The sequence below is a fragment of the Cyrtonyx montezumae genome, unplaced genomic scaffold (assembly GCF_038088225.1).
Source record: "Cyrtonyx montezumae isolate F1298 unplaced genomic scaffold, pur_monq_1.0 scaffold_53, whole genome shotgun sequence".
NCBI classification, from domain to species: domain Eukaryota; kingdom Metazoa; phylum Chordata; class Aves; order Galliformes; family Odontophoridae; genus Cyrtonyx; species Cyrtonyx montezumae.
In genome coordinates, this window is record NW_027072060.1 from 562,984 (window position 1) to 707,162 (window position 144,179).

Consider the following 144,179-nt stretch of genomic DNA (forward strand, 5'->3'; position numbering starts at 1 on the left):
CAGACGAAGAAGACTCTGATATGACAGGAAAAAAGATCTCTAAGGCAGATCTTGAAACTCCATCTATGATGGACCCATTCGAGATTCGGCCTATCATAACTCAAAAAACAAAAAAGGTACAGGATAGACCAGCAGGGGTGCCTCCTGACCAATGGCCCCCTGCAGAAACCTGCCTCCATGTGACCGCTCGTCCGTATACAGCTAATGAGTTGATGGACCTAGTACAACGGTTCCATCAGAAACCAAGGGAAAGCATACCATCATGGCTCCTAAGGTTATGGGATGCAGGAGCTGAAAGTGTTCTAGTAAATGGAACAGAAATGTCAAAATTAGCATCTATAACAATAAACCCGTCCTTAAGACAAAGATTATATGCAGCCGTCCACTACAATGAGGAAAACCATTCTATTATAGATTGGTTGATGGCTGCGTGTCGCTTAACGTGGCCCAACAAAACCGATATCCCTCTTAATACTGGTTTGTGGTCCTCTATGGAGGACCTCCAGACCTACATCAGAGAACTAGGTATGAGGGAGGCTCTGTACGCAGACACTTTTGAAAGCCCTGATACGGAGAAATTTACAGCGGGCATGAGAGATCTGATACTACAGTAGGCCCCCTCCCACCTATATGGGATGTTGGTTTCCATATTAAATCTGTTGGTGGCATCAGAAGCCATCGTACAGCAGGCAGCCCAGTTAGTGGCAGACTTAGGGGAGACGGAGCGCATAAGAACCAGGTGCAATGTTTGTATAGTGGAAGACGCTGAGGCCTTCCCTATTAAAACTAAGAAGCCTGCTCCACAGATACCCCGATCAGGCCCTGTATGGGTATCCCGAAGGACTATGTTTAATGATCTCATACGGGCTGGGGTTGCGTTTACCAAAATTGATGGGCAACCCAACCATGTTTTGTTGCAGCTGTGGAAACAGCTTAGGAATGATCAAAAATTTGTGTGCTCCCAGAAAATTGGGAGTACGAATTATACAAAAAACACTGACAACAACCTGGAATTTGGCTGACTTTATAATACCGAACAGAAGAAAAAAACATCCACAGGTGTCAGGGGCTACAGTGCCTGAGCCACCTGTGGCAAAAGATTTAGATCTGGCAAAATTCATGGATTAACAGAAAACTCTGGTCCCCATAGGGCCTCTGGATGTGACTGGAGGCCCTAAGTAGAACTGACAATACTCTGGTCCAGGACAAATGTGCAGAAGGTGATGGCTCTAGTGGATACTGGCGCAGAAACGTCAATTATATATGGAGACCCAACAAAATTTAAGGGCAATAGAGTGATGATTGGTGGGTTTGGGGGACAGACTATTCCAGTCACCCAAACATGGATGAAATTGGGGGTTGGATGTCTCCCGCCCCGGGAGTATAAAGTGTCAATTGCCCCAATCCCAGAATACATCCTAGGCATAGACATTTAATGGGGTCTGGCTCTCCAGATGACTATGGGAGAGTTCAGACTACAGCAGAGGTACAGTAGTATCCGGGCAATACGGACAATATTGAGGGGCCATGCGAAACATGAGCCCATTTGTTTGCCAAAACCACACTGGATTACTAATGTAAGACAGTACAGACTCCCGGGTGGGCAAGAAGAAATATCAAAAACAGTGCAGGAATTAGAGAAAGTAGGTATTATAAGACCTGCACACAGCCCATATAATTCCCCCATATGGCCAGTACGGAAGTCGGATGGAACATGGAGAATGACGGTGGATTATAGGGAACTAAATAAGGTCACACCGCCCATCCATGCGGCCGTACCCAATATTGCCTCCTTAATGGACACCCTTAGTAGGGAAATTAAAACCTACCATTGTGTCCTGGATTTAGCGAATGTGTTTTTTAGCATACCTATTGCTAAAGAATCACAAGATCAATTTGCATTTATGTGGGGAGGCAGGCAGTGGACCTTTCAGGTCTTGCCACAGGGTTACGTGCACTCACCAACATACTGTCATAATTTGGTGGCACGTGACCTGGCTGATTGGAGAAAACCAAACAATGTGAACATATACCACTATATTGATGCCCTCCTGTTAACATCTGACTCACTGGAAGCAGTATGGGAGGCAGCAGATTCATTAACTGCCTACCTAAGTGAAAGAGGATGGGCTATCAATCCTCAAAAAGTGCAAGGTCCAGGACTGTCCGTAAAATTTCTAGGGGTAGTCTGGTCAGGAAAGACCAAAGTATTACCTGATGCCGTCATAGATAAGGTTCAAGCATTTCCAGTCCCTACAACACCAAAGCAGTTGCAGGAATTCCTGGGTATATTGGGATATTGGCGTTCCTTTATACCTCATTTGGCCAGCTGCTGAGACCTTTATATAGACTTACCAAAAAGGGCCAATTATGGGATTGGGGGAGGTCGGAACAGGATGCTTTCCAACAGGTGAAACAGGCGGTTAAACAAGCCCAGGCACTGGGTATATTTGATCCTACCCTCCCAGCTGAGCTAGATGTTCACGTAACTCAAGATGGCTTTGGCTGGGGCGGCCTGTGGCAATGTCAGAGTTCTGTTCGGACCCCCATTGGATTTTGGTCTCAAGAACATCAAGTACTGGCCCAAAAGAACCACAAAAAGACTGTCAACAATGGCCTTCAGTGCCTTGATACCTTACACTGCAGAAGATATTGTATATGCATTGTGATGTACTTTGGGTTGCCAAAAAAGGAGGCCCCCTGCTGAAACATACTTGCATGTAACAGCTCGCCCATATGTCACTCGCAAATGAGTTGATGGACCTAGTGCAGTGGTTCCATCAAAAGCCTAGGGAAAGCATATTGTCATGGCTCCTAAGACTATGGGATGCAGGAGCTTGAAGTGTATTAGTTAATGGGACAGAAACGTCCAGGCTAGCATCTATAACGATACACTCAGCTCTGAGGCAAAGATTATATGCCACCATCAAGTATAATGAAAACCACTCTTTTTATAGACTGGTTGATGGCGGTGTGCCATCTAACATGGCCCAATAAAACAGATGTACTGCCTCATACTGGTTTATGTTCCTCTATGAAAAAGCTCCAAATGTACATTCAAGAATTGGGTTTGAGGGAGGCCATGTATTATCATGCATTTGAAAGTCCAGACATAGAAAAACTTATGGCAGGGGTGAGAGACCTGATATTGCAGCAAGCCCCTTTTCATCTTTATGGCATGTTGTTCTTCATGCTGAATCCTTTAGTAGCTTCAGCAGCCATTAGCCAACAAACAGCCCAACTGGAAGCAGACCTGGGAGAAAGGGAGCGCATACGAACTAGGTGCAATATCCACATGGGGGAGGAAGCTGAGGCCCTCCCAATTAGAACCCAGAAGACTGTCCCATGGACACCCTGATCAGGCATCATACAGGTGTCTTGGGAAACCATATTCAATGATCTTCTACAGGATGGGGTTGCATTTGCTAAAATCAATGGGCAGCCAAACCATATTTAATTACCGCTATGGAAACAGCTTAGAAATTATCAAAAATTTCAGAGTATTCCCAGAAAATCTGGAGTACGAATAGTACAAGAAGCACCTACGACAACCTGGATTTTAGATGATTTTATGGTACCAAATAGGAGGAGAAAACCTCCACAGGTGTCTCGGGCTACGGTGCCTGAGCCACCTGTGGTAAAAGATCTTGATCTTGCAAAATTCACGGAGTGACAGGGGATGTTGGTTCCCTTAGCGCCTCCAGGTGGGACTGGAGGCCCTATGTAGAACGGACAATATTTTGGACAGAAATAGATGTGCAAGGATTAATGGCTTTGGTAGACACCGGTGTGGAAACATCAATTATATATGGAGATCCAATGAAATTTAAGGGTAATAGAGTGATGATTGGTGAGTTTGGGGGACAGACCATTCCAGTCACCCAAACATGGTTGAAATTGGGGGTTGGGTGTCTCCCACCCTGGGAGTATAAAGTGTCTATTGCCCCAGTCCAAGAATACATCCTGGGCATAGACATTTTATGGGGTCTGGCTCTCCAGATGACTGTGGGAGAGTTCAGACATTGACAGAGATACATTAGTATTGGTGTGATACAAACAATATTGAGGGGCCATGTGAAACATGAGCCCATTTGTTTGCTGAAACTGCACTGGATTACTAATGTAAGACAGTATAGACTCCCAGGGGGACAAGATGAAATATCAAGGACAGTGCAGAAACAAGAAACAAGTAGGCATTATAAGATGTACACACAACCCATACAATTCCCCCATATGTCCAGTGTGAAAATCCAATGGAACATGGAGATCGAAGGTGGATTATATGGAATTGAATAAGGTCACACCACCTATCCATGCGGCCATACCCAATATTGCTTCCCCAATGGACGCACTCATTAGGGAAATCAACACATGCCATTGTGTCCTAGATTTAGCAAATGCATTCTTCAGTATTCTGATTGCTGAATCATAAGATCAATTTGCATTTACATGGGGATGTAGGCAGTGGACTGTTCAGGTCCTGCCAGAGGGGTATGTGCATTCACCATGTCAAAACTTGGTGGCGTGAGACCAATCTAATTGGAGAAAACTGAATAATGTCAACCTATACCACTACACTGGTGATCTATTGTTAACATCAGACTTTCTGGAGGCGGTAGGAGAGACAGCAGATTCATTAACCACCTACATATGAGATAGAGGACAGGCTATAAATCCTCAAAAAGTGCAAAGTCCAGGCCTGTCTGTAAAATTTCTGGGGGTAGTCTGGTCAGGAAAGACCAAAGTACTACCCAGTGCCATCATAGATAAGTTTCAGGCATTCCCAGTCCCTACAACACCAAAGCAGCTGCAGGAATTTCTAGGTATACTGGGATACTGTAGTTCCTTTATACCTCATTTAGTGCAGCTGCTGAGACCTTTGTATAGACTCACAAAAGAGGGGCAATCATGGGATTGGGGGAGAGCAGAACAGGACGCCTTTCAACAAGCAAAACTGGTGGTTAAACAAGTCCAGGCATTGGGTATATTCAGTCCTATCCTCTCAGACATGTTACTCAGGATGGCTTTGGCTTGGGCCTGTGGCAATGTCAGAGTATCAGAGTTCTGTTTGGACCCCCATTGGATTTTGGTCTCAGGTGTGGCATGGAGCAGAGGAAAGATATATTATGATTGAAAAACAGTTATTGGCTGCCTATTCCGCATTACAAGCAGTAGAGCCAATATCCCAAACGGCCGAAGTTATAGTCAAGACTACATTGCCAATCCAGGGGTGGGTAAGAGATCTGCACCACCTTCCTAAGACGGGGGTGGCCCAGGCACAGACGGTGGCACGATGGGTCGCCTATCTCAGTCAGAGGAGTTGTCTGTCTTCCTCACCGTTGAAAGAAGAGCTCCAGAAGATTCTTGGCCCAGTAACGTATCATAGTGATGCACCAAAAGAAACCTTGGTTCCTCCGCCACAGAAGAGGTTCAATAAGACCAAGTGCCGGGTCCTGCACTTTGGCCACAATAACCCCATGCAATGCTATAGGCTTGGGGCAGAATGGCTTGAAGAATGTAGAGAGGAAAAGGACCTGGGGGTGTTGGTTGATGCTCGGCTCAACATGAGCCGGCAGTGTGCCCAGGTGGCCAAGAAGGCCAACAGCATCCTGGCCTGTATTAGAAATAGTGTAGCCAGCAGGAGCAGGGAGGTGATCATCCCCCTGTACTCAGCTCTGGTACGGCCGCACCTCGAGTACTGTGTTCAGTTTTGGGCCCCTCACTACAAGAAGGACATTGAGGCCCTGGAGCGTGTTCAGAGAAGGGCAACAAAACTGGTGAGGGGCCTGGAGCACAAGTCTTATGAGGAGCGGCTGAGGGAGCTGGGATTGTTTAGTCTGGAGAAGAGGAGGCTCAGAGGAGACCTTATTGCACTCTACCACTTCCTGAAGGGGGGTTGTGGTGAGGAGGGGGTAGGCCTCTTCTCCCTGATAAGTAATGACAGGACGAGAGGGAATGGCCACAAGTTGCGCCAGGGAAGATTTAGATTAGACCTCAGGAAGCATTTCTTTTCTGAAAGAGTGGTCAGGCACTGGAATGGCCTGCCTAGGGAGGTGGTTGAGGCACCATCCCTAGCGCTGTTCAAGAAGCGTTTAGATGAGGTGCTAAAGGACTTAATTTAGTAGTTGGGTAGAGATAGTGATAGGAGGATGGTTGGACTAGATGATCTTATAGGTCCTTTCCAACCTTATGAACTTATGAACTTATGAACTTATAAGAGTCCCATCCAGGAAGGAAAATATCCTATTCCTGAAGATGCCTGGTACACGGATGGGTCCAGCAAGGGCAACCCAAGTAAGTGGAGAGCAGTAGCGTACCATCCTGCCACAGACACAATCTGGTTCGAAGAGGGGGATGGTCAAAGCAGCCAGTGGGCAGAGCTGCGGGTCGTGTGGATGGTTATAACCAAGGAGCTATAACCGTGCTTGTCCAACCTCATCTCCTTCTATGACTGGGTGACCAGACAGGTAGATGAGGGAAAGGCTGTTGATGTAGTCTACCTGGACTTCAGCAAGGCCTTTGACACGGTCTCCCACAGTATTCTCCTAAGGAAACTGGCAGCCCGTGGTGTGGACAGGTTCACTCTTCTCTGGGTGGAGAACTGGCTGGAGGGCCGTGCCCAGAGGGTTGTGGTTAATGGAGTTAAGTCCAGCTGGCGTCCTGTAACGAGTGGTGTCCCCCAGGGGTCAGTTTTGGGGCCCATCTTGTTTAATATCTTTATTGATGACCTAGACGAGGGAATTGAGTGTAAGCTCAGTAAGTTTGCAGATGACACCAAGTTGGGAGGATGTGTCAAACTGCCTGAGGGTAGGGAGGCCCTTCAGAGGGATTTGGATAGGCTGAACAGCTGGGCTGAGCAAAATGGGATGAGGTTCAATAAGACCAAGTGCCGGGTCCTGCACTTTGGCCACAATAACCCCATGCAATGCTATAGGCTTAGGGCAGAATGGCTTGAAGAATGTAGAGAGGAAAAGGACCTGGGGCTGTTGGTTGATGCTCGGCTCAACATGAGCCGGCAGTGTGCCCAGGTGGCCAAGAAGGCCAACAGCATCCTGGCCTGTATTAGAAATAGTGTAGCCAGCAGGAGCAGGGAGGTGATCATCCCCCTGTACTCAGCTCTGGTACGGCCGCACCTCGAGTACTGTGTTCAGTTTTGGGCCCCTCACTACAAGAAGGACATTGAGGCCCTGGAGCGTGTTCAGAGAAGGGCAACAAAACTGGTGAGGGGTCTGGAGCACAAGTCTTATGAGGAGCGGCTGAGGGAGCTGGGATTGTTTAGTCTGGAGAAGAGGAGGCTCAGAGGAGACCTTATTGCACTCTACCACTTCCTGAAGGGGGGTTGTGGTGAGGAGGGGGTAGGCCTCTTCTCCCTGATAAGTAATGACAGGACGAGAGGGAATGGCCACAAGTTGCGCCGGGGAAGATTTAGATTAGACCTGAGGAAGCATTTCTTTTCTGAAAGAGTGGTCAGGCACTGGAATGGCCTGCCTAGGGAGGTGGTTGAGGCACCATCCCTAGTGCTGTTCAAGAAGCGTTTAGATGAGGTGCTAAAGGACTTAATTTAGTAGTTGGGTAGAGATAGTGATAGGAGGATGGTTGGACTAGATGATCTTATAGGTCCTTTCCAACCTTATGAACTTATGAACTTATGAACTTATGAACTTATGAACTTATGAACCTGGTGATGGTATCCTGAATATTTGCACAGATAGTTGGGCTGTGTATCGGGGGCTCACTCTTTGGATCGCGCAGTGGGCCACCCAGGATTGGACTATCCACTCCCGACCGATCTGGGGCAAAGATATGTGGTTAGACATATGGAATGCAGTCAAACACAGAACTGTACGTGTCTACCATGTTTCTGGTCACTGACCCCTTCGGTCACCAGGAAATGATGAAGCCGACACACTGGCCCGAGTTAGATGGGTTGAGAACTCGCCATCTGAGAATATCGCTTACTGGCTTCATCAAAAGCTGCGGCATGCTGGGCAGAAGACCATGTGGGCAGCCGCTAAAGTGTGGGGACTGCCTTTACAACTATCGGACATCGCTCAAGCATGCCGAGACTGTGACGCTTGCTCTAAGGTAAGACCGAGGTCGTTGCCTGAAACTACAGCCCATCTTGCTAGAGGACACAATCCTCTACAGAGGTGGCAGGTTGATTATATTGGGCCCCTCCCTCCGTCTGAGGGGGCGAGATATGCCCTAACCTGTGTCGACACCGCGAGTGGGCTAATGCAGGCCTATCCAGTACCAAAAGCCATCCAGGCATACACTATAAAGGCACTCACAAGGTTGATGGCTGCCTATGGGACACCGCAAGTCATCGAGAGCGACCAAGGAAGTCATTTCACGGGTGCAGTGATACAACGCTGGGCAGAAGAAAATAATATTGAGTGCCGATTCCACTTGCCATATAATCCAACCCGGGCAGGCCTTATTGAACGTTACAATGGTATTCTCAAGGCTGCCCTGAAGACAGACTCTCAGTCCTTGCAGGGGTGGACAAAGAGACTCCATGAGACCCTGCGGGACCTGAATGAAAGACCTAGAGATGGCAGACCCAGTGCCTTGAAAATGTTACAAACAACATGGGCCTCCCCACTTAGGATCCAAATTACGGGCACCGATAATGAAGTGAAACCTCAGATTGGCCGTGAGAACAATCTTCTGCTCCCTGCCCCTGAGGACCTAAACCAGGTACCAATAAAATAAAATGTCCCTGGAAGGTGCAGGTAGGACCACGATGGTGCGGCCTACTTGCACCTTGGGGGAGATTATTGGAGGTGGGGGGTTCGGTAGCCCCTCCGTTAGTAGGTACATGGCCTACTGAAATAATGGTTAACACTCCAGTCTTCATTGCTAAGGGGACCCCTATCGTTTCTCTGTGGCAGATCAGGACACCCCCTTTGGTGCCTGATATAGTCGTACAGCCACAGACATCAGGTCAAAGTGTTTGGTACAGGCGACCAGGGCGTGCCCCTGTGCAAGCTGAAGTGTTAACCCAAGACAGGAATACGGCCTGTATCTTACTCTGGAGAGTGGATTTTCCCCTCTTGGTACCTCTAAAACACTTGTATTACTCCCCATAATTCTATGAGTCGCCAGAAGGTACCAAACAATACTGCGGTGTTCCAGAGTTGTTATAAGACCATGTGCAGCATCTGGTGATGGTCTAACCGGGACTGATGACACATAAGATGGACCTGCACTATGTGATTACATGCTTCCAGTAGATACCACTGAGCACTGGCCCAAAGAAGAGTTCGACTGATGCGCCAATCATCACTCATCTCGGATTACATCAACATGCGCTGCGACGGGCAATTATGTAAGCGTCGTGATGTATTGGGTCTCTGTATCAAGGGGAGCTCACCTTATGGTTACTTGATCAGTGGTTCATGTTGTGAAGGGGTGGAGAGTATGGGATCTGCTGAATCAGGGCCTGAACCACTGATTGGTCACCTGAGGTGAGCACCAAGTCAGCCATGGGGGCACAGGTGAAGGTGATGTACCTGTGTGTGTGGAAGGGGTGGAGCCTGGCTCCACCTCTCCCAAACCCCATTTAAGGGCTGACCACCACCAGGGAAGGATCTCTTCTTGGAGATCCCTCCCACGTGGAGTCCCCTGTGAGCCTTGTCATCATAAAGGTGAGCCATCTTCTCTTTTGTATTATCTGTATACTGTTTGTATAGAGCTACTTAAAATATACCATCCCCTATACTATCTTCTTGCGGAATACTATCATTGGGAGTTATTTACCTTTCAGTGCTGGAAAAATGCATTTTGGACATTGAGATACAAATGTTCAGTAATTCATATGAAGCAGTTTAACTTACAGAAATCAGTACTATAGTCTTAAACTATTATTAGAAATACTTTTTTTTTTTTTTTTGCTATCTTCAAGAAGGCTCATCAGGTTGATAATACAAATGCCAAGGGAAATCTAGACTTAGGAGGATGTACAAATATCTTGTTATTTTTCTGAAAGTCTATATATCTTGCTGTAGTTGTACTATGGGTGGGAAAGGGTGGCAAAGAGTAGGAAAGTAGATGGTGAGAAAGTTTGTTCCTAGAATAAAATTACTAGGTTACATTCTATGAACTTGGTGGTTTACTGTAGTTCTTGGCATTGTATTTCAGCTGTACATTGTACACCTGCACTGGGATACTATTTGTAATGCTTAATTTCTGAAAATACCACTTCAGAAGTGAAATATCACCTTTTTGCGTGGCATATACAGATGTGCTTATTTGTTTAAATGTGCAGTTAGAGATTAAAATAGTGAGATGAGGATTTTCTGCTTGTTTTACAGACTTATCTACAATCAAGTACATGACCATGGGGGATATGAAGACCCCAGATTTTGATGATCTTCTTGCAGCCTTTGACATACCAGATGTGGTTGACCCAAAAGCAGCTATTGAATCTGGACATGATGATCATGAAAGCCACATAAAACAAAATGTACATACAGATGACGATTCTCATACACTATCATCATCTGATGTTGGTGTGAGTGTCATTGTGAAAAATGTACGTACTATTGATTCTTCAGAAAGTGTAGACAAGGATGGTCACCATTCCACAGGCAATGGCTTGCATAACGGCTTTCTAATATCCTCAACTCTTGATAGTTACAGTAAAGATGAAAGCAAGTCATTTAAAGATGAGTCAACTTCTGAGACTGCACTGAAGGATTCGGCTTTCAACCAGTTTAGTCCAATTTCAAGTGCTGAAGAATTTGATGATGATGAAAAAATTGAGGTAGATGATCTTCCAGATAATGAAGAGATGTGTGCAAATTTCAGAGCAAATATCTTGACAGGTTCTGTATCTCAGCAGGAATATGACAAACTAAAGGCACTTGGGGGAGAGAATTTGATTACATCTGGTTTCTCAGTTTCAAGTAGTATAGATAAAAGTAAAGTTTCTAAACGAGTGACAGAGACAAATTCTGTGAATTTACGTATCTATGAGCCTTTCAAAGCTCACAAGGCAGAGGACAAATTGCCAAAAGACAATTCTGAGAAACTTCTTGAAAACAGAGTTCTTGATGGGAAACTGAGCACTGAAAAAAGTGAAACAAATCTTGCCAGCATTTCAGAGTCCAAAGCAAAGTCATCAGCAAAGCTTTCTTCATGCATTGCTGCAATTGCAGCACTGAGTGCTAGAAAGGCAGCTACAGATACCAGTAAAGATTTACAGTCTAATTCAGGAGAGTCTTTTCCATTACCAAAACATATGAGTGAAAGTCCCCCAGCTATTGAAAAATCACCTGAATCTCAGAGTCTTACTGATGGTGTTAAAAAGCCATCTGTTAGACCACCTGATAGTCCCAGAAGTGTATCAAGTGAAAACAGTAGCAAAGGGTCTCCATCTTCTCCTGCAGGGTCCACACCAGCAATTCCTAAAGTTCGCATAAAAACCATCAAGACTTCCTCTGGGCAGATCAAGAGAACTGTTACTAGAGTGTTGCCAGAAGTTGATTTGGACTCTAGTAAAAAAACAGAGCAGAGTGCTTCTATGGTAACTTCCATGACATCCCTTCTGTCTTCACCAACTTCTGCTGCTGTTCTTTCCTCTTCTCCTAGAGCTCCTCTCCAGTCTGCTGTTGTCACCAATGCAGTTGCATCTGCAGAACTTGCACCAAAGCAGGTCACTATCAAACCTGTGGCTACTGCCTTTCTCCCAGTTTCAGCAGTTAAAACAGCAGGTTCACAAGTTATTAATTTGAAGCTTGCTAACAATACTACAGTGAAAGCCACTGTGCTATCTGCTGCTTCCGTGCAGAGTGCCAGTAGTGCCATTATAAAAGCTGCCAACGCAATACAGCAGCAGACTGTTGTGGTGCCAGCATCCAGCCTTGCCAGTGCTAAACTTGTGCCAAAGACAGTCCATCTTGCCAACCTTAATCTTCTGCCTCAAGGTGCTCAAACCACCTCTGAACTCCGACAAGTGCTAACGAAACCCCAGCAACAAATAAAGCAGGCAATAATTTCTGCAGCAGTCTCACAGCCTTCTAAAAAGGTGTCTCGAGTCCAGGTGGTGTCATCTCTACAGAGTTCTGTAGTGGAAGCATTTAACAAGGTGCTGAGTAGCGTCAACCCTGTCCCAGTTTACATTCCCAACCTTAGTCCCCCTGCCAGTGCTGGAATAATGTTACCGACACGAGGTTACAAGTGCTTGGAGTGCGGCGACTCCTTTGCTCTTGAGAAGAGCCTGACTCAACATTATGATAGGAGGAGTGTGCGAATTGAAGTGACTTGCAATCACTGTACAAAGAATTTAGTTTTCTACAACAAATGCAGTCTTCTTTCACATGCTCGTGGACACAAGGAAAAAGGAGTTGTAATGCAGTGTTCGCACCTGATTTTAAAACCAGTCCCAGCAGATCAAATGATAACATCTCCTTCAAGCAATACTGTTACGTCTATGCTTCAAAGTCCAGTGGGAGTTGGTGCACACACTGTAACTAAGATACAGTCTGGCACAACAGGAATAGTCATATCAGCCCCAGCAAGTACACCCATCGTTCCAGCCATGCCACTAGATGAAGATCCATCAAAACTCTGTAGACATGGTCTAAAGTGTTTGGAGTGCAGTGAAGTTTTCCAGGATGAGACATCTCTTGCTACACATTTCCAGCAGGCTGCAGACACAAGTGGACAAGTAGAGTATCATATGTTTAAATTCCAATGTTTTGCCTATAATCCTAGGAGACTTTGGAAATGTTATTTTATTTTTTATTTAGATGTTAATTCTCTGAACCTCCATGATTAAAAACATAAACTTAAAACAACAAAAAATTTGCAAGCAGTTTTATAGTGAGTTAACATTTTTAAATAAGAGTTTTCTTAGAATTTTTTAGGCCTTGAAGTCTAAAATTTCCAGTTTTTCCATTTTTACTAAAATTAGCATTAGCTTTGTTGCAGCTAAATATTATAATACTGAAATTCATAATGGTCTCTATTATTTTTAACGGGTTTTTTTGTGCTTTGAAATGTGATTGTCCACAAACCACTTAATTGGCACCTTCATTAACAGCACACCAGTTTAACTGAAGTAATTAATTCTTGATTTGTCCTTGGCTTTTATTATTTTCATACAGCACTATAAGTGAGTGTGACGTTCATGTTACATACAAGGACTCTAGTAACTAATAAATTGCACATTGATTCTGCTGGAAGGATATGTGTTTTTCTGTCTTCATGTCTTTTATAATCAGAAAGTAGTATTCACTAGCATGTATTTCTTGCTGTGATCATTTGTTCACTTCTGTTGGCTTTCATTTCCTCTTACAATTGCTCATGAGTTAAAATACATTAGCAAAGAATTTTAAAATTGTTTATACAATGCCTGATCTGAAAGAAACACATAATTCAATAAAAGTTAGTATTAATCATTGTGCAATGTATTTTATAATCCTGTAAGAATTGAGATCATTAATTAAATTATGCTGTGCCAATTAAAAGGGATTCTGGTGTGTTTCAAAACATTCAGTTAATCTTGATGTAACAGCTTGTGGCTGCACATCAGCAAGGAGCTGAAAGGCTCTATCCCTGCTCAGACCAATCAAGCCAGGAATGCCCTGGGAATATTCTTGGAATCTTACAGCAGCGTGCAGGATAAGGGTTTAAGTCCTTAAGTTAAGAAGGTAGCTCTTCTGCTGATGCATATTAGATTTATCTTTTTTTCTTTTTTTTTTTCTCCATAATAGGTCCATTAACGATTATTTGTGATATAATAAGATCCAGTAGTCCTTGGGAGACCCCTTCAGTGCTTGGTACTATGAAAACAAAGAATTTAAAAGGCAGTCCATAAGCGTGACAAACCAAATAGATGAGACCAACAAATACAGTGAAAATAGGTTAGGAGGATGATGCAAGAATAAAATGAAAAAAATAGAGCAACAGAGATTAAATACTAAAAAGTACTTGCTTTCTGTGGGGCCTGTCTTAGTATGTCCAAGGAAACAGCTTGGCCTTTCTTGCTTCCTCTTCCCAGTGTTTTTTTTTTGCCCTGTTGCTGCAGAGTTTGCTCTGTGTGCACATCCTGTTAGTTAATGTCTACCCTAGTGCATTTACTGTGGGAAAGCAATGAAGTCATCATACAATGACAAAATGCAACATCAGTTAAGTAGAAAGATGAATAAGGGTGCACAGATACTGGCCACTGATGTCTTTGTATCTCTTGTTGGAAACTCACTGTCTTATGAGGACTGAGGTATGAACAAGGCCTTAATACCTGCTTAGTAGGGTGTGCATTTCCATATTTAAAAAGAAAAAAGCAATTTTCATATCATTCCATTTTAAAAGAACATTATTAATTGTTAATAAACATAGTTTTAAGTGTTTGTTAAACTATCCTCTTAAAAATGAATTAAATATTTTTCTTAGCCGTATAGCAACATCATGGAAGCCATTCAACTGAAGGGTTGCTTTAGTGAAAGCAGTACCTCCTGCTTTTTTGTCTTTTCATCCCCTCATCAGCTAGCATGTGCATCTCTGCAAGAGTAGTGTGCGCTGAAGAAAGTCTCTGTATAAGTGTTTATTAATAAATTTCAGTATATCTTTGTGATATGTTGCCTCTCTAAAAGCTTGAAAAAGAATTATTCTGATTTCTGTTTTCTTAGTGCTTAATACTGGATTTTTGTTATGAAACTAATTATTTTGGGAGGAGAAAACAAAAGCTAGATAAAATATTTTCATTTGAGGAGGAAGAAAAAGATAAAAATATTTTGACTTTGCAACTTATCATTCTTAGGAGCCCACCTAATTACTCTTAAAATGGAAATTGCACTTGTATGTGTTACGTATAATTCTTGTTGTAAAGGTAGAATGTTTATTTTAAAATAAAAAATAGTAAAACATCTTTAGCAATTAAAAAATGTTCCCTATAACATTGTTACCTTTCTGCAATATCTCACTTATGTTAATAATCCTGTTAAAAGGAATGAGACTACTCAGTGATGGGTTTCATGGCTGAATGAAGCCCTAACTTACTGGGGAAACAAACCAGTAAGCCTGGGCTAATTCATGTTAATATTCATCTTATTTACAGCTGTGAGTGTATTGTTCTTGTGGATGCTGCATAGCTTATTTACCTTTATATTCATCGTTCTTTTCTATCTTTATTTTCCACCTCCACAATTTTTTTTTATCCAACCCTTTTTTTCTGAAACTTTGACTTCAAATTCAGGCAGGTAATGATTTTCAGAAACTGTTTAATTTTAGTATGGGTTGGAATGAGAGAACTAGAATTTAATGCCACCTTAAGCCCAGAATAAAATGGTAGGCAGAAGTGAATTTCAGAATTTCACAGTAGATTCTTCTTGTTCTACAGTAATCAGTTTCAATTAAATATTTTACTGTACTTTTCAGACTAGCAAACCAGTAGCCCTAACAAATAGCATTTCTGGCATTTTGTGTCAATCTGAATTACTGACGTGGCAGATGAATCTTGCAGACTGCTTGTTGCAGAATTGGAGATACACTTATTTAGGGTTGGAATGTTGTATGGCTGTCAAGTAGGGTAGCATCCAGGTTTCTTTTTATACTCTTTTGGAAGGACTATGAAAACACTCTATTTAAGAAGCTTTGTTTTGCTGTTTTCTTACATAATATAAAACTCCATCTTCAGTATTACATTGCAGCTTAATACATATATGACAAAAGTTACATTTTAAGAATGGTACTGAAGCTGAGTAAATGCAGCAAATGTATGTTAAGCCAAGTTATGGTAAGTTGGGCTTTGGCCACCTGTGACCCTGAGCTGAAGACAAAGTTAGCATCCCAAAGCAGTTCTGTGCAGTGTCATAAGGTTCAGACCGTGGCTATTGGTCAGTTGAGAACAAACACTAGCATTTCAGTGGTTAACTACATGTGTTTGAGCACAATTTCAGTCTTCCTGTGTTGTAGAGGTTCTAATCAGGGTGATAGTACAAAATGGCTGCAGATCATCCATCTCAAGACCAAGCTTTCTGTGATCTCGATGCTATCTACTAATTCTTTAGTCTGGTGGTAGTGCTAATATTGAACCTGAATTTGGAGAATGGTAGATTTTCTTGGTTAACTTCCACTGTTTTAAAGTTTTGCATTTTGCTATCTTTGTCTCATCGGGACATTTGAGAACTATGTTTGGATGGAGATAGTGTTCAAACATAATGTGGTGATCACAAAGTAAACATTAAAGTAAAACATATGGAAGAACACATCTGCTTCAGATTGTGTGACCTTAAGATATTTCATGTTAACATTTCTTCCGAAAATAAATGATTAAAAAAATTTCACAACTATTTGTATGCAGCCTCAAGAAAGCATTTAGTTGAAAAGAAAAAAAAAATGGAGTGTACAGATCCTGGTACAAAAATACTCTTGTTCTTATCAGTAATATTGTCAGTATATAAGGCAATTAAAAATTTATTTTAGACCTTGGTATTAAACAGGGTTCTATTTGAAAAAATAAATAATAAATTGGCAGTGACTGTAAAGGTTTTGTGCTTCAATTGTTGCAGTTAGGATTTGTCTCTTGCTGATTAAATGGAAACAGGTGATTTTTTTGTACTGGCAAAGTTGCCAATACTAGTAAGGCAGACTTCTATGAAACCTATTTGTAGCAGTGTAGTATTTCTACAATAGTAGCTTTGATTCTGCTACTGTATGCTCTGAATCTTACCATTTTTAAAAGACTTCAAGGAGTCTGGCCTGAATTGGAAGAAGGGAGTGACTTTTGGTGAAGCCTCAGTAAGAAACTGTTTTACTTCTTTCTGTAAGAAACTGTTTTAATGTGAGGAGAAGGATTTTCTTAATTATTTGAAGATTTCTTTATCCATAGGTTAGTAAATAATTTTTAATACAACTCTTGTTTTGTTTATATTCTTGCAAAATGTACACTTCATTCCATTTGCAAGATTTTTATGGATAACACCGCTAAAAATATGTAAATATCATGTTCAAAAGTACCCATGTCACGAAGGAGTCTTAGATTTGCTGTTAAATCTTCCTAAAAAGATTTAGGCCCCTTATACTAGTAAGGGCCCCACTTAGGCCCCTTGCACTAGTAAGGTAATCTTGTGAGGCACCTAAATAAAATTTAAATAAACTAACATGCATCTTCTATGGTCAGTGGTGAATGAAAGAGCTTCGTTGTTTCAGAATCTGGCCCAGAATGCCAATATATCTAGTGCCAGTTGCTACGAGGTTAGTCAGTAGAGTTTGAATTTAGACCTTGCCTACTTATTTTGGCTCACATCAGTCATAGCATTTAACCTTTTATTTATATTACAGTGTTTGACATGAGAAATTCTGTATAGCTGAACCCAACCTTTTGTTTAATCTATTTTGGTTTATTGTTTAGAAGACATGCAATGTCTGCCAGATGCTGCTTCCTAACCAGTGCAGTTTTGCATCACACCAGAGAATTCATCAGCATAAATCTCCATACACGTGTCCTGAATGTGGAGCAATCTGCAGATCTGTCCACTTCCAGACTCATGTCACTAAGAACTGCCTGCATTATACTCGAAGAGTTGGTTTTCGGTCAGTATTGTGATTACTTTAATTATCAATTTATATGTAATTTATGCTTTCAAAAGTAATTTTCCATTTTCATAAACATTGTTTGTAGAATACAGCTTCATTGGTTTAAGGTTGTCTTGGCAATAATTCTATTAGTACTATAAATTTTTGAGTAAATACTACATTAGAATTCAGCTTTGTTTTGAGCATCTGCTCTTGTATATTATTAAATTAGCTAATCTCATCCAGCCATAAAATGTCAGATTCAAGGCTTCACAGTTTCTAAGGTCTAGAAAATTCAGATGTATTTTCTTAATTTCAGGTTCATAACAGGCTTCTTGGTTTTTTTTTTTTTTTTTTTTTTCCAGAACATTGAATTTTAGACTATTCTTTCTGGTAGAAATATTCTTATGTTTTGCATATTCTTATTTTCTACCAGAATTTATTATCAGGCTATGAATGAGCATACTGCACCTGTCTAGTAGCACAACTAGAACAACTTTGTCAAGTCCTTTTTAATCTATTTGCTGTAGGAAGGGAAGATTCTTCTACTTTACACCACTTAAAGATTACCTTTCTCACTCCAACAGCCTATTCTGTTTCCTCATCTTTACTCTTTGGTTTTCCTTTTATTCTTTTGTTTCCCTGTAATGGCAACTCACTAAGAAAACAGGGATCAGATGCATTTTGTGGAAATGTTGCATTTTGAAAGGCATGAGAGTTGTTTTATCTTGGAATGTTGCTGACTGACTGGCAGACAGCACAGCGAGGGATGGAGGAGCAGCCCATAGTACTCTGCTCAGCCCTCCTCAGACATCGCTATTCCATCCTATCTGACTACAGAAAGGCAAGTTAGAATCCCACCCAACAGATAGCCTCTTCTCCCTCACAGTACCTGTTCCTATGCTGGGATGGCTGTGACATCTTCCTCTCAGTAAGAAAGCATTTTTCCTGCATCAGGCCAGCTGCTGCAGCAGTTGATTCTCAGTCTGAATCCATGGTCTGACATGACTCTCATCTTTTCATGTTTCTTTGGATTCTTTTATTCACGTCTCCCAAGCACAGCAGTCTTTTTTATTATATATTTTGTACATCTACCTCATCTACTCTCCTGCTCTTTTTCCTTACCCGTGTCTCTTAATATCATCTTCAGGGACTGCTGACCTGCATCAATGACACGAGAAAATCCATAAATCCTTCATGGGGAATCATTGTAATGTTACTGAATTTCTCAAGATTTACCATTAACATCTCATGTCACACTAAGTCAATTGCTTTATTTGGAGATACCAAACCAAAAATGCCTAGGCAAAGAGAAGCAGTATCCAGGAGAATGTAAGGCCTTCCTTGTTGTGCTCCTCATCACTTGGACCTTTCACTGGGAACCACAGCCTATTCTGCCTTTCCAAAGGATTTATGAAGCAGCTTCATGTCAGTGGTCCAGGCGAGTTGTCTGACATAAACCAGCTGAACATCTCAGCCTTAAGTTGAATTGCATCCTTGCATGTTGAGAACAAAGGTGATACAGCACTTAAGGAAAGGAAGGTTTGGGCCTTATGAATTGCTTTAACATACAACAGTGGATGCTGAGGATTATTTATGACTTTGTATCACTAGAGAATAAAAGCCAGGCAATGGAGAAGGGAAGGATGAGATGGGACCCAACTCTGCTGAGTGACAACACAGCAGTGGGGCTCTGGGGGCTTGCTGCAATGAGAGGGCCACACTCTGCCACTACAAAGACTGGAAAAGGTGAAGGCCTTTTACTTTAGAAAATGCACTGGGAAGTGGAGTACAGATAGATATAAACTGAATTAGTATTATTAGGAACATATATTAAGTGCTTAAAAAAGAAAGGGTGATATTTCATAAAATTCAAAGGTGGGACATTTTAAAGGAAAAATGATTATTGAGTGCAATTTTTAACTATTTCCTGCTTTATTGCTATCATCAAAGCATGAAAATTGTTGGAAAATTGTGTGATGTTTATACAAAAATCATACTACCATGATGCAAAAATTATTATTTTGGAAGCTAGAGTTCTTCCAGGTATAAATTGTAAAACCCTTACTGCAAAATACCAATCAATTAGAAATTTGTTGATTTGAGAGATGATGTAATTGCTTATTGCAGCATATTCTTGTACTTATCAGGTAGCACTTAGTTCTCGAGGTGCATGAAATTAAAAGGGGCTGTTGTGTGTAGAAATGCTTGTGCTAATTTAAATTCAATTTTTTAATAATTTTATTTTAGAATAGATGTAGAAAGGTCATAAATTTTCAACACCGAAGAAGCACGTTTTGAAAAATACTTTCTGGATTCCAATCTAATACATTCATGTGATTGTAGATATTCAGTTTAGTTGTCCTGAATTTAAATTTACTCTTTTTTTTTTTTTGTTGTTAATCCAAGCAAATCAATTACTAGTACCAAAGATTGTTAATATTATGACTTCATTAAATCTAAACAAGATAAATGGTCTAAATGTTTTGCTTACTGGTTTTTCATTTTGGTGGTAATGGTGTACCTTGCACAATCCACTGCATGTGAAAAAAGCGTATTTTGTAAAACTTTACAAATTTACAAAGCATTATTTTCACAATCAATGGAATATTTCTTTGTTGACACTTCTATCTATTCTGTTGTAATCCCATGAAACATTTTCTGACTTCATATCTCTTATATTTACAAAGTTAAATTTGGGAAATTGCTTCTCTTCTCCTTTTTGATATGCAAATATCTACTTATATTGATTCCTACTCTGTCATTCATACTTTTAAATTGACAGAATAATGTAGTTTTAATGTATATATATAATAATGTAGTTCTGGTCATGTATATATGCTTACCTCTTTCACTTGCTTGAAAACCAGTGTTGATTCCATGTCTTGCAGTATACTTTTTGCTAGGCTGAACTGACTCTTCTCCACTCTTTTTTTGCAGCTGCGTTCATTGCAATGTTGTATACTCTGATGTGGCGGCACTCAAGTCTCATATTCAAGGTTCTCATTGTGAAGTCTTTTACAAATGTCCTATCTGTCCCATGGCATTTAAATCTGCTCCCAGCACACATTCCCATGCCTATACACAACACCCGGGTATCAAGATAGGCGAACCAAAGTAAGCAAAATTAATCTTTTACTGTACTTGTCTGCATTTTAATAACTTATGAAATTGCATTCTGTCCTGTGCTTACGAAACCATAAGTACCATACAACCAACAATTTGTCATCTGTTTGGTAACATGTGGTGTTCTTGTGATATTTTCATGAGTTTTTAGCTAGGAATTTGTCTAAAATTAAATTTTCATCAACAGCAATATCAGTTCTTTAAACACAGCGCTACAGTAAAGTAATGCAGTAAAAGAGGGGAGATTTAAGTTGGATGTGTGGGGTAAACTCTTTGCTAAGAGGTGGCAAGGCACTGGAACTGCTGCCTAGAGCTGTGGGTGCCCCACCCTTGGACATACCCAAAGCCATTGATGGGGCCCTTTGCAGCCTGAGCTGGTGGAGGGCACCCAGCCCACAGCAGGAGTGGAGCTGCAGGGGCGTAGGGGTCCCCTCTAACTGAACCATGCTGTAATCATTCTGCGAATTACCAAAGTAATTCAGACAGACTACTAGTGTGTTGCTTATCCTTGGATTTTAGTCTATTTATATACATTTTTACTGCAAATAAAGAAAGTGTGAAAAAGAACTACTACAGCTCATCAGCACATCTGTAGCAGCTTCCACAACAACTGGCTGAAGAAGTCAAAAAAAGTGATTTATTTTTTTTCTTTCATGTCATGTGCTTAAACACAGCTGTCTGGTAGATGAATTTGGAAGGTTGATTCTTTCAGTGCTGGCAGCGCTCAGGGGTTGAGGTGTGTGCTTGTGGGGGGACCTCCAGGCAGCAGTGGCACACCTTGGAGCATACACTGCTAGTGCCTTACATTGTTTCATGCAAGCTGCGAGCTCTGGGAGCAGTGTGCTGGGTTTTAGCTCCACTAAGGCTGTTGCATTACAAGAACAAGCCCAGACTATTTGGTGAGAGGTGCTGGCTATTAGCCTTGCCCAGGGCTGCCCTCCAGTTCAGGAGGAAAATATCCACAGAGCTATACTGTTACTTCTTGTGATACACAAGTTCTTTTTTCTGGATTAAGGTTGAACTGTTACCATTCTGCAGCTGGGAAGGTTGCACATAACATTAGTAAGTACTTCACTGAAGGCAGCAAGGAGCATAATTAGGAACTGAGATCCAGATCTCAGTTCTACAGATGTTAAATATTCAGAGACTCCACTGCAGTCAGTGGGAGCTGCAGGTGCAACACACATGAAATTCAGACTTGATTCGGCACAGATCACAACTCAGTATTTCCAATCACAGCCTTTCTTCTACCTTCTGCCTCTGTTGGTACAAGTGTGGTGCTGAAAGTAAATATTCCACTAAACTCCATTACATTTCTCTGAAGAGCACAGAGCACACTGTGAGCACCACAGAACATTATAACAAACAGTAGACATACATATATAAGGGGGTGTCCTGATCTGTCATAGAGTTATGATATGGGTGCCTTTAGCAATAAAGACTGGAGTGTTGACCACAATATCAGCAGGCCATGTACCAATTACCGGAGAGATTATCGAACCCCCCACCTCCAATAATCTCCCCCAAGGTGCAAGTAGGCCACACCATCGTGGTCCTACCTGCACCTTCCAAGGCCATTTTATTCTATTTTATTCTGGTTTTAGGTTCTCAGGGGCAGGGAGCAGAAGATTGTTCTCATTGTCAATCTATGGTCTTACCTGGTTATTGGTTCCCATAATTTGGATCCTAAGTGGGGAGGCCCATTTTGTTTGTAACATTTTCAAGGCACTGGGTCTGCAGTCTCTAGGTCCTTCATTCAGGTCTCACAAGGTTTCATGGAGTCTCTTTGTCCACTCCTGCAGAGACTGAGAGTCTGTCTTCAGGGCAGCCTTGAGAATACCATTGTAACATTTGATAAGGCCTGCCCCTGTTGGATTGTATGGCAGGTGGAGTCGCCATTTGATGTTGTTCTCTTCTGCCCAGCGTTGTATCATAGCACCCATGAAGTGACTCCCTTGGTTGTTCTCAATGACTTGTGGTGTCCCATAGGCAGCCATCAATCTCATGAGCGCTTTTAGGGTATATGCCTGGTTTGTTTTTGGTACTGGATAGACCTGCATTAGCCCACTCACAGTGTCGATGCAGGTTAGGGCATATCTCGCCCCCTCAGATCGAGGGAGGGGCTCAGTATAATCAACCTGCCATCTCTGTAGTGGTGTCGTGGTTTTGTGGGTCTGGTTCCGGTATTCCACATCAGAACATCATGTAGGCAGTTAAAGAGTTAACACTGGGTTGGGGAGTGGCAGAGGGGTGGAGCTCCGGACAGGACACCAGGCCCTCTCTCTCAGCGTGCTCTCACGGCTGCCTTGGAGATTCAGCACGAGTGGTTCCCCTGCTGTTATTCCCTAACGTAAGCTCTCAGATTTGGTTTGGAAATGTTGTCTTTCTCAATTGTTCGATTTTATTAGATTTAGTGAAGTTACTGTTCCTTCTCAAATCGTGTCATTGTTCTTCTTTTGGAGACCCATCTATTCCCTCCATTTCCTCCGACTCCCTGGAGCGCACGGCTCTGCTCAAGCAGCTGCGTTGTTTTTTTTTCTCTCTCTTCCTTCTCTGTTTCCCTTGTGTCACTGTCATGGATAACACTGTGACAAGAAGATTGTTTCATCCAGTAAGATGGGCTGTTGTTTCAGGCAACGACCTCGGTCTCATCTTGGAGCAAGCATCACAGTGTCAGCATGCTTAAGCAATGTTGGATAGTTGTACTAGCAGTCCCCATGCTTTAGCAGCTGCCCACATTGTCTTCTGTCCAGCATGCCATGATTTTGGTGTAAACAGTGGGCAATGTTCTCAGATGGTGAGTTCTCAACCCATCTAACTGAGGCCAGTCTGTCGGCTTCATCATTTCCTGGTGACTGTAGGAGTCAGTGACCAGAAACATGGTAGACATGTACAGTCCTGTGTTTAACTGTATTCCCTGTTATAGGTGTGAAGAACAATACACACCAATCGTTACCAACAGTAAAAGATTTATTGAGCAAGCAATAAACAAGCGAAACAGCGCTGGGTGGCCGGGAGTCTCCGCTCCACCAGAGGCGCGCAACGGGAGCCTCCCGATCCCACTTTTTATTGTCTCTTATCTCTGCATTCGTGTTTATCTTTTTCTTCCTGGGCTGCGCTGGCTGTTATGTGGGGGTCGTTCTCTGCCACCTGGTGATTGAGATGAAAAGGGCCGTAGTCCTCTTCAGCTTCAATCATGCACACTTAAGAGGAGATTTTCACTTATTTTTCTTTTTCAGTTTCTTTAGAAGTTCACTGCTATCTGTTGTTCGTTGTCCAGGTGTTAGAACTAAGCGCTGTGGCTCCAACTTACACAAATTCCAAAGTTCTTAAACAAAACATTTATACATCTATTTTGAGACTTCTACAAACTGCATAGTTTTGAGAAAGCAAAACACTGAAAAACACAGACACATCTGTCTCAAGTCGGTTTAATTAACAAATACAGCACTCATTTTTATCACATTCCCTATGTCTAATCACATATCTTTACCCAAGATTGGTTGGGCGTGGATAGTCCTGGGTAGCCCACTGCATGATCCAAAGAGTGAGCCCCCAGTACACAGCCCAACTATTCTTGCAGATATCCAGGACACTGTCAACAGGTTCTTTGGTTATAACCATCCACACAGCTTGCAGCTCTGCCCACTGGCTACTCTGATCATCCCCCTCTTCGAACCAGATTGTGTCTGTGGCAGGATGGTATGCTACTGCTCTTCACTTACTTGGGTTGCCCTTGCTGGACCCATCCTTGTACCAGACATCTTCAGGAATGGGATATTTTCCTTCCTGGATGGGACTCTTCTGTGGCGGAGGAACCAAGGTTTCTTTTGGTGCATCACTGTGATACGTCACTTGGCCTAGAATCTTTTGAAACTCTTCTTTCAATGGTGATGAAGACAGACTATTCCTCAGACTGAGATACGTGACCCATCGTGTCACCATCTGTGCCTGGGCCACCCCTGTCTTAGGAAGGTGGGTTAGAGCTCTTACCCACCCCTGAATTGGCAGAGTGGTCTTAACTATGACTTAGGCCATCTGGGTTATTGGCTCTACCGCTTGTAATGCGGAATAGGCAGCCAATAACTGTTTTTCAATCATACTACTGCCTCTCTTCTGCTCCATGCCTGACCTGAGACCAGACATCAATGGGGGTCCAAACAGAACTCTGATACTCTGACATTGCCACAGGCCCAAGCCAAAGCCATCCTGAGTAACATGTCTGAGAGGATAGGACTGAATATACCCAATGCCTGGACTTGTTTAACCACCAGTTTTGCTTGTTGAAAGGCGTCCTGTTCTGCTCTCCCCCAATCCCATGATTGCCCCTCTTTTGTGAGTCTATACAAAGGTCTCAGCAGCTGCACTAAATGAGGTATAAAGGAACTACAGTATCCCAGTATACCTAGAAATTCCTGCAGCTGCTTTGGTGTTGTAGGGACTGGGAATGCCTGAAACTTATCTATGATGGCACTGGGTAGTACTTTGGTCTTTCCTGACCAGACTACCCCCAGAAATTTTACAGACAGGCCTGGACTTTGCACTTTTTGAGGATTTATAGCCTGTCCTCTATCTCATATGTAGGTGGTTAATGAATCTGCTGTCTCTCCTACCGCCTCCAGAAAGTCTGATGTTAACAATAGATCACCAGTGTAGTGGTATAGGTTGACATTATTCAGTTTTCTCCAATTAGATTGGTCTCACGCCACCAAGTTTTGACATGGTGAATGCACATACCCCTCTGGCAGGACCTGAACAGTCCACTGCCTACATCCCCATGTAAATGCAAATTGATCTTATGATTCAGCAATCAGAATACTGAAGAATGCATTTGCTAAATCTAGGACACAATGGCATGTGTTGATTTCCCTAATGAGTGCGTCCATTGGGGAAGCAATATTGGGTATGGCCGCATGGATAGGTGGTGTGACCTTATTCAATTCCATATAATCCACCTTCGATCTCCATGTTCCATTGGATTTTCACACTGGACATATGGGGGAATTGTATGGGTTGTGTGTACATCTTATAATGCCTACTTGTTTCTTGTTTCTGCACTGTCCTTGATATTTCATCTTGTCCCCCTGGGAGTCTATACTGTCTTACATTAGTAATCCAGTGCAGTTTCAGCAAACAAATGGGCTCATGTTTCACATGGCCCCTCAATATTGTTTGTATCACACCAATACTAATGTATCTCTGTCAATGTCTGAACTCTCCCACAGTCATCTGGAGAGCCAGACCCCATAAAATGTCTATGCCCAGGATGTATTCTTGGACTGGGGCAATAGACACTTTATACTCCCAGGGTGGGAGACACCCAACCCCCAATTTCAACCATGTTTGGGTGACTGGAATGGTCTGTCCCCCAAACTCACCAATCATCACTCTATTACCCTTAAATTTCATTGGATCTCCATATATAATTGATGTTTCCACACCGGTGTCTACCAAAGCCATTAATCCTTGCACATCTATTTCTGTCCAAAATATTGTCCGTTCTACATAGGGCCTCCAGTCCCACCTGGAGGCGCTAAGGGAACCAACATCCCCTGTCACTCCGTGAATTTTGCAAGATCAAGATCTTTTACCACAGGTGGCTCAGGCACCGTAGCCCGAGACACCTGTGGAGGTTTTCTCCTCCTATTTGGTACCATAAAATCATCTAAAATCCAGGTTGTCGTAGGTGCTTCTTGTACTATTCGTACTCCAGATTTTCTGGGAATACTCTGAAATTTTTGATAATTTCTAAGCTGTTTCCATAGCGGTAATTAAATATGGTTTGGCTGCCCATTGATTTTAGCAAATGCAACCCCATCCTGTAGAAGATCATTGAATATGGTTTCCCAAGACACCTGTATGATGCCTGATCAGGGTGTCCATGGGACAGTCTTCTGGGTTCTAATTGGGAGGGCCTCAGCTTCCTCCCCCATGTGGATATTGCACCTAGTTCGTATGCGCTCCCTTTCTCCCGGGTCTGCTTCCAGTTGGGCTGTTTGTTGGCTAATGGCTGCTGAAGCTACTAAAGGATTCAGCATGAAGAACAACATGCCATAAAGATGAAAAGGGGCTTGCTGCAATATCAGGTCTCTCACCCCTGCCATAAATTTTTCTATGTCTGGACTTTCAAATGCATGATAATACATGGCCTCCCTCAAACCCAATTCTTGAATGTACATTTGGAGCTTTTTCATAGAGGAACATAAACCAGTATGAGGCAGTACATCTGTTTTATTGGGCCATGTTAGATGGCACACCGCCATCAACCAGTCTATAAAAAGAGTGGTTTTCATTATACTTGATGGTGGCATATAATCTTTGCCTCAGAGCTGAGTGTATCGTTATAGATGCTAGCCTGGACGTTTCTGTCCCATTAACTAATACACTTCAAGCTCCTGCATCCCATAGTCTTAGGAGCCATGACAATATGCTTTCCCTAGGCTTTTGATGGAACCACTGCACTAGGTCCATCAACTCATTTGCGAGTGACATATGGGCGAGCTGTTACATGCAAGTATGTTTCAGCAGGGGGCCTCCTTTTTTGGCAACCCAAAGTACATCACAATGCATATACAATATCTTCTGCAGTGTAAGGTATCAAGGCACTGAAGGCCATTGTTGACAGTCTTTTTGTGGTTCTTTTGGGCCAGTACTTGATGTTCTTGAGACCAAAATCCAATGGGGGTCCGAACAGAACTCTGACATTGCCACAGGCCGCCCCAGCCAAAGCCATCTTGAGTTACGTGAACATCTAGCTCAGCTGGGAGGGTAGGATCAAATATACCCAGTGCCTGGGCTTGTTTAACCGCCTGTTTCACCTGTTGGAAAGCATCCTGTTCCGACCTCCCCCAATCCCATAATTGGCCCTTTTTGGTAAGTCTATATAAAGGTCTCAGCAGCTGCACCAAATGAGGTATAAAGGAACGCCAATATCCCAATATACCCAGGAATTCCTGCAACTGCTTTGGTGTTGTAGGGACTGGAAATGCTTGAACCTTATCTATGACGGCATCAGGTAATACTTTGGTCTTTCCTGACCAGACTACCCCTAGAAATTTTACGGACAGTCCTGGACCTTGCACTTTTTGAGGATTGATAGCCCATCCTCTTTCACTTAGGTAGGCAGTTAATGAATCTGCTGCCTCCCATACTGCTTCCAGTGAGTCAGATGTTAACAGGAGGGCATCAATATAGTGGTATATGTTCACATTGTTTGGTTTTCTCCAATCAGCCAGGTCACGTGCCACCAAATTATGACAGTATGTTGGTGAGTGCACGTAACCCTGTGGCAAGACCTGAAAGGTCCACTGCCTGCCTCCCCACATAAATGCAAATTGATCTTGTGATTCTTTAGCAATAGGTATGCTAAAAAACACATTCGCTAAATCCAGGACACAATGGTAGGTTTTAATTTCCCTACTAAGAGTGTCCATTAAGGAGGCAATATTGGGTATGGCCGCATGGATGGGCGGCGTGACCTTATTTAGTTCCCTATAATCCACCGTCATTCTCCATGTTCCATCCGACTTCCGTACTGGCCATATGGGGGAATTATATGGGCTGTGTGCAGGTCTTACAATACCTACTTTCTCTAATTCCTGCACTGTCTTTGATATTTCTTCTTGCCCACCCGGGAGTCTTTCTGGAGGCATATCTTCTTCAAGGGCTAGTAACAGTTCAGGTACTTATTCACTGGTTCCCAGAAGTACAACAGTCCACCACAGGGTGTCACAGTGTTTACTCATAGACACTGGGGCATGCTGGAGCAGTGTTGCTTCTACTGTTTGTTCTGTGAACTTAACAACCTCAAGAGAAGTAGTATAGGTGTTTAATAGGTAAGAGGAGGGGTAGGTCTTGAGTCAACATCTCTGCTTGTACCAGGTACCATAACCTTTGGCCTGATACCTGTGGCTGGATCATTTACATCAGGTACCAAAGGAGGGGGTTCTAATTTGCCACATGGATGTGATTAATGTCCCCTTTGTGATGAAGATTGGAGTGTCAATTACTACCTCTGCAGGCTATATATCAATTACTGGAGGGTTTACTGATCCCCCAACCCCCAAAGTGCAAGCAGACCACACCATTTTGGTCCTACTTGCACCTTCCAAGGCTGTTTTATCTTGTGTTTTCCAGGCTCAATATCTGCATGAGCAGGGAACAGAAAATTATTCATGGTGCCAATTTCCAGCTTGAGCAAGGTGTCCTTGCCTGTAATTTGTATCTTAAGTGAGGAGACCCAAGTTGACTGCAACATTCTTAAGGCACTGGGTCTGCCATCCCTTGGTATCTACTTCAAGTTCTGCAGGTTTTCATAGAGTCTCTTGGTCCAACCCTGCAAGGACTGTGAACCTGCCTTCAAAGCAGTTTCATGGTTTTATGATTTTTGGTATCAGTATTCCACATCACAATATCATGTAGTGCATCATCTGTGCTTCCAGGGCTGACCAGGTCTTTTCTTCAGGTACTCAGTGGTTCAGGTTTTGACTCAGCAGTTCCCATACACTCCCCTCCTTCACAGCCTGAACCACTGATTGAGCCAGCTGGAGGGTGAGCATTTCCTAATACAGGGATCCAGTGCATGGCGACATTTATACAATTGCCTGTTGTGATACAGGCTGACACAATGTAAGACAATTGATGATCGGTTTGTGGTTGAGACCCATGTTCTCTCATGGGCCAGTGCTCAACAGTCTTACTGGAGGGATGCAGTTGTTAGGTGAAGGTCCATCTTATGTTCCATCAGTCCCACATAGGCCATCACTGGGTGTCGTTCTTGATTTCATGGCGACACTGGAGCGCTTCGATGACATTTTATTCCTTCCAGTGATCCTAGAGACTACAAAATTCAAAGGGAGTAGTACAGATGTTTCAGAGGTACTAAGAGGGGGAGGACTGCCCTCCAATGAAAAATACAAGCCATATTCCTGTCCTGGGTCAACACTTCAGCTTGCACTGGGGCATGTCCCAGCCGTCTGTACCACACTCTTTGGCCAGATATCTGTGACTGCATAACTATATAGGTTCATAGGTTCATAAGGTTGGAAAGGACCTATAAGATCATCTAGTCCAACCATCCTCCTATCACTATCCCTACCCAACTACTAAATCAAATCCCTTAGCACCTCATCTAAACGCTTTTTGAACAGCACTAGGGATGGTGCCTCAACCACCTCCCTAGGCAGGCCATTCCAGTGCCTGACCACTCTTTCAGAGAAAAAATGTTTCCTCAGGTCTAATCTAAATCTTCCCCGGCACGTCTTGTGGCCATTCCCTCTCGTCCTGTCATTATTTATCAGGGAGAAGAGGCCCACCCCCTCCTCACCACAACTTCCCTTCAGGAAGTGGTAGAGTGCAATAAGGTCTCCTCTGAGCCTCCTCTTCTCCAGACTAAACAATCCCAGCTCCCTCAGCCGCTCCTCATAAGACTTGTGCTCCAGACCCCTCACCAGTTTTGTTGCCCTTCTCTGAACACGCTCCAGGGCCTCAATGTCCTTCTTGTAGTGAGGGGCCCAAAACTGAACACAGTACTCGAGGTGTGGCCGTACCAGAGCTGAGTACAGGGGGATGATCACCTCCCTGCTCCTGCTGGCTACACTATTTCATTTTTACACTATATCAGGCACCAAGGGGGGGGGGGGGGGGGGGTTTAATCTGCTACAGGGGCATGATGAGGATCCCCTTAGCGATGAAGACCAGAGTGTTGACCACAATGTCATTAGGCCATGTACCAGTTACCAGAGGGACTACTGAGCCTCCGACCCCCATTCATCTCCCCCAAGGTGCAAGTAGGCCACACCACTTCAGTCCTACTTGTACCTTCCAGCGCCATTCTACTCTATGGGTACCAGGTTCTAGATTCTCGGGGACAGGGAGCAGAAAGTTATTGTCATTGCCAATTTGGGGTCTTACCTGATTGTCAGTACCCGTAATTTGGATCCTAAGAGGGGAGGCCCAAGTTGTCTGAAGCATCCTGAGGGCACTGGGTCTGCCACCCCTAGGTCTTTTGTTCAGGTCCTGCAGGGTTTCATGCAATCTCTTTGTCCACCCATTCAGGGACACAGAGTCTCTCTTCAGAGCTGCCTTAAGGATGCCATTATAACATTCAATGAGGCCTGCTCCCATTGGATTATATGGCAGATGAAATCACGATTCGATGTTGTTCTCTTCTGCCCAGCGTTTTACCTTCATGCCTAGTGTGTACCCTGATCACTCTTGATGACCTGCAGAGTCCCATATGCTGCCATTGACTTGGTTAAAGTCTTAATGGTATAGGCCTGGTTTGCTTTTGGCACCGGATAAACCTGCATCAGTCCACTTGCTATGTCAACACATGTTATGCATATCTGGTCCCCTGCAGGAGAGGGCCTATATAATCAACTTGCCACTTTTGGAGGGGTTATGTCCTCTGGCAAGGTGAGAAGTCACCTCTGGCAAGGGTTTTGGTCTCATCTTCGAGCAAGTGTCACAATCATGACATGCCTGGATGATATCTGACATCCTTATAGGCAGCCCCCATACTTTGGCTGCTGCCCACATTGTCTTCTGTCCAGCATGTCGCAGTTTCTGGTGTAGCCAATGGGTGATGTTCTCAGAAGGAGAGTTCTCAATCCACCATACTCAAACCAGTGTCATCAGTCAGTGTCATCATTTCCTGGTGACTGCAAGGGGTGATGTCCAGAAACATGGTAGACACATACAGTCCTGTGTTTAACCATATTCCATATGTCTAACTACATCTCCTTGACCCAGATCAGTCAGGCATGGATGTTCCAGTGTATGGGAACTGTTGAATCAGGGCCTGAACCACTGATTGATCACCTGAGATGAGCACTGAGTCAGCTGCAGGAGCACAGGTGAAGGCAATTCACCTGTGTGACTGGAAGGGGTGGAGTCTCTCCCATGTGGAGTTCCAGGCAAGCCTTCACCAGGCAAACCTTTAGTGACAGGTGAGCCCTTCCTATATTATTGAATGTCTTTATACCATCTGGATAATCCATCTGAAAATATACTGTCCATCTTCACTATGCTGTTTGGGTACTATTCATTCAGGATATTCACCCTACAGTCTTGTCCTGGGTGGCCTACTGTTTGATCCAAAGTGTGAGCCCCCAATATACAACCCAACTATTACTCCTCACTTCTTCTGACAACCAACGTCTGTTCAAGAGAAATACAATCACTACTCACAGTGATGCTTGCTTGGCTGCTAACCCTTACATGAGGGTGAGGAGGAATGGATCCAGGCTCCACCCCTTCTGATCACTCAAGTGCGTTGCTTCTGCCTGAGCTCCCTGGGTTAGCTATATCTTTTCGCATAGTGCTCAACAATTGGAGAGAGATGGATTTGAAGGGTGAACTATTCAGTGGATAAGGAATTGGTTGGAAGGTCACAGCCAGAGGGTTGCAGTCAATGGTTTTATGTTCAGAGGGAGGCCAGTGATTAGTGGTGTAATGTCTTTATCAATGACATAGATGATGGGATTGAGTGCACACTCAGCAAGTTAGCTGATGCCACCAAGCTGAGCGGTGCAATTGAAATAGCAGAAAGAGGGAATGTCATCCAGAGAATCCTTGATAAACTCTAAAGGTGGGCCCTTGTGAATCTAGTGAGGTTCAGCAAAGTAATGTGCAATATTTTGCACTTGGGTCAAGGTAATTCCAGATATGTATTCAAACTGGTAGAGGAACTCCTTGAGAGTAGCCCTGCTGAGAAGGAATTAGGGGTTCTAGTTGATGAAAAACTTAACATGAGTCAGCAGTGTGCACTTGCAGCCCAGAAAACCAATGGTATCCTGGGTGGGTGACCAGTAGTGTGAGGGAGGTGACTGTCCCCCTCTATTCTGCCCTTGTGAAGCCCCAGCTGGAGTACTGTGTCCAAGTCTGAAGCCCCCAACACAGGAAAGATGTGGAGCGTTTGGAGGGGTCCAGAGGAAGGTCACAAATATGATCAGTGGGCTGGATCACTTCTCCTATGAAGATAGGCTGAAGGAACTGGGTTTGTTCAGACTAGGGAAGAGAAGGCTGCAGCCTTCCAATATTTAAAGGGAGTTTATAAAGTTGAGGGAGATCAACATTTTACATGGGTGGATAGTGATAAGACAAAGGAGAATGGTTTTAAACTAAAGGAAGGGAGATTTAGATTAGATGTCAGGGGGAAGTTTTTTACTGAGAGGGTGGTGAGGTGCTGGAAAAGGTTTCTCAGAGAGGTTGTGGATGCCCCATCCCTGGAGATGTTTGAGGCCAAGTTGGATAGGGCCCTGGGAAATCTGCTCTAATATTTGATCTAGCTGCTGGCAATCATGCCTGTAGCCAGGGGGGTTTGGAACTTGATGATCCTTGAGGTCTCTTCCCACCCAAGCCATTCTATGATTCTATAAAAAGGGAAATTATTTTCTTGTTTCAATTAATTAGTTCTTGAGGATATTTATCATATATCTTGGCTAAATGATTTGAAGTGTTCATAGCACAAAGTCTCTTTTATCTGCTGTGGTGTTGTATGATGTATTAGAAGAAATACTTCCACATTTGATGAATATGCCATATTAAAAAAAAAATCTGTATGCAGTGATTCTAAAATGGTTGAAATTAGTTAATTTTAATGTAGAGAAATGAATGGCTTTCAACTTTGTCAGCTCTCTCCTGTAGCGTACCTGAGATGTTTTTCTGTGCAACCAAAGCTTATATGTGATTTTTTACAGTAGATTGTGAGCAGCATTAAGGCAATGGCTTACATAGAAAATACAAATATTCAGTTTCGATTGTTTTTAGAAAGTTTTTTATATAAGTAAGTTGACAGACATATCAGATTGTGTATAGCAGATTAATGTTCTCCTGTCAGGAGCAGCTGTGTCAGCAAGTGCTGCATGGCTCAGGGCAGCAGTCATTAGGAGGCTGTGCAGCAGCAGCTTGAGGGGCCTCTGGTGTTTGTGGATTGGTGAACAGTCAGCTCTGATGTTTCCTCACTTTTGGACAAAGTTGGAGATGCAGACAGCATTATAAAAGATGGGTCTTAAGGGATAAAATAAAAGTATTTGGTACCCGAGTTAGGGAATGTGTGCAGTTGGTACTGGCTCTGTGTTCATCAGCAGGTTCCCTACAGAACTGCAGTACTTCCCAGCTGGCAGTAAAAGCACTTCCTCAGGTTACCTTGAGCTGTTGTGCTGGGATAGAAACAGGGTACTGAAGGAGTGTGCTTGGATGCTCAGTAGCTGTGTGCAGAAGGAAGGACAGGGAATCCACTGTGTGGTGAATCCTTTGGCCCTTCCTTAGAGCTTCATCAGTGCATACCACAGAGCACTGTGGCTGTAATAGCACTGTGCCTGGACAGGGTTCTTCTGCATACACATCAGCTGATCTGCCTGGGCAGTGATCCATCAACTCGCTTCACAGGAGTGATCTCTTATGACCTCAGTTAAAACTGTTAGTAGGATATATGGGATTTATATAGATGCGAGGTGTGTGAAGTGAAACAGCACTTTAGAAATCTCTTTGTTTTTCCCTTACTGCTTAACATAAAGAAGCATTCCCTATTTCTGGCAAACTCTTCAACACCTTGTCAATGTTTTACAGACTTGTTCGGCCTGGTTCCATGACGATTGAGGTGGGGGTCCCACAGACCCATGCCCTGGGGAAAGGGGAAAAGGGAAAAGGGAAATGAGCCTAAAAACAAAACAGCGGCAACAATCTGAGGAGGAAAGCTAATTTACTAAATAAGATATCAGAAAGCAAAATAACACAATATAATACAATATAATTGGAATTGAAGCTAATAAATCAAATAAAATGAGCAAGAGAGTGTCCGAGAAACCAAAGGCCTTACGCTAAACGCTGAAGGTGAGACAGCTAGCGCACACCCACTGCTGAGTTGATCTGAAAAGAAAGAGAATGTCTCATGACACGCAAACAATTTATCTTTCCCTCTGAGTGGGAAACAGAAAAATGCAAAACAAATCCAAGTCCTCTGGGGAATGTAGTTGTTCTTCTCTTCGGAGACAGGTATACCCATAACTATCGATGATCCACATAGCTGGAGCATTAACACTTTAACTCACACTGCACTACATGATGTTATGATGTGGAATACCAATAACAAAAATCATAAAACCATAACATGCCACCCCTTATTATTAAAATACCCCCTTCTGAGGTAGTCAATACCAAGTATACATGGAGTCCCTGGGCCAGTCACAGTAGCATGTTTTTGCCAGTCTTTACCAGTGAGGCTTATTTCAGCTTCCAACATGGTCAACTCTTGGGAACCCCCAGTCACCCCAGAAATATAAATTAATTTTGTTCCTTGTTAACTCAAGGACATTAGAGTGCACCAGTGTCCACCAGTGCCTTATATACTCTTTATCTCCCAATGCACTGCATGATGTTATGATGTGGAATACCAGTAATAAAAAACATAAAACCATGACATACCTATCTTACAGGAATTATCGAAGCAGTCAGGATTCTGAGGAATAGATATCTGCAGTAATGTGGCAAACTAGAATACAAGTTCTGAATGATGTTTGTGAAGTGTTTGTGCATGGTGTTGAGGAGCAAAGCTCTCATTTCTGAGCCCTGGTGCTCACTGGGTGCAGCTGGCAGTGCTGCTCTGTGCTGCGCAGAACAGGCAACCACTGCGAAGGGTCACTGAAGAAAGCAATGAGTTTATGTCCTAAGGGGATGCAGTGCAAATAACAGATATTTTAGCATACGTGAGAAGCAGAGAAAGAAAAACATGGCCACAAGAAAGAGATCGCTTAATGGAGCACAGAAATATTTTTTTCTCAGGTCATTTGAATAACTGCAGTTTTTTTAATTATTTCAAATATCTGGACTCACTGAATGGGTCAGATGGGTTGGACTTTGAAGGCATGTCCTTGTTTTTGTAATCTCAGAGTGCAGTGCAGAGTGGTCTTCAGAGCTCCTTTGGACAATGTGCTGTTGGTGAAAACTGCTTGGAGGGTAATAGGAAGGACTTCGGGTAATTTTTTTGGTTAATGAGAAAACGTAATGTGCTAACAAGCAAGGTTTGGGGTTGATGCACTCAGCTCCTGTACCTGGCTTTCCTTTGTTTTATCTGCAGTTTCTTGGAAGTACCACTACAGATGGCCAGTGGATTACGTTTCTCATATGATCATCTATGGCAAATTTCTGTGTTACTTTTCTTTTACTTTCATTTATTTTCAAAGTAAAAAACTGCATATGCCTTGAGAGAGGAGCTTGCAGTTTTGGTGGTATCTGTGCATTGCACTGATAGGTGGATTCTTAAAGGCTTGTAATGGCAAACTAGGGAACTGTCATCCTGTGAAGTTTCAGTTTCAGAGCATTAACAGGTTCCAGACCTGGCATTCAGGAGGATCAAAGCCATGTACATAGGTAAAAATAAGTGTATATTGGAGTACATTACTTGTTATGATCAAATCAGTGACTCCCCAAAAACACATTGCCTTTACAACCTATAAGAGTTGTCCTTCAGTTAATGCATGAGTTCAGGAACTGAAAACATTTTACTTTCAGAGTATCATAAGCAGAAGTGGTTGTTACATACATAACTGGCATATGCTGTTTTCTGGCTTAATTATTTTTATTTTCTATTTTTTCTACTGCTGCTTTATTTTGACTTTGGAGGATGTTTTTAATTAGTTGCATTTTACCTTTTTTCAGGATGTGAAATGATTGCCTAAATGTGTCAGATCTTGTTCCTGCTGAGAAAAAAAGTTAACATTATGATTCTTGCGGGTAGATCATCAACATGACTGACACTGTTTATTGTACTTCTGTTTTTAGAATAATATATAAATGCTCTATGTGTGACACTGTGTTTACTCTACAACCTTTGCTCTATCGCCACTTTGATCAGCACACTGAAAACCAGAAGGTGTCTGTTTTCAAGTGTCCAGACTGTTCTCTTTTGTATGCACAGAAACAGCTTATGATGGATCATATCAAGGTGTGTAGGCACTCTTGTTTTATTCTAAGATACTATTTGTTATGCAATATATTATTTGAGAAAATACTTTTAAAAGGCTCAGAATTACAAGAAGGCTGCTGAAAGAAATGTTACTGATTCCAAAAGAGTAATCTGTGAATAATGATCACAGGTGTTGAAGTCTTGTATTTTGTATAATTTTCAGCAGCTGTGGTGTAACCACTTAGTTTTTTATGTGGATGTTGATTTTGATATACCAGGAATATCTCAGTGCATTGCATTCAGTATGTCATTTTATCAAAATAATAATGGGGTTATTGAAGTAAGTTGGTCCAATCCTAGCAACTGTTGAGCCTTATTTACAGTATTTGAAGTATTATTCTAATTGTTAGGAGTTGAGAATGCTGAGTACATGACAAAATCAAGTCTTTGATGTTCAGAACTTCCTGGTGGGAACAAGAGTGTTTCTTGAAAGTATGTGTGAGTGCATGTATGCGCACACACTTGCATGCACATGTGAACACATGCCATTTTAAGAAAAAAAAAAAAGTAACTTGAAGTGGATTTTCTCACTGATATCCCTATAACTGCATGAAGGAATTTACCAGAGAAGATTTACTGTTGTCCTTCAAATCATAATACTAAGAATCAGCAGCCTCCTGGCTTTAACTTGTTAGTTGTACATTTTAAATACACTGTTACCTTGTTGTAAATACACTGAATATATTAGCAGTGCTGAAATTTGTTATTAATGTGATCTGGTGCCTGGTAATTGTTGAAGCTATTTAAATAGAAAAAATTGCAGTGAAAAGTCAGACATCTTTCTTATCTGCTGAAACTACTGTTTTAGCCTCAACTATGGTACTTCTAACCCCCAGAAATCACTGAAAATGTATTGAAAATAAAATCAGAAGCCTTGGAAAAATAGTTGGTCTTAAAACTAGAGAGGTTGTGGATGCTCCTACCCTGGAGGTGTTGAAGAGCAGGCTGGATGGAGCTTTGAGCAACCTTGTCTAGTGGGAGGTGTCCCTGCCTATAGCAGGGGGGTTGGAATTAGATGATCTTAAAGGTCCCTTCCAATCCAAACCATTCTATGATTCTAGGAATGTGATCTGATAACAGTATGACAAAGAAGTAGATGAACACTTATGATTCAGAGGCTATACAGCATTTTGTCAGTACAATCATATACATCTATGTTAATTGTTTTACTTTTTAAATTTATTTTCTTGTAGTCTATGCATGGAACTTTGAAAAGTGTTGAAGGGCCACCAAACCTGGGAATAAATTTGCCTCTGAGCATGAAACCCACAAATCAGAACTCAGCCAGTCACAACAAAGAGGACACAAGATCTGTCAACGGAACAGAAAAGTTAGAGAAGAAATCTCCTTCTCCTATAAAGAAAGGAGAACCTAAAAAAGTCACAAGTCGTGGCTGGACATGTTGGGATTGTGATAAGTTCTTCACTCAGAGAGACGTTTACATCTCCCACGTGAGGAAAGAACATGGAAAGGTAAATGGATATTTAATTATAAAAAATGAAGTTTTTTTAATAATGCAGTTGCAAATAATTCATTTCATTTCCATCATTATTCTTCTTTGTTCTTACATGTATTTTATCTATTTTCCATCTTAGTTTTTGTCATTTTCTACATAGTCCTTTTGAGAAAATCCACACACTCTTACTTAATTGTAGACTTGTTCATCCATTACCAAAATTTCTTCAAGATGGAAAGAATGAAAGATATTCCAGTATTTTTTCCAAATTATCTCCTCTGATCCAGGTTCTTATTTTTTCCTTTGTGCCTTCAGTTCCTTCTGTCTTGAAAATTAATTAGCTGTTAAACTCAGGCAATGGAGTCTTGTTTTGTTGGTCCAGTGAGTACCAACCAGCATTTCATTTTAAAGGTGTACTCACTGCAAGGTCAAGTCATTGCTCTACTCTTACACTTGCAGGTTCAGTCAACAAGTCAGCTGAGTTGAACAAGGTGAAATTTTTACTGAAAGCAGCTAGATGTGAGATAGCTTACTCAAAGTTGATTGAAAGTCAAACATGAAAATGCTGTGTTCTCAGGTCAGCAGAAAGACCGCTTTATGTCCTTGATGCATCCTGTAGCTTTTCCAATTAAATTAAAAAAACTGACAGACAGGCAGTAATGAAACAGAATAATTTTCTTCTGCTACTGCTTGCAGGGAAAAGAGGTATGAAATTGACTTTTAAAATTTGTCTTATAAAGGAAAAGAATTGTGATGAACATAACTCACAACTCCTTCCTTCCATTTTTCACAAGTTAGAAAATTATCCTGATGGGCATCCAGCCTCCTCTCTTCTCCATATAGGCACAGGGAGATTGATAGAGGTAAGAGAATAATACTAGCTCCATATCCTTATGAATAGTCTCTTTTAATTAGTCACTAGTTAAACATTTGTCTTTTAGCTAAGGTGGCATCTAGAAAATATTAGATGTGCTTGAAACAATGGTAGGTCTTATAAAAACAAAACAGAATGAATAGTGTACAAAAATTAAAATCTGTGTATTTTCCAAAAATTAAGTGTTACCTCTCTTGAGCAGGTAAGAAGCAAAAATAATTTTTCAAGGTTGAGCAGAGGAATGTTGTCATCCAGAGGCTTTAAAGGCAAATAATTATTTGTGGAAGTTAGAACAAATAAGTTTAGCATGGAAAACTAGAGTCTTTTCAGATTTTGAGGTGTGCTTTTACCATTTACATGAGGCATTTAACTGTAGGTTCCCAAACTGTAATTCTCTCCCTAGGCTGTTTTTCTGGAGAAGGGTAAGCAAAAGGCTCCTCCATAAAAGAGTTTAAATTACTTAATTTACAATCATATTGTAAATTTACACTTTCCTTGACTTCCAGTTGAAGCATGTGATGATAGATAAGTAGATGATGTTCACAGAGAAATGTTTTTACAGCCTGATACAAACTGATAAAATAGTACATGCTGCCATGAAAAGTATTGCTTGACAGAGAACTTGATATGCAAGTGGTCTTGTATAGCTATATGCCTGTTTAAAAATGCTGCTATCTGAATTTTACAGAAACAATTCAATTTGTTTTATAACAATAGCATATTCAGTGGTACCTGTGTCTTAAAGCAACGGAGTTCAAGGAGTCCATCTTCATACATTACAGAATGGCAGAATTATAGGGGTTGGAAAGGACCTCTAGTCTAACCCCCCTGCCAAAGCAGGCTCCCTAGACCAGGTTGCACAGGAAGGCACCCAGGCAGTCCTTGAATGTTTTCAGAGAAGGAGCCTCCACAACCTCTCTGGGCAACCTGTTCCAGTGCTCTGTCACCCTCACTGTGAAGAAGTTCTTACGCACGTTTGTGAGGAACTTCATATGCATCAGTTTGTGGCCATTTCCCCTTGTCCTATTGCCACACACTGCAGAGAAGAGTCCAGCCTCATCCCTTTGCCTCCTGCTCCTTAGATATTTATAGATGTGGATCAGATCCCCTCTGTCTTCTTTTATCAAGGCTGAACAGACCCAGGTCTCTCAGCCTTTCCTCATAAGGGAGGTGCTCCATGCCCTTTATCATCTTTGTGGCCCTCCACTGCACTCTTTCATGGAGATCCCTTTCTTTTTTGTACTAAGGAGCCCAGAACTGGACACAATACTACAGGTGAGGCCTGACCAAGGCAGAAAGGGAGGATCACCTCCCTTGACCTGTTGGCCATGCTTTTTTTAATGCACTCCAGGATGGCATTGGCCTTCTTGGCCACCAGGGCACACTGCTGGCTCATGGCCAACGTGTTGTCCACCAGGACACCCAGGTAAATTGCAGTAATTGCATTTCAGCAAACAATTTTGTTGTCTAAGATGAACTTGCCATTTTCAGTTCAGACTTCATTCTTCCATGTAGCATTGCATTGTGGATTTGGATGCCAGGTTCACTTAGGTCAGTGAGATTTTGGGGTTGATTTGGTTTAGATCAGATCTTGCGCTACTGCTCCTGACAAACACCTGAGTAGTGGATGAGTTATGTAGGTAGCAGGAATGCTTTGCATGAGGTCACTCAAGTTCATGAATATTTACAGGAGTGAGGGCAAAGTGCTTATTATCAAGCAAACATGGTCAGTAGAGGAAACTGAATGGTCAGTTTCTTTATTTTAGTTCTGGGTTGTTCCTATTGCTGTAGCAGTGCTGTGTTTCCCTGTTACACTGACTACATTAGTGCTAAAACTGTTGTGTCCACCTCAGGCCAGGGCTGGAGCCAGGAGTGATCTTGATTCACAGAACTATGTTTTCTTTTACCTGGTTTTCTGTTATGACTCAAGGGCACAAAGACCAGACAATTCCATTTGGTTTCTTCTGGGGCTTTAGAAGCCCAATTTTGCATTTCTATCTACTGAAATCATGGAGGAATTAGTATAAATGGTTTCAGTTTCAAGCCCAGCAAATCTATTTATGACACTTCTGGTACAAAGTGTCTATAAAGAAACTCCATACAATGTGCTACTATCCCTGTAGTGTGCCGATGAACTGTGACTTATTTCTGATCCCATAACACTCATGCAATCATAGATTGGTTTTCTCTTAAAATCAGTATCTGTAGCAGCATGTAAAACATTGATTGATTCTGTTTTTCCCATTAGCACAACTATTAACTTATCAATTATTTTACTGGCTATATGGGAACTGTTGAATCAGGGACTGAACCACTGATTGATCACCTGAGGTGAGCACTGAGTCAGCTGCAGGAGCACAGGTGAAAGCAATGCACCTGTGTGACTGGAAGGGGTGGAGTCTGGCTCCACCTCTCCCAGACCCCCATTTAAGGGCTGACCACCATTAGGGAAGCATCTCTTGTTGGAGATCCCTCCTCTGTGGAGTTGTTGGTGAGCCTTCCTTTATTTACAGGTTGTCTGTTTACCGTCCAAATAAGTCAAGCAAAGTATACCATTTGCCTCAGTATTTTCTGTGAATGCTATTCTTTTGAGTTATTCATCCTACAATTGGTGAGTCAGGTGGGCTTGAAAAAAAAAAGTCATCAACAAGTATGTCTCCCATTTGGAATATCTTCAAATGAGGCAGGGGGGAGAACATTACCCCCCTATATTGTTGGGAAATGGCTGCAGGAGCAGGGAAGTCACGGTGATATGTACGAGCACAGTTTGCACTGCAGCACAGACTATATACTCTTGGAAAAGTATTACATGTTGATAGGAGGTCATGATGCTCCTGGGCCAAGTGACAAACAACTCAAAGCAGACATGAACTGCTTCAGCTGAGCAACCCAAGTTGCCAAGATGTCTATGGGAAACTTCTGTGATTATGTTGTTCACCCTGCTTTCAGTGAAGAAGGCTTCACGGGACTGTTGATAATTGTAACTATAGGTATTTTTAGAGTAAGCTGTCCTTGGTAATCTATTCCATTTAGCTAGCAGGTGTTCCCTTTGGGCTCTGTGTTATGCACTGGCCACGCTGATATGGTGCTCAAAGGAAACTACACTGTGTGAACCTTGAGAAAAGTAAAAGCAGGAGATGGTCTGTGGCGAGTGGGAGAGGAAAAGTGCACTTTGAACAGGGGATGCCCTACCAGCACTGCCTTTCACACCCGCTGCCGATGCATTCCTGTTTGGGTTTTTTAGGATTAGGATGATATCAAGAGTTACCTCCCTCAGGATGGTTTCTCACTGCTGTTAATTGTTGGGAACTGCTTAAAGTTGTCTTTCTCTGAGGCTCTCAGCCAATGATTGTGTGCTATTCTCTGTACGCCCCTGTCTTAAACACTATAAGAATAAGGCTGTCCGGGTAATAAATTGAAGCCTGATCATTCATGTATTGAGTCCTGTCGTGCTCCCCGCTCGAGAGCAATCCACTCGGACCCTGATATCCGCAGCACTAGATCACAAGATCAAACTATCCCAGGTCTTAAGGAATTGCCCCCTTTTATGGCTTAGTTACCATTGTTGAGAAATGGGGACCCCTGTGGGTTATGGGGACTGTTTCTCCTTCTCCGGCCTGTTTAATGGATTATTTCCAGGGTTTAGATAAGTGTTCTTATTACAAAGGCGCACTGGCTAGCTGCTTCTACTGTGGCTTGGCCCCTGGTAATGGCACTACACTAACTGTAAGTAACAAATAACAACATAGAATCTGATAACCAACTGTTAAGAGATGGTATCAAGAAATTAGAAGAAAAGTTGGGCATGTTAACAACCAAGAAACCTGGACAAAATGCCCCAACAAAGCAAATAGGTATTATTTCAGCTGAGGACACTTAGGTCCCTGAGGTAACAGACCTGGTTACCTCAGAGGTCAAGGTCTCTAAATCGGATCTTGAAGCTCTGTCTATGATGCATCTCTTTGAGATCTGCCTAATTATAAGTCAGAAAACAAAGAAAGCATGAGCTATACTGGCAGGGGTGCCTCCTGACCAGTGGCCCCCTGCTGAAACATACTTGAGTATAACAGCTCGCCCATATGCAGCAAATGAGTTGATGGACCTAGTACAAGGGTTCCATCAAAAGCCTAGGGAAAGCATACCATCATGGCTCCTAAGACTATGGGATGCAGGAGCTGAAAGTATAAGTTAACACTAAGTGTAAGATGTCTAAGCTAACATCTATAACTGTATACCCAGCCCTGAGGCAAAGATTATATGCTGCCATCCTAATGAAATGCCATACTAATGAAAACCACTCTATAATAGGCTGGTTGTTGGCAGCATGCTGTCTAACATGGCCCAATAAAACAGATGTACTGCTTCATACTGGTTTATGGTCCTCTATGGAGGACCTCCAAACGTACATTCAAGAACTGGGTATGAGGGAGGCCATGTGTTCATAAGTTCATAAGTTCATAAGGTTGGAAAGGACCTATAAGATCATCTAGTCCAACCATCCTCCTATCACTATCTCTACCCAACTACTAAATTAAATCCTTTAGCACCTCATCTAAATGCTTCTTGAACAGCGCTAGGGATGGTGGCTCAACCACCTCCCTAGGCAGGCCATTCCAGTGCCTGACCACTCTTTCAGAAAAGAAATGCTTCCTCAGGTCTAATCTAAATCTTCCCCGGCGCAACTTGTGGCCATTCCCTCTCGTCCTGTCGTTATTTATCAGGGAGAAGAGGCCCACCCCCTCCTCACCACAACCCCCCTTCAGGAAGTGGTAGAGTGCAATAAGGTCTCCTCTTAGCCTCCTCTTCTCCAGACAAAACAATCCCAGCTCCCTCAGCCACTCCTCATAAGACTTGTGCTCCAGACCCCTCACCAGTTTTGTTGCCCTTCTCTGAACACGCTCCAGGGCCTCAAGTCCAGGGATGGAAAAAATTATGGGAGGTATGAGAGACCTGATGTTGTAGTCTGGCTTCCCTTGGCAGTCTCTGAGACCACAGGCTGAAACATGTCTCCGTTAGACAGCGGGAGTATTCTAAGAAGACTGTGGCTACCCAGATGGAGAGCTTGCTGAGAAATGTCACTGTTCAGGTCTCTGGCTGCAGGGCATGCCTGAGCCTTCTTCTGCCCGGGGAGAGTGGCAGGGACTCCACCTGTGCGAGGTGTGAGTGGGTGGATGAGCTCCTCAGCCTGGTGGTGGAGCTCAAGGATGAGGTCCAGAGACTTAGGACCATCAGGGAGTGTGAACGGGAGATTGACTGGTGGAGTAACTCACGGGCTTACCAAGGGGAAGAGTTCCGGGAAAAAAAACCCAGAAAGGTGGTGGACCCCCTGCCCTGTCACAGTCGGACAGACCTGACTGATGGGGAAGGTTGGAAGAAAGTCCTGACTTGCTGTCACAGGAGACTCCCTCGCCTGCCCAGCCAGCTTCCCCAGCTCCAAGTAACAGGTTCCATTTGCTGGAGGTTGAAGGGGAGGTGAGTGGAGAGGTGATGGAGGATCTGCCTAGGAGAGAGCCTAGGGTGAGGCAGTCACCCCCACGCCTTGAGACTGCCTCTGACAGGAAAGAAAGAAGGGTGGTCATGGTGGGTGACTCCCTTCTCAGAGGAACGGAGGGTCCCGTATGCAGACCTGACCTGGGCCATCAGGAAGTGTGCTGCCTTCCTGGGGCTCTGGTCAGAGACATAACTAGGAAACTCCCTAAGCTGGTTAGGTCATCTGACTACTTTCCGTTACTCGTGGTTCAGGTAGGCAGTGATGAAATTGCTCAGACAAGCCTATGAACAATGAAAAAAGATTTCAGGGGTTTAGGGCATTTAGTTCAAGGAGCAGAAGCTCAAGTGATATTCTGCTCTATACCTTCAGGGGCAGTAAGGGACACTGAGCGGGACCAGAAAGCATGAGCAATGAATAATTGGCTCAGAGGCTGGTGTCAAGCAGGAAATTTTGGATTCTTTGATTATGGGGCAGTTTACTCGGCCCCTGGCCTGTTGTCTGTCCATGGAACCCACCTATCTCAAAGGGGGCAATGAATACTAGTGCAGGAGGTAGCAGGGCTTATTGAAAGAGCTTTAAACTAGCTACGAAGGGAGAAGGGGACAAAACTGGCCTCTCAAGAGATGAGCCATGGGGAACATTGCTTGAGCTGTGGGTGAGGCAGATGACTCGACTGAAATGCATCTATACCAATGCACGCAGCATGAGCAACAAGAAGGAAGAGTTGGAAGTGATTGTGAATCAGGCTGATTATGACCTTGTTGCTATCACCGAAACAATGGTGGGACCACTCCCATGACTGGAGTGCTGTGATAGATGGCTACAAGCTCTTCAGAAGGGATAGATGAGGCAAGAAGGGTTGTGGTGTGGCCCTTTATATTAAGGACTGTTTCGTTGTTGAAGAGCTTGGGGTTGGGAATGACAGAGTGGAGTCTGTGGGTGAGGATCAGGGGGAAGGCCTGTAAGGGTGACATCTTGGTGGGGGTCTGTTATAGACTGCTGTGGGAATAAAAGAAAGTGTATTTAGAGCAGAAGCTGTGGAACAGGATAAACAGCATGAGAAAGGAAGGCTGAGAACCAAGGACGCTTCCAGATGAAAAGGAAAACAAGTTCAAGTAAGCTGTGGGATGGCAGACCCTAATTGGAGGAAGAGTGCATGACTTGGAATGACTCATGGAGCTGACCTTCAGCAGACACTTTTCAGAACTAGTGCGATATCACAATCAAAAGTTACCTCCTCTGGGATGTGTTTTGCAGAACTGTTAACTGCCGGGAGTGTTTTTGGAGTTGTTTTTCTCAATGCTCTCTACCAATGATTGTGCGCTATTTTCTATATGCCCCTGTCTTAAACACTGTAAGAATAAGGCTGTCCGGGTCATAAATGGAGCATGGTTTAACCATATTGGTGTATGTCATGCTTCTGTCCGTTTTCTCCAACAACAGGATCCTAATCAGGATGAAGAGTTTGATGAGGCGTACTATGAGCAGCTTGCAGAAGTTGCGTGATCGCCAGCGCTTGTTCTCATGGGAGACTTCAACTTCCCTGATATATGTTGGAAATATAATACAGCACAGAGGAAGCAGTCCAGGAGGTTTCTAGACTGTGTGGAAGATAGCTTCCTCATGCAACTGGTAGGGGAGCCTACCAGGGGTGGTACCCTGCTAGACCTGTTTTTTGCTAACAGAGAAGGACTGGTGGGAGAAGTGAAGGTTGTGCACTGTCTTGGGCAGAGTGACTGAGGAATTGTAGAATTCTCTATTCTTGGAGATGTCAAAAGAGTGACCAGTAAAACTACCTTCTTGAACTTCCAGAGGGCGGACTTTGATCTGTTCAGGGCACTTGTAGCATGGATCCCTTGGGAGTCGCTTCTCAAGGGTAAAGGGGTCCAGGAAGCTTGGATGCTCCTCAAGATGGAAATCTTAAAGGTGCAAGAACAGACTGTCCCTGAGTACCATAAGGTGAGCCGTAGGGGAAGATGACCGGTATGGATGAGCTGGGAACTATTGTTGAGACTCAGGGAGAAAAAGAGAGTCTATGTCCTCTGGAAGAAGGGGCAGGCTACTTGGGGGGATTACAAGGGAGTAGCTAAGGTATGCAGGGAGGAAGTTAGGAAGGCAAAAGCCCAACTTGAACTCAGATTGACCACTGCAGTAAAAGACAATAAAAAATCCTTTTATAAATATATCAATGGCAAAAGAAGAACCAAGGATATTTCTCATCCTATAATTGATGCAGCAGGGAATGTGGCCACTGAGGACAAGGAGAAGGCTGAGGTCCTCAATGCCTTCTTTGCAACTGCCTTTAATAGCCAGACCAGTTACCCGCTGGGCATTTTATGCCCTGATCTGGAAGTCTGGGACCCTACTCAGAATATACCCCTGGCGATCCAGGTGGAGACAGAGAGCTTCTCCTCCATCTAGACTGTCACAAGTCCGTGGGACCGGATGGGCTACACACTTGGCTGCTGAGGAAGCTGGTGGGGGTGATTGCCAAGCCCCTCTCAGCCATCTATCGGCATTCCTGGTTAACTGGAGAGGTCCTGGAGGATTGGAGGCTTGCTGATGTGACTTCCATCTTCAAGAAGGGCCATAAGGAGGATCCAGGGAACTATAGGCCTGTCAGCCTGACCTCAATACCAGGGAAAGTAATGGAGCAAATCATCTCGGGTGAGATTGCATGGCACGTGCGTGATATCCAGAGGATCACGCCCAGTCAGCAGAGGTTCATGAAGGGCAGGTCATGCTTGACCAACCTCATCTCCTTCTATGACTGGGTGACCAGTCTGGTGGATGAGGGAAGGGCTGTAGATGTAGTCTACCTAGACTTCAGCAAAGCCTTTGACACGGTCTCTCACAGGCTTCTTCTGGGGAAACTGGCTGCCTGTGGTCTGGACAGGTATACACTTCTTTGGATAAGGAACTGGCTAGAGGGCCGTACCCAATGGGTATTGGTTAATGGAGTTAAGTCCACTTGGCGACCCATTACAAGTGGTGTGCCCCAGGGGTCGCTACTGGAACCCATCTTGTTTAATATATTTATTGACGACCTAGATGAGGGAATTGAGTGCACCCTTGAGTTTGCAGATGACACCAAGTTGGGAGGTGGTGTGGATCTGCCTGAGGGTAGAGAGGCCCTACAGAAGGATCTAGATAAGTTGGATTGCTGGGCTGAGATGAATGGGGTAAGGTTCAACAAGGCCAAGTGTCATGTCCTTCACTTTGGCCACAATAACCCCAAGCCGCATTATAGGCTTGGGGATGAGTGGCTAGATGATTGTGAAGAAGAAAGAGACCTGGGGGTGTTGGTTGATGCTCGGCTGAACATGAGCTGACAGTTTGCCCAGGTAGCCAAGAATGCCAACGGCATCCTGGCATGCATTAGAAATAGTGTGGCCAGCAGGAGCAGGGAGGTGATCATCCCCCTCTACTCATCACTGGTGAGGCCACACCTCGAGTATTCTGTTCAGTTTTGGGCCTCTCACTACAGGAAAGATGTTGAGGCCCTGGAGCGTGTCCAGAGAAGGACAATGAAACTGGTGAGGGGTCTGGAGCACAAGTCTTATGAGGAGCGGCTGAGGGAGCAGGGATTGTTTAGTCTGGAGAAGAGGAGGCTCAGAGGAGACCTTATTGCACTCTACCACTTCCTGAAGGGAGGTTGGGATGAAGAGTTCAGCCTCTTGTCCCAGGCAACAGATAGGACCCAGGGAAATGGCCGCAAGTTGTATCAGAGGAGGTTTAGGTTGGACATGAAAAACTCTCTCAGAGAGTGGTCAGGCACTGGAATGGCCTGCCCAGGGAGGTCGTGGAGTTGCCGTCCCTGGAAGTGTTCAAGAGGCGTCTGGATGAGGAGCTGCCAGATATGGTTTAGTAGCCTGTGGTAGCAGTGGTAATGAGAAGACCTATAAGATCATCTAGTCCAACCGTTGTTTCAACCTTGTGATTCTATGATGCTATGATCTGGTTCAAGACCATCAGCAGTGGCCATGCCATTATAGACACAGCTAATTGTCGCTCCTGAATAGTCAGTATGTTTTGTTAAGATAGAGAAAATACTCAGCTAGGCAGGATGGGGATTCATGGATATTTCCTCCGTCTCGCAGGGGGCCCATTTTTCAATAAGAAGCAGTTCTGTAGTATGGGGATCCTAGGGATCCCACGATGTGCCCGGGCAAAAGGTCAGTTAAGGGGGTGGTTTTTTCCCATGCAAACCACCCCAAGATATTACTCAGAAATGTCATAGTGAATGTTTTTAAAGGTATTTAGCTACCTGGCTTGCCAAGTGTTAAGCAAGCAAAGGTGTTGACAAAGCCTTTATTTGAGGTAGAGCTGCTACAGAAAGAGATATTACAGATAAGGGGAATGAACTCACCCCTACTGGCGACCACTTAGGTTAAGGAACGCAGCAGCCTCTCGTTCGAACACTGGTGCGATGGAAGGAAGGGAACTCAGGTAGGAGGGAAACCCACACAGGCTCTGAGCGTGTATGTGCTCCTGGAAGCAATGCCAGAAACACCACCAAGAGGGAGAGCGAGAGGATGGGTGGACCTGGGCTCCTCCGCTCCGGTCACTCAGACGCTCATTCACTGGTTCAGGCTGTGACCAGGAAATCCCACTACAGCAGCCAAACCATATTTTATTACAGCTATGGGAACAAATAAGAAATGATCAAAAATTTCAGAGTACTCCCAGAAAATCAGGAGTACGAATAGTACAAGAAGCACCTACTAAAACCTGGAATTTACCTGATTTTATAGTACCAAATAGAAGGAAAAAACATCTACAGGAATCTCAGGCTACAATGCCTGAGCCACCTGTGGTAAAACATCTCAATGTGGCAAAATTCATGGAGTGACAAGGAACATTGGTTCCCTTAGGGCGTCCAGATGGGATCGATTATATATGGTGATCCATCAAAATTTAAGGGTAATAGAGTAATGATTGGTGAGTTTGGGGGACAGACCATTCCAGTCTGTCTGGATGAAATTGAGGGTTAGGTGTCTCCCACCCCAGGAGTATAAAGTGTTTATTGCCCCAGTGTCACGGTGTTGTCCGTGACAGTGACCCAAGGGAAACCGAGAAGGGAGAGGGGAGAGAAAAAGAAACTGAGTCAGTGGCCACGTGGCTGCCCGAGCAGAGCCGCGCTCCGGGAGGGGGAGGGGGAAACAGCGGGAAGAGATGGGTCTACAAGAAAACAACGGCACGATCTGAGAAAGAACAGTAACTTTACTAAATCTAATAAAATTGAACAATTGAGAGAGAGAGATAAAAATTTCCAAACCAAAAGCTGTGAGCTTATGTTAAGGAGGAAACTGGAGGGGAAGCACACGTGCTGAACCTCCACGGCAGCCCAGAGGAACGCGACCAGGCAGAGCGCCCCCTGGCATCCGGTGCGGAGCTCCGCCCCTCCCCTCTGCTGCTCCCACAGCATTAACTCCTTAACTGCTGCATAATGCTCTGATGTGGAATACCGGCATCAAAACCACAAAACCACAACATTCCACCCCTTATTCCACATCATCACATCATGCTTAACACACATCTATACATAACCAAAACAGTAATAACATAAGTTACATAGAAACATATATATATACATACATATACATGTAATTACAGACTGCATTCCCCCAATATCAAATTCCCTTGTGGGACACACTGGACGTCCCCATTTTTATCCATTACCCACCAGGTGCACCCAGGTCCCTGCGCAAAAACAGTTCCACGGAGGGGTTTGCCCTTCCCAGAGGCTGGAAGGACCCACACTGCTTTTCCCAATATGCTCCTTACATGTACCACAGGGACCTTATCTCCCTCTATGGTCTGTAGGGAGCTGGACTGTGTAGGACCCTCTCGGTTGACTGATCCCCTAGTGTTGACCAACCAGGTGGCTTCTGCCAGATGCTTCTCCCAGTGCTTGAATGTCCCGCCACCCATTGCTCTCAACGTGGTTTTTAACAACCCGTTGTAGCACTCGATCTTACCAGCAGCTGGTGCATGGTAGGGGATATGGTAGATCCATTCAATGTCGTGTTCTTTGGCCCAGATATCCACAAGAGAATTTTTGAAATGAGTCCCATTATCGGACTCAATTCTCTCTGAAGTGCCATGTCGCCATAGGACTTGTTTCTCGAGCCCTAAGATGGTGTTTCGGGCGGTAGCATGGGGTACTGCGTATGTCTCAAGCCACCCAGTGGTCGCCTCCACCATGGTGAGCACGTAACACTTACCATCGCGAGTTCGTGGCAAGGTGATATAATCAACCTGCCACGCCTCCCCATATTTATACTTTTCCCATCGCCCTTCCTGCCAGAGGGGTTTCATCCTCTTGGCCTGTTTAATTATGGCACATGTGTCACAGTCATGGATAACCTGTGCAACGGCATCCAGAGTTAAGTCCACCCCTCGGTCTCTAGCCCACTTATAGGTCGCATCCCTTCCTTGATGGCCTGAGGTCTCATGGGCCCACTGAGCTAAAAATAGCTCTCCTTTGTTCTGCCAGTCCAAATCAGTCTGAGACACCTCAATTTTGGCAGCTCGATCTACCTGATGGTTATTTCTCTGCTCTTCAGTAGCTCGATTCTTGGGCACATGAGCATCTACATGGTGCACCTTTACACCCAACCTTTTTGTTCGGGCAGCAATGTCTTTCCACAGTTCAGCAGCCCAAATAGGTTTACCCTTCCATTGCCAGTTGTCCTGTTCCCACTGCTGCAACCACCCCCATAAAGCATTTGCCACCATCCAAGAGTCAGTATAAAGATATAGCATGGGCCACCTCTCCCGTTCAGCCACATCTAAGGCCAGCTGGACAGCCTTTACCTCCGCAAATTGGCTTGACTCTCCTTCTCCTTCGGTGGCCTCTGCAACTCGTCGTGTGGGGCTCCACACAGCAGCCTTCCATCTGTGATGCTTCCCAACAATACGACACGATCCATCAGTGAAGAGGGCATACGTCTTTTCATTCTCTGGTAGTTCGTTATATGGTGGGGCCTCTTTAGCACGTGGTATCTCCTCTGATGGGGATGTTCCAAATTTCTTGCCTTCAGGCCAGTCCATGATCACCTCCAGGATTCCTGGACAGTTGAGGTTCCCCATCCGAGCTCGCTGTGTAATCAGTGCAATCCACTTACTCCAGGTGGCATCGGTAGCATGATGGGTGGGGGGAACCTTTCCTTTGAACATCCAATTCAGCACTGGCAGTCGAGGTGCCAGGAGGAGCTGTGTCTCAGTACCAATTACTTCAGAGGCAGCCCGAACCCCCTCGTATGCTGCCAAAATCTCCTTCTCAGTTGGAGTGTAGCACTCCTCTGAACCCCTGTATGCTCTGCTCCAAAATCCAAGGGGTCGGCCTCGGGTCTCCCCAGAGGCTCTTTGCCACAGACTCCAAGTGGGACCTTTCTCTCCAGCAGCAGTGTAGAGGATGTTTTTCACATCCTGTCCCAACCGTACTGGCCCCAGGGCCACAGCACGGGCTATCTCCTGCTTAATTTGCTCAAAGGCCTGCTGCTGACAGGAGCAATTTCATTGGTGGCTGATTTCTGCTGTAGTTCTCTCACCCGTGCTCGCAGTGCAGGAGTGGGTTTTTTATGCCACTTCCTCATGTCCTCTCCGTTTTCTCGTAAGAAGCTCCACATGGCCACACGTGACATGATGTTACTGCCGTCATTTGCTCGTGCAGAGAGGCGGTTGCCTTTGGTGGCCGAGACTTTCAACAGTTTGAAAAATTGCTTCATCAGATTCTTTGGGTCATGCTCGTCTTCATCAGGTGTTTCCAATACTGACACAGGTTCATCCCTATTCATCAGTAATGACAGTTCCTCCAGTATAGTTTTCTGTGTCTCCTTAATCTCACCTACTTCTTCTGCTACTGTAGCTGCAATGGAAGCACGTGATGGTGGAAACTGTTGTTCAAAGTTTTGGAGTGTAATAGTCAATTCATAAACTGGGAGTCTTCTGTCGACCCTCGAATCTATGGAACATTGCTACCAGTGTACTTGCGTACCTCTCTGGTGCTGTTTTGGAGAGCTTGCGATATACATCAGGTGTGCACCTTACTCTATCAGGATCACAGTCCTGGTGTGGATTGTTAGGGACGAAATTGGGATCATACAGCATCTCTACTACGGCTGTTTCTCTCAAAAATTGGATGCCTTTCTCCACGGTGTTCCATCTTTCCACCTTAGGCTCCAGATCATCTTTGTAAGGGTATCTATCCTTTACAGCCACTAGTACTCGTTCCCAGAGGGTAGCAACTCCATTCAGACATCTGCCAATTCCTCTGTCGATAGCTGGGTCTCGAGCAATGCTTCCCAGTTGGCGGGCTTCGCTGCCATCTAGGGACACGCTGCTGGCACCGCTGTCCCAACACCGCAGCAACCAGGTGACAATAGATTCACCCGAGCACCGTACAAACTCCTTTCTTGAACCTTGTATTTCAGTCATCTTTAGGGGCCGACGAGTAGTGGTAACAGTGACTCCATCATCATCGCTGTCTTCTCCATGTCTCTCACTTTTCTTAGTGGCCTTTCTAGGTGGTGGTGGTGGTGCTGCTGAGGAGGGCCCCTCACCTGGATCTTCCTTTCTTTTCTCTGTTTCTTCTTCTTTCCATTCTAGGCGCGAGGACGGCCGTGTCCATTTCTGGCCTTCCACAGGGGCAACTGACACTGATACCGGTGCTTCCTGTGATTGGTCAGGTCTAACTTCGAGGTTTTCATTTTGGCTTTGGACCTTGGTTTGGAAACCATTTCTCTCCAGAATATCAATTATAGCTCGATAAGCACAAGCCAGACCCCAAACAATACATTCCTTCTCAGGTCGTCCTGAGTCACATGACTCCTTACCTAAACACTCACTGAATTTCTCAGGATCCCACAGGTGCTCAAGATCAAAACTGCATAACACCGGGGGTCCCCACGCTTCTAATTTCTTTCCTAATTTTTTCCACCTTCCCTGCCATTCAACACTCTCTGGTTTTGAGGAAAGCTTCCTCCACATGATGTAAATTACTATTGCCAAGAGTGCATTCAGAAAAACAGATAACACAGCTGCCACAACTGCCAGGCTGACATCCTGAATATTGGTAAAGACCTGAAAAGAGTAATTGGAAACCGTTCCAAATGCCGCATAATCTGTCACGTTAGCCAGGGTGTTTAGGCAGGAGGTATGTAACCCCCTCAGCGCACTAAAGTAGCTGTATACATACATTACTCCTGTGCTGAACATGAGGAGCTTAAAAAATCGCCAGCATGCTATAAGGTACATGAAAAACCTTAGTCCACTTAGCACCAGATTTACAATTGAGTACAAATACTTCACTGCCCGCATTCTCCACCAATAATTGTCACGGTGTTGTTCGTGACAGTGACCCAAGGGAAACCGAGAAGGGAGAGGGGAGAGAAAAAGAAACTGCGTCAGTGGCCGCGCGGCCGCCGGAGCAGAGCCGCGCTCCGGGAGGGGGAGGGGGAAACAGCGGGAAGAGATGGGTCTACAAGAAGACAACGGCACGATCTGAGAAGGAACGGTAACTTTACTAAATCTAATAAAATTGAACAATTGAGAGAGAGATAAAAATTTCCAAACCAAAAGCTGTGAGCTTACATTAAGAAGGAAACTGGAGGGGAAGCACAGGTGCTGAACCTCCACAGCAGCCCAGAGGAACGCGCCCAGGCAGAGCGCCCCCTGGCATCCGGTGCAGAGCTCCGCCCCTCTGCTGCTCCCACAGCATTAAGTCCTTAACTGCTGCATGATGCTCTGATGTGGAATACCGGCATCAAAACCACAACACCCAGTCCCAGAATACATCTTGAGCATAGACATTTTATGGGGTCTGGCTCTCCAGACAACTGTGGGAGAGTTCACACTTGGGCAAAGGTAAATTAGTATTGGTGTGATACAGGCAATACTGAGGGGCCATGCGAACCATGAGCCTATTTATTTGCTGAAACCACGCTGGATTACTAATGTAACACAGCATAGACTCTCAGGGGTACAAGATGAAATATTGTCAACGGTTTGCGGGACAGTTTGACCCGGTACCGTGACAATTGAGGCAGGGGACCCACAGGCCCACACCCCGGGGAAGGGGAAGGGGAAAAAGGGAAAAAGGAGAAGGGAGATGGGCCTAGGAACAAAACAGCGGCAACGATCTGAGGAGGAAAAGCTAATTTACTAAATAAGATATCAGAAAGGAAAATAACACAATATAATATAATATAATTGGAATTGAGGCAAATGAATCAAATAAAATGAGCAAGAGAGAGAGTGTCCGATAAACCGAAGGCCTTATGCTAACGCTGAAGGCGGACGGCTGCAACAAACACCCACTGCTGAGCTTGGTCCCGAAGGGAAGAGAGAGTCCCGTGACCGCAGACAGTTTTTATCTTTCCCTCTGGGCGGAAATATGTAAAAATGCAAAGCATCGCAAAGTCCTCTGGGGAATGTGGTTCTCTTCTGAGACAGGTACACCCAGAACTATCGACGATCCACAGAGCTGGAGCATTAACTCCTTAACTCCCAATACTCCACATGATGTTATGATGTGGAATATCAACAATACAACAAAAATCATAAAACCATAACAAATATCAAGGATGGTACAGGAACTAGAAAAAGTAGATATTATAAGATAGGCACACAGACCATAAAATTCCCCCATATGGCCAGTAGGAAAGTCAGATGGAACATGGAGAAAGAAAGTGGAATATAGGGAATTGAATATGGTCACGCTGCCCATCTCTGCAGCCATACCCAACATTGCTTCCCTAATGAACACACTCAGTAGAGAAATCAAAACCTACCATCATGTCCTAGATTTAGCAAATGTGTTCTTCAGTATTCTGATTGCTGAATCGTAAGATCAATTTGCGTTTACATGGGGATGTAGGCAGTGGACTGTTCAGGTCCTGCCAGAGGGGTATGTGCATTCACCATGTCAAAACTTGGTGGCGTGAGACCAATCTAATTGGAGAAAACTGAATAATGTCAACCTATACCACTACACTGGTGATCTATTGTTAACATCAGACTTTCTGGAGGTGGTAGGAGAGACAGCAGATTCATTAACCACCTACATATGAGATAGAGGACAGGCTATAAATCCTCAAAAAGTGCAAAGTCCAGGCCTGTCTGTAAAATTTCTGGGGGTAGTCTGGTCAGGAAAGACCAAAGTACTACCCAGTGCCATCATAGATAAGTTTCAGGCATACCCAGTCCCTACAACACCAAAGCAGCTGCAGGAATTTCTAGGTATACTGGGATACTGTAGTTCCTTTACACCTCATTTAGTGCAGCTGCTGAGACCTTTGTATAGACTCACAAAAGAGGGGCAATCATGGGATTGGGGGAGAGCAGAACAGGACGCCTTTCAACAAGCAAAACTGGTGGTTAAACAAGTCCAGGCATTGGGTATATTCAGTCCTACACTCTCAGCCAAATTGGATGTTCATGTTACTCAGGATGGCTTTGGCTTGGGCCTGTGGCAATGTCAGAGTATCAGAGTTCTGTTTGGACCCCCATTGATGTCTGGTCTCAGGTCTGGTATGGAGCAGAAGAGAGGTATAGTATGATTAAAAAACAACTATTGGCTGCCTATTCCGCATTACAAGTGGTAGAGCCAATAACCCAGATGGCTGATGTCATAGTTAAGACCACTCTGCCAATTCAGGGGTGGGTAAGTGATCTGACCCAACTTCCTAAGACAGGGGTGGCCCAGGCACAGACGGTGGCATGATGGGTCACCTATCTCAGTCAGAAGAGTAGTCTGTCTTTATCACCATTGAAAGAAGAGTTTCAAAAGGCCAAGTGACGTATCACAGTGATGCACCAAAAGAAACCTTGGTTGCTCCACCACAGAAGAGTCCCATCCAAGAAGGAAAGTATCCCATTCCTGAAGATGTCTGGTACAGGGATGGGTTCAGCAAGGGCAACCCGAGCAAGTGGAGAGCAGTAGCATACCATTCTGCCACAGACACAATCTGGTTTGAAGAGGGGGATGATCAGAGTAGCCAGTGGGCAGAGCTGCAAGCTGTATGGATGGTTATAACCAAAGAACCTGTTGACAGTGTCCTGGATATCTGCAAGAATAGTTGGGCTGTGTACTGGGGGCTCACTCTTTGGATCGTGCAGTGGGCTACCCAGGACTATTCATGCCCAACCAATCTTGGGTAAAGATATGTGGTTAGGCATATGGAATACAGTTAAACACAGGACTGTACATGTCTACCATGTTTCTGGTCACCAACTCCTACAATCACCAGGAAATTATGAAGCCGACACACTGGCTCAAGTTAGATGGGTTGAGAATTCACCATCTGCTGCTTACACCAAAAGCTGTGGCTAGCTGGACAGAAGACAATGTGGGCAGCTGCTAAGGCATGGGGACTGCCCGTACAACTATCCGACATCGCTCAAGCATGCTGAGACTGTAACGCTTGCTCCAAGATGAGACCGAGGTCGTTGCCTGAAACAACAGCCCATCTTGCTAGAGGACACAATCCTCTACAGAGTTGGCAGGTTGATTATATCGGGCCCCTCCCTCGGTCTGAGGGGGCGAGATATGCTCTAACCTGTGTTGACACCGCAAGTGGGCTAATGCAGGCTTATCCATTAGCCTAAGTGAAATAGGCATATACCATCAAAGCGCTCTCAAGATTGATGTCTGCCTACGGGACACCACAAGTCATTGAGAACAACCAAGGGAGTCACTTCACAGGTGCAATGATACAATGCAGGGCAGAAGAGAACAACATCGAGTGGCGATTCCACCTGCCATACAATCCAAGGAGGGCAGGACTTATTGAGCGTTATAATGGCATTCTCAAGGCTGTCATGAAGATCAACTCTTAGTCTCTGCAGGGATGGACAAAGAGACTCCATGAAACCCTGCTACACCTTTATGAAAGACCTAGGGGCAGCAGACCCAGTGCCTTGAAAATGTTACAAACAACAGGGGCCTCCCCGCTTAGGATCCAAATTACAGGTACCGATAAACCGGGTAAGATCTCAGATTGTCAATGAGAACGATCTTATGCTCTCTGCCCCTGCGAACCTAAAACTAGGCATCAATAGAATAAAATGGTCTTGGAAGACAGGTGTTGCCTAATTGCACCTTGTGGGAGATTACTTGAGGTGGGAGGTTTGGTAGTCCCTCTGGTAATTGGTATGTGGCCTGCTGATATTGTGGTCAACACTCCAGTCTTTATTGCTAAAGGGACCCCTATCATGTCCCTATGGCAGATAAAGACACCCCCTTTGTGCCTGATATAGTTGTGCAGCCACAGACAACTTGCCAAAAGGTTTGGTACAGGCGGTCTTATGGTTTTATGATTTTTGTTGTATTATTGATATTCCACATCATAATATCATGTGGTGTATTGGGAGTAGGCCAGGGCATGCCCCTGTACAAGCTGAAGTGTCGAGCCAAGATAAAAATATGGCCTGTATCTTGCTCTGGAGGGAGGACCTTCCCCTCTTCGTACCCTTGAAACACCTGTCTTACTCCCTGTGAGTCTAAGAGTCACCAGAAGAAACCAAGTAATGCTGAAGTGTTCCTGAGTTGCTGTAAGATCATGTGCAACATCCAATTGTGGTCTACCTGGGACTCATGGAACATAGGATTGTCAACGTTTTACGGACTGGTTCAGCCCAGATCCTTGACGATTGGCGCAGGGGACCCATGGACCCATACCCAAGGAAAGGGGGAAAGGTGTTATGGTTTTGTGATTTTTGTTGTATTAGTGATATTCCACATCATAACATCATGTGGTGTATTGGGAGTTAAAGATTTAATGCTCCAGCTCTGTGGATCATCAATAGTTCTGGGTGTACCTGTCTCAGAAGAGAAGAAGAACTACATTCCCCAGAGGACTGTGAAATGTTTTGCATTTTTATGTATTTACGCTCAGAGGGAAAGATAAAAACTCTCTGCAGTCACGGGACACGCTCTTTCCTTTGGGATCGACTCAGCAGTGGGTGTTTGTTGCGGCCGTCCACCTTTAGCGTTAGCATAAGGCCTTTGGTTTATCCGACACTCTCTCTCTTGCTCATTTTATTTGATTCATTAGCCTCAATTCCAATTATATTGTAGTATATTGTGTTATTTTGCTTTCAGATATCTTATTAAGTAAATTAGCTTTCCTCCTCAGATGGTTGCCACTGTTTTGTTTCTAGGCCCATCTCTACTCTCCTTTTTTCCCTTTCCCCCTTCCCCTTCCCCGCGGTGTGGGCCCATGGGTCCCCTGCCTCAATTGTCACGGTACCGGGTCAAACTGTCCCACAAACCGTAGACAAAAGGGAAAAAGGGAAAAGGGAGATGGGACAAGAAAACAAAACTGTGGCAACGATCTGAGGAGGAAATTCTCTTGTGGTACATGTTGAACATCCCCATTCTTCTGCATCACCCACCAGGTAGACCCAGGTCCCTCAGCAAAAACAGTTCCATGGAGAGGTTTGCCCTCTCCAGAACCTGGAAGGACCCAAACTGCTTTTCCCAACATGTTCTTCACATGTACTACAGGGACCTTATCTCCCTCTATAGTAGGTAGAGAGCTGGACTGAGCAGGACCATCACGATTGATTGATCCTCAAATGTTGACAAACCAGGTGGCTTCTGACAAATTCTTCTCCCAGTGCTTAAATGTTCCGCCACCCATTACTTTCAACATGGTTTTTAGCAACCCATTGTACCTTTCAATTTTACTAGAAGCTCATGCATGACAGGGGATATGATAAATTCATTCAATGCTATGATCTTTGTCCCAAGTATTTACAAGAGAGTTTTTGAAATGAGTTCCATTACGTGACTCAATTCATTCTGGAGTGCCATGTCACCACAGGACTTGTTTCTCAAGACCTAAGATGGTGTTTCGGGTGATAGCATGGGGTACTGCACATGTCTCAAGCCACCCAGTGGTCACCTCCACCATGGTGAGCACATAACACTCACCATTACGAGATTTTGGCAAGGTGATATAATCAACCTGCCACGCCTCCCCATATTGATACTTTTGCCATCGCCCATCACCCCAAAGAGGTTTCATCCTCTTGTCTTGTTTAATTGTGGTGCATGTATCACAGTCATGGATAACCTGTACAATAGCATCCATAGTTAAGTCCACCCCTCGGTCTCTAGCCCAGTTATATGTTGCATCTCTTCCTCAATGGCCCGAGGTCTAATGAGCCCATCGAGCTAAAAAAAAAAAAACCACTCTTGTGTTGCCAGTCCGAGTCTACTTGAGCCACCTTAACCTTGGCAGCTCGATCTACCTGATGGTTATTTTGTTGCTCTTCAGTTGCCTGGCTCTTGAGCACATGCGCATCTACATGGCACACCTTTACAACCGTATTCTTTATTTGGGCAGCAATGTTTCTCAACAGTTCTGTAGCCCAAAAAGGCTTACACCTCTGTTGCCAGTCATTTTGTTTCCATTGCTGTAACCACTCCCACAAAGCATTTGCCACCATCCATGAGTCAGTATAAAGACAAAGCACTGGCCACCTCTCTCGTTCAGCAATATCTAAGGCCAGCTGGACAGCCTTTACCTCTGCAAGTTGGCTTGATTCTCCTTCTCTTTCAGTGGCCTCTGCCACTTGTCGTGGGGCTCCACACAGCAGATTTCATATCTGCGGTGCTTACCCACAATCTTACACGATCCATCTGTGAACAGGGCACATTTCATTGTCTGGTAGCTCATTGTATGGTGGAGACTCTTTAGCGTGATACCTCCTCTGCTGGTGTTGTTCCAAACTTTTTACCTTCAGGCCAGTCCATGCTCACTTCTAGGATTCCTGGATGACTGATGTTCCCCATCCGAGCTCGCTGTGTAATCAGTGCAATCCACTTACTCCAAGTCGCATCGGTAGCATGATGGGTGGCGGGAACATCCAGTTCACCACTGGCAATTGAGGTGCCAGAAGGAGCTGCATTTCAGTACCGATTACATCGGAAGGACCTCGAACTCCCTTGTATATGGTGGCTAAAATGTCCTTCTTGGTTAGAGTGTAGTGCTCTTCAGACCCCCTGTACACCCGACTCCAAAATCCAAGGGGTTGGCCTCCGGTTTCTCTAGAAGCTCTTTGCCACAAACTCCAAGTGGGACCTTCCTTTTCAGCAGCAGTGTAGAGGATGTTCTTTACATCTTGTCCTGTCCGTACTGGCCCCAAGGCCACGGCATGGGCTCTCTTGCTTAATTTTCTCAAAAGCCTGCTTCTTCTCAGGACCCCACACAAAATCATTCCTCTTCCGCGTCACCCAAAAGAGGGGGCTCACAATGAGACTGTAGTTTGGAACATGCATTCTCCAAACGCCCACTACTCCCAAAAAAGATTGGGTCTCTGTCTTACTAGTGGGTGGAGACATGGCAGTGATTTTGTTAATCACATCTGTAGGGATGTGACGACGTCCATCTTTCCTCTTTATACCTAGGAACTGAATTTCCTGTGCAGGCCCTTACACTTTGTTTACCTTAATAGCAAAGGCACCATGTAGGAGAATTTGGATAATCTGCTCTCCTTTCTCAAAGACTTCCTCTGCTGTATTGCCACATATAACAATGTCATCAATGTACTGCAAATGCTCGGGAACACCACCCTGTTCCAATGCAGTTTGGATCAACCCATGGCAAATGGTTGGGCTGTGCTTCCACCCCTGGGGCAAACGGTTCCAGGTGTACTGAACGCCCCTCCGGGTTAAAGCAAACTGCATCCTTGTGGGGTAAAGAACTCCCAAGGATGGTACTTCAAAAGAAATAGTATAGATGATGGTATATTTGAGTAGATCTATATAGATAGTACACAAATAATACACAAAAGAAGATTGCTCAACTTTAAGATGACAAGGCTCGCAGGTGACTCCACGTAGGAGGGATCTCCAAGAAGAAATCCTTCCCTGGTGTTGGTCAGCCCTTAAATGGGGTTTGGGAGAGGTGGAGCCAGGCTCTGGAACACATAAGCATTATTTGGTTACTTCTGGCGACTCGTAGACTCACGGGGAGTAATATAAGTGTTGCAAAGGTACCAAGAGGGGAAGGTCCGCTCTCCAGGGTAAGATACAGGCCGTATTCCTGCCTTGGGTCAACACTTCAGCTTGTACAGGAGCATGCCCTGGCTGCCTGTACCAAAACTTTTGGCCCGACGTCTGTGGCTGCACAACTATATCAGGCACCAAAGGGGGTGTCCTGATCTGCCACAGAGACATGATAGGGGTCCCCTTAGCAATAAAGGCTGGAGTGTTAACCATTATTTCAGTAGGCCATGTACCCATTACCGGAGGGGCTACCGAACCCCCCACCTCCAATAATCTCCCCCAATGTGCAAGTAGGCCTGCACCCTCCAGGGACATTTTATTTTATTGGTACCTGGTTTTAGGTCCTCAGGGGCAGGGAGCAGAAGATTGTTCTCACGGCCAATCTGAGGTCTCACCTCATTATCGGTGCCCATAATTTGGATTCTAAGATGGGAGGCCCATGTTGTCTGTAACATTTTCAAGGCACTGGGTCTGACATCTCTAGGTCTTTCATTCAGGTCCCGCAGGGTCTCATGGAGTCTCTTTGTCCACCCCTGCAGGGACTGAGAGTCTGTCTTCAGGGCAGCCTTGAGAATACCATTGTAACGTTTGATAAGGCTTGCCCCCGTTGGATTATATGGCAGGTGGAATCGACACTCAATATTATTTTCTTCTGCCCAACATTGTATCATTACACCCATGAAAAGACTCCCTTGGTCGCTTTCGATGACTTGTGGTGTCCCGTAGGCAGCCATCAACCTTTTGAGTGCCTTGACAGTATTTGCCTGGTTGGCTTTTGGTACTGGATAGGCCTGCATTAGCCCACTCACGGTGTCAACGCAGGTTACGGCATATCTCGCCACCACAGATCGAAGGAGGGGCCCAATACAATCAACCTGCCACCTCTGTAGAGGATTGTGTCCTCTAGCAAGATGGGCTGTAGTTTCAGGCAACGACCTCGGTCTTATCTTAGAGCAAGCATCACAGTCTCGGCTTGCTTGAGCAATGTCCAATAGTAGTACGAGCAGTCCCCACGCTTTAGTGGCTGCCCACACAGTCTTCTGCCCAACATGCCGCAGCTTTTGATGTAGCCAGTAAGCGATGTTCTCAGATGGTGAGTTCTCAACCCATCTGAGGCCAGTCTGTCGGCTTCATCATTTCCTGGTGACTGTAGGGGTCAATGACCAGAAACATGGTAGACACATACAGTTCTGTGTTTAACTGCATTCCATATGTCTAACCACATATGTTTTCCCCAGATCAGTCAGGATTGGATAGTCCAGTCCTGGTTGGCCCACTGTGCGATCCAAAGAGTGAGCCCCCGATACACAGCCCAACTATAAGTGAAAATATTCAGGATACCATCACCAGGTTCCTTGGTTATAACCATCCACACGACCCGCAACTCAGCCCACTGGCTGCTTTGACCATGCACCTCTTCGAACCATATTGCGTCTGTGGCAGGATGATACTCTACTGCTCTCCACTTACTTGGGCTGCCCTTGCTGGACCCATCCGTGTACCAGACATCTTCAGGAATGGGATATTCCTGGATTGGACTCTACTGTTGTGGAGCAACCAAGGTTTCTTTTGGTGCATCACTGTGATACGTCACTTGGCCTTTTGAAACTCTTCTTTCAATGGTGATGAAGGCAGACTACTCCTCTGACTGAGATAGGTGACCCATCTTGCCACAATCCCATAATTGGCCCTTTTCTGAGAGTCTATATAAAGGTCTCAGCAGCTGCGCCAAATGAGGTATAAGGGAACGCCAATATCCCAATATACCTAGAAATTCCTGCAGCTGCTTTGGTGTTGTAGGGACTGGGAATGCCTGAACCTTATCTATGATGGCGCTAGGTAACTCTTTGGTCTTTCCTGACCAGACTACCCCCAGAAATTTTATAGACAGGCCTGGACCTTGCACTTTTTGAGAAATGATAGCCCATCCTCTTTCACTTAGGTAGGCAGTTAATGAATCGGCCACCTCCCTTTCTGCTTCCAGGGAGTCAGATGTTAACAGGAGATCATCAATATAGTGGTATAGGTTGACATCATTTGGTTTTCTCCAATCAGCCAGGTCACGTGCCACCAAATTATGACAATATGTTGGTGAGTGCACGTACCCCTGTGGCAGGACCTGAATGTTCCAATGGATCTTGTGATTCTTTAGCAATAGGTATACTAAAAAACGCATTTGCTAAATCCAGGACACAATGGTAGGTTTTGATTTCCCTACTGAGAGTGTCCATTAGGGAAGCAATATGGGGTACAGCCACATGGATGGGCGGTGTGACCTAATTTAGTTCCCTATAATCCACTGTCTTTCTCCATGTTCCATCCGACTTCCATACTGGCCATATGGGGGAATTATATGGGCTGTGTGCAGGTCTTATAATACCTACTTTCACTAATTCCTGCACCGTCTTTGATATTTCTTCTTGCCCACCCGGGAGTCTATACTGTCTTACATTAGTAATCTGGTGTGGTTTCGGCAAACAAATGGGCTCATGTTGTGCATGGCCCCTCAATATTGTCCGTATTGCCCGGATACTAATGTACCTCTGGCGTAGTCTGAACTCTCCCATAGTCATCTGGAGAGCCAGACCCCATTAAATGTCTATGCCTAGGATGTATTCTGGGATTGGGGCAATTGACACTTTATACTCCCGGGGCGGGAGACATCCAACCCCCAATTTCAACCATGTTTGGGTGACTGGAATAGTCTGTCCCCCAAACCCACCAATCATCACTCTATTACCCTTAAATTTTGTTGGATCTCCATATATGATTGATGTTTCTGCACCAGTATCCACTAGAGCCATCACTTTCTGTACATTTTTCTTAGACCAGAATATTGTCAGTTCTACTTAGGGCCTCCAGTCACATCTGGAGGCCCTACAGGACCAGTGTTTTTCGTTAATCCATGAACTTTGCTAGATCCAGATCTTTTTCCACAGGTGGCTCAGGCACTGTAGCCCACGACACCTACGGGTGTTTTTTTCTTCTGTTCGGTATTATGAAATCAGCCAGATTCCAGGTTGTTGTCGGTTTTTCTTGTATTATTCACAGTACTGATTTTCTGGAAGTATTCTGAAATTTTTGATCATTTTTAAGCTGTTTCCACAGCTGTAACAAAACATGGTTGGGTTGCCCATCAATTTTGGTAAATGCAACCCTGGCCCTTATGAGGTCATTAAACATGGTCCTTCAGGATACCCTTACAGGGCCTGATCAGGGTATCCATGGAGCAGGCTTTCTAGTTTTAATGGGGAAGGCCTCAGCTTCTTCCACTATATGCACGTTGTGCTTTGTTCTTATGCGCTCTGTTTCTCCTAAATCTGCCACCAACTGGGCTGCCTGCTGTACGATGGCTTATGAGGCCACCAATGGATTTAATATAGAAACTAACGTCCCATATAGGTGGGAGGAGGCCTGCTGTAATATTAGGTCTTGCATGCCTGCTGTAAATTTATCTGTATCGGGGCTTTCAAATGTATTTGAGTACATAGCCTCCCTCATACCTAACTCTCAAATGTATGTCTGGAGGTCCTCCATAGAGGACCACAAACCGGTGTTGAGGGGAATATCGGTTTTGTTAGGCAGCATGCTGCCATTAACCAAACTATAATAGAATGGTTTTCATCATTGTAGTGGATGGCTGCGTATAACCTTTGCCTCAAGCAGGGTGTATGTTTATGGACACTAATTTTGACATCTCCGTCCCATTCACTAAAACACTTTTGGCTCCTGCATCCCATAACCTTAGGAGCCATGATGGTATGCTTTCTCTTGGTTTTTGATGGAACCACTGTACTAGGTCCATCAACTCATTAGCCGTATATGGACATGCTGTCACATGGAGGCAGGTTTCTGCAGGGGGCCATTGGTCAGGAGGCACCCCTGCTGGTCTATCTTGTAGCTTCTTTTTCTTTTGAGTTATAATAGGCCAGATCTCGAATGGATCCATCATAGATGGAGTTTTGAGATCTGCATTAGAGATCTTATTTTTTGAAATATTTAAGTCTGCTTCTTCAGATTTTTGGATGTCCTCTACCGATATACTCCGTATTTGTCTCGTTGGGACATTTAGGCCAGGTTTTTTGGTTGTTAATGTACCCAGCTGTTGCTCAAGTTTTTCAGTATGCTCTCTTAATAATTGGTTTTCAGCTTCCAGGTTAATATTTGCAGCATCTAATTTATGTATGGCCATTACTAGAGGCCAGGCTACTGCAGAGGCGGCTAGCCGCCGCTCCTTCGTAATGATTATATCTTTATCTAATCCTAAAAAGTAGGATGTCAAATAAGCTAGGGAGGGAGAGGCAGTCCCTGGAACCCGCAGGGGTCCCCATTTCTCAATGACAGACGCCAACGCATAGTAGGGAGACTACATGAACCCTGGAATTAGACCAGGGATTGTTTGGTCTAGGGGGGTAACATTCACCCCCCCGACCCATTTAAACATATTCCAAATGAAGGACATGTTTGGTATGTATAAATCATTATCACTAGGCCTACCTGGCTCTCCAAGTGTGGGGTAAATAACTCCCATGGATGGTACTGCAAAAGAAATAATATAGATAATGGTATATTTGATTAGGTCTATATAGATAGCACACAATTCATAAACAAAAGTAGATGGCTCACCTTTAAGATGACAAGGCTTGCAGGGGACTCCACATGGATCAAGTTATGAATGGGGAGCAAGGAATCCCTGTTGGTGTGATACTGCTGTCTGTGCACTGTTTTTATAGCAATTGGTACCTGTTGCTCTTCCACTTGTAACAACTCCACAACAGATGGATCTGTAGAGAGGCTTGGCAAAGCAGACAGCTGCTTAATGTTGTCTGTGTCCACAGCAGCTATTCCAAAAGCCCATCGATATCCTTTACAATCCTTAAAATATCCCCTTTTGAGGTAATCTGTACCAAATATACATGGAGCCCCTGGGCCAGTCACAATAGGATGTTTTTGCCAGTCTTTACCAGTGAGGCTTATTTCAGTCTCCAACATGGTCAACTCTTGGGAACCCTCAGTCACCCAAGAGATATAGATTAATTTTGTCCCTTGGTGACTTGAGGGCATTATAGTGCACTGTGCACCAGTGTCCACCAGTGCCTTATATTTTGTGGTTCTGATGTGCCAGGCCACTGAATCCACACAGTCCAATACATTCTATTATACCTTTCCCCCACCTTGCTGGGGGGCAGGGGCAATTGTGGCTGGTAGGTACCTCGCTCTGTTCTGAAGGAGTACCATTCAGACAGGAGTACATCTTACTTGGACTGGAGGGTGTCTCTTTCAGGTTGGAGGACATTTTGCTCAGATTGGAGACCATCTTGTTGAGACTGAGGGTTGTTGAGTTCAGACTGGGGGGCATCTTACTCAGTTTGTAGAGCATCTCTTTCAGTCTGGAGGGCATCTTTCTCAAACCAGAAAGCATCTCACTTGGTCTGGAGGGCATCCATGTTGGATTGGAGAGCATCTCGATTGGACTGGAGGCTGTCTAAATTGAACTGGGGAGTCCGATTGTCAGCTAAAAGCATGGCCCTTTCTGCTCGGAGTCTCTCTCGCTCTATTTCAGAAACTCTATGCCTGTCTGGGATAATATTGAATAAGGTCCGATTGGCATAAGGCAAACCCCAAATAATTTGGGCCTCCTCAGATCCATCTGAGCTGCAACATCCCTGTCTCAAATATCTGCTTAAGTTCTCAGTATCTTGCAGATGCTTGGGGAAAAAGTCCCAGTACGTTTTGAGCATTAAAAGGGAAAAAACAACGAAATGAAGCCCCTTGAAGAGCAGTTTAAAAAGAGAAAACATTTTTTTTTCCTCTCTCTTTACTAAAACAAGCTAGCAGCATCCAAAAAAGTTTACAAATATCCCAGGACAACTGGTAGTATGCCCAGACTTGAAGGTCCTGTTTTGCAGTACAGCACCTGCAGTACAGATAATCTTCCTAACAAAGCTCTCTCAGAGAGTAAAGAGAGATTCATTCTAAAAGTTCTTGCCCCACTGTATGGGAACTGCTGAATCACAGCCTGAACCACTGATTGGTCACCTGAGGTGAGCACTAAGTCAGCCACAGGGCCACAGGTGAAGGTGATATACCTGTGTGATTGGAAGGTGTGGAGCCAGGCTCCACCTCTCCCAAACCCCATTTAAGGGCTGACCACCACCAGGAAAGGATTTCTTCTTAGAGGTCTTTCTCATGTGGAGTCTTCTGCAAGCCTTGTTATCCTGAAGGTGAGCCTTTCTCTCTTTTGTTTTATTTGTATACTGTCTATATTGAACTACTCAAAGTATACCATCATTGATGCTATTTTGTTGTGAAGTGCCATCCTTGAGAGTTATTTACCCCATGTTGGGTGCTAAAACGTCAACGGTTTACTGGGCTGGTTTGGCCTAGTTCTGTGATGATTGGTGTGGGGGACCTGCAGACCCATGCCCTGGGAAGGGGAAAAGGGAGGTGGGCCTTGAAATAAAATAGTGGCAACGATCTGTGGAGGAAAGTTAACTTACTAAATAAGATATCAGAAAGCAAAATAACAAAATATAATACAATATAATTGTTATTGAGGCTAATAAATCAAATAAAATGAGCAGGAGAGTGTCTGATAAACTGAAGGCCTTATGTTCTCACTGAAGGTGAGATGGCAGCGAGTACCTGCTGCTGAATTGCTCTGAAGGGAAAAAGAGTGATGGTCCCTTGACTGTAGGCAGTTTTTATTTTTCTCTCTGAGTGGAAACACATAAAAATACAAAGCATTGCACAGTGGTAGATGGAGCACCACAGACTAGTGTGGAGGAATTTTAAGGTGAAGAGTTGCTTGTGGAAACCTTAAGGCAGTAGTAAATCAATAAGTAGTAGTATGGGGGATTTACAAGATAAATACTTAAATGAATGCCCCTTGAGTGCTTTTTGGTACATTGGAAAGATGTTACAGGGTGATCTGGGGGCAGCTGAAGTGCAAAGACATCAATCAAATACTGTAACCAGTGGTGGATGCTGTATAAACTGGAAGATCAAGAAAAATAGCCCCTAAATGGGACTTTAAGCTATAATACCATCTTACAACTGGTGTTGTTTCTTAGGTGAGAAGGAAAATGGGATGAGGTAGCATATAGAAATGTAATTGTTAATGGTATGTGGAAGTGTAATTGAGGGTACGAATTGCGGGCAAAAGGGTTAAGGAAAACAGTGAATTTGAGGTATTAGAGCTTGTGATCTGTGTTGGCTGAGGCAAATGAGTGCTGGCACTAGAACAATCCCTGTACCTCCTTTCTCCCCCCTGTGGCTGTAAGCAGAACTCTGCAAAAAGTGAGCCTTTCTTTATTTACTGGCTGTCTGTTTTCCACCCAGGTAAGCCATGCAAAATATACCATCCTCCTCTTTTTTCTGTGAATACTATTCTTTAAGTTATTCATCCTACACTGGCAAACATAAATATTTGCAAGACCAGATACACCTACATTTTACACTGATGCATAATACCTGTATCTTAGAAATGGTTTGGGTTGGAAGGGGTCTTTAAGATCATCTAGTTCCAATACCCTTGCTATAGGCAGGGACACCTCCCCCTAAACCTGGTTACCTAAAGCCCCATTCAACCTGGCCTTGAATGCCCCCAAAGAGGGGGCATTTACAAGCTTTCTAGGCAACCTGTTCCAGTGTCTCACCACTCTCACAATAAAGAATTTCTTCCTAATATCTAACCAATATTTACCCTCTTTTGGTTTAAAACCATTTCTTCTCATTGTGTTGATACCAGCTCTTATAAAAAGTACCTCTCCATCTTTCCTGTAAGCCCCTTTCAGGTACTGGAAGAGTGCTATAAGGTTCCCCTGGAGCCTTCTCTTCTCCAGGCTGAAGAGCCCCAGCTCTCTCAGCCTGTCCCCATAGGAGAGCTGCTCCGGCCCTCTGATCATCTTCATGGCCTTCTTGTTTTTGGAGGCCCCAGACCTGGATGCAGTATTCCAGGTGGCATTACATGAGCAGAGTAGAGGGGCAGAATTGCCTTCCTTGACCTTCTGGTCACACTTCTCTTGATGCAGCCCACGTTACAGTTGTCTTTCTGGGCTGCAAGTGCATGTTGCTAGTTCATGTTGAGTCTTTTATCATCTGACACCCCCAAATCCTTCTCAGGGCTATTCTCTGTCCAACCTATATCTGTACTTGGGATTACCCTGACCCAGATGCAGGACCTTGCATGTGGCCTTGTTGAACTTCGTGAGGTTGGCATGGGCACGCCTCTCTTAGGTCTCTTTGGATGGTACCCCTTCCCTCTAGCGCGTTAGCTGCACCACTCAGCTTGGCATCATCTGCTAAGTTGTTGAGGGTGCACTCCATCCCACTGCCTGTGTCACCTATAAAGTTGTTAAATAGCACTGGTCCCAGCACCAATCCCTGAGGAATTCCACTCATCGCTGGTCTCCACTTTGACATTGAGCTACTGACCACAAAATTCTGAGTGTGACCATCCAGCCAATTCCTTATCCAGTGTGTGAGCTATCCATCAAATCCATTTTTCTTGAATTTGACTACCATGATGTCATGCAGGACAGTGTCAAATGCTTTGCACAAGTCCAGGCAGATGACACCAGTTGTTCTTCACATGTTTAACATTCAGATTTTCTGATTATAGATTCATTAGGTTGGAAAGGACCTACAAGATCGTTTAGTCCAACCATTCTACTATCACCATCCCTACCCACGAAACTACTAAATCAAGTTCCTTAGCTCCTCATCTAAATGCTTCTTGATTAAAGGAAAATCAAATAAAAATGTATCCTGTGTGTTAGCAGTACTGCGTGTTAAAATATTTATTCTAATTGCTTTCTCAGTGGAAGTATTCACTTTTCCTGTGCACACCTTGTGATGATTCCTGAGGTTCTACTGCTTTTATCCCATATTTGTTCCTCAGCAGTGAGTTTGATTTGACTTAGGTGAAGAAGCAATATGTTCATCTTAAAACACAAGAGTTACTGTTATGATATTGTCTTTCATTCCTAGAATGCATGTCTTTTTGATTTCATAATCTACTCATGACACTGTGCATTCTTGTTGCCTGTTCCATTTTTTCCAACATACACTTTTAAAGAGGGCAACCCAAACAGTAACACAGTATTTCAGGTGAAGCGCATCCTTCTTCATTCAAGAAGATTATATATAATATCTTTTGATATATACTATAATAATACACTAACAGATATAGTATGTCTGTTCATTATTTTAATTTCATGTACTAATATTTTTGCACTTCTTTTGCTGCTGATTTTAGTTCTTTTGTTTTTGGCCAGCATTGTAGAAATAAATGCATCCTATATTTTATTTGGGTCTCTATGTAGAATCATCCCAGCAAATTTAGGACGAGTGAGTTCAGGCTGTGTTTCTGGTGTTCCAGGAGGTACTGGGTACTGTTGAAAACAGTCCTGCTGCTGTTCTGATCAAGCACTTGAGGGTGCATTTGCACTGTTCAGGGGCCTTGCCAAAGATGCCTTGGTAAAGCTTGTATGTTTGTACAGTACTGTGTTTTAAGCTTTTATTAGTTCTTCCTAGAACACTGCAATTATAAACAGACTGAAAAACCATGCTGCAAAATGTACTGATTAATGCATTAGCATTAATGAGTATGCACTGTGTTTACACACTGTCAGGTTTTCACCTTTAACAATTTCAGAGAAAAATGTATTGATTTGCGGTTTCATTTATGTTGACTCTGTTCTTGGAGATTGGACCGCTGAGGGCTAGCGTTTTTCCATGCTAGAGTCACTTCTACATAGACACCAATATGGAGAAGTAGAAAATGGCATTTAATAAGGCATGGCAGCTCCTTATATACATATAATCTATCATCGTCTACGCCCCTAAGCATGCATCATTAATCAATCTCAGAGCAGGGGAGGTCCTATCCCGTAACATCCTGATGTCCCAGCCATGCCTACTACAACATCTCCCCCTCCCATTTTGTGGGGGGGGTTTGTTGTTTTGTTATTAGCCTTTAAATATTAAAAGAAAGAAGTTTAGGTTGAGCAGCATCGTGCCTCTAAAGGCATTATGTAAAGGACTATCCCTAGTAAGATAACCGTATCTTGTTTCCTAATAGGATGCCTTCCATTCACATCAGTGACCGTTCAGAAATGCTTTTTTTTCTTCGTTCACATTTTCTGTAATTTTGATCTTGATAGCAGAAGGTCTTTCATCTCTCCATAACTGCTATTTCTCCCCAGTAACATGTACAAGCCCTCCATCATTCACTCCAAACTTTGCAGTAATTCATAACTTTCAGTAATGACACCAACTCCTTAGATCTTCACTGGCTTGTAGATAGTGTACATATTTCCATGCAGTGTAGCCATTACAAAGGAAATGAGCATCAAAGTAACATTCACAAATACAAGATGAATATAAGATGACTGGTCATAAGTGGGTGTTCCCCAGGGATCAGTATTGGGGTCTGATCAGATTCCCTGGGTGATCCCCAGGGATTGATATCTGGGGCCTATCCTGTTTAATAACTTCATTGATGACCAGGACAAGGACATTGAGTGCACCCTCAATAAGTTTGCAGATGACACAAAGTTGGGAGGAAGTGTTGATCTGCCTGCAGGTAGGAAGACCCTACAGAGGGATTTGGACAGGCTGGATCAATGGGCTAAAGCCATTGGGATGAAGTTCAACAAAACTAAGTGCCAGGTCCTATGCTTTGGCCACAACAACTCTATTCAGTGCTACAGGCTTGGGGCAGAGTGGCTGGAAGACTGTGTGGAAGAAGTGGACCTGGGGGTGTTGGTTAATGTTCAGTTAAATGTGAGCCAACAGTGTGCCCAGTGTCAACGGTTTACGGGCAAGTTTGGCCTGGTTCTGTGACAATTGGTGTGGGGGACCCACACCCCAGGAGGGGGAAAGGGAAAAGGGAGATGGGCCTAGAAACAAAACAGTGGCAACAATCTGAGGAGGAAAGCTAATTTACTAAATAGATATCAGAAAGCAAAATAACACAATATAATACAATATAATTGGAATTAAAGCTAATAAATCAAATAAAATGAGCAAGAGAGAGAGTGTCCAATAAACTGAAGGCCTTACGCTAATGTTGAAGGCAGATGGCAGCGAGCACCCACTGCTGAGCTCGATCCCAAAGGGAAGAGAGTGTCCCATGACTGCAGACAGTTCTTCAGACATTCTTTTCCCTCTGAGCGTAAACACGTAAGAACGCAAAGCATCGCACAGTCCTCTGGGGAATGTAGTTCTTCCCTTCTGAGACAGGTATACCTGGAACTATCTATGATCCACGGGGCTGGAGCATTAACTCGTTAACTCCAAATGCACTACATGATGTTATGATGTGGAATACCAGTACCAAAAATCATAAAACCATGACAGCCCAGGTAGCCAAGAAAGACAATGGTGCCTCAGACCCCCTGTATGCCCAACTCCAGAATCGAAGGGGTCGGCCTCAGGTCTCTCCAGGAGCTCTTTGCCACCAACTCCAAGTGGGACCTTCCTTTCCAGCAGCAGTGTAGAGGATGTTCTTTACATCCTGTCCTGTCCGCACTGGCCCCAGGGCCACGGCACGGGCTATCTCCTGCTTATTTTGTTCAAAAGCCTGCTGCTGCTCAGGGCCCCACACAAAATCATTCTTCTTCCGTGTCACCCAAAAGAGGGGGCTCACAATGAGACTGCAGTTTAGAACATGCATTCTCCAGAAGCCCACTACACCCAGAAAAGCTTGGGTTTCTGTCTTACTGGTGGGTGGAGACATGGCAGTAATTTTGTCAATCACATCTGTAGGGATGTGATGACATCCATCTTGCTGCTTTATACCTAGGAACTGAATTTCCTGTGCAGGCCCTTACACTTTGTTTACCTTAATAGCAAAGGCACCATGTAGGAGGATTTGGATAATCTGCTCTCCTTTCTCAAAAACTTCTCCTGCTGTATTGCCCCACACAATGATATCATCAATGTATTGTAAGTGCTCAGGAGCACCACCCTGTTCTAATGCAGTTTGGACCAACCCATGGCAAATGGTTGGACTGTGCTTCCACCCCTGGGGCAAACGGTTCCAGGTGTACTGAACGCCCCTCCAGGTGAAGGCAAACTGTGGCCTGCATTCTGTGGCCAGAGGAATTGAGAAGAAGGCATTAGCAATGTCAGTGTTGGCATACCACTTGGCTGCTTTTGATTCCAGTTCATACTGGAGTTGTAACATGTCCGGCACAGCAGCACTCAGTGGGGGTGTGACTTCATTCTGGCCACGGTAATCTACCGTCAGCCTCCATTCTCCACTGGCTTTACGAACCGGCCATATGGGGCTGTTAAAAGGTGAGTGAGGTTTTGCTGATCACTCCCTGTCTCTCTAGCTGACGGATCAAGTTATGAATGGGGAGCAAGGAATCCCTGTTGGTGCGGTACTGCTGTCTGTGCACTGTTTTTGTAGCAATTGATACCTGCTGCTCCTCCACTTGTAGCAACCCTACAACAGATGGATCTTCTGACAGGCCAGGTAAAACAGATAGCTGCTTAATGTTGTCTGTGTCCACAGCAGCTATTCCAGAAGCCCATCGGTACCCCTTGGGTTCCTTAAAGTGCCCCCTTCTGAGATAGTCTATACCGAGTATGCATGGAGCCCCTTGTCTGGTCACTATAGGATGCTTCTGCCAGTCTTTACCAGTGAGGTTTATTTCTGCCTCCAACACAGACAATTCCTGAGAGCCCCCAGTCACTCCAGCGATATAGATCAGTTCTGTCCCTTTATAATTCTAAGGCATTAGAGTACACTGTGCACCAGTATCCACCAGTGCCTTATATTTTTGTGGTTCTGATGTGCCAGGCCACCGAATCCACACAGTCCAATACATTCTATTATCCCTCTCCCTCCTCTGGCTGAGGGCAGGGCCCCTCTATTGGTTACCTGTAGTGACAGGAACAACTTCACTGGTTGTTGGTCTGTGTTGTAATTCTCTCTCCCGTGCTCGCAGTGTAGGGGTGGGTTTTTGATGCCATTCCTTCATATCTTTTCCATTTTCACTTAAGTAACTCCACAGAGCTGTGTGTGACATGAAGTTAGTGCTGTCATTTGCTCGAGCAGGACGGCGTTTGCTTATGAAAGCTGCAATCTTTTCAACCCTATCAATCAGTCAGGATACTTTCTCTAACATGTCTCCCATCTGTCCTTCTAACCTTGATATGGCTGAAATGGAAGCGTGTGATGGTGGAAATTTTTGTTCAAAGTATTGAGGTCTAAGAATCAGTTCAAAAACTGGGGGTTTTCTGTCTTGGTCCTCATATCTGTTGAACGTTGTCACTAGTGTACCGGCGTACCTTTCTGGTGCTGTTTCTGAAAGCTTCTGACATATTTCGGGTGTACTCCTTACTTTCTCTGGATCATGGTCCCGATCTTCAGGATCAAACGTGGGATCATACAGCATTTCCGCCACAGCTGTTTCTCTCAAATACTGGATGCCTTCCTCAATAGTTTTCCATCTTTTCACTTTAGGTGCCAGGTCACTCTTGTAGGGATATCTTTCCCTCACAGCTACTAACATTCGTTGCCAGAGGCTGGCGATTCCATCCATATACCTGCTGATCCCTCTGTCGACAGCTGGGTCACGGGCCATGTTTCCTAGTTGGCGAGCTTCATTACTGTCGAGGAACACGCTGTTGGCCCCGTTGTCCCAACACCGAAGCAACCAAGTGACAATACTCTCATCCGGACATCGAATAAACTCCTTTCTTGAGCCTTGAATCTCAGACATTTTCATGGGTCGACGAAACGTGGTAACTTTGACTCTCTCATCATCCTCATCATCACTATGTCCATGCCTCTCACTTTTCTTTGTTGCCTTTCTTGGTGGTAGTGGTGTTGAGGCGTCCCCCTCGCCTGTATCTTCTTCCTTCGCCACCTCTTCTTTGCATTCTAGGCGTGAGGGCACACATTTCCATTTCTGGCCTTCCACCAGGGCAACCGACTTTGATACTGGTGCTTCCTTTGGCTGGTAAGATGTGCCTGGGAGGTTTTCCTCTTTGGCCTGAGCCTCAGTTTGGGCTCTCTCTTTCTCTCTCTCCCAAACAGTATATATGCCTCGGTAAGCATAAGCCAAGCCCCAGATAAGCTGTTCCACCTCAGATCTTTCTGAGCCACAACACCCATTACTCAGATACAGGCCTAGCTCCTCAGGATCCTGCAAGTGTTCAGGAGTAAAATCCCATGGCACCGGGGGACCCCATGCTTCTAATTTCTTTCCTAAAACTCTCCACTTTCCCTGCCATTCAGCATTCTCTGTTTTGGGGAAAAGCTTCCTCCACATGGTGTTAAGTGCCATTATAAGGGATACATTCAGGGGGACTGATATCCCAATCGTTAACATAGTCCCTAAGCTGTAATCTTGAAAATTCATAAGGAACTGAGAGGAGAACCTGGACACCCATTCAAATATTGTTTGGTTTGTTAACATGGTATCGTTTGTTACATTAGTCGGGGTGCCCAGGTATCTGGTAGGTGCCTCCATCACTGCTTTTAGTTTGTCATATAGGGACCATGCTCCATAGATCAGACTGGCAAGCTTAACCAAGTTCCAGTACATTTTGAGCATTAAAAGGGAAAAAGCAATGAAATACAATCCCTGTAAGGGCAGTTTTAACAGAAACAGTAAAAACATTTTTTTTTCTTTTACTCAAATAAGCTGGCAGCACCCGAAAAGTTTACAAATATCCCAGAAGAACTGGCAGTACGCCTGGACTTCAAGGTCGTATTTTGCTGTACAGGACCTGCAGTACAGATAAGCTTCCTAACAAAAGACAGAGATTCACTCTAAAAGTATGTCTCTGCCCGGCTATGGCAGCTTGTCGAGCCCCACGTTGGGTGCCAAAAATGTCAACGGTTTGCGGGACAGTTTGACCTGGTACCGTGACAGTTGAGGCAGGGGATCCACGGGCCCACACCCTGGGAAAGGGAAAAAGGAGAAGGGAGATGGGCCTAGGAACAAAACAGCGGCAACAATCTGAGGAGGAAAGCTAATTTACTAAATAAGGTATCAGAAAGGAAAATAACACAATACAATATAATATAATTGGAGTAGAGGCAAATGGATCAAATAAAATGAGCAAGAGAGAGAGTGTCCGATAAACCGAAGGCCTTACGCTAATGCTGAAGGCAGATGGCTGCAACAAACACCCACTGCCGAGCTCGGTCCCGAAGGGAGGAGAGGGTCCCGTGACCGCAGACAGTTTTTATCTTTCCCTCTGGGCGGAAATATGTAAAAATGCAAAGCATCGCAAAGTTCTCTGGGGAATGCAGTTCTTCTTCTGAGACAGGTACACCCAGAACTATCAACGATCCGCAGAGCTGGAGCATTAACTCCTTAACTCCCAATACTCCACATGATGTTATGATGTAGAATATTAATAATACAACAAAAATCATAGAACCATAACAGTAACTAGTGATAGGCCTAGTGGGAATGGACTCAAGTTGCACCAGGGGAGGGTCAGGTTGGATATTAGGAAGAACTTCTGTAAAAGAGTGGTGAGACTCTAAAATGGGCTGCTCAGGGAGGTGGTTGAGTCACTGTCACTGTAGGTGTTTGATAAACATTTAGATGTGGTACTAAGGGACATGGTTTAGTGGGAAAATATTGGTGGTAGGTGGATGGTTGGACTAGATGATTTTGGGAGGTCTTTTCCAACCTTGGTGATTTTATGAATGTTTTTCAGTTCCATGAGTGTTTCCATATGGCTTGAGCTTGATATATTTTAGGACTGAGAATTCCTTTTTAGTTTAGTGTAGGCACCAGAAAATGACTTGTATCATATTAAAACTTCCTTGTGAATTGCTGTATATCTCCATTTCTTAGGAATCTGTTACTTTCTCAGAAGCTAAGAATAAGTAAACCAACCCCTTAACATTATTTTCCATAGAAAATCTTTGTTATTGAGTGCTTTGAAACATAGGGATAGATCTTGTATGGATTCTCTAGAAGAGTCAAGTAGGCTCCAATTTCAAGTGTGATCCAAGTCTCTGGCTCACTGGCTTCAGCTGGAATAGCAGAATGACATTACATTACTTGCTTTAAGTTTCCTAAAGAATTGTAGGAAACAGTGTTACTGACACTGTGAAGGTGTCATGGTTTTATGACTTATTGGTATTCCACATCATAACATCGTGTAAGGCACTGGGAGTTAAAGAGCTTCAGTTCCATGGACTGTCGAATTTGAGTGCCTGCTTCTCTGAAGAGAAGTGCTACATACCCAAGGACTTTGTGTACCCATTTTCCACTCAGAGGGAAAGATAAAAACTGCATGCAAGTCCCGAGACTTGCTCTTTTGCTGTTGGTCTCAGCAGTGGAAGTTCCCTTAGCCGTCTTACCTTCAGCTTTAGCATAAGGCCTTTGGTTTCAGACTCTCTCTCATTTTATTAGATTTATTAGCTTCAATTCCAATTGTATTCTTATTTTGCATTCTGATATCTTTAATAAATTTGTTCTTCTCCTCAAATTGTTGGCGCTGTTTTGTTGTGGTTTTTTTGGCCCATCTTCCTATCCTAGATTCATAGGTTCCTTAGGTTGGAAAGGACCTACAAGATCATATAGTCCAACCATCCTCCTATCACCATCCCTATCCACTAAACTACTAAATCAAATCCATTAGCACCTCATCTAAATGCTTCTTGAACACTGCTAGGGATGGTGCCTCAACCACCTCCCTAGGCAGGCCATTCCAGTGCCTGACCACTCTTTCAGAAAAAAAAAGTTTCCTCAGGTCTAATTTAAATATTCCTTGGGATAGCTTGTAGCCATTCCCTCTCGTCCTGTCATTAGTTATTGGGGAGAAGAGGCCCACCCCCTCCTCACCACAGCCCCCTTTCAGGAAGTGGTAGAGTGCAATAAGGTCTCCTCTGAGCCTCCTCTTCTCCAGACTAAACAATCCCTGCTCCCACAGCTGCTCCTCATAAGACTTGTGCTCCAGACCCCTCACCAGTTTTGTTGCCCTTCTCTGAACACGCTCCAGGGCCTCAATGTCCTTCTTGTAGTGAGGGGCCCAAAACTGAACACAGTACTCGAGGTGCAGCTGCAACAGAGTTGAGTACAGGGGGATGATCACCTCCCTGATCCTGCTGGCTACACTATTTCTAATACAGGCCAAGATGCTGTTGGCCTTCTTGGCCACCTGGGCACACTGCCGGCTCATGTTAAGCCGAGCATCAACCAACACCCCCAGGTCCTTTTCCTCTCTACATTCTTCAAGCCATTCTGCCCTAAGCCTATAGCATTGCATGGGATTATTGTGGACAAAGTGCAGGACCTGGTACTTGGCCTTATTGAACCTCATCCCAGCTGTTCAGCCTATCCAAGTTCATCTGAAGATGTCAGTTTGACACATCAACTCTTCTCCCTAATAATGACAGGAGAAGAGGGAATGGCCACAAGTTGCTCTGGGGAAGATTTAGATTAGATTTGAGGAAACATTTTTTTCTCTGAAAGAGTGGTCAGGCACTGGAATGGCCTGCCTAGGGAGGTGGTTGAGGCACCATCCCTAGCACTGTTCAAGAAGCGTTTAGATGAGGTGCTAAGGGATTTGATTTAGTAGTTCAGTGGGTAGGGATAGTGATAGGAGGATGGTTGGACTAGATGATCTTGTAGGTCCTTTCCAACCTTATGAACCTATGAACCTACTATCCCTAGAAATTTCCTCAATTCCCTCTCTGCTTTGTGTAGGGGTAGCTCAATAATTCCCTGATTCCTCTCTGGGGTTATTCTATGTTTTCCCTTGGAGACCAGGTGAGCCAAATACTTCACTTCTTTTTCTACATACTGTAGCTTATTCTATTCCCACACCATGACCCTGGGACTCTCTCAAAGACGGTTTCATGGTTTCCTTCAATGGATCTGCAAGCTAGAGAAGATCTGTATAAAGTAAAAAAATACTGTATTGTTTCTTCAGCTGAGGGAGATCGAGGTGGAGTTTGGATCCTGAAGACACACCCACTCTACACAGAGGTGATAAGGTGAACAGTCCCCTGCAAAGAGGCTAAAATTCGGAACAAGGCTATACTGCAGTGTTACCACCCGCCAGAAATGGGCAAACGTTCAGCATGCTGCTGGGGCCTGAAGCCTTTGTCTGAATGGGACCAGGGGCTCTGTACAAACACCGCATGTAAGTGGGACCACCCCATGCTCCAGAGCTTGGGTTCCACCAATGCAGCTTTCACTCTCCTTCTGGAGGTGAGGATTGCTGGTCCCTTTTTTGGGAGCATTCCTGCTAGTTCTGGTCTCTCTGACTCAAGCAGCCTCTAGGGGATACTGGAGAGCACAGATGGATGTCCAACACCAGCCCTGTTGAGGCAGAAAGGCAGGAGTCAGTTAAACAGGAGAAATGTAAAAACATGATATAGTGAAAGAATACAGAACAGACCAAGGACTCTGAGCACAGTACAGAGCAAGTACTCTAAATAAAGATAAGATGTTATGAAGCAAAAATAAACTGGTCAGAGGGGAGTCCCTCCCAAAGAGATTAAAGGTAGATGGTGAGGAAGACTACGAGCCTTCATCTAATGACCACCAGGAAAAGCCCTCCTGATGGATGGCGCAAGCACGAGGAGGAGGGACAGTTTGCAAAGGAGTCCTTGGAAATCCATTGAATATGTATGGTCTTGGCTTTTATATGTAATGAACTTTTGCTTGTTGTTGTGCAAGTTTGGTGGAGCTATCCCCCTTGCACCCGATGCTTGCACATATGCCGAATAAACATGCCTGCTTTATAACCTAACTCTGGGTTATAGAGTTTGTTTCCGCAAGTCACTCTAGCTTTGCCTTTTTCTAGGTGTGCAAGTGCGATAAGCAAACTCTCTCCTTGTCATTTTACTCTAAAGGGAAGTATGTGTCTTTCCTACCCAATGCCACAAAAGTTGTAACAACTTCACCACAGGAAACAGAAGCACACGCACCAAAGATGCAGGGAGTCTTTCCCTCAGATACATGTACTCCAGGCCCTGCTCAAGCTGTTAGCAGCATGCAGGGAGCATCACACCACAACATTGTGATGGGTGGGCCATGCCCTGCTGCTAGAGGCTACAGTGCTTATGAAAGGGCATTGGTGGTGCTGGTAAAGCAGGGTGTTATAGGTGTGAAAAGAACAATACACACCATTGCCAATAGTAAGTAATTTATTGAGCAAACAATAAACTAGTGAAACAGCGCTGGGCGGCTGGGAGTCTCCACTCCACCAGAGGCGTGCAACAGAGGCCTCCCAATCCCTCTTTTTATTGTCTCTTATCTCTGTATTCGTGTTTTATCTTTCTCTTCCTGGGCTGCACCAGCTGCTATTTGGGGTTCGTTCTCTGCCTCCTGGTGATCGAGATGATGAAGGCCAAAGTTCTCTTCACCTTCGATCATGCACACTTAAGAGGAGATTTTCACTTGTTTTTCTTTTTCAGTTTCTTAGAAGGTCACTGCTATCCATTGTTCATTGCCCAGGTGTTAGAACTAAGTGCAGTGGCTCCAATTTGCAGACTACAAAGTTTTTAGACAGAATATTTATATATCTATTTTGAGACTTCTACAAACTACATAACTCCCAGAAAAAAAAAACACTGAAAAACACTGACACATCTGTCTCAAGTTGGTTTGATTAACAAGTACAGAAATTATTTTTATCACAAGGGAACTGTCATGGTTGTATGATTTTTGTTATATTATTGAAATTCCACATCATAACATCATGTACTGTATTGGGAGTTAAAAAGTTAAAGCTCCAGCATCATCAATTGTTATGGGTATGGGTATACCTGTCTCAGAAGAGAAGAAGAACTACATTCCCCAGAAGATTTTGTGATGCTTTGCATTTTTACGTGTTCCCGCCCAGAGGGAAAGATAAAAACTGTCTGCAGTCATGGGACTGTCTCTCTTCCCTTTGGGATCGAGCTCGGCAGTGGGTGATTGTTGCAGCCATCTCGCCTTCAGCATTAGCATAATGCCTTTGGTTTATCGGACACTCTCTCTTGCTCATTTTATTTCATTCATTAAACTCAATTCCAATTATATTGTATTATACTGTTGCGGTGACCCCAGGAGGATGAACCACGGCCGTGTCAGAACGATCTTCTTAAGATGCCGATGCAAGGACTCAGAGAGACATCAATATGATTATGCAGCTGAGCCAACTTTATTGCACAGGTTACATACTTTTATACCCCTTGAACACATGCTATTTTTAGAATAATTGTTAAGCAGTGGTTATTGCTCTGTCCTTGCGAGATACAGTGTCCAATTAGTTCTTCTTTTCCCACACATACCAGGGCCATCTGGTTCCACGGCAAACTTACTCCCTCATCGTTGCCCAGTCAACGGTGCACCACTTCTCAAAATCCAGTGATCCAAACGTACTGTTTTGTTTGCACTGCTACAAAGATAAGCACACACAACCTCCTTCCCTAAGCCAGTTCTCCACATTATACTGTGTTATTTTGCTTTCTGATACCTTATTTAGTAAATTAGCTTTCCTCCTCAGATCGTTGCTGCTGTTTTGTTCCTAGGCCCATCTCCCTTCTCCTTTCTCCCTTTTCCCCTCCCCTTTCCCCGGGGTGTGGGCCCGTGGATCCCCTGCCTCAATTGTCACAGTACTGGGTCAAACCATCCTGCAAACTGCTGACAGGGACACAAGGAAAGGTCACAGTGGGTGCCCCAACTCAACGAAGTACAGAAGGGACCAACTGGGGAAGCACTAATGAATGGATGACATACATGTGTGTATGTCATGTGCTACCTCTGCTGGCAGCTGGAGCTGCCGCCTTTTCACTGCATGAACTGAACAAAGCAGCTCAATGTTAGCCCAGACCTGGCAATGACCCATCACTCTATGTAAATGGTCCCTGATGCCTCATGTAGCATTTATGCTCTCATCTCAGTGCTGGAGTGTTTCTTCTTCTCTTCTGAGACAGGTATACCCATAACTATCGATGATCCACGCAGGTGGAGCATTAACACTTTAACTCCCAATAAACTACATGATCTTATGATGTGGAATACCAATGCCAAAAATCATAAAAGCATGACATTCCACTTCTTATTCCACATCATTACATCATGCTTGATACATACGTATAGACAAAGATTAACATGCATTAGATACACACACACACCATATATATGTGTATATACATGGAATTATTGACTGCACTCCACCAACACCAAATTACCTTGTGGTACACGCTGAACATCCCCATTCTTCTGCATCACCCACCAAGTGGACCCAGGCCCCTGAGCAAAGACAGCTTCAGGGAGAGGTTTGCCTTTTCCAGAAGCTGGAAGAACCCAAACCGCTTTTCCCAGCATGTTCTTTACATGGACTACAGGCACCTTATATCCCTCTAAAGTAGGTAGAGAGCTGAACTGAGCAGGACCATAGTGATTTATAGAGCATCGAGCATTGACCAACCAGATGGCTTCTGACAAATTCTTCTACCAGTGCTTAAATGTTCTGCCACCCATTGCTTTCAACATGGTTTTTAGCAACCCATTGTACCTTTCAATTTTACTAGAAGCTCATGCATGACAGGGGATATGATAAATCCATTCAATGCTATGATCTTTGTCCCAAGTATTTACAAGAGAGTTTTTGAAATGAGTTCCATTACGTGACTCAATTCATTCTGGAGTGCCATGTCACCACAGGACTTGTTTCTCAAGACCTAAGATGGTGTTTCGGGTGATAGCATGGGGTATTGCACATGTTTCAAGCCACCCAGTGGTTGCTTCCACCATGGTGAGCACATAACGCTTACCATTGTGAGATCGTGGCAAGGTGATATAAGCAACCTGCCACGCCTCCCCATATTGATACTTTTGCCATCACCCCAAAGAGGTTTCATCCTCTTGGCTTGTTTAATTGTGGCGTATGTATCACAGTCATGGATACCCTGTGCAATAGCATCCATAGTTAAGTCCACCCCTCAGTCTCTAGCCCAGTTATACGTTGCATCTCTTCCTCAATGGCCCAAGGTCTAATGAGCCCATCAAGCTAAAAAAAAAAAAAAACCCCACTCTTGTGTTGCCAGTCCGAGTCTACTTGAGCCACCTTAACCTTGGCAGCTCGATCTACCTGATGGTTATTTTGTTGCTCTTCAGTTGCCTGGCTCTTGAGCACATGCGCATCTACACGGCACACCTTTACAACCATATTCTTTATTCGAGCAGCAATGTCTCTCCACAGTTCAGTAGACCAAATAGGCTTACGCCTCCGTTGCCAGTCATTTAGTTCCCATTGCTTTAACCACTCCCACAAAGCATTTGCCACCATCCATGAGTAAGTATAAAGACAAAGCACTGGCCACCTCTCTCGTTCAGCAATATCTAAGGCCAGCTGGACAGCCTTTACCTCTGCAAATTGACTTGATTCTCCTTTTCCTTCAGTAGCTTCTGCCACTTGTCATGTGGGGCTCCACACAGCAGATTTCCATCTGCGGTGCTTACCCACAATGCGACAGGATCCATCTGTGAACAGGGCATATCTCTTTTCATTGTGTGGTAGTTCCCTGTATGGTGGGGCCTCTTTAGCACGAGATACCTCCTCTGCTGGAGATTCATATATTCATAGGTACATTTGGTTGGAAAGGGCCTACAAAACCATCTAGTCCAACCATCCTCCTATCACCATCCCTACCCACTGAACTACTAAATCAAATCCCTTAGAACCTCATCTAAACGCTTCATCTCCCTAGGCAGGCCATTCCAGTGCCTGTCCGCTCTTTCAGAGGAAAATTTTTTTCTCAATTCTAATAAAAATCTCCCCCAGTGTGGGGTAAATAACTCCCAAGGATGGTACTCCACAAAGAAATAGTATAGATAATGGTATATTTTAAGTAATTTTTAAGTAGTTCTATATAGACAGTATACAAATAATACAAAAGAGAAGATGGCTCACCTTCAGGATGACAAGGCTTGCAGGGGACTCCACGTGGGAGGGATCTTCAAGAAGAGATCCTTCCCTGGTGGTGGTCAGCCCTTAAATGGGGTTTGGGAGAGGTGGAGCCAGGCTCCACCCCTTCCAATCACACAGGTATATCACCTTCACCTGTGCCCTCATAGCTGACTCAGTGCTCACCTCAGGTGACCAATCAGTGGTTCAGGTCATGATTCAGCAGTTCCCATACACTCCACCCCTTCAACATGCAACAGGGGCCTCCCAATCCCTCTTTTTATTGCCTCTTATCTCTACATTCACATTTTATCTTTCTCCTCCTGGCTGTGCCAGCTGTTATGTGGGGGTCGTTCTCTGCCACCTGGTGATCAAGATGAAAAGGGCCATAGTCCCCTTCAGCTTCAATCATGCACGCTTAAGAGGAGATTTTCACTTAATTTTTTTTTTCTGTTTCTTAGAAGGTCACTGCCATCTGGTGTTCATTCTCCAGGTGTTAGAACTAAGCGCTGCAGCTTCAATTTGCACAAATTCCTATCACGGTGTTATCCATGACAGTGCGTCAGAGGCCACGAGGCTGCCCGAGCAGAGCCGCGTGCTCTGGGGGAGGAGGAAACAGTAGGAATAGATGGGGCTTCAAAAAAAAAAAAAAGGCAACGGCATGATTTGAGAAGGAACGGTAACTTTACTAAATCTAATAAAATTGAACAATTGAGAGAGAAACAGTTTCCAAAACAAAAGCTATGAGCTCGCGTTAAGGAGGAATTGCAAGGGAAGCACATGAGCTGAAGCTCCTCAGCCACAGAGAGAAACGCACCCAGGCAGAACGGTGCCTGGCATCCGGTGCAGAGCTCCGCCCCTCTGCTGCTCCCCCACAGCATAAACTCCATAACTACCTGCATGATGGTCTGATGTGGAATACCGGCATCAAAACGACAAAATCACAACATTCCAAATCATCACATCATGCTTAACACATATCTATACAGAATGAAAACATGAATAACAAATTACGTACAAACAAATATATATGGAAAGACAAACTGCACTCGCCCAGCATCAAATTCCCTTCTGGGACACACTGGACATACCCACTTCTATCCATTACCCACCAGGTTCATCCAGGTCCCTGCGCAAAAACGGTCCCACAGAGGGGTTTGCACTTTCCAGAGGATGGAAGGACCCACACCGCTTTCCAAAACATGCTCCTTACAGGCACCACAGGGAACATATCGCCATCTAAGGTCTGTAGGGAGCTGGACTGAGTAGGAACGTCTCAGTTGGCTGATTCATAGGGTCATAAGGTTCAAAAGGACCTACAAGATCATCTAGTCCAACTATCCTCCTATCACTATCCCTACCCAACTACTAAATCAAATCCCTTAGCACCTCATCTAAACGCTTCTTGAACAGCGCTAGGGATGGTGCCTCAACCACCTCCTTAGGCAGGCCATTCCAGTGCCTGACCACTCTTTCAGAAAAAAAATGTTTCCTCAGGTCTAATCTAAATCTTCCCCAGCGCAAATTATGGCCATTCCCTCTAGTACTGTCATTATTTATCAGGGAGAAGAGGCCCACCCCCTCCTCACAACAACTTCCCTTCAGGAAGTGGTAGAGTGCAATAAGGTTTCCTCTGAGCCTCCTCTTCTCCAGACTAAACAATCCCAGCTCCCTCAGCCGCTCCTCATAAGACTTGTGCTCCAGACCCCTCACCAGTTTTGTTGCCCTTCTCTGAACACGCTCTAGGGCCTCAATGTCCTTCTTGTAGTGAGGGGCCCAAAACTGAACACAGTACTCGAGGCGCAGCCGCACCAGAGCTGAGTACAGGGGGATGATCACCTCCCTGCTCCTGCTGGCTACACTATTTCTAATACAGGCCAGGATGCTGTTGGCCTTCTTGGCCACCTGGGCACACTGCCGGCTCATGTTGAGCCGAGCATCAACCAACACCCCCAGGTCCTTTTCCTCTCTACATTCTTCAAGCCATTCTGCCCCAAGCCTATAGCATTGCATGGGGTTATTGTGGCCAAAGTGCAGGACCCAGCACTTGGTCTTATTGAACCTCATCCCATTGAGCTCAGCCCAGCTGTTCAGCCTATCCAAATCCCTACCCTCAGGGAGATTGACACATCCTCCCAACTTGGTGTCATCTGCAAACTTACTGAGGGTACACTCAATTCCCTCATCTAGGTCATCAATAAAGATATTAAACAAGATGGGCCCCAAAACTGACCCTTGGGGGACACCACTCATAACAGGACGCCAGCTGGACTTAACTCCATTAACCACTACCCTCTGGGCACGGCCCTCCAGCCAGTTCTCCACCCAGAGAAGAGTGAACCTGTCCACACCACGGGCTGACAGTTTCTTCAGGAGAATACTGTGGGAGACCGCGTCAAAGGCCTTGCTGAAGTCCAGGTAGACTACATCAACAGCCTTTCCCTCATCTACCTGTCTGGTCACCCAGTCATAGACAGATGAGGTTGGACAGGCACGACCTGCCCTTTGTGAACCCATGCTGGCTGGGTCTGATCCCCTGGTTGCCACGCACGTGTCGTGTGATCTCCCTCAAGATCATCTGCTCCATAACTTTCCGTGATACTGAGGTCAGGCTGACAGGCCTGTAGTTCCCTGGGGTCTTCCTTACAGCCTTTCTTGTAGGTTGGCGGCTTGCCAATGTGACTCCCATCTTCTGGGACCTCTCCAGATAACCAGGTATGCTTATAGATGGTATAAAGCAGCTTGGCAATCACCTCTGCCAGCTCCCTCAGCACCCTTGAGTGGATCCCATCTGGTCTCATGGACTTGTGGCAGTTCAGATGGAGGAGCTGGTCTCTGACTGTCTCTGCCTGGATCACAGGGGGTGTATTAAGCACTCTGTCCTGGACTTCCAGGTCAGGGCAAAAAGTACCTTGAGGATAACTGCTCTGTCTATTAAAGACAGATGTGAAGAAGGCATTGAGAACCTCAGCCTTTTCCTTATCATCTGTGGTTACATTCCCTACCGCATCAAATAAAGGAGAGAGATTCTCCTTAGTTCTTCTCTTGCTGTTAATCTATTTGTAAAAGGATTTTCTGTTCTCCTTTATTGCAGTAGCCAGTCTAAGTTCGAGCTGGGCTTTTGCATTTCTAACTTCCTGCCTGCAAATCTTGGCAAGTTCTCTGTAGTCTCCCCACGTAGCCTGTCCCATCTTCCAGAGGACATAGACTCTTTTTCTCTCGGAGTCTCAACAGAAGTTCCTGGTTCATCCACACTGGTTTTCTTTCCCTCCAGCTTGACTTGTGGGACTCAGGGACAGCCTGCTCCTGTGCCTTTAAGATTTCCATCTTGAGGAGCATCCAGGCTTCCTGAGCCCCTTTACCCCTCAGGAGCAAGTCCCAAGGGACCCTTCCAACAAGCATCCTGAACAGGTCAAAGTCTGCCCTCCGGAAGTCCAAGGTAGCAGTTTTGCTAGTCACCCTCTTCACAATACCCAGAATAGCAAACTCCTCCATTTCATGGTCACTCTGGCCAAGACAATCCCCAACCTTCACATCTCCTACTAGTCCTTTTCTGTTATTGATGAGCAGATCTAGCAAGGCACCTCCCCTGGTAGGCTCTTGCACCAGCTGTGTCAGGAAGCTATCTTCCACACACTCTGGAAATCTCATGGACTTATTAATCTGCGCAGTATTTTCAGCATATATCAGGGAAGTTGAAGTCCCCCATGAGAACGAGTGCTGGCCATCGTGCAACATCTACAAGTTGTTTATAGAACACCTCGTCTATTTCTTCATCCTGACTAGGTGGTCTATAACAGACCCCCACCATGATGTCACTCCTACAGACTATCCCCCTGATCCTTATCCATAGGGACTCTACTTTATCATTTCCAACCTCAAGCTCTTCAACATCAAAACACTCTTTGATATAGAGAGCTATGCCACCACCCTTTCTTCCCTGTCTATCCCTTCTGAAGAGCTTGTAGCCATCACTCCCAGTATTCCAGTCACGGGAGAGGTCCCACCATGTTTCTGTAATAGCCACAAGGTCATAGTTAGCCTGCCTCACAATGGCTTCAAGCTCTTGTTTGTTGCCCATGCTGCGTGCATTGGTATCTCAGCTGAAGTGCATCTATATCTGCCTCACCCCTTTCTCCAGCACAGCCCCCCTGGGCTCTTTACTGCTGAGCCCTGTTTTATCCCCTTCCCCCGTCACAGCTAGTTTAAAGCTCTCTCCTAGCTCCTGTGCTAGGATTCGTTTCCCCCTTTGAGACAGGTGCATTCTATCAACAGACAACAGGCCTGGGGCCGAGTAAACTGCCCCGTGGTCAAAAAACCCAAAGTGTCTATCTCTACACCAAACTCTCAGCCAATTATTCATCGCCTGTGTTTCCTTAGCCCATTCCGTGTCCTTCACTGCTGCAGAAGGTATGGAAGCAAACACCACTTGTGCTCCCACCCCTTGAACTAATCGCCCTAATCCCCTGAAATCTCTTTTCATAGTTCGCAGACTTCTCTGAGATATTTCATTGCAGTCTGCCTGAACTACAAGTAACGGGTAGTAGTTGGTGGGGCATATCAAATCCGAGAGTCTTCTAGCAATGTCCCTGATCCGAGCCCCAGGGAGACAGCACACTTCCCTGCGGTTTGGGTCTGGTCTGCAAATGGGGCCCTCAGTTCCCTTTAGAAGGGAGCCACCCACTACGATCACCTTCCTTTCTTTCTTAGTAGCAGCAGTCTCAATGCACGGAGTTGACTGCCTTGCCATTGGTGACCTCCTGCGGGAGTCCTCCTGCACTTCACCCCTTATCACCTCTTCAACTTCCAATGCTGCAAATCTATTGCTTAGGGGTATCTGGGGACACTGGGGAGGCAGAGGGGGAGATTGCCCACAGTACCAAACAGGGACTCTCTGCCAGCCCTCCCTATCCCTCAGATATCCCCCTTCTGCCCTACGGGGACAGGTCAGGGAGTCCACCACCAACTGCGGGGGATCTCCCTGGTGCCTTTCTCTTTGGTGCTCTAGGGAGCTACTCCACCAGTCAATCTCCCGCTCACAGTCCCTGATGGCCCTCACAGTCTCTCAACCTCCTCTTTCAGTTCAACCACCATGCTTAGCAGATCTTCCACCTGCTCACACCTTGCACAGGAGAACTGCTTAGCACCCTCATCCAGCAGTAGCAGGCTCTGGCACTCCTTGCAACCAGAATATTATATATAATATATATATTCTATTATATTGTTATTATTTATTATATATATTATATTGTGTTATTTTTCCTTTCTGATATCTATTTAGTAAATTAGCTTTCCTCCTCAGATCATTACTGCTGTTTTGTGCCTAAGCCCATCTCCCTTCTCCTTTTTTCCTTTCCCCGGGTGTGGGCCCGTGGGTCCCCTGCCTCAGTTGTCACAGTACCGGGTCAAACTGTCCTGCAAACTGGTGGCAGCCACCCATTGCTTTCAACGTTGTTTTTAGCAACCCATTGTACCTTTCAATTTTACCAGAAGCTGGTGCATGATAGGGGATATGGTAGATCCATTCAATGCCATGATCTTTGGCCCAAGTATTTACAAGAGAGTTTTTGAAATGAGTCCCATTATCTGACTCAATTCTTTCTGGAGTGCCATGTTGCCACAGGACTTGTTTCACAAGACCTAAGATAGTGTTTCAGGCCATAGCATGGGGTACTGCATATGTCTCAAGCCACATAGTGGTCACCTCCACCATTGTGAGCACATAACGCTTACCATCACGCATTCGTGGCAAGGTGATATAATCAACCTGCCACACCTCCCCGTATTTATACTTTTGCCATTGCCCTTCACCCCAAGGAGGTTTCATCCTCTTGGCCTGTTTAATTATGGCACATGTGTCACAGTCATGGATAACCTGCGCAATGGCATCCATAGTTAAGTCCACCCCTCAGTCTCTAGCCCACTTATGGGTTGCATCCCTTCCTTGATGGCCAGAGAACTCACAGGCCCACCAAACTAAAAATAGCTCTCCCTTGTTCTGCCAGTCCAAGTCTATCTGAGGCCTCAGGTCTCCCCAGAGGCTCTTTGCCACAGACTCCATGTGGGACCTCTCTCACCAGCAGCAGTGTAGAGAAAGTTCTTTACATCCTGTCCCATCCCTTCTGGCCCCATGGCCACAGTACGGGCTGTCTCCTGCTTAATTTGCTCAAAGGCCTGCTGCTGTTCAGGACCCCATGCAAAATTATTCTTTTTTCGAGTCACTTGATAGAGGGGGCTTACTATGAGGCTGTAGTTTGGGATGTGCATCCTCCAAAAACCTACTACACCCAGAAAAGACTGTGTCTCTTCCTTGTTAGTGGGTGGTGACATACTGGTGATTTTGTCAATCACATCTCCTGGAATGTGACGACGTCCATCTTGCCATTTTACTCCCAGGAACTGAATTTCTTGGGCAGGTCCCTTCACTTTGTTCCATTTAATAGCAAAACCAGCACCCAGAAGAATTTGGATTATTCGCTCTCCTTTTTTAAAAACTTCCTCTGCTGTATCACCCCACACAACAATGTCATCCATGTACTGGAGGTGCTCAGGTGCCCCACCCTGTTCCAGTGTGGTTTGAATCAGCCCATGGCAAATGGTTGGGCTGTGTTTCCACCCCTGGGGCAAACGGTTCCAGGTGTACTGAACGCCCCTCCAGGTGAAAGCAAACTGTGGTCTGCCAAAAAAGGAATAGAAAAGAATGCATTGGCAATGTCAGTGGGGGCATACCACTTGGCTGCCTTTGACTCCAGTTCATACTGCAGCTCCAACATATCTGGCACAGCAGCACTCAGTGGGGGGGGGGGGGGGGGGTCACTCCATTCAGGCCACGGTAATCTACTGTCAGCAGCCAATCTCTATTGGCTTTACATACCAACCATACGGGGCTGTTAAACGGTGAGTGAGTTTTGCTGATCACTCCCTGGCTCTCTAGCTGACGGATCAAGTTACGAATGGGGAGCAAGGAATCCCTGTTGGTGCAGTACTGCCGTCTGTGCACCGTTTTTGTAGCGATAGGTACATGCTGCTCTTTCACTTTCAGTACCCCCACAACAGACAGATCTTCTGACAGGCCAGGTAAAACAGACAGCTGCTGAATGTTGTCTGCATCTACAGCAGCTATTCCAAAAGCCCATCGGTATCCCTTGGGATCCTTGAAATGTCCCCTTCTGAGATAGTCAATACCGAGTATGCATGGAGCCCCCTGTCCAGTCACTATGGGATGCTTCTGCCAGGTTTTACCGGTGAGGCTTATTTCTGCCTCCAACACAGACAGTTCCTGAGAACCCCCAGTCACTCCAGAAATAGGAATCAATTCTGTCCCTTTATAACTCGAGGGCATCAGAGTGCACTGTGCACTGTGCCTTATATCTTTGTGGCTCTAATGTGCCAGGCCATCTAATCCACACAGTCCAATACACTCTATTATCCCTTTCCCTCCCCTGGCTGAGGGCAGGGCTCCTCTATTGGTTACCTGCAGTGACAGGAGCAATTTCATTGGTGGCTGATCTCTGCTGTAGTTCTCTCACCCGTGCTCGCAGTGCAGGAGTGGGTTTTTTATGCCACTTCCTCATGTCCTCTCCGTTTCCACATAAGAAGCTCCACATGGCCACACATGACACGGTGTTACCGCTGTCATTTGCTCAAGCAGAGAGGCGGTTGCCTTTGGTGACCAAGACTTTCATCAGTTTGATCAATTGCTTCATCAGATCCTTTGGGTCATGCTCGTCTTCATCAGGTGTTTCCAATACTGACACAGGTTCATCCCTATTCATCAGTAATGACAGTTCCTCCAGTATAATTTTCTATGTCTTCTTTATCTCACCTACTTCTGCTACCACTGACACAGCTGCAATGGAAGCATGTGATGGCGGAAACTGTTGTTCAAAGTTTTGAAGTGTAATAATCAATTCATAAACTGGGAGTCTTTGTCTTAGCCCTAGTATCTATGGAACATTGCTACAGTGTACTTGCATACCTCTCTGGTGCTGTTTTTGAGAGCTTACGATATACATCAGGTGTACACCTTACTCTATCAGGATCACGGACCTGGTGCGGATTGTTAGAGATGAAATTAGGATCATACAGCATCTCTACTACGGCCGTTTCCCTCAAAAATTGGATACCTTTCTTCACGGTGTTCCATCTTTCCACCTTAAGCTCCAGGTCATCTTTGTAAGGATCTCTCTCCTTTACAGACACTAGTACTGTAAAAGACAAACTGTTTTCCTTTGTCTCAAAGTTTGCTTTGTAAGGTCTTCCCTGGTGACAAGACTGACTGATAACTGCCAGTTATCTGGATGGGTGTCATGGTGCCATTGTCTCTGGTTATGGTTGTAAAGATAAGCAGAAATAGGTGCAAATAGTCTTTTTTCCGGGGTACGGCTTATGGCTTGGAGAAGCTGACCACCACAAAGACAATGCTCCTGCATGGCAATGAAGGCAACATCCTCTGCTGGCTTATCTGTTGGGCCAGACATGTCACACAAAGAAAAGGAAAAAACACCTGAGAAATGAGGGATAAAAGGCCTTCACTGAACTAAGGATTTTGGGGGAGAAGAACTTTCAGAAAACAACTTTGGAGAAGAACTCCCAAAGAAAAAAATCTTTGAGGAGAACTCCCAAAGAGACTCAGGACAGACCCTGAGGCCTGCTTGCTGCCATCTCCCATCCCCCGCAGTAACCAGACAAGTTCCTGAGATCAACGGACCTACTATGAACCTTGCTGGATCCACAGTGGTGATTATATCTCTCTTGCTTTCTGCCAAGTCTCCTTGCTTTTCATCTCTTTTCTATCGCCCATCTTCCATTCCCCATATCCCTAAGCAACTAGTATTTGTAATAAACTGGTTGGGCTAACATTTGACCAGTTGTGTCTTAATCTTGCCATCAGGTATACATATAAAGAACCTTGTCTCCCTCCTTTATATTGGAGCATGACAAGTACTCATTCCCAGAGGGTAGCAACTCCATTCAAACATCTGCTAATTCCTGTCAATAGCTGGGTCTCAAGCAATGCTTCCCAGTTGGCAAGCTTTGTTGCTATCTAGGGCACATTGCTGGCACCGTTTTCCCAACAACGCAGCAACTCCTGCTGGCTACACTATTTCTAATACAGGCCAGGATGCTGTTGGCCTTCTTGGCCACCTGGGCACACTGCCGGCTCATGTTAAGCCGAGCATCAACCAACACCCCCAGGTCCTTTTCCTCTCTACATTCTTCAAGCCATTCTGCCCTAAGCCTATAGCATTGCATGGGGTTATTGTGGCCAAAGTGCAGGACCCGGCACTTGGTCTTATTGAACCTCAGCCCAGCTGTTCAGCCTATCCAAATCCCTCTGAAGGGCCTCCCTACCCTCAGGCAGTTTGACACATCCTCCCAACTTGGTGTCATCTGCAAACTTACTGAGGGTACACTCAATTCCCTCATCTAGGTCATCAATAAAGATATTAAACAAGATGGGCCCCAAAACTGACCCTTGGGGGACACCACTCGTAACAGGACGCCAGCTGGACTTAACTCCATTAACCACTACCCTCTGGGCACGGCCCTCCAGCCAGTTCTCCACCCAGAGAAGAGTGAACCTGTCCACACCACGGGCTGACAGTTTCTTCAGGAGAATACTGTGGGAGACGGTGTCAAAGGCCTTGCTGAAGTCCAGGTAGACTACATCAACAGCCTTTCCTTCATCTACCTGTCTGGTCACCCACTCATAGAAGGAGATGAGGTTGGACAGGCACGACCTGCCCTTTGTGAATCCGTGCTGGCTGGGTCTGATCCCCTGGTTGCCACGCACGTGTCGTGTGATCTCCCTCAAGATCATCTGCTCCATAACTTTCCGTGATACCGAGGTCAGGCTGACAGGCCTGTAGTTCCCCGGGTCTTCCTTACAGCCTTTCTTGTAGATGGGAGTCACATCGGCAAGCCTCCAATCTTGTGGGACCTCTCCAGATAACCAGGAATTCTGATAGATGGCAGAAAGTGGCTTGGCAATCACCTCTGCCAGCTCCCTCAGCACCCTTGGGTGGATCCCATCTGGTCCCATGGACTTGTGGCAGTTCAGATGGAGGAGAAGATCTCTGACCATCTCTGCTTGGATCACAGGGGGTGCATTATGCACCCCGTCCCGGACTTCCAGGTCAGGGCAAGGACCGTGTGGACAACTGCTCTGTCTATTAAAGACAGATGTGAAGAAGGCATTGAGAACCTCAGCCTTTTCCTTATCATCTGTGGTTACATTCCCTACCGCATCAAGTAAAGGAGAGAGATTCTCCTTAGTTCTTATCTTGTAGTTAATATATTTGTAAAAGGGTTTCCTGTTCTCCTTTACAGCAGTAGCCAGTCTAAGTTCAAGCTGGGCTTTTGCATTTCTAATTTTCTGCCTGCAAATCTCGGCCAGTTCTCTGTAGTCACCCCACGTAGCCTGTCCCATCTTCCAGAGGACATAGACTCTCTTTTTCTCTCGGAGTCTCAACAAAAGATCCCGGTTCATCCACACTGGTCTTTTTCTCCTCCGGCTCGATTTACGGGACTCCGGGACAGCCTACTCCTGTGCCTTTAAGATTTCCATCTTGAGGAGCATCCAGGCTTCCTGAGCCCCTTTACCCCTCAGGAGCAAGTCCCAAGGGACCCTTGCAACAAGTGTCCTGAACAGGTCAAAGTCTGCCCTCCGGAAGTCCAAGGTAGCAGTTTTGCTAGTCACCCTCTTCATAATACCCAGAATAGCAAACTCCACCATTTCATGGTCACTCTGGCCAAGACAATCCCCAACCTTCACATCTCCTACTAGTCCTTTTCTGTTATTGATGAGCAGATCTAGCAAGGCACCTCCCCTGGTAGGCTCTTGCACCAGCTGTGTCAGGAAGCTATCTTCCACACACTCTGGAAATCTCATGGACTTATTAATCTGCGCAGTATTTTCAGCATATATCAGGGAAGTTGAAGTCCCCCATGAGAACGAGTGCTGGCCATCGTGCAACATCTACGAGTTGTTTATAGAACACCTCGTCTATTTCTTCATCCTGACTAGGTGGTCTATAACAGACCCCCACGACAATGTCGCTCCTACAGACCAACCCCCTGATGCTTATCCATAGGGACTCTACTTTATCATTTCCAACCTCAAGCTCTTCAACATCAAAACACTCTTTGATATAGAGAGCTATGCCACCACCCTTTCTTCCCTGTCTATCCCTTCTGAAGAGCTTGTAGCCATCAATCCTAGTACTCCAGTCATGGGAGGAGTTCCACTACGTTTCTGTAATAGCCACAAGGTCATAGTTAGCCTGCCTCACAATGGCTTCAAGCTCCTCTTGTTTGTTGCCCATGCTGCGTGCATTGGTGTAGATGCACGTCATCTGAGACATCTGCCTCACCCCTTTCTCCAGCACAGCCCCCCTGGGCTCTTTACTGCTGAGCCCTGTTTTATCCCCTTCCCCCATCACAGCTAGTTTAAAGCTCTCTCAATGAGTCCAGCTAGCTCCTGTGCTAGGATTCGTTTCCCCCTTTGAGACAGGTGCATTCTATCAACAGACAACAGGCCTGGGGCCGAGTAAACTGCCCCGTGGTCAAAAAACCCAAAGTGTCTATCTCTACACCAGCCTCTCAGCCGATTATTCATCACCTGTGTTTTCCTAGCCCATTCTGTGTCCTTCACTGCTGCAGAAGGTATGGAAGCAAACACCACTTGTGCTCCCACCCCTTGAACTAATCGCCCTAATCCCCTGAAATCTCTTTTCATAGTTCGCAGGCTTCTCTGAGCTATTTCATCGCTGCCTGCTTGAACTATGAGTAACGGATAGTAGTCAGTGGGACGTATCAAATCCGGGAGTCTTCTAGCTATGTCCTTGACCCAGGCCCCAGGGAGACAGCACACTTCCCTGTGGTTTGGGTCTGGTCTGCAAATGGGGCCCTCAGTTCCCATTGAGAAAGGAGCCGCCCACTATGATCACCTTTCTTTCTTTCTTGGCAGCGGCAGTCTCAATGTGCAGAATCGACTGCCTTGCCATTGGTGACCTCCTGGGGGAATCTTCCTACACCTCCCCCCTTATCTCCCCTTCAACGTCCAACGCTGCAAACCTATTGCTTAGGGGGACCTGGGGACACGAGGTAGGCAGAGGGGGAGATTGCTCACGGTACTGAGCAGGAACTTTCTGCCAGCCCTCCCCATCCCTCAGATACCCCCCCTCTCCTTAACGGGGACAGGTCAGGGAGTCCACCACCAATTGTGGGGTATCTCCCCGGCACCTTTCTCTCTGGCACTCAAATTAGCTACTCCACCAGTCAATTTCCCGCTTGCAGTCCCTGATGGCCCTTAGTCTCTCAACCTCCTCTTTCAGTTCTGTCACCATGCTAAGCACAACTTCCACCTGCTCACACCTCACGCAGGAGAACTGCTTGCCACCCTCCTCCAGAAGCAGCAGGCTCTGGCACTCACTGCAACCAGAGACCTATGTAGTCATGTTTCTAGGCAGACCTTCTGTCTGGGTCGCCACAGCCTTTTTAAGGCAAGCCCTCTGTCTAGTAGAGACCATGGCACAAAAGTAAAAAAGAATAAAAAGTAAATAAGAATTAAAATAAATTTTAAAATATATATAAGATATAAATGATAATAATGAAATAAAAAATAAAAATAGAACACAACACTGCAAACACAGAGACCGGTAATAAATAGCATGGATTCACAAGAGAGGAGGGATAGTAATCCTGCACCCTGCCACACGAGCTCCTGTACCTACACTGCAGCACTGTAAGGGGGTGGTACTCACATGTACATCGCTCCTCCCTATGCCTGGTGGGCATAATTGCTTAAGCAAAGCCTCCCGGGCAGCTTGATTTTCTACTTGTCTCTCTAGCGTATTTTGTAAACGGTCAAGAAATTTTATGTAGGGCTCGGCAGCCTCCTGCCTAATTGATGTAAATGATGTGCTAGATGAATTAGTGTCGGGTATCCGACGGATAGCACGCAACACCAAAGTCTTAACTTGTTCAAAGCATTGCCTGTCCATCTGTGCCTGAGCCTGAGGTATTGCCTGGACCCCCTCCCCCATGAGTTCCTCTATGCCAATGTGATTGAGGTTATTCAGATTATTCATAGCCTGGATGGTAGCCAGTTCCCGATACTCAGTCATAAACACGGTTATTGCATGGGAGACAGGATTGTTTGTAACAAAATTTTCCAATCGTGAGGGGTCATAATATAACTGTCACCAATTGCAGCCAAAAGATGATATGTAAAGGGAGACTGAATTCCATAATCTCTCACTGACTTCGTTAGTTCCTTCACTGCCTCGTAAGGCAGGGAGTCCCACTGGGGGGGCTGATTTGCATGATACAACACAGGAAAGGCTTGCAACGTATCAGCATCACCCCGTAATATTGCTTCTTTTCTGCACTGCTCTAAAGCACCATAGTATGCTGTAGAAAAAATTTTCTTTCCCACTCCCTTCAAGTTATCATCAGAAGGGAAAATGTTCGATTTGTCGTCCGTATCTACTGAACCAGGATCTGAAAGATTCTGGCGGCTGCATTCCTTAACTAAACGGTCGCCGGGAGGGGTGAGTTCATTCCCCTTATCTCTAATATCTCTTTCTATAGCGCCTCTACCTCAAATAAAGGCTCTGTCACCGCCTTTGCTTGCTTTACAGGTGGCCGATGTTGTTTGTAACATTTTCAAGGCACAGGGTCCGCCGTCTCTAGGTCTTTCATTCAGGTCCCGCAGGGTTTCATGGAGTCTCTTTGTCCACCCCTGCAGAGACTGAGAATCTGTCTTCAGGGCAGCCTTGAAAATACCATTATAACATACGATAAGGCCTGCCCCTGTTGGATTGTATGGCAGGTGGAATGGCCACTCGATATTGTTCTCTTCTGCCCAGCGCTGTATCATTGCACCCATGAAAAGACTCCCTTGGTTGTTCTCAGTGACTTGTGGTGTCCCGTAGGCAGACATCAATCTCATGAGTGCTTTGATGGTATATGCCTCACATGTACATCGCTCCTCCCTATGCCTGGTGGGCAGGGACACGTTGCTGCCTTCCCTGAGGCCTCTTCGGAGCTGAGGGTGTAGGCGAGGGTGCCATTGCCTCGCGAGAGCTGCTGGGAGCTGAAGGGACTAGCTGCTCTCACTCAGTTCCCCTGAGACAGGAACCTCCTGAAAACCCCCCCTGTACCTCAAAATCTGTCACTGCAGCTCTGGCTGTGCTGACTGCAAAGCAGTTGATCTTGAGCACTGATCTCAAGGATCCTCTCTCTTTTCCCCCTTTCCTGGGGAGTGGGTCCATGGGTCCCCTGCCCCATTAGTCACAGAACTAGGCCAAACTGGCCCATAAGCCATTGAAAGAAGGAAAACTCTGTTCTCTGATAGAGCAGGAAAAAAATGATCAGGGAAATATGATTTTTTTTCTTCTAAATAACTCGACTGATCACATGAGACTGTCCATGCCTTCATTTGTACCTGACCAGCAGAGTAAAATGTTTGAAATATTCTTCCTCAGAGTAGAATACTTGAAATCTGGGTGCAAGTGACCAGGATTTCTTTCAAGTGATTCCAATAAAATCCACTTCTTCTTTAGACCTTTCACACCCTAAATCATTGTGCAGAATACTGAGTGTGGAATACTGGCTCTGTCTGGTTTGTTGAAAAGTCTTAGATTATATATATTTGATCATTCTTTGGATTTAATTTTCAAGATGTTACGTTGATTTCCTTATTACTACCAAGGCAGTAGAAAATTAACAGATAGGAGCTTGAAAAATCTACTTAATTGTGGAAGGAAGTAGGAGATTTGGGAATATTTGTTTCCTTGTTGCAACTACTGATAAGACAGGCCAATTTGGACTGAGTTCTAAGATTGGTCATGTGCTAGTAAGTTTAAAGCATAGGGACGTCATTTGTTCTTGGGGCTTTTATATTTATAGTTCATAGTTTTGGTGACATTATTTCTTCAAATAGTATGTCTCCCTTGGCTGTGTTCAGCTGGAATGACGTAGTTGGAGACTACTCCATCCTTTTTACATTCTTTCCTTTTCTTTCTCCTTCCACGTAACCAATAGTAATAAAAAACACACAGAATTCCCCAAACAGATGTCCCTCAAGTTGGCATTAGACTATCTCTCATTTCCTTGTTACTTTTCTGAGCCTTGTTGGTATATCAGTACTCATGATGATTTGTTTTGGTCCTTATTTAAAGGGTGCCCTTCACCCCTTGTCTTGTGGGTGACTGGTAACTTCTTAGCAGCTGCAGAAGTCATTTGGTGATGGGAAGGGAAAGGTGACTTTATGGTGAAAGCGCATCTCTGTTCGTGCTGCTTTTACTGATCCAGAAATAGCCCCCTGATCTTCCTTACTGCTTTGATGGAAGAGTTTCACTTCATCCACAGTATGTGATACCTGTTTACAGTCTTTGGTAGGTGTGTGCTGGCCACACAGCTTTGCAGGAGATCTACTTCCTCTGCCTCCTACAAAGCTGCTGTAGGAATGGTGCATGCATGAAGATACAGTGTCAGATACTGGTAAGTGTGTTTCTTTCCTATTATTAAAGGGTTTGACACATGCACTACTTTTGCTTAGCTATTTTTTATTAATGCATTTTTCTTCTTCTTTTAAAGCAAACGAAGAAACACCCTTGTCGACAATGTGACAAATCTTTCAGTTCATCCCATAGTTTATGTCGTCACAATCGTATCAAGCACAAAGGCATTAGGAAGGTTTACACGTGCTCGTAAGTTCTACTTCTGTTTATTTTTTAAAGATACTAGGAACAGAGTATAAACCAACAACAAACACTGTTAACTGTATTTCTCTTCACAACTTTTCCAAGCACTGAGGTTAGACTAACCCAACCTAACCTCGGTACTATACATTAGTTCCAAGGAGATAAAGAATTTGAACATGAATGCAGAATTAAGACTCCTTTGGAACTAGCATTCATCCTTCATGGAAAGTGATTGTTTTCTTCCTGAAATTTAGTTCAGGGAGAACTTGACAAAGTGTTTAATTGAATGTACAGTTACATAAAGAGAGGTATAAGAAACAAACTCAGATGCTCTTGGGTCTTTTCTGACCCACATTTTCTACTATTTTGGATATTATCTTCAGAGAACTACTTTCATTTGCTGTGAATATAAGCTGCTCAAACATTTACAGTTTTGTTTTGTAATTGTTCTCCTTTTCTAATAATATTTGTGCAATTGATTGGAAAAGCACTGTCTTTAATATTAGCTTTAATAGATTGGATTTGTCTGGGCTTATTTACTAGTTCTGTTCACATTCTCCAGAATAGTGCATCTATTTTTAAGCATGACATTTGAACCTCTACATGCCTGCTCTGTGTTTATATAGGCACTGCCCAGATTCAAGACGTACTTTTACTAAGCGATTGATGTTGGAAAAACATATTCAATTGATGCATGGCATTAAAGACCCTAATGTAAAAGAAATGACTGAATTGACTAGTATGGAAGAAAGGGAAGTAAAAGAAGATATAAAGGTAATCACTTTAAAGATTCAGTCGCTCAATGAATTTTTTGTGGGTATATGTTCAGGATCTTTAAATAGACGCAGGTATTTTGATACCATAAAATTCTGCTCTGTGAAGCTGAGCAGAGTTTGGTTTACAAGCACTTTTCAAAACCTCTGCAACTAAGTCTTCTCGTAGCTGTAGAAAAAGCTACAGGTTGCATAGAAGAATTGTGAGCTTATCCCAAATACCCAGCCTTGAGTTTATTTGACATAAATGTTAGAGTGAAACTGCTTTTAATCTGACCATGAGTGTTAGGAGGAAAGAAAGTAAGAAGACAGCACTGTCCAAAAACCTGTGTTTCAACCTTTGACAATATATTAATTTGGCTAATAATCAGGAGATAATCAAATCAAATTTCATTTATGAAACATTAAGTGTAGTTGGAGTTCAGTTTCAGAAGGTGTCACGCTCCAATATAAAGGAGGGAGATGAGTTCTTTGATTATGTGTATACCTGGTGTGACATTAAGACACAATGGGTCAAATGTTAGCCCAACCAGTTTATTACAAATACTAGTTGCTTAGGGATATGGGGAAGGGAAGGTGAGTGATAGAAAAGAGATAAAAAGCAAGGAGTCTTGGCAGAAAGCAAGAGAGATATCATCACCACTGTGGATCCAGTGAGGTTCGTAGTAGGTCCATTGATCTCAGGAACTTGTCACTGCGGGGGATGGGAGAAAGCCTGGAAGCTTTGCAGCAAGCAGGCCTTGGGGTTCTTCGAAAGAGGTTTCCCCCTCAGGGAATTCTCCACCAAAGGTTTTTTTCTCTTCGGGAGTTCTCTGTCAAAGTTATATTTTTCTTTGGGAGTTCTTCTCTGAAAGTTTTTTCTCTGAAAATTCTTCTCTAAAAATTCTTCTCCGAGAGTTCTTCTCCAGGAATTCTTCTCTAAAATCCTTGGTTCAGTGAAGGCCTTTTATTCCCCATTTCTCACCCATCTAGATAATCAGCAGTTATCAGTCAGAGTCTAATCACCAGAAAAGGCCTTACAAAGCAAGCTTTTGAGACAAAAGAAAGGAAAACAATTTCCGTCCTTCACAGAGGGTAGTGTTGTAAAGTTACTAGACCTATATTCTGCATTCTATACACAACTGCAGTCACATTAACGTATACTTGCAGTTACACTGGCAAATACTTAATCTTGTTTATACAGTGCATTAGATTCTGCTGCTTTATCAGAGCTGACAAAATAAAATTTGTATGCAATTTATAGTAAGGAAAACCCTTATTTTTTAAACATGTACAACATATATTTGCTTGTATTATTTCAAATACTATATTTATCTAAGTTGCACTGGAACCTACCAGGAAAGGGGAAGTTTTTGTAGTTGGCAGTCGTGGTCATTGCAGTCACTGCGTATTTATGCTTACAAAAATACTATTTGTGATTTTTTTAGGTTCCTAGTCCAAAGCGTAAATTGGAAGAACCTGTACTGGAATTCAGGCCTCCACGAGGTACAATCACACAACCACTGAAGAAGCTAAAAATAAATGTTTTTAAGGTTCACAAGTGTGCTGTCTGTGGCTTTACAACAGAAAATCTTCTCCAGTTCCACGAACATATTCCTCAGCACAAATCTGATGGCTCTTCGTACCAGTGCAGGGAGTGTGGACTCTGCTACACATCTCATGTGTCTCTCTCCAGGCATCTCTTCATTGTACACAAGCTGAAGGAGCCGCAGCTAGTATCAAAGCAGAATGGATCCAGGGAGGATAATCAGCAAGAGAATAAATCCAACCATGAAGATGAATTGTCTGACAATGCTGTGTTGGACAGAAGATGCAAAGTGTGTGCAAAGACTTTTGAAACTGAAGCAGCCTTAAATACTCACATGAGAACACATGGCATGGCCTTCATTAAGTCAAAAAGAATGAGCTCAGCTGAAAAGTGATCAGATCATCGGGACCCAGAAATCTCTCTACGCTGGAATACTAATGACATTTTTGTTACAGAAAGTTCAAGGTATAATAGTGTTAACAGTACTGTTCAGATTGTTGCAATATATTCTGCATAATAACATCCCCCTTCACCTCATTGTCTATACCTTCAAAACCATTGAAGCAGTATTTGAGTTGAGAAGAGTTTGTATATATTTAAACTAATTACTTTTATACTCTTTGTTATGTGTTTGTATTGGTATCTAGTGGAAATTTTTTTGTTTGTTTTATTTCTGTTTTTTGTAGTATGTTCCTCTAAAACAGAGTTCTTAATGCTGGGGCAGTTTCTTGGGTTCTCTTAAACTGTTTCTTACATGTAAGTTTCTGAAAGAAAGTTTAGCAGAGGCAGCACATAGAGGGGAAAAAAGAAGAAAGCAAGTCAAGTTAGGAAGCTTTTGAACTTTCTCTCAAAAAAAAAAATACTGCACATGTAAAGTGCAGTGCTGATTTAGGTGTCAACACCAAAAGAGGTGCAGACCCTCCAGAGTGATAAAGTACTTTTGAAAAGTATAATTGCACAAATATGTTTCATCACATAATTTTTAGCTGTCAGGTGCTGGTGGTCAAAGCTTAAATAGGGCTGGGCTGCTCAGGATTAAACAAGTAAGATGTAATTAGAAGAATAGTCATATAATTATGATTTTTTTCCTCATGTAATTTATTAAACATAGAAGTGATTACACAACATTATGTATTTTCTCTTATTTCTGGTTTTCAAAAGAAAATAGTTAACCCTTGCTGCTGAATTTGGTGTTTCCTAGCTCTGTAAGCTAATGCCAAATGTTCTGGTGCTCAGTGTTAAATTCAACCACAGCCATCAAGGACTGAACACACCACACACCAGCCTACGTGAGTATAACTGGTGTTTCACCATTAGCACAGACCTTACTGAGCTAGTTCAGCTATTTCAGAGTGCATCTAACATCGATAATTATGCTTTCACCAAGGACAGAAAGGTTCCATACTGTCCCTTTCATATATGATTCTAAGAGTTATATTTTTTTTGTTTTTGCATTTTATACCTTGTACGTATCCCTACAAAACTATTTTGTACTTTTATTTTAAACAGTTTATATATAGATAGCTGCATGATATACAGTAGTAATTGTTCATTTCCTTATCTTGCTTCTTGCTGTCAGATGTTAATATACACTATGCCCATTAGGACTGTATTAAACGCATTTCATATGTAAATAAATGTGGAACATTTTACCCCAAAAGATTTGTGAGATTGTTATTTATCATTAAATTTTAGCAATTTTAAAGATGGAAGTAATTGAAAAAATATGGATTCTTCTCAGCCACCTCCATAACCCTTCTTAATCACTCTGGAAATTGTGTATTAGATACATGAACTTTGCTTTGTCTCTTCATCCTCATTCATAATAATTTGATTAATTGGTAGATGCTTCCTATCTCATTTCTATTACCTCACAACCACTGATGTATGAGTATTCCTCTATCCCAAAGCACAGCCAGCATCACTTGATGTTTGCACGTGCTGTGCACCGGCCACCACTGCCCTCCTCATTGAGTATATACCTCTGACGCTTGTTTGTTGATGTTCGCTGTCAACTACAAGTTATCACTATTCAGAATAGTGTTTTGTACACAGTGAACAGATAATAATGGCAGTGAACATTTATTTTTTATTAATACTTCTATTTTACCATCTTATGGTACTACATCTGCAAGGAATGCTACGAGCCAGTAACTGTCACTGAGGGCAGTGCTGGGAGCAGAATGCTGATGGGCACTGTGTGACCATCAGTGGCTGCAGCCCTCTCCTCAGGTCAGAGCTGTGCAGGGGAAGGTCCCTGTCATGGTTTTATGATTTTTGGCATTGGTATTCCACATCATAACATCATGTAGTGTATTAAGAGTTAAAGAGTTAATGCTCCAGCTCCATGGATCATCAATAGTTATGGGTATACCTGTCTCAGAAGAGAAGAAGAACTACATTCCCCAGAGAACTGTGCAATGCTTTGCATTTTTATGTGTTTCCGCTCAGAGGGAAAGATAAAAACTGTGGTCACGGGACACGCTCTTTCCTTTGGGATCGACTCAGCAGTGGGTACTTGCTGCCGTCTCGCCTTCAGCATTAGTGTGAGGCCTTTGGTTTATCCAACACTCTCTCTTGCTCGTTTTATTTGATTCATTTGCCTCAATTCCAATTATATTGTAGTATATTGTGTTATTTTCCTTTCTGATATCTTATTTAGTAAATTAGCTTTCCTCCTCAGATTGTTGCTGCTGTTTTGTTTCTAGGCCCATCTCCCTTTTCCCTTTCTCCCTTCCCCTTTCCTGGGGCGTGGGTCTGCAGGTGCCCTGCACCAATCGTCACGGAACCGGGCCAAATCAGCCTGGTAAACCGTTGACATTTTTGGTGCCCAACGTGGGGCAAGAACTTTTAGAACGAATCTCTCTTTGATTCTCTGAGAGAGCTTCATTAGGAAGATTATCTGTACTGCAGGTGCTGTACTGCAAAACACGACCTTCAAGTCTGGGCGTACTGCCAGTTGTCCTGGGATATTTGTAAACTTTTTTTGGGTGTTGCCAGCTTGTTTTAGTAATGAGAAAAAAAATATACTTTCTCTTTTTAAACTGCTCTTCAAGGGGCTGCATTTCGTTGTTCTTTCCATTTTAATGCTCAAAACATACTGGGACTTTTTCCCTGAACACCTGCAAGATCCTGAGAACCTAAGCAGATATTTGAGACAGGGATGTTGCGGCTCAGATGGATCTGAGGAGGCCCAAATTATTTGGGGTCTGCCTTATGCCAATAGGACCTTATTCAATACTATCCCAGAGAGGTATAGAGTTTCTGAAAAAGAGTGAGAGTCTCCGAGCCGAAAGGGACAGTCTCCAGATCCAGAAAGAGTTTTTTAGCTGACAATCAGACTCTCCAGTCCAATTTAGACAGCCTCCACTCCAACCAAGACACTCTCCAGTCCAACATGGACGCCTTCCAGACCAAGCAAGATGCTTTCTGGTTTGAGAAAGATGCCCACCAGACTGAAAGAGATGCTCTTCAGTCTGAACTAAATAGCCCTCAGTCTCAAAAAGGTGGTCTCCAATCTGAGCAAGATGCTCTTCAATCTGGAAAAGACACCCTCCAGTCCGAGCAAGACGTCCTCCTGTCTGAACGGTACTCCTTCAGAACTGAGCAAGATACCTACCAGCCACAATAGCCCCTGCCCCCCAGCCAGGTGGGGGAAAGGGATAATAACAGTGTATTGAACTGTGTGGATTCGATGGCCTGGCACATCAGAACCACAAAATATAAGGCACTGGTGGACACTGGTGCACAGTGCAGTCTAATGCCCTCTATTCACCAAGGGACAGACTTAATCTATATCTCTTGGGTGACTGGGGGTTCCCAAGAGTTGACCATGTTGGAGACTGAAATAAACCTCACTGGCAAAGACTGGCAGAAACATCCTATTGTGACTGGACAGGGGGCTCCATGTATACTTGGAACTGATTACCTCAAAAGGGGATATTTTAAGGATCCCAAAGGGTATCGATGGGCTTTTGCAATAGCTGCTGTGGACACAGATGACATTAAGCAGCTGTCTGTTTTGCCTGGCCTGTCGGAAGATCCATCTGTTGTGGGGTTGGTACAAATCTTTCAGAGGGGACCCCGTCCGTGCGTCCAGTGGGCGCCCGGGAGCGATTCTTGATTGCAGGGATCGAGAGGAGATGGAGCCGGCTGAATCAGCTGTACCACCACCGGAGGCTGTGAGGAAGATAATGCTGGCAGAATCGGCTGCACTCAGCTCGGGAGAAAACAAAAGCAAGATGGCGCCGACAGAACCGATCATCTCCCGCTTGAAAAAGGAAAAACAGCAAGATTGTGGAAGCCCGCTGCCACTTATTTACCCTCCACCGCCGTACTTGGAAGATCCAGTCAAAACATTATATCCTTTATCTGAATTACATTCCATACATGGGAGGAGCGATGATAGAGCAAAACAGTGAGTGACTTTCGTGGGCGGGACCAGCTCACTGCCCAGCTCGCTGCTCCCTCTGAGAGGGGCCAGACCAAAGGTCTGCCCGGATTGGACGAGGGGCGGGGTTTGACTTCCCCAGTTACACGCAGGGGTTTGTTGTCTCCGCCTATTCTCGGGAGCAGGGAGGGCCGGCCATTCCCGGCACCCAGGAGTCTGCTGTTTCTGGTTACAAGCAGCAATTCGGAGGAACAGGATTTAGTATTAAGGGGCAATATAAAAAAAAATGTGATCCCAGGCTTACTCGGTGTGCCCTCCAGGGATCCTTGTCGGGGGGTGCCTGGAGACTGATGGAGCCCGGGGAATCGAACCCGAACCCCGGGTCATCCACAAGACAGGCAGGGATGGTCGCCACTGTGCTATAGCAGCTGTTAGGGCATGGGAGAGACTGTAGCGACTGTGTTTTCGTAATCAGCAGTTTGGGCACATTAGAGCACAGTGTCATGCGGACGGGGCTTAGGTGCAGAAAGTGCCTCAGGACTGGGTATTTACTGGTAGTTAGGAAATTGTTGTGTGCTTCTTCTATTTTAGTAAATCAAGTGTGAATTAGACAGGATTTGATGTTACCAATGTTGGAGTCTATGGAAATAACACTTTTAATGTATTTAGAACGCACAGTTATGATGTTATTAGCCCATCAATTAGCTCTTTTCTAATTTGCAAAGACAAACCTGGAAAAGAATCCTAAGCAAAGGGATGATTTTGTGCTTCAGAATGATCAGCTCTCTTTTATCCACTAATCAGAATTTTAAAAATATGATTATGCATCACTTGAGATAAAAGCACACACTATCTTACTTCAATTCAACATATGATTCTAACAGAGAATGCTTGAATATTGCCCAACAGATATTTAAGTTCACCGATTCTTTTAATTAGCAACTATATCAGGAACCTAAAGGCCCATGACATAAGAATGATCTTGAGAAGGAAGAAAGTATCCTGATAGCTTTAATACAACTGATATTGATGACTGTAAGTATTTTTAGAGAGAGTTAACCTTGATAGTTTATTCTGTTTTGCAAGCAGGTGTTCCACTTGGTCTCTATATCATGCACTGGTGTAAGAGACTATTATTTTATATCATTGCCTCAAAGTTTGCTGATGAACATGTCCGAACATGTCCAAGGTAGTCCTGGGAAGGGGTTGTGAAATCCTTTGTCTAAGGGACAAGCAGATGGGCATGTCCTGGGGCAACGAAAGAGAGATAAGCTGCAGCTCAATGGCCGCTGAACACTCTTTTGTGTGGTACTCATCTCCGTGGGGAGATAGCCATCTCAGGAGAAGCTTGCCTGGGAGGCTAGCACAGGATTTGCCACGTAGGCAAGAGAAATGAAGGATAAAAGAGGGATCGACCACCATGAGGTTGTTGTGGTTTTGTGGGTGTTGGTGTTCTTACATCGGAAGCCTCATGAGCTGATCCCTGCTGCTGAACTCCCTCCTGGGCCTGCTGCCTGAGACATGCTGCTTTCTCCTGGACCTCGCCGCTCCTTCGAGGTGTTCTACCATCTGAACCCTCACGAGCTGATCGCTGTTCACTGCTTCTCCGGTGCTGACTGATGCTGTTCCTGGACTTTTTCCTCGCTGCTTCTCCTGTGCTGACCCGGTGCCGCTTCTCCAGGACAGCTGCTTGCTGCTCAGGGCTGCCCGTCGCTGCTGCTGTTCTCCCCGCTTCTGCCGCCCCTGCTCTTCTGCCTCGGACCGTCGGAGCCGCTTGCAACCGGACCGCCCCTGGGATCCTGGCTGGTGACTATCCCCGCTTTGTACAAGCCCTTGCTTCCTTCCTGTCTTTCCTATCGCTCGCCTTCCCTTCCCCATCACCCTAACAGTGTCCGTTTTCCCCATCTCCCTGGTTTATAGTGGTAATAAACTGGTCGGACAAACATCTGAACCGTTGTTTCTTAATCTCACGCTGGGTATATACATAATCAAAGAACCTTCGTCGCCCTCCTTCATATTGGAGCATGACAACTGGCCATGCGGATGCAGTGTACAAATGTAAATAACACTGCAGACCCTGAGAAGAATAAAAGCAGGAGGAAATCTGTGATGGGTGAGAGAGGAAAAGTGCACCTTGAAGCAGGGGACACCCTGCTGGCACTGCCTATCACATCCACCACTGGAATGTTCCTTTTCTTCTTTCTGGTGGTTTGCCATTTCTCAAGGATTAATAGCTAATAATGCACTTGTTTAGGGAGTTTCTGCTTCTCACTTACACGTATCTAAAATGGATGTCTGCGTGTGTATGAGTGCATATATGTTGACTGAAACCCTAACCCTTTGTGCTACTCTGAACGTGCAGTTTGCTTGCTTCTGCTCTTGATAATTCTTGTCTCTCAGATTCAGCATACCCTGAAACAGCACCGCTCAAGGTTCAGCCACACTCAGGGAGTTACCATGTTAGCTGGCAAAGGAAAGCAATACCACTAGTGATGCTCTAGCAGGCTTACATACTGATGTTGATTCCATTTGACATGCAACTTTATTCCTTTTAATCAGTTACTGGTACACAAAGAATGGAACCCTCAGGGATTCTTTTCCAGGTTGAAGGAACCTAAAGCCATGGGTGAAACGTGTGTTTGTTCACTGCTTATTAAGTTTAAAAATATTTCTTGTCCTTACAATGTGATTACCTTGTCTCTTTTCTTACATTCAGCAATATCGTTAAAGAGTGTTATTAATTTGTAGTATGTTAATAGTTTGTTAATAAATGAAAACCTGCCCATAAACCGTTGACACAGCCCGATATGGCCGGTGCGTAAAGCCAGTGGTGATTGGAGGCTGACAGTAGATTACCGTGGCCTGAATGAAGTCACACCCCCACTGAGTGATGCTTTGTCAGACATTCTTTAAGTCCAGTATGAACTGGAGTCAAATGCAGCCAAGTGGTATGCCACCACTGACATTGCCAATGCCTTCTTTTGAATTCCTCTGTCCACAGAATGCAGGCCGCAGTTTGCTTTCACCTGGAGGGGCATTCAGTACACCTGGAACCGTCTTCCCCAGGGGTGGAAGCACAGCCCAACCATTTGTCATGGGTTGATCCAAACTGCATTGGAACAGGGCGGTGCTCCTGAGAATTCAATACATTGATGATATTGTGTGGGGCAACAGAGCAGGGGAAGTTCTCGAGAAAGGAGGGAGAATAATCTTGATCCTCCTGCAAGCTGCCTACGCTATCAAGCGAAGCAAAGTGAAAGGGCCTGCACAGGAAATTCAGTTCCTAGGTATAAAGTTGCAGTGTCTCGGGCGTGGACTCAGATGTGAACAATCCAAATCGTTTATTACAGGTTTTAACATCCCTTATATACTTTCACAATTTCTCTCTTGTAACTTTTCCACCCGCCTTTACATATCAACAATATAACTTCCCAAAACAGTCCTTAACCGTGAATACAGGCGATTATCCAATCAGGGCTGTGAATCTTCCCAAGCCATGCACTCTTCCTCCAATTAGGGCCCGCCATCATGCAGCTTACTTGAACTTGTTTTCCTCTTCTTCTGGAAGTGTCCTTTGGTTCTCAGCCTTCCTTTCTCATGCTGTTTATCCTGTTCCACAGCTGCAGCTCTAAATATACTTTTTGTATTCCCACAATTCCCCCTTTTTTATTTATTAGCAAACTATTAACATACTATAAATTAATAACACTCTGTAACAGTATTTCTGAATGCATTTAGGCTATCACAATTTAATCAAGGCTTGAATTGATAAGACGCTGAATGTAAGGAAAGAGACATGGTAATCATATCGTAAGGACAAGAAATATTCTTAAACTTAATAAGAAGTAAACAAACACACCTTTCGCCCATGGCTTTAGGTTCCTGCAACCTGGAAAAGAATCCCTGAGGGTCCCATTCTTTGTGTACCAGTAACTGATTAGAAGATATAAAGTTGCATGTCAAATGGAATCAACATCAGTGGGTAAGCCTGCTAGAGCATCACTAGGGGTATTGCTTTCCTTTGCCAACTAACGTCCTAACTTGGTAATTGTGGCTGAAGCTTGAGCGGTGCTGTTTCAGGGTATCCTGGATCTGAGAGACAAGACATCTCAAGAGCAGAATCAAGCAAATTGTGCATTCAGAGCAACACAGAGAGTTAGGGTTTTAGCCAACATACACACACTTACACACATGCAGACATCCATTTTAGATACGTGTAAGTGAGAAGCAGAAACTCCCTAAGCACACGCATTATTAGCTATTGACCCTTGAGAAATGGCAAACCACCAGAAAGAAGAGAAAAGGAACATGCCAGCAATGGACGCGATAGGCAGTGCCAGCAGGGCATCCCCTGCTTCAAGGTGCACTTTTCCTCTCCCATCCACCACAGACTCCCCCCTGCTCCTACTCTTCTCAGGGTCTGCAGAGTTTTTCCATTTGTACACCGAATCCGCGTGGCCAGTGCGTGATGCGGAGCCCAAGGGGAACACCTGCTTGGGAAACAGAATAAACTATCAAGGTTAGCTCTCTTAGCATATGCCTTTGTCTCAAATGATTCATGGTTATAAAAAACTATTTTGATTAGCGAATTGAAAGAGGGTTGATCATTCTAAAACACAAAATCATCCCTTTGACTAGGATTCTTTTCCAGGTTTTTGTCTTTGCAAATTAGAAAAAAGGCTAATTGATGGGCTAATAACATCATAACCATGCGTTCCTAATACATTAAAAGTGCTATTTCCATAAACTCCAGTGTTGGTAACATCAAATCCTGTCTAATTCACACTTTATCTACTATTGAAACATAAGAAGCACACAACAACCTAGATAGTGCCTAATAATTCTTCACACTCTATCTACCACTAAAATAGAAGAAGCACACAATCCAAGTAATCACAAAGGCTGGATGCTATTTTCTGCCTTGAGATGAGGCTGAACATATCATGCTGGAACCCATGTAGGACCAGTCCCTGTGGAAACACAAGCACATCCACGACCCCAAGTTATCAGTGGTAAGGGACCTTCCCAATGCCCTGTGGCCATATTCCAAACGTTAACCATTGGCCATTCCTTGAGCATTGGGGAGGCCCCAAAATGACGGTTCACACGAGTTGTATCTGTATGATCATGATTCAAAAAATTCTGCACAAGCAAGGCCTTACATAATCTTTCTTGTGGTGTATCTCCTGTATTCCCACTTTTTTGTTTATTAAGAATGGATTTCAGTGTTTGATGAGCACGCTCAATGATAGCTTGTCCGGTGGGAGAATGAGGAATGTCTGTAATATGTTTAACGCCCCATTCTTGGAGGAAAGTTCGAGTGGCCTTAGAAGTGTATGCAGGCCCATTATCTGTTTTTATAGTATGTGGGATCCCCATAGCAGCATAAGCAGATAACCAGTGTTTACAGGCGTCGCGACTGCATTCACCTGTATGTGCTGTGGCAAATATGTATGAAGAATGAGTATCTATTGTTACATGGACAAATTTTAGACGGACAAATTCGGGAACATGAGTGACATCTGTTTGCCACAGTTGAAGAGGCACTGTGCCACAGGGATTTGTCCCCATTTGGGGCAAAGGGGCAATTGCCTGGCAGTCTGGGCATGTTAGAATAATGTTATGGGCCTGATCCGCTGTCAGTTGAAATTGTTTTTGTAAAGCTCTTCTATTCTGATGAAAAAATTAATGATTGAGTTGCGCTTGCTGGAACAATTGAGGTGTAGCAAAGGCGACAGTGGCTTGATCAGCCTTATGGTTACCCTCAGCTAAAGGACCAGGCAATGTAGTGTGTGATTGAATATGCATAATAAAATAAGAGAGAGTACGGTGAGAGACATAATGTAAAACTCGCTTGAGCTGTGCAAACAAAGCAGAGTTGTTAACTTCCTTAAGAAAAGATCCTTCAATCCGCTGAATGATACCTGGAACATACAAAGAATCAGTTATTATATTAAGCTTTTGATTTGAAAAAAATTGAAAAGCTCGGGCTACGGCAGCGAGTTCTACAACTTGAGGTGATCCATCCACAACATGTACATCTGACTGCCATTGTGTAGCAGTTGCGCACCAGAGAACCACTGCTCGATGTGTCTTGCCGGAGGCATCTTTAAATACAGTAACAGCATTAGGTTATTGGAACATGTGAAAGTAAAATATTAGGAGAAAGGGACAGATTACTCAAATTATGCAGTAACCGATGTTTGGGGGGATGGGTGGAGATCTGTCCTGTATAGCCTGCCATAGCAGTTTGTAAAGTGAGTGACTGTGCAAGCAACCAATCTAAATCTTTTTTACTAGCAGGTATGTAGATGCAATCAGGGTCAAGAGCTCGTAATAATTTGCAAACGATGACGACCTCGCTGTATTAGCATTGCAAACATCTCCACTCGTGATGTAATGGTTTTTGAAAAGGTGTGTGGTAAGAATATCCATTCCAGGATAATGAGAGGATCTTTTCTTGAGGTATCCCACTGACATAACAAGCTATATGGCTGATAGGTATTTGATATTATTACAAGAGATACTGGTAGTGATAAACAAAACACGATGGCAATATTGATGTTGCAGTGATGTTATTACAGAGTCTAAGCATTGTAACGGTTGTGGTGTTAACTGTCTTTTAGAGGTTAAATCTGGGTCTCCTTTGAGTAGCTGGAACAGACGGTGCAACTCTTGAGTTGTAATACCCAAAAGCAGTTGTAACCAGTTGATGGTTCCTAACAATTTTTGCAGCTCATTCAATGTCTGTACGTGAGGTATTATTTTGAGGATTTGTGGCTGAATGGTGTGAGATGTAATTTTCCATCCTAAATATTTCCATGGAGAACTAAGTTGCACCTTTTCTTCTGCTATTTGTAGGCCAACAGATTGAACTGCCTGCCTTACGAGCATTAAAGTGTCCTTTAGACTCTCTTCTCGTTCTGCTGCTATTAATATATCGTCCATGTAATGATAAATAAGGACGTGGGGTCTAGCTTTTTGTACTGGTTGTAATGCATTTGCTACAGTCAGTTGACATATCGTTGGACTATTAAGCATTCCTTGTGGTAACACAGTCCAGTGATAGCGCTGAGCAGGGCTTTGTTGGTTGATGGAGGGCACTGAGAAAGCAAATCGTGGTGCCTCTTTTGGATGAAGTGAAATGGTAAAAACACAGTCTTTTAAATCAATGACTGCTATAGGCCAATTCGATGGTAACATTGAAGGTGAAGGGAGACCAGGCTGCAATGCCCCCATGGGCTCAATTACCGCATTGACAGCACGCAGGTCCTGTAGAAGCCTCCATTTTCCACTCTTCTTGAGGATAACAAACACTGGAGTATTCCAAGGGCTGGTGGTAGGCACTGTGTGACCAGCAGCCAGTTGTTCTTGAACTAGCTCATGTAAATACAGCAACTTTTCCTTTGTTAAGGGCCATCGATCTACCCAGATTAATTGTTCTGCTTTCCAAACTAGGGGTATAGGTTGCTGCCTATCAATGGCCCTTATTGAAAATTTGTTTGCAAAATCATGCCCCATTGACTTAAAAGATCACGACCCCACAGAGTATAGGGAACTGGCAAGATATAAGGAGCAGTGTGAGCAATGTGACCATCAGGCCCTTCAAAAGATGAAATTCGGGCACTTTGGGCTGCTGTAAGCCCCCAACTCCTACAATAGCAGAACTAGTGTATTTTAGTGGCCATTCAGAGGGCCAGTTGCTTGACTTAATGATGGTAACATCAGCTCCGGTATCCACTAGGCCTAATAACTGCCTGCCATTTACTAGACATGATAATAATGGTTTGTCTTCTGATACTTGTGTAGTCCATAGCACGGCAGGCTTGTCTGTGCTTCCAAATCCCCCAATTTGATCCCCAATTAGTTTAGTCATAGAATGAAAAGGGATTAATTGTGCTATTTTTTGGCCTTTGGGGATAAAGCAGGGAGGTGAGGGTGTCCATGCCATTAGCTTAATTTCCCCAGTGTGGTCAGCATCTATAACTCCTGGTAAAACAAAAAGTCCCATCCGTGTAACAGAAGAATGTCCTATCAGGAGGGCACTGCGCCTGACCCCAAGGGGGCCCATTACCCCTGTTGGAATAAGAGTTACGTCGGTATCAGTCAGCGTCACTGACTGGGCGGTGGACAAATCCACTCCTGCGCTGCCGGCAGTGGCTGGTCTGAGTGCGCTGGCCAGGCAGCGGCCAGCTGATTCGGGACCGTATTTACTGTCATAGCGCGCGGTCTCGCGCTCTTCTTCCCGTTTCCCGGCAGATAGCAGGGCCGTACAGCAACAGGGAGTTTAGATCGGCAGTCTCTCGCCCAGTGTAGCCCCTTCCCGCACCGGGGACAGGGTCGAGTAGGAAGAGCAGAAGCATTTTTATCTGCTTTTTTAGGCTTTTTACAGTCCCTTTGTACATGACCAGGTTCCCCACAGTTGTAGCACTTTATTTTTTGAGCTGTCCCTGCACCAAGTCGGGCTGCCAGGGTATCTGCTAGCGAGGCCATTTTATGGCTTTCTGTCCCTACTTCTTGACAGGCTTTAATCATGTCAGTAATGGATGGATCTGCATTCTTTAAGGATTGTAGGACCTTTCTACAGTCTGCATTTGCATTTTCTATTGCTAATTGCTTAAGCAAAGCCTCCCGGGCAGCTTGATTTTCTACTTGTCTCTCTAGCGTATTTTGTAAACGGTCAAGAAATTTAATGTAGGGCTCGGCAGCCTCCTGCCTAATTGATGTAAATGATGTGCTAGATGAATTAGTGTCGGGTATCCGACGGATAGCACGCAACACCAAAGTCTTAACTTGTTCAAAGCATTGCCTGTCCATCTGTGCCTGAGCCTGAGGTATTGCCTGGACCCCCTCCCCCATGAGTTCCTCTATGCCAATGTGATTGAGGTTATTCAGATTATTCATAGCCTGGATGGTAGCCAGTTCCCGATACTCAGTCATAAACACGGTTATTGCATGGGAGACAGGATTGTTTGTAACAAAATTTTCCAGTCGTGAGGGGTCATAATATAACTGTCACCAATTGCAGCCAAAAGATGATATGTAAAGGGAGACTGAATTCCATAATCTCTCACTGACTTCGTTAGTTCCTTCACTGCCTCGTAAGGCAGGGAGTCCCACTGGGGGGGCTGATTTGCATGATACAACACAGGAAAGGCTTGCAACGTATCAGCATCACCCCGTAATATTGCTTCTTTTCTGCACTGCTCTAAAGCACCATAGTATGCTGTAGAAAAAATTTTCTTTCCCACTCCCTTCAAGTTATCATCAGAAGGGAAAATGTTCGATTTGTCGTCCATATCTACTGAACCAGGATCTGAAAGATTCTGGCGGCTGCATTCCTTAACTAAACGGTCGCCGGGAGGGGTGAGTTCATTCCCCTTATCTCTAATATCTCTTTCTATAGCGCCTCTACCTCAAATAAAGGCTCTGTCACCGCCTTTGCTTGCTTTACAGGTGGCCGATGTTGTTTGTAACATTTTCAAGGCACAGGGTCCGCCGTCTCTAGGTCTTTCATTCAGGTCCCGCAGGGTTTCATGGAGTCTCTTTGTCCACCCCTGCAGAGACTGAGAATCTGTCTTCAGGGCAGCCTTGAAAATACCATTATAACATACGATAAGGCCTGCCCCTGTTGGATTGTATGGCAGGTGGAATGGCCACTCGATATTGTTCTCTTCTGCCCAGCGCTGTATCATTGCACCCATGAAAAGACTCCCTTGGTTGTTCTCAGTGACTTGTGGTGTCCCGTAGGCAGACATCAATCTCATGAGTGCTTTGATGGTATATGCCTGGTTGGCTTTTGGTACTGGAGAGGCCTGCATTAGCTCACTCGTGGTGTTGACACAGGTTAGGGAATATCTCTCCCCCTCAGATCGAGGGAGGGGCCCAATATAATCAACCTGCCACCTCTGTAGAGGATTGTGTCCTCTAGCAAGATGGGCAGTTGTTTCAGGCAATGACCTCAGTCTCATCTTGGAGCAGGCGTTAAAGTCTCAGCATGCTTGAGCAATGTCCGATAGTTGTAGGGGCAGACCCCATGCCTTAGCAGCTGCCCACATTGTCTTCTGCCCATCATGCTGCAGCTTTTTATATTGGCAGTAGGCAATGTTCTGCGACGGTGAGTTATCAACCCATCTAACTCGGTTGAGTGTGTCGGCTTCATCATTTCCTGTTGACTGTAGGGGTCGATGACCTGAAACATGGTAGACACGCACACTTCTGTGTTTAACTGCATTCCATATGTCTAACCACATATCTTTGCCCCAGATCGGTCGGGAGTGGATAGTCCAATCCTGGGTGGCCCACTGTGCGATTCAAAGAGTGAGCCCCCGATACACAGCCCAACTATCTGTGCAAATATTCAGGATACCATCACCAAGTTCTTTGGTTATAACCATCCACACCGCCCGCAGCTCTGCTCACTGGCTGCTTTGACCATCCCCTTCTTTGAACCATATTGTGTCTGTGGCAGGATGGTATGCTAGAGCTCTCCACTTGCTCTGGTTGCCCTTGCTGGACCCATCCATGTACCAGGCATCTTCAGGAATAGGATATTTTCCTTCCTGGATGGGACTCTTCTGTGGCGGAGAAACAAAGGTTTGTCTGGGTGCATCACTGTGATACGTCACTGGGGCTAGACTCTTTTGGAGCACTTCTTTCAATGGTGAGGAAGACAGACTACTCCTCTGACTGAGATAGGCATCCCATTGTGCCACCGTCTGTGCCTGGGCCACCCTTGTCCTAGGAAGGTGGATCATATTTCTTACCCACCCCTGAATTGGCAGAGTGGTTTTAACTATGACTTCGGCCATCAGGATTATTGGCTCTACTGTTTGTAATGCGAAATAGGCAGCCAATAGCTGTTTTTCAATCATTCTATATCTTTCCTCTGCTCCATGCCACACCTGAGACCAAAATCCAATGGGGGCTAGAACAGAACTCTGACGTTGCCACAGGCCCCAGCCAAAGCCATCCTGAATTACATGAACATCCAATTCAGCTGGGAGGGTAGAATCGAATATACCCAATGCCTGGGCTTGTTTTACTGCCTGTTTTGCTTGTTGAAAAGCATCCTGTTCTGTTCTCCCCCAATCCCATAATTGGCCCTGTTTTGTGAGTCTATACAAAGGTCTCAGCAGCTGCGCCAAATGAGGTATAAAGGAACGCCAATATCCCAATATACCTAGAAATTCTTGCAGCTGCTTTGGTGTTGTAGGGACTTGGAATGCCTGTACCATATCTACGATGACACTAGGTAGCACTTTGGCCTTTCCTGACCAGAGTACCCCCAGAAATTTTACGGACAGTCCTGGACCTTGCACCTTTTGAGGATTGACAGCCCATCTTCTTTCACTTAGGTAGGCGGTTACTGAATCTGCCGCCTCCCCTACTGCTTCCAGAAAATCGGATATTAACAGGAGATGATCAATATAGTGGTATAGGTTGATATCATTCGGTTTCCTCCAATTAGCTAGGTCACACATCACCGAGTTATGACAATGCGTTGGTGAGTGCACATACCCCTGTGGCAAGACCTGAAAGGTCCACTGCCTGCCTCTCCACGTAAATGCAAATTGATCTTGTGATTCTTTAGCAATAGGTGTACTAAAAAACGTATTTGCCAAATCCAGGACACAATGGTAGGTTTTGATTTCCCTAATGAGATTTTCCATTAGGGAAGCAATATGGGGTACTGCCTCATGGATGGGCTGTGTGACCTTATTCATTTCCCTATAATCCACCGTCTTTCTCCATGTTCCATCCGACTTCCGTTCTGGCCATATGGGGGAATTATATGGGCTGTGTGCAGGTCTTATAATACCTACTTTCACTAATTCCTGCACCGTCTTTGATATTTCTTCTTGCCCCCCCGGGAGTCTATACTGTCTTACATTAGTAATCCGGTGTGGTTTCAGCAAACAAATGGGCTCATGTTTAGCATGGCCCCTCAATATTGTCTGTATTGCCCGGATACTAATGTACCTCTGGTGTAGTCTGAACTCTCCCATAGTCGTCTGGAGAGCCAGACCCCATAGAATGTCTATGCCCAGGATGTATTCTGGGATTGGGGCAATTGACATTTTATACTCCTGGGGCGGGAGACATCCAACCATCATGGGACTAGCCCTCTTCCCTTCAGGATCGAGCTCAGCAGTGTGTTTTTGTTGCAGCCTTCTGCCTTCAGCATTAGCGTAAGGCCTTCGGTTTATCGGACTCTCTCTCTCTTGCTCTTTTTATTTGATTCATTAGCCTCAATTCCAATTATATTGTATTATATTGTTTTCTTTTGCTTTCTGATATCTTATTTAGTTAATTATCTTTTCCTCCTTAGCTGTGTAGCGGACGGTCCCTGTCATGGTTTTATGATTTTTGGCATTGGTATTCCACATCATAACATCATGTAGTGTATTAAGAGTTAAAGAATTAATGCTCCAGCTCCATGGATCATCAATTGTTATGGGTATTCCTGTCTCAGAAGACAAGAAGAATTACATTCCCCAGAGGACTGTGTGATGCTTTGCATTTTTATGTGTTTCCGCCCAGAGGGAAAGATAAACACTGTCTGCAGTCACGGGACTGTCTCTCTCTTCCCTTTGGTATTGAGCAAGCAGTGGGTATTTGTTGCAGCTGTCCACCTTCAGCATTAGCGTAAGGCCTTCGGACACTCTTGCTCATTTGATTCATTAGCCTCAATTCCAATTATATTGTATTATATTGTGTTATTTTTCTTTCTGATATCTTATTTAGTAAATTAGCTTTCCTCCTCAGATCTTTGCCGCTTTTTTGTTTTTAGACCCATCTCTCTTTTTTCCTTTTCCCTTTCCCCGTTCCCCTTTCCCCCTTCCCCTTTCCCGGGGCATGGGTCCGTGGGTCCCCCACAGCAATCATCACTGAACCGGGCCGATACAGCCCGTAAACCTAATGGAACTGGGCTTTTTCGGCTTAGAGAAGGCTCCAGGGAGACTTCATTGCGGTCTTCCAGTACTTGAAGGGAGCGTATAAACACGAGGGGGAACACCTGTTTATGAGGGTGGATAGTGATAGGACAAGGGGAATGGTTTTAAACTGAGACTGTGGAGGTTTAGGTTAGAGAATAGGAGGAAGTTTTTCACACAGAGGATGATGGCACACGGGTTGCCCAGGGAGGTCGTGGATGCGCTCATCCCTGGAGGCATCCAAGGCCAGGCTGGATGTGGTGCTAGGCTGCCTGGTCTAGTGGTTGGTGGCCCTGCACATGGTGGGGGGGTTGAAACTAGATGACCATTATGGCCCCTTTCAACCCAGGCCATTATATGATACTATGCTTCAGACAAGATTTGGTGGTTAATACTATATCATCCTTTTCAGTCAAGATTATTTAGTACTACAGAATTCTAGAGTCAGTTAACCATCTCCCAGCTTTTTGAGTTAAAATGGTTTTCACCTGATGTGGGGTAGTGACTACCATACAGCTTCCAAAGGTCAATTTTTTGCTTTCTTCCACCAGAAGGGGAGCTGCTGCTACAGCTTGGATACACTGGCCATCCCTGAGATACTGGATCCAGCAGCTTAGATAGGTATGCCACTGGCTGAAACTTATCTCCCCATTCCTAAGTCAGAAACCCCAGAGCTGCCCCCTGATCCACAGTAACAAAGAGCTGGAAGGGTTTATTTAATACAGGAAGAGCTAGGACTGGAGCAGTAATTAGGCTTTGTTTTAGTTCTTCTATCAATTCCTTCTCTTCAACAGTCCACTCAAGGGGGTTGGGCTCTTCTCCAGAAAGCTATTTGCCACAAACTCCAAGTGGGACCTTCCTTTCCAGCAGCAGTGTAGAGGATGTTCTTTACATCCTGTCCCGTCCGCACTGGCCTCAGGGCCATGGCATGGGCTATCTCCTGCTTAATTTGCTCAAAAGCCTGCTGCTGCTCAGGGCCCCACACAAAATCATTCTTCTTCCTCATAACCCCAAAGAGAGGGCACACAATGAGACTGTAGTTTGGAACAGGTATTCTCCAAAAGCCCACTACACCCAGAAAAGCTTGGGATTCTGTCTTACTGATGGGAGGAGACATGGCAGTAATTTTGTCATTCACGTCTGTTGGGATGTGACGACATTGTCTTGCCACTTTATAACTAGGAACTGAATTTCTTGTGCAGGCCCTTTCACTTTGCTTCGCTTGATAGCAAAGCCAGCTCATAGGAGAATTTGGATAATCTGTTCTCCTTTCTCAAAGACTTTCTCTGCTGTATTGCTCCATACAACAATGTCATCAATATATTGCAGATGCTCAAGAGCACCACCCTGTTCCAATGCAGTTTGGATCAACCCACGGCAAATGGTTGGGCTGTGCTTCCACCCCTGGGGCAAACGGTTCCAGGTGTACTGAATGCCCCCGGTCCAGTCACTATAGGATGCTTCTGCCAGTCTTTACCAGTGAGGCTTATTTCTGCCTCCAACACAGACAATTCCTGAGAGCCCCCAGTCACTCCAGAGATATAGATCAGTTCTGTCCCTTTATAACTCGAAGGCATTAGAGTACACTGTGCACCAGTATCCACCAGTGCCTCATATTTTTGTGGTTCTGATGTGCCAGGCCACCGAATCCACACAGTCCAATACACTCTATTATCCCTCTCCCTCCTCTGGCTGAGGGCAGGGCCCCTCTATTGGTTACCTGTAGTGACAGGAACAACTTCACTGGTCGTTGGCCTGTGTTGTAGTTCTCTCACCCGTGCTCACAGTGCAGGGGTGGGTTTTTGATGCCATTCCTTCATATCTTCTCCATTTTCACGTAAGTAACTCCACAGAGCCGCACTTGACATGAAGTTAGTGCTGTCATTTGCTCGAGCAGGATGGCGTTTGCTTCTGAAAGCTGCAGTCATTTCAACCCTATCAATCAGTCGGGATACTTTCTCTAACATGTCTCCCATCTGTCCTTCTAACCTTGATATGGCTGAAATGGAAGCGTATGATGGTGGAAATTTTTGTTCAAAGTATTGAGGTGTAAGAATCAGTTCAAAAACTGGGGGTTTTCTGTCTTGGTCCTCATATCTGTTAAACGTTATCACTAGTGTACCGGCGTACCTTTCTGGTGCTGTTTTTGAAAGCTTCTGACATATTTCAGGTGTACTCCTTACTTTCCCCGGATCATGGTCCTGATCTTCAGGGTCGAACGTGGGATCATACAGCATTTCCGCCACAGCTGTTTCTCTCAAATACTGGATGCCTTCCTCAATATCCATATATTTTCCATCTTTTCACTTTAGGTGCCAGGTCACTCTTGTAGGGATATCTTTCCCTCACAGCTACTAACATTCGTTGCCAGAGGCTAACGATTCCATCCATATACCTGCTGATCCCTCTGTTGACAGCCGAATCATGGGCAATGTTTCCAAGTTAGCGAGCTTCATTACAATCGAGGGACACACTGTTGGCCCCGTTATCCCAACACCGAAGCAACCAAGTGACAATACTCTCATCCGGACGTCGAATAAACACCTTTCTTGAGCCTTGGATCTCAGACGTTTTCATGGGTCGACGAAACGTGGTAACTTTGACTCTCTCATCATCCTCATCATCACTATGTCCATGCCTCTCACTTTTCTTTGTTGCCTTTCTTGGTGGTGGTGGTGTTGAGGCGTCCCCCTCGCCTGTATATTCCTCTTCTTTCGCCACCTCTTCTTTGTGTTCTAGGCATGAAGACACACTTTTCCATTTCTGGCCTTCCACCGGGGCAACCGACTTCGATACCATTGCTTCCTTTGGCTGGTCAGATGTGGCTGGGAGGTTTTCCTCTTTGGTCTGAGCCTCAGTTTGGACTCTCTCTCCAGAACAGTATATATACCTTGGTAAGCATAAGCCAAGCCCCAGATAAGCTGTTCCACCTCAGATCTTTCTGAGCTGCAACACCCATTACTCAGATACAGGCCTAGCGCCTCAGGACCCTGCAAGTGTTCAGGAGTAAAATCCCATGGCACCGGGGGACCCCATGCTTCTAATTTCTTTCCTAAAACTCTCCACTTTCCCTGCCATTCATCATTCTCTGTTTCTGGGAAAAGCTTCCTCCACGTGATGTAAAATCCTATATCAAAGAGTACATTCAGGAGCACTAATATCCCAAATGCTAACATAGTCCCTAAGCTGTAATCTTGAAAATTCATAAGGAACTGAGAGGAGAACCTGGACACCCATTCAAATATTGTTTGGTTTGTTAACATGGTATCGTTTGTTACATTAGTTGGGGTGCCCAGGTATCTGGTAGGTGCCTCCATCACTGCTTTTAGTTTGTCATATAGAGACCAGACTCCTTGAATCAGAATGGCAAGCTTAACCAAGTTCCAGTATGTTTTGAGCATTAAAAGGGAAAAAGCAATGAAATACAATCCCTGTAAGGGCAGTTTTAACAGAAACAGTAAAAACATTTTTTTTTCTTTTACTCAAACAAGCTGGCGGCAGAAATATCCCAGAAGAACTAGCAGTACGCCTGGACTTCAAGGTCGTGTTTTGCCATACAGGACCTGCAGTACAGATAAGCTTCCTAACAAAAGACAGAGATTCACTCTAAAAGTATGTCTCTGCCCGGCTAAGGCAGCTAGTAGAGCCCCACGTTGGGCACCAAAAAAATGTCACCGGTTTGCGGGACAATTTGACTTGGTACCGTGACAATTGAGGCAGGGGACCCAAGGGCCCACACCCCAGGGACAAAGAAGGGGGAAAGGGAAAAAGGAGAAAGGAGATGGGCCCAAGAACAAAACAGCGGCAACGATCTGAGGAGGAAAGCTAATTTACTAAATAAGATATCAGAAAGGAAAATAACACAATATCATATAATATAATTGGAATTGAGGCTAATGAATCAAATAAAATGAGCAAGAGAGAGAGTGTCCGATAAACCGAAGGCCTTACACTAACGCTGAAGGCGGACAGCTGCAACAAACACCCACTGCTGAGTCGATCCCAAAGGGAAGAGAGGGTCCCGTGACCACAGACAGTTTTTATCTTTCCCTCTGGGCGGAAATATGTTAAAATGCAAAGCATAGCAAAGTCCTCTGGGGAATGTAGTTCTTCTTCTCTTCTGAGACAGGTACACCCAGAACTATCAATGATCCACAGAGCTGGAGCATTAACTCTTTAACTCTTAATTTACCACATGATGTTATGATGTGGAATATCACTAATAAAACAAAAATCATAAAACCATAACATATGCCTCTATCCAGATTCTACAGTATCCTACTAGGAATAGTAGGGGGGTTGTGGTGAGGAGGGTTTGGCCTCTTCTCCCTAATAATGACAGGAGAAGAGGGAATGGCCACAAGTTGCGCTGGGGAAGATTTAGATTAGATTTGAGGAAACATTTTTTTCTCTGAAAGAGTGGTCAGGCACTGGAATGGCCTGCCTAGGGAGGTGGTTGAGGCACCATCCCTAGCACTGTTCAAGAAGCGTTTAGATGAGGTGCTAAGGGATTTGATTTAGTAGTTCAGTGGGTAGGGATAGTGATAGGAGGATGGTTGGACTAGATGATCTTGTAGGTCCTTTCCAACCTAATGAACCTATGAACCTATGAACCTACTATCCCTAGAAATTTCCTCAATTCCCTCTCTGCTTTGTGTAGGGGTAGCTCAATAATTCCCTGATTCCTCTCTGGGGTTATTCTATGTTTTCCCTTGGAGACCAGGTGAGCCAAATACTTCACTTCTTTTTCTACATACTGTAGCTTATTCTATTCCCACACCATGACCCTGGGACTCTCTCAAAGACGGTTTCATGGTTTCCTTCAATGGATCTGCAAGCTAGAGAAGATCTGTATAAAGTAAAAAAATACTGTATTGTTTCTTCAGCTGAGGGAGATCGAGGTGGAGTTTGGATCCTGAAGACACACCCACTCTACACAGAGGTGATAAGGTGAACAGTCCCCTGCAAAGAGGCTAAAATTCGGAACAAGGCTATACTGCAGTGTTACCACCCGCCAGAAATGGGCAAACGTTCAGCATGCTGCTGGGGCCTGAAGCCTTTGTCTGAATGGGACCAGGGGCTCTGTACAAACACCGCATGTAAGTGGGACCACCCCATGCTCCAGAGCTTGGGTTCCACCAATGCAGCTTTCACTCTCCTTCTGGAGGTGAGGATTGCTGGTCCCTTTTTTGGGAGCATTCCTGCTAGTTCTGGTCTCTCTGACTCAAGCAGCCTCTAGGGGATACTGGAGAGCACAGATGGATGTCCAACACCAGCCCTGTTGAGGCAGAAAGGCAGGAGTCAGTTAAACAGGAGAAATGTAAAAACATGATATAGTGAAAGAATACAGAACAGACCAAGGACTCTGAGCACAGTACAGAGCAAGTACTCTAAATAAAGATAAGATGTTATGAAGCAAAAATAAACTGGTCAGAGGGGAGTCCCTCCCAAAGAGATTAAAGGTAGATGGTGAGGAAGACTACGAGCCTTCATCTAATGACCACCAGGAAAAGCCCTCCTGATGGATGGCGCAAGCACGAGGAGGAGGGACAGTTTGCAAAGGAGTCCTTGGAAATCCATTGAATATGTATGGTCTTGGCTTTTATATGTAATGAACTTTTGCTTGTTGTTGTGCAAGTTTGGTGGAGCTATCCCCCTTGCACCCGATGCTTGCACATATGCCGAATAAACATGCCTGCTTTATAACCTAACTCTGGGTTATAGAGTTTGTTTCCGCAAGTCACTCTAGCTTTGCCTCTTTCTAGGTGTGCAAGTGCGATAAGCAAACTCTCTCCTTGTCATTTTACTCTAAAGGGAAGTATGTGTCTTTCCTACCCAATGCCACAAAAGTTGTAACAACTTCACCACAGGAAACAGAAGCACACGCACCAAAGATGCAGGGAGTCTTTCCCTCAGATACATGTACTCCAGGCCCTGCTCAAGCTGTTAGCAGCATGCAGGGAGCATCACACCACAACATTGTGATGGGTGGGCCATGCCCTGCTGCTAGAGGCTACAGTGCTTATGAAAGGGCATTGGTGGTGCTGGTAAAGCAGGGTGTTATAGGTGTGAAAAGAACAATACACACCATTGCCAATAGTAAGTAATTTATTGAGCAAACAATAAACTAGTGAAACAGCGCTGGGCGGCTGGGAGTCTCCACTCCACCAGAGGCGTGCAACAGAGGCCTCCCAATCCCTCTTTTTATTGTCTCTTATCTCTGTATTCGTGTTTTATCTTTCTCTTCCTGGGCTGCACCAGCTGCTATTTGGGGTTCGTTCTCTGCCTCCTGGTGATCGAGATGATGAAGGCCAAAGTTCTCTTCACCTTCGATCATGCACACTTAAGAGGAGATTTTCACTTGTTTTTCTTTTTCAGTTTCTTAGAAGGTCACTGCTATCCATTGTTCATTGCCCAGGTGTTAGAACTAAGTGCAGTGGCTCCAATTTGCAGACTACAAAGTTTTTAGACAGAATATTTATATATCTATTTTGAGACTTCTACAAACTACATAACTCCCAGAAAAAAAAACACTGAAAAACACTGACACATCTGTCTCAAGTTGGTTTGATTAACAAGTACAGAAATTATTTTTATCACAAGGGAACTGTCATGGTTGTATGATTTTTGTTATATTATTGAAATTCCACATCATAACATCATGTACTGTATTGGGAGTTAAAAAGTTAAAGCTCCAGCATCATCAATTGTTATGGGTATGGGTATACCTGTCTCAGAAGAGAAGAAGAACTACATTCCCCAGAAGATTTTGTGATGCTTTGCATTTTTACGTGTTCCCGCCCAGAGGGAAAGATAAAAACTGTCTGCAGTCATGGGACTGTCTCTCTTCCCTTTGGGATCGAGCTCGGCAGTGGGTGATTGTTGCAGCCATCTCGCCTTCAGCATTAGCATAATGCCTTTGGTTTATCGGACACTCTCTCTTGCTCATTTTATTTCATTCATTAAACTCAATTCCAATTATATTGTATTATACTGTTGCGGTGACCCCAGGAGGATGAACCACGGCCGTGTCAGAACGATCTTCTTAAGATGCCGATGCAAGGACTCAGAGAGACATCAATATGATTATGCAGCTGAGCCAACTTTATTGCACAGGTTACATACTTTTATACCCCTTGAACACATGCTATTTTTAGAATAATTGTTAAGCAGTGGTTATTGCTCTGTCCTTGCGAGATACAGTGTCCAATTAGTTCTTCTTTTCCCACACATACCAGGGCCATCTGGTTCCACGGCAAACTTACTCCCTCATCGTTGCCCAGTCAACGGTGCACCACTTCTCAAAATCCAGTGATCCAAACGTACTGTTTTGTTTGCACTGCTACAAAGATAAGCACACACAACCTCCTTCCCTAAGCCAGTTCTCCACATTATACTGTGTTATTTTGCTTTCTGATACCTTATTTAGTAAATTAGCTTTCCTCCTCAGATCGTTGCTGCTGTTTTGTTCCTAGGCCCATCTCCCTTCTCCTTTCTCCCTTTTCCCCTCCCCTTTCCCCGGGGTGTGGGCCCGTGGATCCCCTGCCTCAATTGTCACGGTACTGGGTCAAACCATCCTGCAAACTGCTGACAGGGACACAAGGAAAGGTCACAGTGGGTGCCCCAACTCAACGAAGTACAGAAGGGACCAACTGGGGAAGCACTAATGAATGGATGACATACATGTGTGTATGTCATGTGCTACCTCTGCTGGCAGCTGGAGCTGCCGCCTTTTCACTGCATGAACTGAACAAAGCAGCTCAATGTTAGCCCAGACCTGGCAATGACCCATCACTCTATGTAAATGGTCCCTGATGCCTCATGTAGCATTTATGCTCTCATCTCAGTGCTGGAGTGTTTCTTCTTCTCTTCTGAGACAGGTATACCCATAACTATCAATGATCCACGCAGGTGGAGCATTAACACTTTAACTCCCAATAAACTACATGATCTTATGATGTGGAATACCAATGCCAAAAATCATAAAAGCATGACATTCCACTTCTTATTCCACATCATTACATCATGCTTGATACATACGTATAGACAAAGATTAACATGCATTAGATACACACACACACCATATATATGTGTATATACATGGAATTATTGACTGCACTCCACCAACACCAAATTACCTTGTGGTACACGCTGAACATCCCCATTCTTCTGCATCACCCACCAAGTGGACCCAGGCCCCTGAGCAAAGACAGCTTCAGGGAGAGGTTTGCCTTTTCCAGAAGCTGGAAGAACCCAAACCGCTTTTCCCAGCATGTTCTTTACATGGACTACAGGCACCTTATATCCCTCTAAAGTAGGTAGAGAGCTGAACTGAGCAGGACCATAGTGATTTATAGAGCATCGAGCATTGACCAACCAGATGGCTTCTGACAAATTCTTCTACCAGTGCTTAAATGTTCCGCCACCCATTGCTTTCAACATGGTTTTTAGCAACCCATTGTACCTTTCAATTTTACTAGAAGCTCATGCATGACAGGGGATATGATAAATCCATTCAATGCTATGATCTTTGTCCCAAGTATTTACAAGAGAGTTTTTGAAATGAGTTCCATTACGTGACTCAATTCATTCTGGAGTGCCATGTCACCACAGGACTTGTTTCTCAAGACCTAAGATGGTGTTTCGGGTGATAGCATGGGGTATTGCACATGTTTCAAGCCACCCAGTGGTTGCTTCCACCATGGTGAGCACATAACGCTTACCATTGTGAGATCGTGGCAAGGTGATATAAGCAACCTGCCACGCCTCCCCATATTGATACTTTTGCCATCACCCCAAAGAGGTTTCATCCTCTTGGCTTGTTTAATTGTGGCGTATGTATCACAGTCATGGATACCCTGTGCAATAGCATCCATAGTTAAGTCCACCCCTCAGTCTCTAGCCCAGTTATACGTTGCATCTCTTCCTCAATGGCCCAAGGTCTAATGAGCCCATCAAGCTAAAAAAAAAAAAAAAACCCACTCTTGTGTTGCCAGTCCGAGTCTACTTGAGCCACCTTAACCTTGGCAGCTCGATCTACCTGATGGTTATTTTGTTGCTCTTCAGTTGCCTGGCTCTTGAGCACATGCGCATCTACACGGCACACCTTTACAACCATATTCTTTATTCGAGCAGCAATGTCTCTCCACAGTTCAGTAGACCAAATAGGCTTACGCCTCCGTTGCCAGTCATTTAGTTCCCATTGCTTTAACCACTCCCACAAAGCATTTGCCACCATCCATGAGTAAGTATAAAGACAAAGCACTGGCCACCTCTCTCGTTCAGCAATATCTAAGGCCAGCTGGACAGCCTTTACCTCTGCAAATTGACTTGATTCTCCTTTTCCTTCAGTAGCTTCTGCCACTTGTCATGTGGGGCTCCACACAGCAGATTTCCATCTGCGGTGCTTACCCACAATGCGACAGGATCCATCTGTGAACAGGGCATATCTCTTTTCATTGTGTGGTAGTTCACTGTATGGTGGGGCCTCTTTAGCACGAGATACCTCCTCTGCTGGAGATTCATATATTCATAGGTACATTTGGTTGGAAAGGGCCTACAAGACCATCTAGTCCAACCATCCTCCTATCACCATCCCTACCCACTGAACTACTAAATCAAATCCCTTAGAACCTCATCTAAACGCTTCATCTCCCTAGGCAGGCCATTCCAGTGCCTGTCCGCTCTTTCAGAGGAAAATTTTTTTCTCAATTCTTATAAGTTCATAAGTTCATAAGTTCATAAGGTTGGAAAGGACCTATAAGATCATCTAGTCCAACCATCCTCCTATCACTATCTCTACCCAACTACTAAATTAAGTCCTTTAGCACCTCATCTAAACGCTTCTTGAACAGCGCTAGGGATGGTGCCTCAACCACCTCCCTAGGCAGGCCATTCCAGTGCCTGACCACTCTTTCAGAAAAGAAATGCTTCCTGAGGTCTAATCTAAATCTTCCCTGGCGCAACTTGTGGCCATTCCCTCTCGTCCTGAATAATTCTAATAAAAATCTCCCCCAGTGTGGGGTAAATAACTCCCAAGGATGGTACTCCACAAAGAAATAGTATAGATAATGGTATATTTTAAGTAATTTTTAAGTAGTTCTATATAGACAGTATACAAATAATACAAAAGAGAAGATGGCTCACCTTCAGGATGACAAGGCTTGCAGGGGACTCCACGTGGGAGGGATCTTCAAGAAGAGATCCTTCCCTGGTGGTGGTCAGCCCTTAAATGGGGTTTGGGAGAGGTGGAGCCAGGCTCCACCCCTTCCAATCACACAGGTATATCACCTTCACCTGTGCCCTCATAGCTGACTCAGTGCTCACCTCAGGTGACCAATCAGTGGTTCAGGTCATGATTCAGCAGTTCCCATACACTCCACCCCTTCAACATGCAACAGGGGCCTCCCAATCCCTCTTTTTATTGCCTCTTATCTCTACATTCACATTTTATCTTTCTCCTCCTGGCTGTGCCAGCTGTTATGTGGGGGTCGTTCTCTGCCACCTGGTGATCAAGATGAAAAGGGCCATAGTCCCCTTCAGCTTCAATCATGCACGCTTAAGAGGAGATTTTCACTTAATTTTTTTTTTCTGTTTCTTAGAAGGTCACTGCCATCTGGTGTTCATTCTCCAGGTGTTAGAACTAAGCGCTGCAGCTTCAATTTGCACAAATTCCTGTCACGGTGTTATCCATGACAGTGCGTCAGAGGCCACGAGGCTGCCCGAGCAGAGCCGCGTGCTCTGGGGGAGGAGGAAACAGTAGGAATAGATGGGGCTTCAAAAAAAAAAAAAGGCAACGGCATGATTTGAGAAGGAACGGTAACTTTACTAAATCTAATAAAATTGAACAATTGAGAGAGAAACAGTTTCCAAAACAAAAGCTATGAGCTCGCGTTAAGGAGGAATTGCAAGGGAAGCACATGAGCTGAAGCTCCTCAGCCACAGAGAGAAACGCACCCAGGCAGAACGGTGCCTGGCATCCAGTGCAGAGCTCCGCCCCTCTGCTGCTCCCCCACAGCATAAACTCCATAACTACCTGCATGATGGTCTGATGTGGAATACCGGCATCAAAACGACAAAATCACAACATTCCAAATCATCACATCATGCTTAACACATATCTATACAGAATGAAAACATGAATAACAAATTACGTACAAACAAATATATATGGAAAGACAAACTGCACTCGCCCAGCATCAAATTCCCTTCTGGGACACACTGGACATACCCACTTCTATCCATTACCCACCAGGTTCATCCAGGTCCCTGCGCAAAAACGGTCCCACAGAGGGGTTTGCACTTTCCAGAGGATGGAAGGACCCACACCGCTTTCCAAAACATGCTCCTTACAGGCACCACAGGGAACATATCGCCATCTAAGGTCTGTAGGGAGCTGGACTGAGTAGGAACGTCTCAGTTGGCTGATTCATAGGGTCATAAGGTTCAAAAGGACCTACAAGATCATCTAGTCCAACTATCCTCCTATCACTATCCCTACCCAACTACTAAATCAAATCCCTTAGCACCTCATCTAAACGCTTCTTGAACAGCGCTAGGGATGGTGCCTCAACCACCTCCTTAGGCAGGCCATTCCAGTGCCTGACCACTCTTTCAGAAAAAAAATGTTTCCTCAGGTCTAATCTAAATCTTCCCCAGCGCAAATTATGGCCATTCCCTCTAGTACTGTCATTATTTATCAGGGAGAAGAGGCCCACCCCCTCCTCACAACAACTTCCCTTCAGGAAGTGGTAGAGTGCAATAAGGTTTCCTCTGAGCCTCCTCTTCTCCAGACTAAACAATCCCAGCTCCCTCAGCCGCTCCTCATAAGACTTGTGCTCCAGACCCCTCACCAGTTTTGTTGCCCTTCTCTGAACACGCTCTAGGGCCTCAATGTCCTTCTTGTAGTGAGGGGCCCAAAACTGAACACAGTACTCGAGGCGCAGCCGCACCAGAGCTGAGTACAGGGGGATGATCACCTCCCTGCTCCTGCTGGCTACACTATTTCTAATACAGGCCAGGATGCTGTTGGCCTTCTTGGCCACCTGGGCACACTGCCGGCTCATGTTGAGCCGAGCATCAACCAACACCCCCAGGTCCTTTTCCTCTCTACATTCTTCAAGCCATTCTGCCCCAAGCCTATAGCATTGCATGGGGTTATTGTGGCCAAAGTGCAGGACCCAGCACTTGGTCTTATTGAACCTCATCCCATTGAGCTCAGCCCAGCTGTTCAGCCTATCCAAATCCCTACCCTCAGGGAGATTGACACATCCTCCCAACTTGGTGTCATCTGCAAACTTACTGAGGGTACACTCAATTCCCTCATCTAGGTCATCAATAAAGATATTAAACAAGATGGGCCCCAAAACTGACCCTTGGGGGACACCACTCATAACAGGACGCCAGCTGGACTTAACTCCATTAACCACTACCCTCTGGGCACGGCCCTCCAGCCAGTTCTCCACCCAGAGAAGAGTGAACCTGTCCACACCACGGGCTGACAGTTTCTTCAGGAGAATACTGTGGGAGACCGCGTCAAAGGCCTTGCTGAAGTCCAGGTAGACTACATCAACAGCCTTTCCCTCATCTACCTGTCTGGTCACCCAGTCATAGACAGATGAGGTTGGACAGGCACGACCTGCCCTTTGTGAACCCATGCTGGCTGGGTCTGATCCCCTGGTTGCCACGCACGTGTCGTGTGATCTCCCTCAAGATCATCTGCTCCATAACTTTCCGTGATACTGAGGTCAGGCTGACAGGCCTGTAGTTCCCTGGGGTCTTCCTTACAGCCTTTCTTGTAGGTTGGCGGCTTGCCAATGTGACTCCCATCTTGTGGGACCTCTCCAGATAACCAGGTATGCTTATAGATGGTATAAAGCAGCTTGGCAATCACCTCTGCCAGCTCCCTCAGCACCCTTGAGTGGATCCCATCTGGTCTCATGGACTTGTGGCAGTTCAGATGGAGGAGCTGGTCTCTGACTGTCTCTGCCTGGATCACAGGGGGTGTATTAAGCACTCTGTCCTGGACTTCCAGGTCAGGGCAAAAAGTACCTTGAGGATAACTGCTCTGTCTATTAAAGACAGATGTGAAGAAGGCATTGAGAACCTCAGCCTTTTCCTTATCATCTGTGGTTACATTCCCTACCGCATCAAATAAAGGAGAGAGATTCTCCTTAGTTCTTCTCTTGCTGTTAATCTATTTGTAAAAGGATTTTCTGTTCTCCTTTATTGCAGTAGCCAGTCTAAGTTCGAGCTGGGCTTTTGCATTTCTAACTTCCTGCCTGCAAATCTTGGCAAGTTCTCTGTAGTCTCCCCACGTAGCCTGTCCCATCTTCCAGAGGACATAGACTCTTTTTCTCTCGGAGTCTCAACAGAAGTTTTTTCTCTCGGAGTCTCAACAGAAGTTTTTTCTCTCGGAGTCTCAACAGAAGTTTTTTCTCTCGGAGTCTCAACAGAAGTTTTTTCTCTCGGAGTCTCAACAGAAGTTTTTTCTCTCGGAGTCTCAACAGAAGTTTTTTCTCTCGGAGTCTCAACAGAAGTTTTTTCTCTCGGAGTCTCAACAGAAGTTTTTTCTCTCGGAGTCTCAACAGAAGTTCCTGGTTCATCCACACTGGTTTTCTTTCCCTCCAGCTTGACTTGTGGGACTCAGGGACAGCCTACTCCTGTGCCTTTAAGATTTCCATCTTGAGGAGCATCCAGGCTTCCTGAGCCCCTTTACCCCTCAGGAGCAAGTCCCAAGGGACCCTTCCAACAAGCATCCTGAACAGGTCAAAGTCTGCCCTCCGGAAGTCCAAGGTAGCAGTTTTGCTAGTCACCCTCTTCACAATACCCAGAATAGCAAACTCCTCCATTTCATGGTCACTCTGGCCAAGACAATCCCCAACCTTCACATCTCCTACTAGTCCTTTTCTGTTATTGATGAGCAGATCTAGCAAGGCACCTCCCCTGGTAGGCTCTTGCACCAGCTGTGTCAGGAAGCTATCTTCCACACACTCTGGAAATCTCATGGACTTATTAATCTGCGCAGTATTTTCAGCATATATCAGGGAAGTTGAAGTCCCCCATGAGAACGAGTGCTGGCCATCGTGCAACATCTACGAGTTGTTTATAGAACACCTCGTCTATTTCTTCATCCTGACTAGGTGGTCTATAACAGACCCCCACCATGATGTCACTCCTACAGACTATCCCCCTGATCCTTATCCATAGGGACTCTACTTTATCATTTCCAACCTCAAGCTCTTCAACATCAAAACACTCTTTGATATAGAGAGCTATGCCACCACCCTTTCTTCCCTGTCTATCCATTCTGAAGAGCTTGTAGCCATCACTCCCAGTATTCCAGTCACGGGAGAGGTCCCACCATGTTTCTGTAATAGCCACAAGGTCATAGTTAGCCTGCCTCACAATGGCTTCAAGCTCTTGTTTGTTGCCCATGCTGCGTGCATTGGTATCTCAGCTGAAGTGCATCTATATCTGCCTCACCCCTTTCTCCAGCACAGCCCCCCTGGGCTCTTTACTGCTGAGCCCTGTTTTATCCCCTTCCCCCGTCACAGCTAGTTTAAAGCTCTCTCCTAGCTCCTGTGCTAGGATTCGTTTCCCCCTTTGGGATAGGTGCGTCCCATCAACAGATAACAGGCCAGGAGCCGAGTAAACTGCCCCGTGGTCAAAAAACCCAAAGTGTCTATCTCTACACCAACCTCTCAGCCAATTATTCATCGCCTGTGTTTCCCTAGCCCATTCCGTGTCCTTCACTGCTGCAGAAGGTATGGAAGCAAACACCACTTGTGCTCCCACCCCTTGAACTAATCGCCCTAATCCCCTGAAATCTCTTTTCATAGTTCGCAGACTTCTCTGAGATATTTCATTGCAGTCTGCCTGAACTACAAGTAACAGGTAGTAGTTGGTGGGGCATATCAAATCCGGGAGTCTTCTAGCAATGTCCCTGATCCGAGCCCCAGGGAGACAGCACACTTCCCTGCGGTTTGGGTCTGGTCTGCAAATGGGGCCCTCAGTTCCCTTTAGAAGGGAGCCACCCACTACGATCACCTTCCTTTCTTTCTTAGTAGCAGCAGTCTCAATGCACGGAGTTGACTGCCTTGCCATTGGTGACCTCCTGCGGGAGTCCTCCTGCACTTCACCCCTTATCACCTCTTCAACTTCCAATGCTGCAAATCTATTGCTTAGGGGTATCTGGGGACACTGGGGAGGCAGAGGGGGAAATCGCCCACGGTACCGAACAGGGACTCTCTGCCAGCCCTCCCTATCCCTCAGATATCCCCCTTCTGCCCTACGGGGACAGGTCAGGGAGTCCACCACCAACTGCGGGGGATCTCCCTGGTGCCTTTCTCTTTGGTGCTCTAGGGAGCTACTCCACCAGTCAATCTCCCGCTCACAGTCCCTGATGGCCCTCACAGTCTCTCAACCTCCTCTTTCAGTTCAACCACCATGCTTAGCAGATCTTCCACCTGCTCACACCTTGCACAGGAGAACTGCTTAGCACCCTCATCCAGCAGTAGCAGGCTCTGGCACTCCTTGCAACCAGAATATTATATATAATATATATATTCTATTATATTATTATTATTTATTATATATATTATATTGTGTTATTTTTCCTTTCTGATATCTATTTAGTAAATTAGCTTTCCTCCTCAGATCATTACTGCTGTTTTGTGCCTAAGCCCATCTCCCTTCTCCTTTTTTCCTTTCCCCGGGTGTGGGCCCGTGGGTCCCCTGCCTCAGTTGTCACAGTACCAGGTCAAACTGTCCCGCAAACTGGTGACAGCCACCCATTGCTTTCAACGTTGTTTTTAGCAACCCATTGTACCTTTCAATTTTACCAGAAGCTGGTGCATGATAGGGGATATGGTAGATCCATTCAATGCCATGATCTTTGGCCCAAGTATTTACAAGAGAGTTTTTGAAATGAGTCCCATTATCTGACTCAATTCTTTCTGGAGTGCCATGTTGCCACAGGACTTGTTTCACAAGACCTAAGATAGTGTCTTCCCTCCCCTGGCTGAGGGCAGGGCCCCTCTATTGGTTACCTGCAGTGACGGGAGCAATTTCATTGGTGGCTGATCTCTGCTGTAGTTCTCTCACCCGTGCTCGCAGTGCAGGAGTGGGTTTTTCATGCCACTTCCTCATGTCCTCTCCGTTTCCACATAAGAAGCTCCACATGGCCACACGTGACACGGTGTTACCGCTGTCATTTGCTCAAGCAGAGAGGCGGTTGCCTTTGGTGGCCAAGACTTTCATCAGTTTCATCAATTGCTTCATCAGATCCTTTGGGTCATGCTCATCTTCATCAGGTGTTTCCATTACTGACACAGGTTCATCCCTATTCATCAGTAATGACAGTTCCTCCAGTATAATTTTCTATGTCTTCTTTATCTCACCTACTTCTGCTACCACTGACACAGCTGCAATGGAAGCATGTGATGGCGGAAACTGTTGTTCAAAGTTTTGAAGTGTAATAATCAATTCATAAACTGGGAGTCTTTGTCTTAGCCCTAGTATCTATGGAACATTGCTACAGTGTACTTGCATACCTCTCTGGTGCTGTTTTTGAGAGCTTACGATATACATCAGGTGTACACCTTACTCTATCAGGATCACGGACCTGGTGCAGATTGTTAGAGATGAAATTGGGATCATACAGCATCTCTACTACGGCCGTTTCCCTCAAAAATTGGATACCTTTCTTCACGGTGTTCCATCTTTCCACCTTAAGCTCCAGGTCATCTTTGTAAGGATCTCTCTCCTTTACAGACACTAGTACTGTAAAAGACAAACTGTTTTCCTTTGTCTCAAAGTTTGCTTTGTAAGGTCTTCCCTGGTGACAAGACTGACTGATAACTGCCAGTTATCTGGATGGGTGTCATGGTGCCATTGTCTCTGGTTATGGTTGTAAAGATAAGCAGAAATAGGTGCAAATAGTCTTTTTTCCGGGATACGGCTTATGGCTTGGAGAAGCTGACCACCACAAAGACAATGCTCCTGCATGGCAATGAAGGCAACATCCTCTGCTGGCTTATCTGTTGGGCCAGACATGTCACACAAAGAAAAGGAAAAAACACCTGAGAAATGAGGGATAAAAGGCCTTCACTGAACTAAGGATTTTGGGGGAGAAGAACTTTCAGGAAACAACTTTGGAGAAGAACTCCCAAAGAAAAAAATCTTTGAGGAGAACTCCCAAAGAGACTCAGGACAGACCCTGAGGCCTGCTTGCTGCCATCTCCCATCCCCCGCAGTAACCAGACAAGTTCCTGAGATCAACGGACCTACTATGAACCTCACTGGATCCACAGTGGTGATTATATCTCTCTTGAAAAGCAAGGAGACTTGGCAGAAAGCATCTCTTCTCTATCGCCCATCTTCCATTCCCCATATCCCTAAGCAACTAGTATTTGTAATAAACTGGTTGGGCTAACATTTGACCCATTGTGTCTTAATCTTGCCATCAGGTATACATATAAAGAACCTTGTCTCCCTCCTTTATATTGGAGCATGACAAGTACTCATTCCCAGAGGGTAGCAACTCCATTCAAACATCTGCTAATTCCTGTCAATAGCTGGGTCTCAAGCAATGCTTCCCAGTTGGCAAGCTTTGTTGCTATCTAGGGCACATTGCTGGCACTGTTTCCCCAACAACGCAGCAACCAGGGGACAATAGATTCACCCGAGCACCATACAAACTTCTTTCTTGAACCTTGTATTTCTGCCATCTTTAGGGGCCGACGAGTAGTGGTAACAGTGTGGGGTAAATAACTCCCAAGGATGGTACTCCACAAAGATAGTATAGGGGATGGTATATTTTAAGTAGTTCTATATAAACAGTATACAAATAATACAAAAGAGAAGATGCTCACCTGTAGGATGACAAGGCTTGCAGGGGACTCCATGTGGGAGGGATCTCCAAGAAGAGATCCTTCCCTGGTGGTGGTCAGCCCTTAAATGGGGTTTGGGAGAGGTGGAGCCAGGCTCCACCCCTTCCAATCACGCATGTATATGACCTTCACCTGTGCCCCCATAGCTGACTCAGTGCTCACCTCAGGTGACCAATCAGTGGTTCAGGCCATGATTCCATAGTTCCCATACATAACAGTGACTTCATCATCATTGCCGTCTTCTCCATGTCTCTCACTTTTCTTAGTGGCCTTTTTAGGTGGTGGTGCTGAGGAGGGCCCCTCGCCTGGATCTTCCTCTTCTTTCTCTGCTTTTTTCCGCTCTAGGCACGAGGACACCCGCTTCCATTTCTGGCTTTCCACAGGGGCAACTGACACTGATGCCAGTGCTTCCTGTGATTGGTCAGGTCTAACTTTTAGGTTTCCATTTTTGCTTAGGACCTCAGTTTAGAAACCATTACTCTCCAGAATATCAATTATAGCTTGATAAGCACAAGCCAAACCCCAAACAGTCCGATCCTTCTCAGATCATCCTGAGTCACATGATTCCTTACCTAAACTATCACTGAATTTCTCAGGATCCCACAGGTGCACAAAATTAGAAACTCATAACACCAGTGGTCCCCACACTTCTAATTTCTTCTCTAATTTTTTCCACCTTCCCTGCCATTCAACACTCCAGTTTTGAGGAAGGCTTCCTCCACATTATGTGAAATCCTATTGCCAAGAGTGCATTCAGAAAAACAGATAACAGTTGCTAGGCTGGCATCCTGAATATTGGTAAAGACCTGAAAAGAGTAACTGGAAACCAATCCAAATGCCATATAACCTGTCACATTAGCCAGGAGGCATGTAACTCCATTAGCACGCTAAAGGGGCTGTATGTAGATACGACTCCGGTGGTGAACATGAGCTTAAAAAGACGCCAGCATGCTATAAGGTACACAAAAGCCCTTAGTCCACTTAGCACCAGATTTACAATGGAGTACAAATACTGCACTGCCCACATACTCCACCAATAATTGTCACGGTGTAATGCATGACAGTGACCAAAGGGAAAACCGAGAAGGGAGAAAGGGAAAGAAAAATAACTGCGCCGTCAGTAGCCACGAGGCTGCCCGAGAAGAGCCGTGCGCTCAGGGAGAAGGGGGAAACAGTGGGAATAGATGGGGCTACCAAAAAAACAATGGCACGATTTGAGAAGGAACGGTAACTTTACCAAATCTAATAAAATTGAACAATTGAGAGAGAAACAGTTTCCAAAACAAAAGCTGCGAGCTTACGTTAAGGAGGAATTGCAGGGGAAGTACATGAGCTGAAGCCCCACAGCCGCTGAGAGAAACGCACCCAGGCAGAGGGTTGCCTAGCATCCGGTGCGGAGCTCCGCCCCTCTGCTGCTCCCAACAGCATAAGCTCCTTAACTGCCTGCATGATGTTCTGATGGAGAATACCGGCATCAAAACCACAAAACCACAAAACCACAACAATTGCAAAGTTAAGTTAAACAAAACATTTCTACATCTATTTTGAGATGTCTTCAAACTACATAGTTTTCAGTAAGCAAAACACTAACACATCTATCTCTGTGGGGTAAATAACTCCCAAGGATAGTACTTCACAAAAAAATAGTATAGATAGTAGCATATTTAGAGAAATTCTATACAGACAATATATAAATAATACAAAAGAGATGCTGGCTCACCTTCAGAATGACAAGGCTTAAAGGGGACTCCACATAGGAGAAGAGAAAAGAGCCTTTCCTGGTGGTGGTCAGCCCTTAAATGGGGGGTTTGGGAGAGGTGGAGCCAGGCTCCACCCCTTCCAATCACTCAGGTATATCACCTCCACCTGTGGCTCCATGGCTGACTCAGTGTTCACCTCAGGTGATCAATCAGTGGTTCAGGCTGTGATTCAGCAGTTCCTATCCAGTCTCAAGTCAGTTTGATTAACAAATACAGTACTCATTTTTATCACAATTCCTTCTTTTCTTTTTTCTCATCTTGTTCATCAAACTGTATCATTGCATCTTGAGCTAAAATATGTTCTTTTCCTTTCAGTTGTTTCAGGCAGTGTTTCATCACCATAATTATTTTATTTAGTATGTAGAGACTAGTAGCTATTACTAGGATTAATAGAACTAGGGATCCATCTATAGTGTATAATAACTTCATGAGCAAAATATTATAGTCAACTTGTTTACTTTTTTCAAGCTCTTCTCGTAGTTTAGCCATAGTCTCTAACCGCCACTGTATGATCAACATAGGAACAACACTCCTCTCCCATTCCTGTACATAGTCCCCGTTGTACTAATACATGATCTAATCCTTGTCTATTCTGTAGGACTATCTCCGATAGGGATGTTAGGGATTTTTCCAGAGCGGTTATTGATTTTTTAACGTGATCCAGATTTTCCTCAACAGTTATTCTCAGTGAAGTAAATCGTTTATCTAATTGGTGGGGGTTGTTGTCCATTTTCACCATTGTTGTTGTCAACAATAATATTGTGACTATTGTTGGTGTACTCATTTTCCAGACTGAACACCTTTAAATTATTTCTTGGCCCCACCTCCCCCCCCCCCTTTTTTTTTTTTTGCGCCAATTAATACAGTGAGCACTTTGCTTTGAGATGCCTTTCAAATCATTGCTTTGAGATGCCTTTCAAATTAAGAGACAAAGGTCAAGGTGATTCCTTGGAAGGTTGGAGGTTATTCTCTTAGCCCCACCGTCGTATGTCTCTGCCTCCCTCGCCTACTCTTTTGCTTAGAGCAGCAGGGTGTATGATCTCGGCAGCAGTTGTATTCTTCAGGGGAACCTCCTTTTTCCTTGCCTTATAAGTCTTTCCAATCTCTATGTATAGCTCTTCTCTCTCTTATTTTTTTTTAGCTTATTGATTGCTTACAAAACTACTTCCCAGTTATCTTAAAAGGTATTTATAGGGAGAGTGAGTTCACCAAGTGTTCATCATATACAATGCACAATACATATACAATATACATATACAAAAAAAAAACACAACAGTTTTACAACAGTTTTATGTTTTTCTTAGAGTGGTTTTTTAGATCATCTGAAGTCTTGGACACCTTCCACTGGGGTCCTGTATCATGGATTGGTCCTTTCACTTGGATTGCATGGGTCCATCCGCGCTCAGCTGTCCAGATTGCTGTTTCTGTTGTTAATAAAAGAAGAAAAGGTCCTTCCCAGCGGGGAGTTAGAGATGATTCTTTCCACATTTTAATTAAAACTTTATCCCCTGGACTAATTTGGTGTATTGCTATATCTAGCAGAGGCCTTTGTACCACCAGTCCTTTCTTTCTTATTTCATTTCTTCTTTTATTAATTTCAATTAAATATTCCTGTAGTAATTTTTCTTCTATCATGGGATGTTCTGATGGGAGTTCTAAATCATATGGCATTCCATATAACATTTCAAAAGGTGATATTCCAGTATCTGTCCTTGGTTGTGTCCTTAGATTAAGTAGTGCCAGGGGCAAACACTTAATCCAAGACATCTTGGTTTCAATCATTAACTTAGTAAGCTATTTTTTAATTTCCCCATTCATCCTTTCTACTCTTCCTGAGCTTTGTGGGTGCCGTGGAGTATGATATTCCCATTTGGTTCCCATAGGAGCTAAGGCTTCTTCTTTCACTGCATTTGATACAAAGTGAGGGCCTCTCTGAATCTTTAACTTCAATGTTCCCATATCTGGGAATAATATGTTCGAACAATATCTTAATTACTGTCTGAGCTGTTGCCCTAGCAGTGGGGTAGGCTTCCACAAAATGTGTTAAATGGTCTATTATTACTAATAAGTATTTATATCTTCCAACCTTTGGAAGGTCTGTGAAATCTATTTATATTTTAGCAAAAGGTCTAACAGCCAATTCCCTTCCTCCTTGTATTTTTTCCCTCAGTTGTTGTTTATTTACTTTCCTACAAATCATACAATTATCTACAATTCTTTTGGCTATACTATAAATGCCTATACACATATATTTAATTGCGAACTAGTCCACCAAGGCTTGAACTCCCCAATGAGTCTGCTTATGAAATTCTCTTAATATTCTCCAAGCTAGTCCTTTAGGGATTACCTCTCTTCCATCAGGTAATAGCCATTTTCCTTCCTTTTCCTCAACCTTCATTTGTCGGAGCCTTTCCTTCTCTTGTATAGTAAAGCTTTTAGCCTCGCTTGTTTCTTTTCGGGGACTATCAGCCTGTATTTCCTTTAGGATCAATAAGGCCACTCTTTTTGCTTCTTCGTCAGCTAGATTATTTCCTCTTATTTGAGCTGTCATCCCCTTCTGGTGGCCTCTTACGTGTACTACTGCGATTTTCTCTGGTTCTCTTATTGCCCTCAGAGTTTGCCTTATTAATGACTCATGAATTAACCCATTCCCGTGTGAGTTTACCAATCCTCTTTCCTCCCATATTTTTCCAAAGGTGTGGACTACCCCATACGCATATTTAGAATCTGTATATATAGTCCCAATTTTTCCTTTTAACATTTGTAAGACTCTAAGGACCGCATATAATTCACAGGCCTGAGCTGACCACGTTTTATCCAATGGTCCCAATTCAATTACTGTAAATGTTTTCCCGTTTATTATAGCATACCCTGATTTTTGTTTCCCTTCTAACACCCGGGAGGAACCATCTACAAATAATTTTTCCCCTTCTAGTAACTCCTCCTCCTCTAAGTCCTCCCAGATTTTAGCCTGATACTCTATACACCAAATACAGTCATGGGTTAATCTGGTTCCCCATATAAAAATTGAGCAGGATTTTGTAAACTTGTAGTTTCTATTTCTAATTTAGGAGAATGTATTAGGATCCCTTCATATTTCAATAGTCTAGCATCTGTAATCCACTTACCTGCTTTTTGTTGTAATACTCCCCTTATGTTATGTGGAATATACACTTTTAATTCATCTCTGAAAGTAATCTTCCTAGCTTCTTCTACTAACAGAGCTACAGCAACGATTGCTTGTAAACAGGCAGGCCACCCACGGCTAATAGTATCTAAGAGTTTTGAAAAGTATCCCATTGGCTTCTTTTTCCCGGCCCATTCCTGGGTCAGTACCCAATAGACAGTCCCTTCATCTGTATTTACAAAGAGGTAAAAAGGTCCTTTTATATCAGGTAAGCTTAACACTGGTGCATTAACAATATATATCTTTAAATGTTCTAATCTTTGCTCATCCTCCTGATTCCACTTTACTAATCCATCTTTTACTAGTTTATGGTATAAAAACTTTACTTACTACTATAATTCTCAATCCATTGTCGACAATATCCTAGCAACCCTAAGATCTGCCTCACCTGCCTCTTGCTTCTTGGGGCCTTTAAAGATAAAATCCCATTTACTTGTTCTGAATCTAATTTCTTACTCCCCTTGCTTTAACAATGTCCCAGATATCTCACTTCCTCTTTGTTATGGTTTTATGATTTTTGTTGTATTACTGATTGTTGTGGTGACCCCAGGAGGATGAACCACGGCCGCGTCGGAACGATCTTCTTAAGATGCTGATGCAAGGACTCAGAGAGACATCAATATGATTATGCAGCTGAGCCAACTTTATTGCTCAGGTTACATACTTTTATACCCCTTGAACATATGCTATTTTTAGAATAATTGTTAAGCAGTGGTTCTTGCTCTGTCCTTGCAAGATAAGTAGTGTCCAATTAGTTCTTCTTTTCCCACACATACCAGGGCCATCTGGTTCCACCGCAAACTTACTCCCTCATTGTGGCCCAGTCAACGGTGCACCACTTCTCAAATCCAGTGATACAAACGTGCTGTTTTGTTCGCACTGCTACAAAGATAAGCACACACAACCTCCTTCCCTAAGCCAGTTCTCCACAATTCCCCCTTTTTCTATTTGCGCTAACAAAACAGCAGAAGGTAGTTTGGACAGTAAGCATTTTACAATGCCAAGTATAAATTTACTGCAAAATCGTAACACAAATTGCATTAGTAACATAACTACACCTTGTACACAGCATCCCAACCTCCTTGTCATGGTTTTATGATTTTTGGTACTGGTATTCCACATCATAACATCATGTAGTGCATTTAGAGTTAATGAGTTAATGTTCCAGCTCCGTGGATCGTCAATAGTTCCAGGTATGCCTGTCTCAGAAGAGAAGAAGAACTACATTCCCCAGAGGACTTTGTGATGCTTTGCGTTCTTACGTGTTTACGCTCAGAGGGAAAGATAAAAACTGTCTGCAGTCACGGGACTCTCTCTTCCCTTCGGGACCGAGCTCGGCAGTGGGTGTTTGTTGCAGCCGTCCGCCTTCAGCATTAACGTAAGGCCTTCGGTTTATCGGACACTCTCTCTTGCTCATTTTATTTGATTCATTTGCCTCAACTCCAATTATATTATATTATATTGTGTTATTTTCCTTTCTGATATCTTATTTAGTAAATTAGCTTTCCTACTCAGATCGTTGCCGCTGTTTTGTTCCTAGGCCCATCTCCCTTCTCCTTTTTCCCTTTCCCCTTCCCCGGGGTGTGGGCCCGTGGGTCCCCTGCCTCAATTGTCACGGTACCGGGTCAAACTGTCCCACAAACCGTTGACAC

At 44.6% G+C, this 144,179-nt stretch overlaps 1 protein-coding gene across 7 annotated transcripts; it reads left to right on the plus strand.

The window, feature by feature from the left end:
- The first annotated feature begins 10,333 nt into the window (after positions 1-10,333).
- LOC136056585 (zinc finger protein 532-like) lies at positions 10,334-102,758 on the plus strand. Of its 7 annotated transcripts, none has more exons than XM_065748864.1 (8): positions 10,334-12,673; positions 17,360-17,541; positions 20,464-20,640; positions 36,433-36,595; positions 37,810-38,088; positions 99,957-100,069; positions 100,690-100,837; positions 102,264-102,758. In XM_065748864.1, exons 1-8 carry the CDS (start codon positions 10,337-10,339, stop codon positions 102,756-102,758), a joined length of 3,894 nt encoding a protein of 1,297 aa, XP_065604936.1. In that variant the 5' UTR covers positions 10,334-10,336. The 7 variants fall into 7 exon arrangements, with proteins under 7 accessions (XP_065604936.1, XP_065604937.1, XP_065604938.1 ...); XM_065748865.1 differs by having other exon boundaries at positions 99,957-100,063; XM_065748866.1 differs by lacking the exon at positions 20,464-20,640.
- Positions 102,759-144,179: the final 41,421 nt, after the last annotated feature.

What these genes read in the sequence shown, in the direction of transcription:
- LOC136056585 (XM_065748864.1), top strand. Translation starts at nt 10,337, where the DNA reads ATGACCATGGGGGATATGAAGACCCCAGATTTTGATGATCTTCTTGCA. An exon ending in ACTCGAAGAGTTGGTTTTCG is followed by an intron (nt 17,542 to 20,463) that starts GTCAGTATTGTG and finishes CTTTTTTTGCAG; the next exon opens with CTGCGTTCATTGCAATGTTG. An exon ending in TTATGATGGATCATATCAAG is followed by an intron (nt 36,596 to 37,809) that starts GTGTGTAGGCAC and finishes ATTTTCTTGTAG; the next exon opens with TCTATGCATGGAACTTTGAA.